General features: G+C 42.3%; 1 protein-coding gene across 1 annotated transcript; it reads left to right on the forward strand.

The window, feature by feature from the left end:
• The first annotated feature begins 518 nt into the window (after positions 1–518).
• LOC115647285 (sodium channel protein type 5 subunit alpha-like) lies at positions 519–101,140 on the forward strand. Its single transcript, XM_030554183.1, is given in 32 exon segments — positions 519–761; positions 3,232–3,354; positions 5,271–5,383; positions 7,487–7,615; positions 13,816–13,907; positions 14,810–15,031; positions 19,657–19,667; positions 22,024–22,070; positions 24,770–24,911; positions 25,849–26,046; positions 27,063–27,246; positions 28,047–28,241; positions 28,244–28,293; positions 29,345–29,471; positions 41,100–41,311; positions 41,313–41,339; positions 41,704–41,826; positions 41,829–41,897; positions 44,449–44,464; positions 44,467–44,487; positions 44,490–44,800; positions 48,715–49,161; positions 60,468–60,591; positions 74,609–74,763; positions 81,561–81,734; positions 82,561–82,683; positions 88,027–88,305; positions 89,078–89,135; positions 96,617–96,754; positions 97,384–97,484; positions 97,913–98,183; positions 99,915–101,140. Coding segments are annotated over 32 exon segments (5,751 nt in total).
• Positions 101,141–121,896: the final 20,756 nt, after the last annotated feature.

Genomic DNA, 121,896 nt, shown 5'->3' on the forward strand with positions numbered 1-121,896 from the left:
TAATCCTAGCGGGGCGCTCTTTACACTGCTTATCAGTAAAGATTCTGGAGACTGTAATTGACAGATTTCAAGAAAAATAATGTTTATTCCTCCTTGGCTGGTAGGACTGTGGCTGAGATGCAAGGCCTCTAGGGTGTGTTGAGAGTTTAAAGGAAGAAAAATATATTAGGAGGCGCTCATAGATGTGGTTGACCATCCCTAGATCTCTGGAAAATTATTCTGTCAAAAAGTGCTGGTCACCCACAACTCCATTTCATCTATAATATATACTTAAATCCTACCAGTTACATGTAATGTTAAAATGAAACATTGTAATTTACCAGTCAGGAATATAGTGCAATTTCTTCCCCCGCCCCATTTTTCTCTAAGTGGGAACACTTACAAGACAATTGGAAAGCTAAATGAGGTTGTTTGTCGTTGACAGCTTACCTTTTCAGTAGTCACTTATCTTGAGTCTTCTTTTTAGTTATTTCCACTACTAGGAGTAAAATCTACTGCAGGAGGAAAAGGATGAAAAGATGGCTGACTTTTCACTACCGTGTTCTAGCCATTTCCGCCAGTTCACGCCTGAATCTTTGGCTGCTATTGAGAAGCAAATTGCTGCCAACAAGAAATACAAAGACCACCAACCTAAAGAGAAACCTCGTCCTCAACTTGACCTGCAGGTTTTCCAAAAGCTGCCTACTCTCTATGGGAATCCTCCTCAGGAGCTTGTTGGGAAACCACTGGAGGATCTTGACCCTTATTACAATGATCACAAGGTTAGAGACAGCATATGCCAAGGGATCTGATTTCATCCCTCCTTAATCATTTGTCAATAGGGAGCCTTTTCTGCTTTAGGAGTCAGAGAGTTAAATTTGGCAGTGCTTCCCTTGAATGATTATATTAAGACAGTTGTATTCAATCAAGTTATAATAAAAAAGACATTATACTTTGATCACTATGTGATCATGTAATAAAACCTTAGTTTTAAACTCTACTAAGCATAGAGAATAAAATTCATCAGCATGAGGCATGTGCACCATTTACATTAGTGGTGGGCAAATTTTTTGGCCTGAGGGCCACATCGGGGTATGGAAGTTGTATGGCAGGCCATGAATGCTCACAAAATTGGTGGTAGCGGGGCAGGAGGGGCTGAGGATTCTGGCTGGGGATGCAGGCTCTGGTATGAGGCCAGAAATGAGGAGTTCAGGGTATGGGAGTAGGCTCCGGGCTGGGGCAGAGAATTGGGGTGAGGGCTCCGGCTAGGGGTCCGGGCTCTGGGGTGGGGATGAGGGGTTTGGGGTACAGGAGAGTGTTCCAGGGTGGAACGAATTGGTTCAGAGGGCAAGAGGGGGATCAGAGCTGGGGCAGGGGATTGGGGCACAAGGGAAGAGGGGACACTCAGGTGTGCAGGCTCCGGGCAGTGCTTATCTCAAGCAGCTCCCGGAATCATCTTTCCCCTCTGGCTCCTATGCAGAGGTGCGCCCAGCCGGCTCTGGACACTGCTCTGCCCGCAGGCGCCATTCCCAGCCAATGGGAACTGCGGGGGTGGTGCTTGTGGACAGGGCACAGAGCTGCCTGGCCATGCCTCTGTGTACTATGTAGGAGCCAAAGGGGGGTGTCATAAACAGATAGCTAAGGGTTAATGTCTCTTTCACCTGGAGCACCTGACCAGAGGACCAATCAGGAAACCAGATTTTTTTCAACTTTGGGTGGAGGGAATTGTGTGTCTGGGGTCTTTGTTTTCTGGCTGCCTGCTTTTCTCTGAGCTTTGGAGAAGTAGTTCTGTTTTCTAATCTTCTGTTTCTAAGTGTAAGGACAAAGAAACCAGCTGATCTCTTTGTCCTTACACTTAGAAACAGAAGATTAGAAAACAGAACTACTTCTCCAAAGCTCAGAGAAAAGCAGGCAGCCAGAAAACAAAGACCCCAGACACACAATTCCCTCCACCCAAAGTTGAAAAAATCCGGTTTCCTGATTGGTCCTCTGGTCAGGTGCTCCAGGTGAAAGAGACATTAACCCTTAGCTATCTGTTTATGACAGGGGGTCATGCTGGCTGCTTCCCAGGCAAGCTCCCGACTCCACTCCCCAGCTGGAGCTGAGGGTTGGATTAAAAGGTCTGATGGGCCGGATGTGGCCCGCGGGCCGTAGTTTGCCCACCCCTGATTTACATCCTGCTTGAGCCCTCTAAATAAGGCTTAAGTGGACTTAGGAGGTATATGTTAGCCCTCTTCGCAAGGATGAATGTCACCCACACTGAATATAACATAGGACAGACAACATAAAAATCTGTTGCTGCATGATGACTGAGAATGGAGTTATTGGTTTTTATCTAAAGTATCTTCAAGCCTACTAGACCTATATGTAGGCTGAATCAAAGCCGATATATTATGTGCAGCTTCTCTCTCTATAGGCTGCTAATAACCAATACCACTTAATACAGTCTGTTTTCCTATGTTACAAATTTTAATAAGGAAATACTGCCTGTTTTCAAAACCACCAGTTCTTCCAAGTACAAAATGATTTCTAGAATATATATTAGCTTTTAAAACATGAACCCAGATTTCTCACATCCCAGGCTGTTGGCTTTACTAGGATGGCTTGCTCTAATTCTCTTTGTTTAAATAATTAAATATAATTGGCACCGACACTTGCCTGGGAAAAGTTTCAGGTTTGACAAATCCACATTTTTCAATGAAAAAATTGTTTTGTTGAAAAATTCCTGCCCAGCTCTGATCAATATTAGTGAATGCTGAGTCACTGGTTCAGCAAATAAAGGCCCTGATCCTGCAAATGCTCTCACATTTTATACATATATACACTTGACTCACCTGAATAATCCCATTTACTTGAATGAGAATGCTGACATGAGTAAAATGACTTCTATGCACATTTTGTGGGATCAGGGCTAAAGGAAGAAGTTTCATAGTGCGAAATTCCAATTCAGTAATTAAGTGCCTAAATTTACCTTTAAAAAGGGACATGAAAAGTTTTCTCCAGAGTACACAATATTTTTTACTGAAACTTTAAAAATGTGTGGTACAAATATATAACGAATCAAAAAAGGTAACAAACAAGAATTACAAGGATTCTTTCAATATAAACAAACAAACAAAAAGCAAGTCAACCATCAAACTTTTATACATAATTATTTGCAATTCTGCCAACAATACAAACCCTCAATGTCCACAGTTCACTTTCTGGAGAAGTTTCATTAATTAAGATTATCTCTGTTTTTTTTTCTTAAAGACATTTATGGTATTGAACAAAAGGAAAACAATCTTCCGATTTACTGCCACACGTGCCTTGTGTATACTTAGCCCTTTTCATCCAATCAGAAGAACAGCGATTAAAATTTCAGTACATTCATATCCTTTCAGTTGGTTTCACCTATTCTAGTTTTTTTCTAATGGGTATGAAATAATATGGGTGTAATATTGAGTGTGTCATATTTAGAATGTTTCCTGGATCTAGCCTGTTTCTAAAAGCAATAGTGCACCTGTTTCAGATAATGGCACAGATAATTGTGAATTATTTTAGAAATGACTGTTACTAGTATATGAAACAGGAAGTGTACAGGGATCCACCTACAGGGAGGAAGGATGGAAACCAGGTAATAGAGGGCCTAATTCTGATCTCACTTATACCTGTGTTTAACGCCATTAAAATCAATGGGCTTGTTTCACTGTGGTGTTTCACCAGTTTTATGCTGCAAAGTTACGCTGAAGTAAAAGTGGAGTATCACAGTGGTGAATCAGACGAAAGGACTTGATCCAGCCACTGTGGAGATCTAAGTACCACCAGTCACACAGAGCCCTGCAAGGAAGTCCTGTGTATCTTGCAGAGCTGTGTGTGATCTTACACTCATTCTTGCTGCAGTAAACAAGCCTCAGTGAAGAGGTGGTGCACATGGCTCTGCAACAGTGCAGGGAGGATGATTCTGTTGAAGATCACCTCTCCAGCATGCTGAGTTGGGGGTCGCATGGGCTGGCCAGCCTACTTCAGACATGCCCCTTCTCCAGCAGGGCTGTCTGTATTCAGGTCCATGGTGTAGGTGATGGGTCTTTTGAGGTCCCTGTCTGTGAGGATGGCTCCTACAGTTTCAGCTAGTAGGCATAGCGGAGGCAGGGGAGGAAGGGAATCTTTTTTACACACACACACCCCACTTCTTCCTGAAGTGCATATGTGCAAGGTGCATGGCTCCATGCCCCATCTGCCCCCTGCACACTCCTCCACAATTGGTTGCACATGGATCACATCTGCTATGTGGTAACTATATGTGCCTAACTCTCTGCACCAGTTGCAAGTGGAGAGCCATACCAGCAGGGTCACTGAGTTGTGCTCAGCGCTGTTGCAGATCTCATATGTGTGGTAGTGTAAACCCCTTGCACCATCATCAGGATCAAGCCCATAGTTACTCTAGTGGTAAAATCAGTGTCAGTGCTATCAAAAGCAGTCCTCTGCATTTTGTTCCTGGCTTTTTCTTTGTTACCTTGGACAAGTTACTTAACCTCTTTGTTTCTTGATCTGTAAAAAGGGTGTAATACAATACCTGCCTTGAAGTTTCATGAGGAATTCGTTATTACCATTACTTGTACGGCAGTATTCCCCAAGGGCCCCAGCTAGATGTCGTACAAACACAAAGTCATAGTTCCTATCCTCAAGAGTTTATAATATAATTTAAGACAAGACTCCACAAATGAGTGGTAACAAATTGTAAAAAGGAAGAAAAAGGGTAGAAGGAGAGTAGTGCCAAGCAGTGACATCTCCCACATATCTTGTTGAACAAACTATTCCTGGGTGAGGAATAATCATTTTGTGGCTCATGCATTGAACTGGGACATTGACATCTGGGTTCAATTCCCACCTATCAATTATCTGTGTCACCCTGGACAAGTCACTTAGGCCCAGAGACGCAAAGCTATTTAGGCTCCTAATTTCCATTTAAGCCTTAATACCATTGTGGATTTGGACCTTTGTCTTCCTATATGTAAGAGGAGGATAAAAATAGATCCTTCGTCCTACCCTTTGTTGTTCTTATTTGTTTAGACTGAGTTCTTTGGGGTAGGGACTGTCTCTTATTAAGTTTTACATACCGCAATGGAGTCCCAATTTTAGTGGCTTGGGGTCATTGTGGTCTGACATCAATATGAATAACATACAAATAGAATTGTTAATTATGTCCTAAAATTTGAAATCAAATGTTAAATCTACAATGATTTAAACATTTTTTGTATTAGTGGAATGTTTTGATTACACTGTAATATTCTTTACCTTAACTCCTGTTACTTACATTGTTCACTATTTTTATTATGTGCACTATTTTAATCAATTGTGTCTTCATGGCTATATTTGAGACTCGTAGGAAGTCTAAATTTCGTGACTGGAGCAAGTATGTTGAGTAAGTATTTCTGTAGGAATTTATTTTTCCTAATTCTCTAGTTCTAATTGATTAGTTAATTGGCCTAATCTTCTAGTCCTCACACAAGATAACATCATGTTGGAGTCAGTAAGAATTTTGCTTGTGTTAGAACTTCAGGATTACTGTTTTGTGGATATAGGGCCATCTTCTGCTTTCATTTGCTGCATTATAAATCCAGAGTAAGTCTTTGGGGTCACTCTGGATTTTCAGTGGGGTAAATGAAAGCAGAATCAGGCATTTAGTGCCAAAAAAGTGCTAAGTTCTTTTCATTATCTTTTGTCCACATTTAATTGTTCTAAATCCTAAACTCCTCCCTTAATTTTTATTATTTATTTTACTGAGGCAAATCTCCAATAAATGTCATTATTGACTACGAGAAAATATAAGATCTTGCAATCCTTACAGAATTCGTTTCTGTAATGTTGATTTGTGCGCTATTTGCTTTAATAAAATGGTCTGTCAGATGCTTCTTGCCCATGGAACTTTGTTAATAAGGGGCCTTTTCTTCAGCATTGGCCAGATCTTGCAATTTTATCATGAATATCAAAATATTTAGTGTTGTTTCTTTAAGCTTCAACTCCTGAGTTGTGAAAACCTGAGAATCTTAAGTTTCATTTAAAAAAAGTGTAAACTTCTATCCCTCTCAGTTTCAAAGTTTGAAAAAGTGAACCCTAATAACCCCAACATCCATGGCAAAGAACCCACAACCTGTTACTTTAAACATTTGTTTTACGCCAACCACCTGACTTTTTGGGGCCTGACTCATGATTTTCAAACACGCCGTGTTGACAATACTGAGTACTCCAATGAGCTGTATGCAGGAACTCATGTTTTCAGGGGCCAAGGATAAAATCTGAAACAGAGCCCCTGCCCCCATCCTTCCGAACAAATACCACTGAGGTGAGGCTGTGGGAAATAGGGGGGAGGTGGGGAAGGGTTGGAGAATGAGCCTGCCCTGCACTCACCCTGCAGTAGTGTCTCCTCTCCCTCTGGGCATTGCAACCTGGCATGCAGGATCACTATGCCACTCACTCAAGTTTGAAGCACCAGTCAGTTTGTGTCAAACTAGCCTCTTTTCCCCTCTTTGGGAAGCCCTGGCTCTATCGGGTTGGATCTCTGTGCCTGAATGAATCCCATTAACATCAGTTCATCTCCCTGTGGGTGCAGGGTTCTGCCCTTGTGGAGCACGACACAGGATCAGCATCTAAATTAATAACTTCAGTCTACCAGGTCATCCACTTTGCTAACTGTAATATCTGAATAAAACTGTTTGATTTTAATATATATCCCGCTCTGAAAACTAGTGTACATCAATATGTTTATCTGCAAGAGGGTCAGAATTTAGACAAAGTAATATATGCTATGGTAATTCAAATACCTTTTCCCCCCCCCCACCACACCCTCAGAAAAAAGGGCTACATTGCTGTCAAATAATTCCTGAACATATTTTCTGAATACCAGATGCCTTTAAAATTCTCTAATGAGATCTCAATCTTGCTGAAATGATAAGTGCACTCAGAAAAGCCAGCAGAGCTTTTACTGCTAGTTTCCATTTTAAAGAAAATGCTGCCTTTAAAATTGAAGTCCTGTAAATTTGTATTTCTGTGAGCTTTTTTCCAACATTCTTTAAAGAAAGTGCTACCAAATGCACAAAATGAACAACATAAAATGCACTGAGCAACCACTTTGCATTCTTGAACCAGTGAAGATATGGATTATTGTCAAAAAAATTAAAAGTGGACAGTGATTTGGGGTGGCTCAAATTCAGGATGCCCAACCTGAGTCACTTTAAAATTTTAGCAAACAAAAAATGGTCACACGTAAGCAAGTATACCACAGACACAGATGTTGATAGCCACATGGAAACTGCTGGCAGCTAATATTTCAAGTTGCCTGTAGGAGTTAAGTCCTGATCCAGTACCCACTGAAATCAATGGGAGCCTTTCCGTTAACTTCATTTGAGGGCACTGGGTCAGGTTCTTGGGCAAAGAGACAGCTCAGAGTGAGTAAACTGCCTGTGCCACATACCCTCCTCCATTAATTGCTAATGTTCTCACATTTCTTGGACACTTTACTCCCCAGGTACACGTTCACAGCCATTTACACTTTTGAAGTACTGATAAAAATATTGGCAAGAGGATTCTGGCTGAATGAATTCACTTTCCTCCGAGATCCGTGGAATTGGTTGGATTTCAGTGTCATTGCTATGGCGTAAGTAAGAACATGTATATTTTAAAGGGCTATTATGAAGTTTAAATTATTTTTGCTTGTGTTTATTTTCTCTAGAAAATGCCCTTAAGACATAACATTGTAAGGAGTGATAACTGTATCTAGTGCTCTTGTATTCCCTTTGTTGTATGGTATAAGGGATATCAACAGCATGCCAGTCCCACAAAAAGAGGGAAAGGGGATTGCACAGAGGGTAAAGATAGCAACATATATGATATAGTCAATGCCATCATATAGCCATCAGCAGCCCCTTTTTGTGAAATAGGAAAAGGGTCTGACTTGACAGGAAGTGAGATGTAATATCTATACTGTCATGAAGTATCTGTGTGCCACATATGTGCAGACATCATGGTAGTCAGTGGATTAAATCTGGGATTGTCATCACCAAAACAGTGTGATCTTGAACTTTCTGTAATTAGAAAGCAATAAAATAAAATTAATTAAACCACAGTATTACAGGCTCCTCCTATCACACAAGCTTGCCGAGAAGGTCTGCAATCCACAAGAGTTCAAGACCCACATGGGATGTCAAATTTTTCTGTCACTTTCTTTTACAGCATTAGTAACAAGGGGGAGGCAGAACTTGTTACTCAATGGTTTGATTACTCCAAACTTGCCTGAGTGATGAGAGCTCCAAAGGAAGTAGGTCTTTCAGTCCCTTATCTTCATTTCCTTTTATCACAATAAGGCAATAAACAGACAATACTATCATCCATAGTGTTTCCAGTTATTTCACTGTAGATAGTATGAAGTGTATTCCATCCCAACAGTGACAAGAGCTTCTCCCTGCAGAGGTCCTCTGAGCTGCCTGCACAGACAGCTTCTCATTCACTGTACTCCCAGTGACAACACACTGACTGCAGCTCAGTCACCAGAGGTGAGATGAGGAACTTCCTACCACACACGGAGACAGCCACAGGACTTTATAGTTCCATTAAATTCATAGGTCCCTTTTACTAATTCCTAGGACACTATTGACAACCATTCTAAGGGAAGTGTCGCCAACCAAGGCCTTGGGTCATGCCACAGTTTCCTCTGTTGATTATGTAAGTCAGTCCCGAGTTAGACTTCACCTTCAATAACCCATTGTTCAAGGAAGGACTTTATTCATTAATCACCATTAAATTAAAATAAAGAATTCCAGGCTTCAGTTTTCCTCCTCATCAGAGGATGATCTTTCTCACCATCTCTAATCAGTAATTTGTCATCAGCCCCCCTTGCATTCCATACTTTCCCAGTCCACTCCCATCCACTCTGGAGTACAGTCTCGTGTGCTGCTATTTCTTGACAGAGGGCTAATGTCTCAGATACTTGCTTTATCTTCAGAGTGTCTTTGTCAGCACACTCTTTATATTCCTGCTTCCTCTCCGGGCTCAAACTGTAAACCTCTCTGATCCAGAGATAGGTACCAACTCTCTTCCTGGACCTTGCTGATTGACTAGCTCCCCACTGTCTCCCTTCTCCCGTGACTCTGATAGTTCTCTTTGGGCTCTTACTGTCTAAGCTGCCCTTCAGGGCTTGTCCCTACAGCAGCCTATTTCACCTCCTGTTGGTTCCTCCAACCTGTTACAGTCACAGAGCTTCGCTAAAGAGCTTCCTCTTTATACTATTCTAGCAGTCTCTGTCTGTGAAGACATGACTCATTCTAAAGTCTCCAACTCAACCTCCCACTTGGTTGAAAGAACAGGTGTGTGGGTGGGTAGGTAAATGAGTGTGTGTGTGTGTGTGAGAGAGAGAGAGAGAGAGAGAGAGAGAGAGAGAGGTGAGAAGAAGAGGTAGCAACAGGTAGAGCTGAGAATCATAGAATCATAGAATTTCAGGGTTGGAAGGGACCTCAGGAGATCATCTAGTCCAACCCCCTGCTCAAAGCAGGATGAATCCCCAACTAAATCATCCCAGCCAGGACTTTGCCAAGCCTGACCTTAGAAACCTCTAAGGAAGGAGATTCCACCACCTCTCTAGGTAACCTATTCCAGAGCTTCACCACCCTCCTAGTGGAAAAGATTTTTCAAATATCCAACCTAAACCTCCCCCACTGCAACTTGAGACCGCTACTCCTTGTTCTATCATCTGGTACCACTGAGAACAGTCTAGATCCATCCTCTTTGGAACCCCCTTTTCAGGTAGCCAAAAGCAGCTATCAAATCCCCCCACATTCTTCTCTTCTGCAGACTAAACAATCCCAGTTCCCTCAGCCTCTCCTCATAAGTCATGTGTTCCAGCCCCATAATAATTTTTGCTGCCTTCCACTGGACTTTTTCCAATTTTTCCACATCCTTCTTGTAACGTGGGGCCCAAAACTGGACACAGTACTCCAGATGAGGCCTCACCAATGCTGAACAGAGGAGAATGATCACGTCCCTCAGTCTGCTGGGAATGCCCCTACTTATGCAGCCCAAAATGCTATTAGCCTTCTTGACAACAAGGACACACTGTTGACTCATATCCAGCTTCTCGTCCACTGTAACCCCTAGGTCCTTTTCTGCAGAATTGCTGTCTAGCCACCTGGTCCCTAGTCTGTAGCAGTGCATGGGATTCTTCCATCCTAAGTGCAGGACTTTGCACTTGTCCTTGTTGAACCTCATCAGATTTATTTTTGCCCAATCCTCTAATTTGTTAAGGTCCCTCTGCATCCTGTCCCTACCCTCCAGCATATCTACCACTCCTCTCAGTTTAGTATCATCTGCAAACTTGCTCAGTGTGCAGTCCACGCCATCCTCCAGATCATTTATGAAGATATTGAACAAAACTGACACTTAGTGCACCTCTTGGAGCACAAAACCCAAGACTGACCCTTGGGGCACTCCGCTTGACACCAGTTGCCAACTAGGCATGGAGCCACTGATCACTATCCAATGAGCCCGACGATCTAGCCAGCTTTCTATCCATCTTATAGTCCATTCATCCAGCCCATACTTCTTTAACTTGCTGGCCAGAATAATATGGGAGATCATATCAGAAGCTTAGCTAAAGTCAAGAAATAACACGTCCACTGCTTTCCCCTCATCCATGAAGCCAGTTATCTGATCACAGAAGGCAATTAGGTTAGCCAGGCATGACTTGCCCTTGGTGAATCCATGCTGACTGTTCCTGATCACTTTCCTCTCCTCTAAGTGCATCAGAATTAATTCCTTGAGGACCTGCTCCATGATTTTTTCAGGGACTGAGGTGAGGCTGACTGGCCTGTAGTTCCCTGGATCCTCCTCCTTCCCTTTTTTAAAGATGGGCACTACATTAGTCTTTTCCAGTCATCCAGAACCTCCCCAGATTGCCATGAGTTTTCAAAGATAATGGCCAATGGCTCTGCAATCACATCCGCTAACTCTTTTAGCACTCTGGTATGCAGCGCATCATCCCAGTAGACTTGTGCTCGTCCAGTTTTTCTAAATAGTCCTGAACTACTTCTTTCTCCACAGAGGGCTGGTCACCTCGTCCCCATGCTGTGCTGCTCAGTGCAGCAGTCTGGGACCTGACCTTGTTTGTGAAGACAGAGGCAAAAAAAGCATCGAGTGCATTAGCTATTTCCACATCCTCTGTCACTGGATTGCCTCCCTCATTCAGTAAGGGGCCCACACTTTCCTTGACTTTCTTCTTGCTGCTAAGATACCTGAAGAAACCCTTCTGGTTACTCTTAACATCTCTTGCTAGCTGCAATTCCAAGTGTGATTTGGCCTTCCTGATTTCATTCCTGCATGCCTGAGCAATATTTTTATACTCCTCCTGGGTCATTTGTCCAATCCTCCACTTCTTGTAAGCTTCTTTTTTGTGTTTAAGATCAGCAAGGATTTCACTGTTAAGTCAAGCTGGTTGCCTGCTTTTCTGAAGTCCAGGATCTGTATTTTGCTGCTCTCTTTTCTTCCTTGTGTCAGGATCCTGAACTCGACCATCGCATGGTCACTGCTTCTCAGGTTCCCATCCACTTTTGCTTCCCCTACTAATTCTTCCTTGTTTGTGAGCAGCAGGTCTAGAAGAGTTCTGCCCCTAGTTGTTTCCTCCAGCACATGCACCAGGAAATTGTCCCCTACACTTTCCAAAAACGTCCTGGATTGTCTGTGCACCGCTGTATTGCTCTCCCAGCAGAAATTGAGGTGAGTGAAGTCACCCATGAGAACCAGGGCCTGTGATCTAGTAACTTCTGCTGGTTGCCGGAAGAAAGCCTCATCCACCTCATTCCCCTGGTCTGGTGGTCTAGAGCAGACTCCCACTACGACATCACCCTAGTTGCTCACACTTCTAAACTTAATCCGGACACTCTCAGGTTTTTTCTGAAGTTTCATACTGGAGCTCTGAGCAGCCATACTGCTCTCTTACATACAATGCAACTCCCTCATCTTTTCTGCCCTGTCTGTCCTTCCTGAACAGTTTATATCTATCCGTGACAGCACTCCAGTTAAGTGATTTATCCCACCAGGTCTCTGTTATTCCAGTCACATCATAGTTCCTTGACTGTGCCAGGACTTCCAGTTCTCCCTGCTTGTTTCCCAGGCTTCTTGAATTTGTGTATAGGCACTGAAGATAACTTGCTGATTATCCTGCTTTCTCAGTATGAGGCAGAAGTCCTCCCCTCTTGCGCTCTCCTGCTCGTGCTTCCTCCCAGCATCCCACTTCCCCCTTACCTCAGGGCTTTGGTCTCCTTCCCCCTGTGAACCTAGTTTAAAGCCCTCCTCACTAGGTTAGCCAGCTTGCTTGCGAAGATGCTCTTCCCTCTCTTCGTTAAGTGGAGCCCATCTCTGCCTAGCACTCCTTCTTCTTGGAACACCATCCCGTGGTCAAAGAATCCAAAGCCTTCTCTCTGACACCACCTGCGTAGCCATCCATTGACTTCCACAATTCAACAGTTTCTACCCGGGCCTTTTCCTTCCACAGGGAGGATGGACGAGAACACCACTTGCACCTCAGACTCCTTTATCGTTCTTCCCAGAGCCACGTAGTCTGCAGTGATCTGCTCAAGGTCATTTTTGGCAGTATGGGTTCCCACGTGGAGAAGCAGGAAGGGGTAGCAATCTGAGAGCTTGATGAGTCTCGGCAGTCTCTCTATTACATCGTGAATCCTAGCTCCTGGCAAGCAGCACACTTCTTAGTTTTCCCAGTCGGGACGGCAGATAAATGACTCAGTCCCCCTGAGGAGAGAGTCCTTGACCACCACCACCGACCTCCTTTTCTTGGGAATGGTGGTCGTGGAACCCCCATCCCAAGGTCAGTGATTCTCATGCTTTCCAATTGGTGGAGTTTCCTTCTGTTCTCTTCCGTCAGATGCATCATCTTGTCCACTCTCCGCATTAGTACTTGTGCAGAGAACATGAAAACGGTTGCTCACCTGTATCTGCATTGCTGGTACATGGACACTCCTCTTTCTTCTTCTGGAGGTCACATGCTGCCAAATTTCTTCACCATCCCTCTCTCCCCTCTGCACAGCCTGCTCTGATTCTTCAGAATGTTGTGCCCGTAGAAGCATATCTTGACGTCTGTCCAAGAAACCTTCATTTTCTCTTATGCAACGCAGGATTGATACTTGTTTCTCCAGACCTTGAACCTTCTCTTCCAATATGGAGACCAGCTTGCACTTTGTACAGACAAAGTCGCTTTTGTTCTGTGGAAGAAAAACAAACATGGCTCATCCTGTGCAGGGCACAACAGCTGATCGCTCACCATCCATATTACCTTCCTTCTAAGAAAGGGAATAGTCTACTATGGGAATAGAGGAGACTGTTACAGGGTGGAATTGATTCATTTTCCTATAGTGAGGAGAACAGATGGATTTTTTTCCAGGGATGAACTATGATGTAGGAGGACTTGATGAATTTATTGTGGCCTAGAGAGAAGGCAAACTTTGAAGTATTACTTGGGAATTTGATCAAAATTAATTATTTTCTCCTTTTTCTGGCCAATATATTTTTAATAAGTTCTGTATTGCTGTTTTTGGCTAAATTTAGAAGTTCATGATATTGTAGGATGTTGGTAGCATTCATAACCAAGCACTAATTTATAAGTATGTGCTATTTGAAATAATCAGGAAATGAATCCTTGATACATAATACTCAGGATGAGACCTTGACGTTTGGTTTGTTAATGCTCAAGATATTATATGCTCAGAAGGGTTAGCAATTAAGAAAAGTTTTTATAAAGTATTTCCACAGTTCATTCAATTCAATAGCATATTGTGTCATGTCTTTATTTTACAGATATGCAAGGGAGTTTAGTGATCTAGGCAATGTTTTGGCCCTTCGTACATTCAGGGTTCTGAGAGCTTTAAAAACTATTTCAATACTCCCAGGTAAGAAGCCCAGATTTTTGAATATTTTCTGCCAACTATAAGTGATTCTCTCCTCCAACCATTTCATTGGTTTTGCAGGTCTTTTGTCTTTTTTTATGAGTGACTTTGTGTTATAGAAACAACTGAATTTGTAGATCAGGGTGGTGTCTCAAGATTGTTGGCCCAGTCAGAATAATTTAAGCACTGGAAACAATCTGCCATTTTATTTATTTTGATCATGTCTTAAAGCATTTTGTTTGATTTTTATAATATCTGTTATACAGAAGGCTGTTCTAATTGTTCTTGTTTATCATTGTTCGACTGTGCAATGTTCTTAATAACTCAGCAGACTTCTGTTTATAATTAATATTTATTATTATTGGGTCAAATCCTATTCAGTTTTTACTCATTCCTTAATCAGGCAAATCAATTAGGCATTCGCAGGTTAACAACTGTAATCAAATTGGATATGATTGATGGGTCTCTTTCTGATCTCCTTTTATTATTTTGCTGTATGTATTTAGTATTGACAAGTCCTCCCAAAGCAGCATCATTGCAAATTTAATTAGCAGGATATTCATTCCCTTTTCTAGATTATGAAAGTCAGATTCTCCCTGGTCCTTGAATTGCTGAGAGTACAATTCATGCAGGAAGGACAAAAGGAGCCTTTCCCCTTCCATACACTGCATACTCTCTGCAAAAGTGCTAGGAACAATTGCTTAGACTAGAGGAAAAACTTCTTTTCTTACTTTGATTACTTATGTTTCATGTGGACTGGACTATGTTTGTATTGAAAAGATACATGAAACACTGGCCAAGTAACTATGAACTTGTGGCTGCTGTATGCTGTTTTGACTCTCAAAAAGAATGATACATGTGTTCCAGTTTTTTAGTCCTTAAACTGCTGAATTTTATCTCTCTAGGACTGAAGGTCATCGTAAGTGCACTTATCCACTCTGTTAAGAAGCTCGCTGATGTGATGATCCTGACCATTTTCTGCTTGAGTGTCTTTGCCCTCATAGGCCTCCAGCTCTTTAAAGGCAATTTGAGACATAAGTGTGTCAGGAATTTTAACTTCACCAATGGAACTCTTTATTTGGATGACAAAAAATGGGGCTCCCTTGATGAGTTTATTAATGATACAGGTATGTTGTCCTCTTGTTTCCTTTTACGATGGTAGATTTTATATATATTTTGACTCCTGCACTTCAAATTATATTGAAAATACAGATGAACTGCTACCACAGGACAGTGTTAGTCTTTAAAATGCCAGAGTGGTTTGCAAAGGTCCAGGAATGATTTCTGCTATTGATGCTACAATTCCTTTTTTTTTTCCCCCCATCAACCCATTATTGGAAACAGTGTTTATAAAGTTTCCAATAATAGTCATCTGTGTTTCCCAGTATGATACCATAGTAACCGAAATGCATATTAGCTCATTCTTTGAAGTAGTTTACAGAAGTTCGGTCTTGCACAGTGTACTAAGCAGTTATAGACATACAGTTTGCTATACATTTAAGAAGTCTGCAGATTTATGTGTGTTGATGTGGACTGTGAACAGTTTTAGCTGAACTAAATATTCAGCTAAAATGTATGTTTTTCCTTATAAATAAGTTATATATCTCTTTATTCCATATGTGTTTCTTGACTACAATTAGTGCTGAAAATATGGATGAGTAGAACAGATATCTGAAAACACAACAAAGCATCTTCAGAGGACAGAAAAAGTGGAGGTGCATCAAGGAAGAAAGAGCTTTATGAGGAAAAAATATCTCAAAATACATGAGAGAAACCACACGAGAAAAAACATTTGCATATGCTGAATCTTGGGAAAGTTTCACCACTGAGTGAAATCTCCGAATACACCAGGAAATTTAGACACAGGAGGAACTATCAATAAGCACTGTGTGTGGAAAAAAACTATACTTGTAAAGGAGAGGTTAAAATACACAAAAGAATCCAGCCAGGAGGGATGCCTTTTGCATGCACTGAATGTGAAAGATTTACTGAGATGAAATCTCTCAAAATCCAGTCAGGAGAGAAATTATTTATATGGGCTGATAGAGGGAAAACTTTAATGGTAAGGGAATTCTCAAAACCCACTGGAAAAATCCACACAGGAACCGAGTCATTTACAAGCAGGAATATAGGAAGAGCCTCACTCAGAAGACAATCTCTAAAAATACTAATGAATTCACACAGGAGAGAGATCTTTTCCATGCAATGGATATGTAAAAGCTTTGTCTACAAAGAGGAATTTCAAAATACACAAGAGGAATAACATAAAACAGAAACCACTGACCTAGCCCTCATTTTTTTCTTTTAATTTTTAAATGTTCCTTTACAAACATTAACTTTGCTGTGTTGGACTTAATTTATATTTCATTGTAGGATACACATTTGTGATTCGTAATGTTGCCCTTCCCCTGAGGTGCGGCTCAAGCCTCTCTGGGGACACTTACTACTTAGAGTGACTTCTCCCTTCTCCTTGCATGGGCTGGTCCTGGGATCTTTATTGTGTTGTCTGGTGCCTCCACCCAAGGTGACTCATCACTGTGCCCAGAGCACAAGGGGTACTGTCTTTTCGAAAAATGATTAATGCTGCTAATGGGCAAGGAGTATAAAATCCACTACATAATGGCAGAATAAAGCACATCTACACAAAGCAGAGCAAAGAAATGACACACCCAGAAATTATAATATAACAAAGGAGGTCTTTATTCAGAGCAGGAAAATGGCATCTGGGAAAGGAAAGCCCTTAGGGTTAACTTATAAGTACTAACACATCAACAAATTTCCCACCTCTCAGCACTCACTACTCTTCTCAAACCACAGCTCCCTCCATGGCATCTTCCCAGCCAGATGACATGCTAAGGTTGAGTCCAGAGACAAGTGCTGCAGTGCTGTGAATATTGGCCAGCATAAAAAATGAAAAAGGATCCTCTTAGAGTGTCTTCAACTCTGGATGGGGCAAGGTCATCTCCTGGCTCTTTAGTCTGGAGTTCTGGGGGTCTTGGCTGGTCTTTGGTAGACAATGCTGAGTTGGATCGCTGACACTCTACACACTGCTGTGGATAGGGGTGGAACTGCCTGAAACCATGCACTAGATCCCACGGCAGTTCAATTTTCTTTCTGGGGAGTGGGAGTTAGAGACTTCCTGAGCGGCTGTTGTACTTTTTCAGCTCCTTGTCCTCCCTCCACTGCTTCCCTCCTACTGTATGTTAAATTGATCATTTTATGTTATCTTAAAATAAATTGTAATTTTGTAGCATCAGAGTAGCACAATTTTGGGGGCTAGAGCAGTGCAAAGCAGCCAACGTCTGTTCTAGGTCCAGTACTATTAAATATTTTCATTAAAAACTTGGATACTGAAGTGGAGAGTATGCTTATAAAATGCTTACAAAGTACTAGCAACCCCGCAGAGGAGTTGCTAGCACTTCAGATGACAGAATTAGACTTCAAAATGATCATAGTAAATTGGAGAATTGGTATAAAATCAGTAAGATGAAAGTCGATAAAGTTAAGTGAAAAGTATGACACTTAGGAAGAAAAAAATGAACTTAGGAAGTACAAAATTGAAAATAACTGGCTAAGCAGCAGTACTGCAGAAAAGTAGCTGGGGGTTACAGTAGATCACAACTGAATCTAAGCCAACAGTGTGATACTGTTCCAAAAAAGTCAAATGTCATTTGGCAATGTATTAACAAGTATATTGTATGTAAGACATGAGAGGTAATTGTCCCACTCTTCTTGGCACTGGTGAGACCTCAGTTGGAGTACTGTGTCTAGTTTTGTACACCACACCTTAAGTAAGATGTAAACAAATTGGAGAGGGTCCAGAGAGAACAACAAAAATGATGATAAATTTCGAAAACATGATCTATTAGGAAAGATCAAAAGATTAGGTATCAATGGCTGTTAACCAGGATGGGCAGGAATGGTGTCCCTAGTCTCTGTTTTCCAGAAGCTGGGAATGAGCAACAGGGGATGGATCGTTTGATGATTACCTGTTCTGTTCATTCCCGGTGGGGCACCTAGCACTGGTCACTGTCGGAAGACAGGCTACTGGGCTAGATGGACCTTTGGTCTAACGCAGTAGGGCCATTCTTATGTTCTTATGTTTTGTCTAGAGAAGAGAAGGCTGAGGGGGTATGTGTGCTAACAGTCTTCAATTATGTAAAAGATTTTACAATAAGGATGGTGATCAGTTGTTCTTCATGTCCGCTGAGCGTAGGACAAGAATTAATCGGATTAGTTTTCAACAATAGAAATTCAGGTTAGATATTATGAAAAGCTTTCTAACTATAAGGATAGTTAAGCAGTGCGATAGGTTTCTTGAGAAGGTTGTGGAATCCCCATCCTTGGAAATTTATAAGAACAGGTTAGATCAGAGGTTCCCCAACTTTGGGGCATGCCCCCCCTAGGAGGGTGTGGAGGAATGTTTGGGGGGCGCAATGGGGTATGGGCTAGCCCCCACAGGGGGGATGGAGAAGGAGCACTAACTAGTCCTGCCTGACCCCTAGCCATGCCCCTGGCCATGGCTCTGTTCCTGGCTGTGGCCCCAGATCCACTCCCAGCTCCAGCCTCTGTTCATTTTCCTCTTCACCCCACCCCTGAGCCACAGCCCTGCTGCTACCCCAGCTCCCTCGTTATATCGGGTAGAGGTGTATTATGGTTTTCTCAACTACAACAAATATATGGATTATGTTGATAAGCTTCCAAAATAAAATAGGGAGAAGTTTAAATCCTTAGTTTTGGAAGGACAGCTGATAGCTAGAATGTCCTTATAGGCAACTCTGGAAACTGTTATGTCAGCTTCATGAACTAGGCAACATCAGTAGTTATGAAGTGGATGTCTTGGCTCCAAAGTTCAGGCATTCCAACAGAGGTTCAGTTAACTGTGGAAGATCTTCCCTTTGTGGTTCAGACCTTTTCAGCCCTAAAACCAATGACACTCTCCACATGTTGAAAGGTCCCCTAGCCACACTTTGCTCTCTTATCTGCAACCAAAAGAAAACAAAGGAGACCTCGTAGCTATTCTAAACAGAGAACATCATATGCATTTTCTTTTACCAGAGAAAAACAGAACTCCATAAAAAGAGGAAGTGTTTCCAAAGAGAAGAGTTTCTGCACCAGCCACCTCTCAATTCTACTCTGAACCTACAAACATCATTTTGACAGGTTGGTCGAGATTTGCACCACAACCATTTTAATAGATCTAGACCCTTCTTCCACTCCATTTGGGAACCATCTACACTTTCTCCCAAAATTATGGGACTCTCTAACAGACTGCAGGAGACTGAAGATCGTCTCAGTACTTTAGTCTATAAGTCCCATTCTGCACTTGCCCCTCACCCCCTTCTGATGCCTTTTCAGGGACCCCTTTCATGAGAGACTATTACAGCAGGACCTAGAAATACTTCTGTCTCTCAGCGCAATAGAAGACGATCTACAGGAATGCAAGAAGAAAAGTTTCTGCTCCAGTTAGTACCTTATACTAAAGCAGAAAGAGAGAATGGAATCCAATTTTGGATTTGAGAGGGCTCAACATTTTCATACACCATTTTAAATGCAAACTGTCACATTAGTCTTCATAATTCCATCTCAAGATCCATAAGACTGGTTTGCAGCTTGTGACCTTCAGGTTGCTTTCTTCCATATTTCCATTCATCTGGCACACAGAAAATGCTTAAATTTCCAGATGGGACAGTACAGTACACTACTGTATCAGCAGAGACCCTTTGAATTCTCTTTATAACCAAGAATGCAGTGTTCATCAAGGTCTTAACAGTAGTTGCTGCTCATATAAGAAATCAGTGTTAGATTCTATGACAGACAGAGCCTGTCTTCCCCAAGACAAATTTCAAACCATGTCTAGTCTTATTACTCAACTTCAAACAAATCTACAGATAATAGTAAGGACTTGTGTAAGTCTACTCAGACACCTGGTTTCCAGAAGATTCACTGTTCTGAATACCAGAGTACACCTAGGCTGCATGCAGGGTTAGCTAAAATCAGTGTATGTGCCAAGTTGAGTCCTCAAGCTGATCTTTCCTCACTGAATTGGTGGAAAGATCTTATGACAGATGCATCACTTCTGGGATGGGGAATACATCTGGATCACATGACAAGTGGACTCTTGAGAAGACTCTCTTACATATAAACATATTGGAACTCAGTGGTTTACAAGGCCTGGAATTCTTACCTCTGATTAAGGATTGCCTACCCAAATTATAACCAGCAACATGACTCATCTTTTTTTTTAAAGAAAGAGGTTGGGGGGAAGGAAGCGTGATCCTCCTGCCTTATGCCAAGAGGTGGTTTGATTATGGATTGATGCATTTGACACCAGATATCTCTAACAGCAGTTCACCTTCCAGGTCTGCTAACACTCTGGCAGATAATTTGAGCAGGCATTTCTCCTCAGATCATGACTGGACAAAGTTCCTTTGATTCCCAGAGTACTCGGAAAGATCAAGCAAGGCACAGCCAGTGTCATCTAGATAGCTCCCACCTGGCTACTATTACTAATCCTTTCTCCAAGACCTTTACTTCAAACAGCAAATGTGATATCCCAAGACAAAGGCAACATCCGTTGTCCATCTCATTGCATGGCTAATGGATGGGTGTCAAATATAGAAAGATCTTTTTTTTCCAGATGTCCTGAACATTTTGATAAATAGTAGGAAAAATTCCACCAGAGAAACCTACAGTCCTAAGCAGAAAAGATTTACAACAGGGTACATATAGTACCAGTTATGCTCTGTTAACACAAAGATACCTATCTTGGGCTATTTACTGTCTCTAAGGAACTCTGGACTTTTGATTAGTTTTGATAAAGTACATGTGGCAGCCACCACTGCATATCACCCTCCTCTAGAAGACAGTAAAGTCTCTTCCCACTCCTCTGTCTAAATTCCTCAGAGACCTAAGGTTTTTCTACCAGTAAAGAAACCTCCCCTATCTCCCTAGAACCTTAATGAATTGCTTGCAAGTTTGGTGAACCCTCCATTCCAACCCCAAGCAACATGTAGCGATTACATCAGCTTGCAGAATTGGGAAGCTACAGGGACTCATGGCAGGATTTCCCTACTGATAAGGTGTATCTTAGGTCAGATCCCAAATTCCTTCCCAAGGTAGTTTTCAGAATTGCATTTAAATCAAATGATTCATCCATCTGTATTCTTTCCAAAACCACATTCTAACCAGGGAGAATCCAGATTACATACCCTGGATGTTAGCAGGTCCCTAGCCTTTTATTTGCAAAGGACAAAGTCCTTCAGAGCTTCCCCAAGACAGTTTATATCATTTCCTGACACAATGAAGGCCAACCAATTCCTGCCCAGAGATTATCTCAATGAGTTTTGGGGTGAATTAGACTTTATTATGTTTTAGGTAGTTTATGCTGCTTGGGTGCAGGCAGCCTCTTCTGCATCCTTGCAAAGTATCCCCATTTTGGATCTGTCCAGCAGCTACTTGGGGTTTAGTACATACTTTTATCAAGCATCCATCTGTAGCGAAAGCATCCATGTTGTTCACTTCTTTTGGAAGAGTTGTGCTGAAGTCTCAGTTTAGGTAGACTCCGAATACCCACTTATTCATATCATATCACTGCTTGGGAATTGTCAAACAAGAATATATATAGGAAGAAACACTCCACGAAGAAAGGAGTTCTACTTGTACAGTAACTGGAGTTCTTCAAGATGTGTTGTCCATATAGATATTCTATGACCTGCCCTCCTTCCCCACTACTACAGAATCCTATTACATGTGGATTCTGTGGTTGCAATGGAACTGTCAGGTGGGCGTGCACTGCCCTGGATGCCCCTCATACAGGATCACAAGGACATTCAGGGCAGATGTGCAGACCTAATGGCCAAAAGACTCCAATCTCCAGTGCATGGGATGCATGTGAACCAAGAATGGAAAAATACACAGACACACACGCCTACCTACCTACCAGTTATTGTACAGGTAAATAAAAACATGTCAAATTTACCTTTTGTGTCTATGTGCCCTTGCCAATATTTATCTCACTGGATATTTATTGTGTCATATTAATCTAGGAGGTACATGTTAAAAAGTATTTTGAATATATTATGCTTTCATTTTTCTTGTAGAAAATGTTTTGAAGAAGAATGGCACCAAGGATGCCTTATTGTGTGGCAACAGCTCAGATGCTGGGTAAGTGCAGTTAACTTTTCTTGGTTCTGAACTTTTTTCTTTGCTTCAGTACGTTTAGCTTAGCTCAGCCCACCAGTGACTAATGTGAAGAGCAAATTTGAAGTTCCTAAAGACAACAGTAATAGGAACAAGGATAATACAAATATAACAAATAAGAAGACAGTTTAATGAATGACAGGGGATAGAGTTCGAGTCCATGGTTTCTATACTCAGATCTAAATTCTTCCTAGGCCTTCTGGCAGATGTTCTTGCAATTACTTTAACTTTTTTCTCAGAAATGTATTTAATACACTTCCATTTAGTGAATTAAATTTCAAAAGAATGAGAGGTGGAGATGGAAGTAGTGTTAACTTAGTGTTTTCTACTAGGGATGGGTGCATCATTTCAGAAAAAAATGAAATTTAACCCAAATCTGTTCCTACCCCAAAGGTGTAGAAGGAGAGGACTGACAAATAGATTGGGGAGGCTCAACTGCACTTTCTCTCCTCTACCCAGGACATCAGACAGGATTTAAAGGGTCAGAGACAAGATATAGAGACTTTTTGTCTCTTGATAATGCAAGAAACTCCAGCCCCCTCACAAATTTCAACCCTGCAGGAAGGAGGCAGAGTATCTTCCCTTTCATTCACCATAAGAGAAGGAGGAGAAGTGAGGATGCCAGGGAGAAGGGAAGAACTTGTAGGGGATGTGGGCAGATGTAGGGGCAGAATTGATGGGATACAGTAGATGTGGGGTTGTGATGGCACACTGATCTAGGGTCTGGTTGTGGGCTGTAGGGCTGATCTGATGCTGGAGCTGGAGGACAGGCAGAATTGATGTGTCAATGAGATGTGGGAACTTTGAGGACAGGATTAATTTAATACAGGCATAGAAATATAAATCTGGATGGGTCTCCATCCCTCCATGCTGAGGCAGTACCAAGCAAACCTTGATTATCCCTGACAGGTGTTTGTCCAGCCTAGCCGTAAAAACCACCAATGATGGGGATTCCACAGCCTCCCTTGATGCAACCTATTCCAGTACTTTACTATCCTTACAGTTTGCATTTTTTTCTAATATCTAACCTAAATCTCCCTTGCTGTATTACCCCCAAAATCAGACTCCAGGCACCCTCACCATGGCCTGCCTATATCAGTAACCCACTTATCAATTTGCTGGTTTGGTAGGTGGCAGGGGGTGGTCCGCCCTAGAGGAATTGCCGGGGTTTTACTAAGGGTTTCTCTCTGGCCCTTAGAGAACTCCCTAGGGTAGACTAACTCTGTTGACCCTTGGAAGACACAGATACAGCCTTCTGATTGAAGGATTGACAATCAGGCAGTAATTCTTCAAAAAACAAAATAATCTTAATTTAATATACCAACATTCCCTGATACAATAAACCTTAAAAGCATATTTCAAGAAACAAAATACAAATCCCATTAGCACACGTATGTATATCAAAGTACCCAATACTGGAATACAAAACAGTTGGAAATAGCTTTTAAGTGGTTACATTCTACATGTAGTGATCAATCACATGTAGAATGCTGACAGCATGTTCTTACCTAAAACATTAGAATTGTATACATAGTAACAAACATACATATACAACATCCAGCTTTATCATCTCTGGCATACACACTCATATGTCTTGTTTCCTTATACTATGGTCATCATGCTTACTTCTCTATAGTTTTCTTTCCCTCAAATCTGACTACAGTCCTTTTGCTCTGTCATGACTTCTCAGCTGTCACTGCTGCCACAGCTCTTCCTTTTACAGTGATTTCAGCTCTCTTCTGATCTTCTTTCTTCCTCTTCTGTTTCTCCAGAATCCCCAGTCGACAACACTTAGTCGTTTAGTAGGTTCTAGTCTCAACATCAGGCCCAATGTTGTTATAATTACTGTTAAATTGGGAACCCCGATGTGCACAGCTACAACACTTACACTTAGAAAAACCTTGAATTTGCAATAGTTTCATTAGCACAGTTAGCAAAATCACAAACACTCCACTGAGGAAGGTAAATAGAGAGAATACAGAATGAGATCTGAGCATCCATAAATTTACACCATCTCTTGCAAAAACACCTGAAGAGTTAGTCATCCTCATCATGATTGTTATCCTCTGATCTCCCAAGGCACATAGGCTCGGAAACAGCTTTTATAATATGTTACACTGATGCAACTCTGCCTATTGCATATTCAGTCAGCCTCTGACTAGTTCAGAGTCTAAAGATAACTTTAGTTCACAGTGTAAAAGGCAAAAAGTAGGGATAGGTCCTCTAAACAGTTACTCCAGCACCAATTCTCCCAATGATTTCAATCAGGCTATGCACGTGTAACTCAGCAGAATTGGGGCAGTGTTTAAGACAAGATCCACTAAAAGAAGCAGAGGAAATGTTAACTTAAAATGGGAAATAATACTATCTATATACAAAACAATATTTAACATATTTGTGTGTACGTGTGTTTTTGTATTTCTCTCTCTGCCCTTCCACTCTATGGCCCTCTTTCCCAACAAAATATTGTAAGGGTGTGGAGGATATTTGCTTAGCATGGGTTAGTGTTTGCAGGCCCACAGAAAAAGTTGTAGTATAACTGAGTGTACAATCTGAGTTGTAGTATAACTGAGTGTATAATCTGAGTTTTCACAGGAACTGAAGCTATTTACCTTTAAATTTGGACGTTTTAAGTTTTCATCACTTTTATTAATCATCTGTAGCTCCTGTCCACCTCAATATGTATGTCTCAAAGTTGGGGGAAATCCTGATTTTGGCTACACAAGTTTTGATACATTTGGCTGGGCCTTTCTTTCCTTGTTCCGCCTAATGACACAAGATTACTGGGAGCGTCTCTATCAACAGGTATCAGATTTACTTAATTCAAATATTAAATAAAGCAGTAATGTGTTTGGATAAATATATAAAGTATTTAAAGTAAAAAGAGAGGAAAAGAAGTCTAAAATGAAATGATGGGCACAAGTCACAGAATAAGTGACTATACTGTGCACATCCATATGATGAGAGTACTACAGCTAACTCATGATACAAAGCTTCTACTTCTTTCAATAAATAATTTTTACAAGGAAATTAAACTTCATGAAAAACACTTAATAGCTTGTTGTCTGATGGGTCAGTAAGTACAAAGCAGAAGATTTTACTAGCCTGGAGGAAAGATTCAAAACAGGCTACATATATATCCCCAAAAAGGGAGACCACAAGGGACTGGGAGTGGTAACATAATACAAAGCTTTGCACCTCTGAATCTGACTAAAACTCTTCCTATTTGATGGCTGTTTGGCAAGAGCGTAGCCTCTTTGTACTTTGGTGTTTGCCAGACTTCCTGCAAGAGAACAACAAAATGCTTCCACAGCCCTTTAAACTAACCCTAATGCGCTGCAGTCCCAGAGAGTGTAGTGCAGCAGAAGGGAACTGAGATGTCACTGTGCACTGCTCCAATAGTACAACAGAGCCTTCCCCTCAGATGTGCAGCTCCCTTTCTGTTCACCCAAACTGAGCTCTACTGGCCACCATCAGGAAGGTCATTAGGGCTCATTGAGGGTGGTATAGGAAGTGGGAAAGGAAGCCCAAATAGGCTGTGGGGGTTTAAAGGGTTTTTTTAAAGCATTTTATTCAGGAATATGGAAATGTAACCAAGGTTTTTAAAAAATCCCTTAAAATAATATTTACTACTTTCATATAATGCTTTACATCTTCAGTGTGCTCTTCAATATTAATTAATCTAATTAGACATTAAATGTCATTTCAGACTTCTTACTGTAGTGTGTACTTTGTGTTACAGACTCTCAGAGCTTCTGGGAAGATCTACATGCTCTTTTTTATGCTGGTCATCTTTCTGGGCTCATTTTATCTGATCAACTTGATCCTGGCTGTAGTGACTATGGCATACGAAGAGCAGAACAAAGCTACTATTGCTGAAACTGAGGCAAAGGAAAGGAGGTTTCAGGAAGCCATGAAACTGTTGAAAAAAGAGCAAGAGGTCCATAAACTATTCCCTTGTTAATGTTTGGCACTCTCCATTTACAATATATAACATTCGTAGCGGAATTATCAACCCCTCCTTATCTTTGTGTGTGTATAAACAACGACACCATGATCTCTGATGAGAACAGGTGCCGGCTACTATCTTATTCAAAGTTATCAGAGTGCTTTCTAGAGCAAATAGAAACAATTCCTCACTCATAAATATTATGTGTGAGTAGTGAATAGAAAAGTGTAAGTAGTGAGCATAAAAATGCAACATTAGTTCATGGTTACTGTAAGCAAAATTGTATTGTAAAGGCTGACGTGTCTAAAATTCCACCAACCTATAATTCCATAAGGACACATGAACTTTTTTTTTTTATTCTATTGCTCAACTGGCCCATTCTTGTGAGTAGGCTGGGTATTGAAACATACAATAATTCTATCCTTTGACTGCTTTAGAGTTTGATCCTAAGCCAACTGGAGACAATGAAAAGACTCCAATTGACTTCAGTGGATCAGGCTCCTAGAGAGCAGGATTCTTGTATATTTGAAATACTGCTGAAAACACAGATTGGAGCAATGACAGCAGACCACTGTGTGACTGTGGTCCTGAAGATACCCAACAGAGAGGTTGCGATTTTCAGTGTTTAAGTCCTCATTTTGGGAAGTGGACAGATGTGCTAATATTCAAATTTTAAACTGATTCTGTACAATCTGTAATATGTACACAGAAAAATAGGAGTTGAGTGGTATGATCCAAAGTTTTATATTTTGCCTCTGACAGGGGGAGTATCTGTTTGCACACAAACACTGCATGTAACCAATTGCTCAATTCTCTATATGGAGTGGGAAATACTTCCTAATACCTTCAGTGATCAGCTTGCTCCAGAAACATGAAGTTAGTATTTAACTATCTATATGAAATAATTGTTAACAAGAATTAATAGAGCCCAGCAGTACTTTTCCCTTAGTGATACCCTCACTCTGTATCTACAGTATCAGCTATGTTTTTTGTTTGTTTACTTTTAGGCATTGACTGCTAAAGGAAATGATACGAAGTCACTTTGCTCCTTTGAAATGTCACCTTTACCCTCCAAAGAAGTCAAAGATAGAAGCAATAGGAGAAATCAAAATATGTCCTTAGGGATAGAAGATTATGGGGAAGATCAAAAAATTCCCAAATCACAGTCCAGTAGCCATCAACAAAACCTGGTAATTAATTATTTAAATTGAAAATCCTTATAGCTTTGTCAGTTTTAGAACAGAAATTGCTCAAAAGCACAAACACAGTCCCATTAAGAAATAGAATGCTGTATTTATAGATATAAGCTAGCATCTGCTTGTTTGTCTTTAAAACTAAATCTCCTTTCACCCAAGAAAGAAGCAGATAACATTTCAATGCAAAAGGAAAATTTTGAGAAAGTTATGTGTGAATGAAAGCAGAGAAGATATAATGAAAGTGAGGCATCAACATGCACTGAAGCATTTTGCTATAATAGAAATATTTTCATGAACATTTAAAATATATATAGATGAAAATATGTTAGCATTCTGTGTAATACTGGGAAATTAAACAAAAATTGGAACGGGAATTTAATTAACATTCCGTAACAGACTTTTGCACTGATGCAGCTGTGCCACTGTAGCGTATCTGGTGAAGATGCTATATGCTGATGGGAGAGTGCTCTCCTGTCAGCATAATTACTCCACCTCCACGAGAGGCGGAAGCTATGTGGGCAGGAGAGCATCTCTCACTGACATAGTACCGGTTTGGGAAGAGCTTAAATCAATGTAACTTGCATTGCTCACACGGCAAGTGACGTAAATTAGATTGACTTAAGCAGTAGTGTAAACCTGCCCTAAATTAAATCATTTTATGAATGACTTTATTTAATGTTGGACTTACAGACCTTCCATGGTTGACTGAAGTACTAAAAATCTTTATCATGCCCAAGAAACATATTGCACAATGCTATGCCATTTTTCCCTTTTTCGTTTTTTGGGACTTTTATTTTCTCCTTGCACTTACTTGTGGTCTCAGTGCAAATCAAATGAAATGCAGGCTCAGCCATGAAAGCATATTCAATTTCCAGTTACCTGGCAGAGTCATTGGCTCCAAAACTGATTTTGGTGATGATGAAATCTTCAGTGCTTTGGAAAATGAAATCCAGTGCAGGTCACTGTTGATGACACCTAATGTTGGTGAAAACCAAGTGTGCAAAGTCAAATGAGCCATAATTATGACTCTGCTACTCCAAATTAGAACTGGCAAAATTTCTAGTTTGTGTGAAATTAGATATTTCAAATTTTGGTTTGATGTGGACCAAACCCAAATTTTTTAAAATTTCCCATCAACTGGAAATTCTGTAACATTTTTGTTTTGGAAATACCAACACTTGGTGTTTCCAAAATGAGATATGTGCCCTGGGGCTTTATCAGCTGCTCACTGAAACTAACATGATTCACATAAATTTCAGTGAGCAGCTGCCAGGGATCCCATGGTTCCTGGAAAGCCCCACCATCTGAACTGCTCTGGCCAGGGACCCTAAGACTTCTAGACTTCCAGGCCAGCTGTCTCCCCAGACTGTCTGACTCTCAGGGAAGCAGGCTCAACAGGTTGTCGGATTTGTGCAGCCTGTGAGCTAGTTGGTATGGGAGTCTAGAAGCCCCGGGGTCCCTGCCCCCAGGGTAGTCCACATGGTGAGGCTTCCCAAGAGCTCCAGAATGTGGAAGTCCCGCATCTCTGGCCCTGGGACAGTACATATAGTGGAGCTGCACAGAACTATGAACATCAGAAGCCTGGGGTCCCCAGAAGTCCACTAGACAATCTGGCAGGAACCAGCTAGTCTGTGGTTCATTGAGCCTGACATGTTTCAAACTTATCTCTTGAGGAGTAAAAACTTTCTAGGTCTGGTCTCTGCCCAGAGGTGATTTTTTTTTAATATGAAAAATTTGAGAAAAAACAGAGCATCCATTTTTTGAGTATGAAAAAGAAACACTACAGATTAGTTCAGGATAGGAAAGGCAAACTATTACAATCAAAGAGAAGTTTTAGATGGGCAGAATCTCATTAACCAATTTGAAGTTTGTTCAGAATGCTGGAAGGCAAATACCCTGGGAACTGTCATTGCCACAAGGGAGTCAAGCCTTTGTTTTTTAACTCATTCTAAATGTCTATTATTTTCTATAGAAGAGGCCCATTTATTTCACTGCATGTCATTATTCATATGAATGTCTATGGCTATCCCTGTCTAATTCTTACCTCACTTTGCCCTGTTTTAGTTACTAACCATGTTTACTTGTTTAAACAGACCCCTGTATGTGATGAAGTGAGCAAGAAGCATTTGCCCCATCATCTGTCAGTGGACTATTTTAATGAGCCACTACAAAGTCAAAGGGCATCTGGGGCAGTCAGTACCATTACCTGTGTCCTGGAAGGTAAGTCATTTCTCATCATTTTTTAATTCAAACCTAAGCATATGTTGATATGAAAGATCAAAATCTAAAAACAACAACAACAACAAAAACAGGTAGGGGGCGGAGGGAATAGAGCCTTTGCAAATGCGTCAGTTAGAAAATACCAGAATAAATGTTTTGTGCATCCTTAATTTGGCTGCCTTGTGAATATATATCATGATCTTATACCTGTCTTTCTAGAGGGGACCTATCTTTAAAAAGAATAACAAAGAGGAGAAAGGAGATTATAGTCCAGTCAGCCTAACTTGGATACCTGGAAAGATATTGAAACAAATTATTAAACATTTTATAAGAGCCTAGTGGATAATAAGGTTATAAGGAATATCCAGCATGGATTTGTTAAGAACAAATCATCCCAAACCAGCCTAATTTCCTTCTTTGGCAGGGCTACTGGCCTAGCGGATAGGGGAGAAGCAGAAGATGTGATATATCTTGATTTTTAGTATGGTTTTTGACACAGTCCCACAAGACATTCTCATAAGCAAACTCGGTAAATGTGTACTAGATGAAATTACTATAAGATAAGTGCAAAACTTCTTGAAAGATCATACTCAAAGGCAATGTCTACACTGCACATCACTGGTGGCAGTGTATAGGATATGTATAGCTACACTCCACAGAGAAAAGCATTCTGCCATGTGGAAGGCTCTGGCAGGAGAGGCAGCAGGGAAAGTCTGTGGCATTGGGGAACTGCCAGAGTCTTTCTCCACTGTCTCCTCACACCAGAGCTTTTTCCTGCTGCTGGAGCCTTTCCCTGCAGTGGGGAAAGACTCTGGTAGTGGGTAGGCAGCAGGACACTACACTGCTAAAAATAGCAGTGTAGCTAGAGGAGGCACTGTTTGGGTATGTAGAAAGGTACATACCTGGGTTCAGGCCTTATTTTATTCACCAAAGCAGTGCATCACCATCTACACTACTTTTTATATCTATGCTGGGGAGCGTGTAGTGTGTTGTACTTTACACATTGCCATAAGGAGCATGTAGTGTATCCAAAGAGTAGTGATCAATATGTTGCTGGCAAACTGGAGGAGAGGGATATATCTAGTGGTCTGTCCCTTAGTCTGGTACTATTTCATATTTTCATTAATGACTTGGATAATGGAGTGCAAGGTATACTCATAAAATTTGTGGAGGGTATCAAGGTAGGAGGAGTTGTTAGAATTAGAATTGGATTAGAATTGGAAACAACCTTGACAAATTGGAGAACTGGTTTGAAATCAACAAGATGCAATTCATTAAAGACAAGTGAAAAGTACTGCACTAAAGAAGAAAAAAATCAAATGCACAAAAAGCAAAATGGGGAATAAATGGCTAGATAGTAGTACCACGTAAAGGATCTGAGAGTTACAGTGGATCACAAAAGGAATATGAGTCAACAATGTGATGTAGTTGCAAAAAAAGCTATCATCATTCTGGGGTGCATTAACAGTAGTGTTGTGTGTAAGACCCAGGAGGTAATTGTTCCACTCTACTCAGCACAGGAGTTGCCTCAGCTAGAGTATTGTGTCCAGTTCTAAATTTAAGAAAGATGGGGACAAGCTGGAGTAGGTCCAGTGGAGACCAACAAAAATGATACTAGGTTTAGAAATCCTTCCACTATGGCATGATGCTTGGTAAAAGTATGCACTGAAACCCAAGTAGATGCTATACAGATATCCAAAATGGGGATGCTTTGCAAGGAAGCAACAGAGGCTGCCTGTGCCCTGGTAAAATGAGCTCTAATATTGCCTGGAGGATCTAAACTAGCTAACTCATAACCAAGTCTAATATGTCCCAAAACCTATTTAGATAATCTCTGAGCCAGAAATTGGTTGGCACATTAGTCTTGAGAAAAGAAGACTGAGGGTGGAGCTGATAAATATGTTAAAAACTTTTATAAATAAGATAGTGATCAGTTCTCCATCTTTGCTGAAATTAGGATAATAAGTAATTGGTTTATCTGCAGCAAGGGAGATTAGGTTAGGTCTGAGATATGGGCTTCCAGGGGAGGTTATGGAATCCCCAACATTGGAGGTTTTTAAGAACAGGCTGGACAAACACCTGTCAGGGATAGTCTAGGTATACTTGGCCCTGCCTCAGCATAGGGGGCTGGACTAGATGACATCTCAAGGTCCCTTCCAGACCTGTGATTCTATGATACAGTCTTTAATTTTGTGACCACATACTTTTTATTCTACAGGAACCTCTTTTCATTCAGTGCACAGGATGGGCAATGAATGAGGTAGTGATTGCAGAAAGAGAAAGGATGTTCTCTTGTGTTTAAAGCACTAGATCAGGACTCAGGAGAACTGAGTTCTATTCCTTACTCTGCCATATACTGTGATATTGGGAAAGATTATCATAGTACATATGCACAAGGGAGCCTAATTAAAGTTCTTCAAGTATATGTCCCTACAGGTGCTCTACTGTAGGATGTGGGCATGCCCATATACTCTGTTGGAAATGGCAAAGTACTGTCCGTGGTCCCATGCCTGCAGGACCGGTGCTAGAGGTTGAGCGCCTTAGGTGGACGGTAATTTCGCTGCCCCGCGCGCTGATCCCGCGGCTCCGCTGGAGCTGCCGCAGTGGTGCCTGCGGAGGGTCTGGTGCTCCATGGCTCCGGTGGAGCTGCCGCAGTGATGCTTGCGGGAGGTCTACCAGAGCTGCGTGAGCAGCCGACCATCCGCAGGCACCACTGCGGCAGCTCCACTGGAGCCGCCTGCTGCCCCCTCTGGCAAAACGGCACCCACCATTTATTCTGGCGCCCTAGGTGATTGCCTAGGCTGCCTAAATGGTAGCGCCGGCCCTGCATGCCTGCACAGGGCAGCACCTCCTGCTCAGAAGGAGAGTATATAGGGAAGCTCAAACCCACCATCACTCAATTTCTTCTCAACCGTCTGCAGCTTGAGATGGAGAGTTTTGCTGTCTGCTGTATTCAGCTTCCTGCCTTGTCTTTGTGAATTCTTTATTTCATTGGATACCTTTATTTTATTTAGCACTGTTGTGATAGCTAGGGAGTGGGGCATCTTTCCCTTCTCTCCTTCTTCAGTCATTTGTGTAAGAGCACAATTTGTCATGCCCAGGACCCCAGGGTTTAAGACCTGTGAGATTTCCCACAGGTCCTTTCCCCACAGTGACAGACACTCCAGCTGCCTTCAGTGTCTGGGGGACTCTTGCAGCCTTTATAAGTGCAAGGTCTGTCTGGGTTCCAAAGGCAGATCTGAGAAAGACAGAGAGACTAGACTTAAGTTCCTATTCATGGACTGTGTCCTAGCTCCAAAGAGGTCCACTTCCTGTACATACATCAGCTTCTACATCACAGGCTGCCTCAGTCCCAATTATTGCCTCATCTGCAGCCCCAGACAATAAGAAGGAAAAAAGTCTCTCCAAACAAGGAAATGAAGAAGAGGGCCAGATCACTCCATAAGACCCATTCTGAAGTGCCCTCTCATCCCTCTAAGGGTACAGTAGAGGCATTGATGCCATAGAAGAAGCCCTGTTTGGACATACCTACCACCAAAGCAACCAGTGCACCAGCACTATCTGATACACTGTGGCATCAGGAGACACTCAGGGGTACCATCCATGCCCCAGTACTGGTATCTCAGTGTACCCCTGAAAGGGGAGATATCTCTGTGATCACCTTGGTACCACAGAGGATTCCATCTCACCAGCCAGTACTGACCCAAACTTTCTATCAGAGTCCTCTACCTCCTTCCAGGTTCCTTTCATCAGAGAATCTCATTATCTCTGGTGAACCTGAGTCAACAGTACTGGGGAAATCTTCCAGTGTTATCTCTCTGGTACCACTGCAAAAGTAGCAAGTTGAGACTTGTTTAAGTCTCCAGCCTTCAATACTGGTTAGAATATTGAAGGACCCTCCCACCTCCATTTAGTTCAGGGGAATATTCCTCGTACTTAGTGATCTTGATACAAGGATCCATCCCAGTACTGTACTACCCTACCCCACCCCTATGAATCCCTTTCATGAGGAGGATTCTAGGGAACTTACCAAATATCATAGGCTCAGAGATTATGATTATCACTGGAATCCCTTGCTTTATCCCTCTCCATAGTGGGGTTACTGGGATCTCTGGGGCCACTATGCTGATCAACTCCATTTGGTGCCTAAGAGAAAGCACTGATACCATACCAGCCACCAGCACCTACATACTGTCCTATGATATCACACACATTGGTACTGCACACTTTTCTGGTACTGGACAATATATAAGAAGAGCAAGAGTCTCAGGCCAAGGAGATCTCACCTCCATTTCCCTTCTACACTGATGATTTTAAGACCTTCCAGAACTTCATGAAAAAAACTAATGGACTTGCTTCAAATTCCAGTAGAAGAAGTCTAAGAGCCAAAATATTCCTGGCAGCCATCTTGAACATCAGTCCCAGTGAAAGGCTTTATCCTCTCCCTCTAGAGCACATTCTCTTCCAGAGCCTGGAATGGAGCTTTAGATTCCTCTGCTGTCAGCAAATGTCTCTGAAACCCACTGGCAAAATGTCTCCTCCATCTCTGGCCATGTAGAGGATAACAACCTACTATTGCTGGTCTCATGAATGCTTCTCGGAAAATTATATTCTGTCCTTACTTCTGCCACAGAGTTCCTGTCTGATGTCAGTCAAGTCACCTAAACTAGTCTTTTCACAGGTGATCACTAATTGTGTTTTCCTTACTTTCTGGCTGCCTGATTGAGACCCTGAGTTCTGATTTGCAGAAGTAGTGAGCACACCTAGCTGCCACTGCATTCATCGGGAACTGTGTTTTGAACATATGTAATAAATAATTCTATACCTTTCCTCATCACAGATTTTTGACAGGTTTCCATGTCCCGTGCTATGATATTGAACCAATTAGAACTGTGCACCACCCCTCCTTTTGTCCTGACCACTTTTTGTCAATTGAATTGACCATATGGTGTTGGAAGCCCTATCTCCCCTCTTTTCCCAGTTCCAGGACTCCTATGTATGAACATTTTTGGCTCCATCATCCATTTGGGGTGGAATTATTTTAAAAATATTATTTACTATATCCTTCTGGGAAGCATTAAAAGAAAATCAGAGAATTATAGGACTGGAAGAGGCCTCGAGACATCATATAGTCCAGTCCCCTGAACTCCTGGCAGGACTAAGTATTATCTAGACCATCCCTGACAGGTGTTTGTCTAACCTGCTCTTTAAAATTTCCAATGATGGAGATTCCACAACCTCCCCAGGCAATTTATTCCAGTGCTTAACCACCCTGTTAGTTAGGAAATGTTTCCTAATATCCAGCCTCACAACACACCTGCTAATACATCCCAGAATTATTTTTACTTTTTTGCAACAGTGTGTAACAAAGTTCCTCCTCTACCTTGGTGGGTCCTGTGCTTATTGGTGGATTTGCTCACCTCAGTTATCTTCCCCTCTTGTGGAACCCACAGTCTGGGTCAGCTCCTCCTGTGTCTGATCAGGAGTTGGGAGGTTTGGGGGGGAACCCAGGCCCGCCCTCTACTCCGGGTTCCAGCCCAGGGCCCTGTAGATTTCAGCTGTCTAGAGTGCCTCCTGTAACAGCTGCATGACAGCTACAACTCCCTGGGCTACTTCTCCATGGCCTCCTCCAAACACCTTCTTTATCCTCACTACAGGACTTTCCTCCTGGTGTCTGACAATGCTTGTCCTCCTCAATCCTCCAGCAGTACACTCTCTCACTCTCAGCTCCTTGCTCCGAGCTCCTCACACATGCTTTTTCTCCTCTGGCTCCTCCCTGCCTGACTGGAGTGAGTTCCTTTTTAAACCCAGATACCCTGATTAGCCTGTCTTGATTGGCTGCAGGTGTTCTAATTAAAGTAGCTATCTCCACTGCCTTCTAGAAAGATCTTAATTGGCCCCAGGTGCCTTGATTAACCTGGAGCAACTGCCATTTCGTTACCAGGGTACTAGGGATTTGTTTAGCCTGGGGCTAACGTACCTGTTTCTCAGTACTTTACTGTAGCCATCTGGCCGTGTCCCATCTCATATCCCTCCCCTCTGCTCAACACCATATGGTTGGGCAACTTGGGACGCCAGGCAGTGTGCTCGTGAAAGGCCATCAGTGTTGCCATGGTGGCATCCAGCCCTGTGCCGTATGCGGAACTGGAATGGTTGGAGGGATAAGAACCACCTGGTGACCCTTGCATTCTTTTCCTTATTTCTCTGCATCAACTGAAGGGGTGCATGGTCTGCCACAAGAGTAAATCGCCGGCCTAAAAGGTAATAACGCAGTGTCTTCATGGCCCATTTGACAGCAAGGCATTCTCTCTCGACTACTGCATACTTCTGTTCTCTTGGGAGCAGCTTTCTGCTTAGGTAGAGGATCTGGTGTTCTTCTTCTCCAATTATTTGTGACAGAACGGCTCCCAACCACACCTCAGAAGCATCTATTTACAAAATAAATTCCTTGGTAAAGTCCGGGGCTATGAGTATGGGGTCATTACAGAGAGCTGTCCGAAGGTCTATGAATGGCCTCTCTGCTGCATCGGTCCACTTCACCATGTCTGGACCTCGGGCCTTCACCAGGTCCATTAGAGGACTTGCCCTACTGGTGAAGTGGGGAATAAAACGTCGGTAGTAGCCTACGACGGACCTGCTTTTTTCGGGTCGGCCAGGGCCAGTTTTGAATTGTCTCTAGCTTATTAGTTTGGGGCTTCACTATACCCCTTCTTACAATATATCCCAGGTACTTAGCCTCCGCTAGTCCTATGGCGCATTTAGCGGGATTAGCGGTGAGGCCAGCCCGCCTTAAGGTGCGTAGTGCAGCCTCAACTTTCTCCAGGTGGGTTCCCCAGTCTGGCGTATGGATGATGACATCATCTAGGTATGCGGCTGCATAACTAGTATGGCGGCGCAGCAGCTTATCCATGAGGCACTGGAATGTGGCTGGAGCCCCATGCAGCCCAAAAGGGAGGACTGTGTACTGGAATAGCCCATCCGAGGTGGAGAACGCTGTATTTTCTTTAGCTTCTTTGGTCAGGGGAATCTGCCAATACCCTTTTGTCAGATACAGTGTAGTCAAGAATCGGGCTCTACCCAGTCGGTCAACCAGTTCGTAGATGCGTGGTATGGGGTATTGTCTGGAAAAGGTCTTTGAGCGCATCAGGCAGGCCGGATTAACTGTTAAGGCCAAAAAGTGTCAAATAGGCCAAAACAGAGTAACTTACCTGGGACATCAGTTGGGTCGAGGAACCATAAACCCCCTACAGGCCAAGGTGGATGCTATCCAAAAGTGGCCTGTCCCAAAGTCAAAGAAACAGGTTCAATCCTTCTTAGGCTTGGCCGGGTACTACAGGCGATTTGTACCACACTACAGCCAAATCGCTGCCCCACTGACCAACCTGACCAAAAAGACCCAGCCGAATGCAGTTAAGTGGACTGATGAGTGTCAAAAGGCCTTTACCCAACTTAAGGCGACGCTCATGTCTGACCTGTGCTCAGGGCCCCGGACTTTGACAAGCCATTCCTAGTAACGATGGATGCATCTGAGCGTGGTATAGGAGCAGTTCTCATGCAGGAAGCAACGGATCACAACTTCCATCCTGTTGTGTTTCTCAGCAAGAAACTGTCTGAGAGGGAAAGTCACTGGTCAGTCAGTGAAAAGGAATGCTACACCATTGTGTACGCCCCGGAAAAGCTACTCCCATGTGTTTGGGGACGGCGGTTCCAGCTACAAACTGACCGTGCTGCGCTTCATACTGCCAAGGGGAACAACAAGAAACTTCTTCGTTGGAGTTTAGCTCTCCAAGATTTTGATTTTGAAATTCTGCACATTTCAGGAGCTTCTAACAAAGTAGCTGATGCTCTCTCCTGGGAGAGTTTCCCAGAATCCAGTAGTTAAAAAGTGTTCTTAAAATGTAAAAGTCTGTTAGTTATATACTTAGTGGTACATGTAAAGGTGCATGTGTTGTATTAATCTGTTTATTTTAAAGTTCTAGGAGGAAATCGCTGCCAGTGAGGTTCCCCACTGTCTGCAATTTGGGGGGCGTGTCATAAACAGATAGCTAAGGGTTAATGTTCTTTTACCTGTAAAGGGGTAACACCAGTAATCTGAAACACCTGACCAGAGGACCAATCAGGAAACAAGACTTTTTCAAATCTGGGTGGGGAAGTTTTGGGTGTGAGTTCTTTGTTCTTTGTCTTGGGTCTGACCTTCTCGGCTCTGAGAGTGATTTTTCTATCTCCTGGCTTTCTAATCTTCTGTTTCCAAGTTGTAAGTAGAAGGATAGTAAGACAATAGGTTTATATTGGTTTTTGTATTTACATGTGTGTAGTTGCTGGAATGTGTTAAATTGTGTTCTTTTTGGATAAGGCTGTTTATTCATTTTTTCCCTTTAAGCAGTTGACCCTGTATATTGCCACCTTGATACAGAGACTATATATTATGTCATTTTTCACTCTTTTTATATAAAGCTTTCTTTTTAAGACCTCTTGGAGTTTTTCTTTAGTGGGGACTCCAGGGAACTGAGTCTGCAGCTCACCAGGGAATTGGTGGGAGGAAGAAGTCAAGGGGAAAATCTCTTTGTGTTAGATTTACTAAGCCTGACTTTGCATACCCTCTAGGTGAGGGGGAGAGATTAGATCTCTCGGTACTTGTGTTTCCAGGACTGGAAGCAGGGAATCTCCTAGGTTCGTCCAGGGAGAGGAGCCTGGGAGGAAGTACCAAGGAAACAAGGGGAAGGGGTTATTTCCCTTTGTTGTAAGACTCAAGGCATCTGAGTCTGGGAGTCCCCCAGGGAAGGTTTTGGGGAGACCACAGTGAGCTAGGCACTATATAATTCTTAGCTGGTGGCAGCGATACCAGGTCCAAGCTGGTAACTAAGCTTGGAGGTTTTCATGCTAACACCCATATTTTGGACGCTAAGGTCCAGATCTGGGAAGAAATGTTATGACAGGTATGCATCGAATTTTGATTCATATTTATCTTGTAATCCAGATCTGACCCCCAGATCCCTTTTTGCAGCACTCCTTCCTAGGCAGTCATTTCCCATTTTGTATATGCGCAACTGGTTGTTCCTTCCTAAGTGGAGTACTTTGCATTTGTCCTTATTGAATTTCATCTTATTTACTTCCGACCATTTTTCCAGTTTGTCCAGATCATTTGGAGTTTTAATCCTGTTCTCTAAAGCACTTGCAACTCCTCCCAGCTTGGTATTATCCACAAACTTGATAAGTGTACTCTCTATGCCATTATCTAAATAATTGATGAACATATTGAACAGAACCGGACCCAGAACTGATCCCTGCACTCAATATGTCCTTACAGCTTGACTGTGTACCACTGATAACTATTCTATTGGAATGGTTTTCCAACCAGTTATGCACCCACCTTATGGTGGCTCCATCTAGGTTTTATTTCCCTAGTTTATTTATGAGAAGATCATGCGAGACAATATCAAAAGCCTTACTAAAGTCAAAATATACCACATCTACTGCTTTCCCCCATCCACAAGACTTGTTACCCTGTCAAAGAATGTATACACATAGAGTTCACATAGATTACCTTCCCCCAACACATATACATGCACTCAGAAAACTTCTGTGTAGCAAGTCCAATAGTGCCGCCTGTATGCTATTAATTTCCTTGTACTTGTGGATTTATGTTAGCTCTGGAACGATGTTTTCAGTGATGCACATCTTGTTAGTGCATTGTGTGATTATCGTAAGTTCAGTCAGAAAATTCAGTAAGACAGTCAATTAACAGAAATCATATCCATACCTATAACACATACCTAATCTTTTCAGAGACAAATCTATTATCTGAACGTGACACCATATGCCTGAACGTCAAGCAGCACATATCACAATGTCAGTATCATATCTGCATTACATAATATATTGCATTTAGTGCCAGGCCATCCTACAAAGTCCATCAAAAAGCAATGTTCCCACATCAGTATTTGCTGCCAACCCATGTGGAAATTGGAAAAGAGTTTCTATTCTGCTTTTGGAGGGGAGGACATACTGTATCTCCTGAAGTGTATGAGATTTGACTGTGGCCACTTCTCTTTTTCGAAAGACAGTGTTCATCTTTCTTCAGTATACTCATTAAGTGTGTAAGCCATATATACAACAGTGTTCTTCCATCTGCTTATGGTGGAAAAATAGGCTAGCAGTTGTTTGGTGTAATTTAACATCCGGCCTTTTGAAAAAAAGTTCAACTTATATCCTTTTACTCAAATGCATTCCATATACCAGATGAAAAAATCATACCCATCTTTTCCATCACTCAATGAGATCCTCCCAGATAGCTGTTAACCTTACTTTCCAGTTTCAATAACCCTGTCCAAATCTACTGGCAGTCTGGAGCTTAATAAATGTTGCCTATGTGTTTGTATTGAGTTTTGCCTCTGGTATTTAGACTTTAAGTGACCTGAAACTTTTGCAAAATACAGGAGCGTTTACATGTGCATGTGAATTAGACCTAACCAAAATATAATTGTAATACTGTTTCACTTTGGCACTAATCAATCACTGCGTTGTTTGTCGCATTCAGCATCGTTATTAGTGATATTGCACACAAATGTATTCTACACAAGTGAGGGACTACAAGAACAAATGGATATAAACTGGACACTAGGAAGTTTAGACTTGAAATTAGATGAAGGTTTCTAACCATTAGAGGAGTGAAGTTCTGGAACAGACTTCCAAGGGGAGTAGTGGGGGCAAAAGACATATCTGGCTTCAAGACTAAGCTTGATAAGTTTATGGAGGGAATGGTATGATGGGATAGCGTAATTTTGGCAATTAATTTGGCAATTGATCTTTGACTATCAGCAGTAAGTATGCCTAGTGTCTGTGATGGGATGTTAGATGGTGGGATCTGGGAGAGAATTCTTTCCTGGGTGTCTGGCTGGTGTGTCTTGCCAACATGCTCAGGGTTTAACTGATCACCATATTTGGGGTCAGGAAGGAATTTTCCTCCAGGGAAGATTGGCAGAGGCCCTGGAGGTTTTTCGCATTCCTCTGCAGCATGGGGCACAGGTCACTTGCTGGAGGATTCTCTGCAGCTTGAGGTCTTCAAACAACAATTTGAGGACTTCAGTAACTCAGACATAGGTTAGGGGTTTGTTACAGGAGTGGGTGGATGAGATTCAGTGGCCTGCATTGTGCAGGAGGTCAGACTAGATGATCATAATGATCCTTTCTGACCTTAAAGTCTATGAGTCTATGAGAGAGAAAGCCCAAAAGTAGTTTTAATTTTTATATTTCTTAGTGAATCGGGAAGCAAGGTGTCACCCAGTCCTGTTTTTCCCAGTGATGTAGACAAAAGGAATGTATGTCTAAGATGAATAAGGTTCTGATTAAAAGCCCGTTGAAATTCAGTGGATTTTGAATCAGGCCTTGTCTGAAGAGAACGAGTTTAAATATGAATTCATTGATCTGGGATTTGTTTAAAAAAATAAATGGAAGACTGAGAGAGTGCCTTATATAGAAAATGCATGATATGATTGTAAAAAATCTCAAGAAGATGTGATGGGGTTTGGGTTTAATTTTTCTGTGCTTTCATTAGTTGCGGTTCTTCTCTTGTCACATAGGACAGCACTAATTACCTGGTTATTGCTTTGTTTTCTTTGTCATTTGTCTATCTTCAAGAATCGCAACAGAAATGCCCTCCCTGCTTGAAGGACTTTGCCCTAAAATATCTTATTTGGGAATGTTGTCCACTGTGGTTGAGAATCAAGAAAAAGGTGACAATTTTAGTAATGGATCCATTTACTGACCTCACTATCACTCTTTGCATCGTGATGAATACTATCTTTATGGCACTAGAGCACTATAAAATGACAAGAAATTTAAAATTCATGCTTGACGGTAGGCAACAAGGTAAGTGAATTCTGACATTCACTATCAAGAATGAATTTATATATATTTCTATCCAGAATACAAAGAATGGTAGTAAGAAAGATTCATTTATTCATTCTTTGTTTAATTTTCAGAATATGGGATTCTCAAATGTTACTCTTGTTTTGCAGTTGTTCTAAACAGCCTTTAGAATAAGAGCAGACAAGGCTAGGGTTTTTGTTGACAATCCGTTATGATATACATGATACATGATAAAAGTAGGGTTTGCTGTTCACTTTACTGATGTACCTATATCTATGCTACTATATCGTGGGAGGGGTGGTCTAGAGAGAGATGCTCACAGTACCTTTTAGGCAGACATTACTTACTGTTTCTTTTGTCACAGGTCTTTACTGGAATTTTTACTGCAGAAGTGATCTTGAAACTCATTGCTCTAGATCCCTACTACTATTTTCAGCAGCCTTGGAATATTTTTGACAGCATAATTGTCACCGTAAGCTTAATTGACTGAGTATACACACCAAGGCTAAAGGAAGAAAAGAACATGGAAACCTGTTAGTTTTACGTTCCTTCAAACTGGTAATGGCCTCATATATATTCAGTCTCAAAACTTTTTGCATGAATACAATGGAGAGGATTTCAGTTCCCCCATTCAGTGCAATTTTCTACATCCTCATATTAGGAACTGGAAACTCATTTTGTCTAATTTCAAACCCATTTAAAAGTTTGACAAACAATATAGCATTTGTATTCACTGTGAGATGATTTAAAAACATGGAATGAAAGGGTAAAGAAAAATCCAATGTTAAAATCTAGTTTAATGTTGGAGCAGAGAATGAAAAGAATGAAAAACAAATTCAGAGACACCGAGAAAGAAGAAATGGGAGGAGAAAAATGTAATAAAGACATATTTATACTCTATAATCACCATACACTTGTACTATCCTGGATTTTAGGGAGGTGGTTGGTTTATCTATTCGTACACTATATCACAATCTTCTTTTTAGTTAGAAACACTTTCTGAACAAACAAATAAAACAATATTGGGGAAAGTGTGATTTTTTTAAAATTTAAAGTGAAAACGGCTTGCAAACTCAAATTTATTTTTTTTTGTAAATCCTGCAAACCCCTGAAATAGCGTTTCAGGTTCAAGAAGTCTTCAAAATGCATATTTCCCCATCCTTACCTCATTTCAGTTTGGAATGGAAAGTTTCTGTTCTTCGTATTAACTATTGCAACAGCAATTGCTATACCATCTCCAGCAGCATATTTAGTATTGTCAACTAGTTCCTCCTCCCATGATGTATTTTTGCAAGTTGTTCTTCTGCCTGTCAGAGACCATCACAGCAGGCAGCTTCTGAGAAGAAAATGTTGTCAAAATTAAAGGAATGGCTGAAAAGAAAAGCAAATCATGTGACAAACTCTACATAACTTTGGAAAAATAGGTATCTGACCCTAAGAGAGAGAAATGCATAAGCCTTTCAAATAAATCAGTCTCCGGCTAAGATTATTATTTTATAGTGCCCACGTGAAAGAATAAGGGTGTTTTTCTGAATCTGGGCCTCAGGCCCCACCCCTACAAACACTCAAGCATGTAACTTTACACACATCAAGAGACTTGAAGTTACTCTTGTGTGTAACTATTCACAGGTTTGGGGCTATGTGATGGATTGGATGCACAAAGGAGGATATAATATGCATCTTCGTTTAAACGTTTTTGGAATGTCTCCTAAACACCAATTTAGGAAAGGCATCCCTGTTCCAGAAAGCACTTAAGCATGTGTTTAACTGACAAACACATACGTAAGTACTTTCTCAAATAGGGATGGATTTAAATATCAGCTCAAGTGCTTTCCTGAACTGAGATTTTAGCTGATATTTGTGATTTGTCTGAAGGTATCTCACATTCTCCCAATGCACAGAGATGTATTGTATCTATATGTAAATTATATAGGCACACACTTTCCCATTTACTTATTTCCCCCTTTGCTCTACCAGTCTACTGTTGCCACCTTGTCAACCATAGTTGTTACTGGTTCCTCTTTGTGGTAATTTTTTTCTTTTTGATTAATTAGGATTTTTGAGAAAGATCCCATAAGAACTTTATCCTTCAAGATTGGAGATTTATCATAACATTTCTCTTTGAAGAAAATTACTTACCTAGTATTATTATTTTCTGAATGCATTGTACTGTGGTTATAATAGATCATCATTCACCAGCTCAGAATTATAAGATGTTATTGTTTTTACCATTTTATTTTCAAAATGGCAAGGAACTGACTATTTAAAAGATTACAGGCTGTGGAACCTGACATTTGCCAGAGGCAGAGATCCCAAGAATCATGAGGTGTTATAACTTCTATAAATACAAAGAACAAGAATTACAGATAAGCAATTACATTTCTGCATCAGTACATAGACCCTGATCAAGCAAAGTCCTTTAAGCACATGCTTAATTTTAAGCATGTAAGAAGAGCCATTGAAGTCACATACTTAAAATTAAGCAAATACTTTATGTGGCTCGCTTGTTTAGTGTCTGTGATACTGTGGTGATGGATGCTATACAAACTTAAGACAGATTCTTGACCTGATTTACAGAGGTGCTGAACAGCTATGACTCCTATTTAAGTCAATGGGAATTGTGGGTGCTCAGCACCTCTAAAATTCAGGATATTTGCATATAAATATTTGGTTATTAAAAATGGAAATAAAGTACAGATTATGATAAACAGAAATTTAAGTTCTGATTCTAGAAGATGTGCAAATGCAGGAAGAAGGAAATGCAACAACTTGCTTGCCTGAGAAACTCACAGTGGAATGTGGTAATAAATTGCTACTAGTGGTATGGTAACCATTTATGTTATAGAATTGTGCAAAGTCCACAACCAGGCTTGTGGCATCATTGTGCTAAAAGACACACAGATGGAGAGAAGGTGACAGAGATATAACATATATACAAATCAGTAGTCTATATTACATTGATCATATACTGACTGAAAATACGCTACATTTCATAGTGTTTGAGCAGTTTGAAATGTCTGCATAATGTTTTTAAACATTTTTAAACAGTGCAAAATGAAGACTATCTAATCTTCTGTTGTCTAATGCTATGTTTTATGTTTATACACAGCTGAGGGTCTTCAAACTGGCAAGTCCTGGACAACTCTGAATCACTTATTAAAATCATTGGTAACTCAGTGAGTGCTGTGGGTAACCTTACCCTGGTTCTGGCAATCATAGTCTTTATATTTGCTGTAGTAGGAACGCAACTTTTTGGTAAAAGCTACAAAAAACATTGCTCTAAAATAAGTGACGATTGCAAGCCACGTTGGCATATGATGGATTTTTTCCACTCATTCCTTATTATATTCCGAATTCTGTGTGGAGAATGGCTTGAAACCATGTGGGATTGTATGGTGGTAGCTGGGCAACCATTATGCCTTATTGTCTTCTTGCTGGCCATGGTGATAGGAAACCTAGTGGTAAGTTTCCAGATATGTTTCTATTTTTATTGCCTGTACAGTATACAATATATTGATTTATAGAGATAAGATAGGTGAAGTAATATTTTTTTATTGGATTAACTTCTGTCAGGGAGAGAGACAAGCTTTGGAGCTTACACAGAACTCTTTTTCAGGTCTGGATTTAGCAGACCTCATAGACTTCAAGGTCAGAAGGGACCATCATGATCATCCAGTCCGACCTCCTGCACAACGCAGGCCACAGAATCTCTCCCACCCACTCCTGTAACAAACTCCTAACCTATGTCTGAGTTACTGAAGTCCTCAAATTGTGGTTTGAAGACCTCAAGCTGTGGAGAATCCTCCAGCAAGTGACCCGTGCCCCATCCTGCAGAGGAAGGCAAAAAACCTCCAGGGCTTCTGCCAATCTGCCCTGGAGAAAAATTCCTTCCTGACCCCAAATATGGCAATCAGTTAAACCCTGAGCATGTGGGTAAAACTCACCAGCCAGACACCCAGGAAAGAATTCTCTGTAATAACTCAGATACCACCCCATCTAACATGTAAATTCAAAAGCTTGTCTCTCTCACCAACAGAAGTTGGTCCAGTAAAAGATGTTACCTCACCCACCTTATCTCTCTAATATCCTGGGACCAACAAGGCTACAAAACACTGCATAATCTACTGACTTGTCTTTCTATAAATGGTAGGTCTCCAAGAGATGGTGGTAAAGGGGCCACCCCATGTCACTTGTGCTCTAGTAAATCCCTTGTTTGTCTTTCACCCTGTGGAACTTGTGTTCATATTTACAGTAAGGCACTTTTTCCAATGTTGCATCACTGAACCTTTTCACAGAACAATATTCATTCCAATGAGGAAAAATTTTCTTTTTCATCTCAAGACTTCGGTGGAAATAATCACTAAGGGCTGAATGCTCCGAAGAAGTTAGGCTCCAAATGTCTACTTAGGCTCCTAACTTCTATTGAAATCAGTGGAAGTTATTGATGGATATAAAAATAGAAGTTAGACTCCTAACTTCCATTAATAGTTACCATTGATTTCAATGGGAGTTAGATGCCTAAATAGCAAGTAGGAACCTAACTCCTTTTGAGACCGCAAGCCCCCTGTGTTTGCATATCACAACCTGGTTTTTTGTTTAAGAACTTGTTTCTCTCCTGAGTTCTTTGCAGGCAATCCCTGGGCCCAACTTGACTGAAATCAGGATTCTGGCAGAACACAGCTCAATACAGGCTCATAGTTCAGTTCTCTTTAGATACAAGACATCGGCATCTGCATCTCCTCTTTCTTATAGTAGGCTAAATCAGAAGTTAAATACACTAAAATCAGTGTTTATTGCCCTACTGTAAAGTAGAGTTCCTGCGAGAAAAACTAACTCTCAGTATGAAATTTTCTTTTGAATTACTTTTGTCGGCTTTCTGCAAATCAGTGGAATCCTCTTGTGTTTTTTTTAAACAAATATTAAGATTGTGAACATTGTATTTTGTGTAGGAATAATAAAACCTTAATCTGGAAGTAAGTTTGAAAGTACATATCAGTAACTTAAGAGCCCCAAACATTATTAAGGATGTTTTAATTTATCCCCAAAACAAGCATTACAAACCCTGAATTTTCAGAGATAATGAAAAACATCAGCCTAGCATGTTTATATGGCACCCTCCCCTGTATACTCCCACATTTGCAAGCATAGTGCAAAATTAAATATATAAAAAAGACTCCTAAGGGGATACAAGACCTGATTCTTCTTTTGCTTACACCAGTGTCAGGAGTTACTCCATTGGAGGAAGTGCAAGGAGGATCACGACCAAAGATTTTCATTTTACATTTTAAAATAGTAGATTGGAGCTGGCAGTGATCTCTTTTAAAGAGAAACTTAGTGCAATGAAGCCAGAAACACACAGGAGACTGGGAATGAGAAAGGGAAGGGGGAAGTGGACAGGATAATTTGGGTTCTCCACTAGTGGAATCTGGGTTGTGGGAGCTGCCAGTCCTCTCTGGTGGAAGTCTGCTTGGAGATGCGAGGCTCATGGCTGACCCTATGCTCTAAATGTGGGCAGGGGGAAAATCCGGGTGGGTGAAGGACATGTTACAGAGCTCCTGGGGAGTCCTGGATGGAACTTAAAGCTGTCAAAAATCTTTTGGGGAAGCAGGTGAGGGGATGTATGGTACCCACCTGGGGATGACTGTCTCTCCGAAGGCAAAGCATCATAAATAATCAGAAGGCTCTGTTCAGCTAAAGAATGTCTAGCAGAGGACTTGATAACCAGCTATCAGCACCTGAAGGGTTTAAACACCAAGAAGGAGGGGAGGTAGAGTTATTTAGTGTGGGTTTTGGACACCAGTGCAAATCTAAAGCAGCTCCACTCAGGTCTGGTGGGTTTCACCTAAGAAAATCATCATGCGACTAAAATCAGCCCTCATTATTCTTTACTATGCTGAATCTGTGCTCTTAGTCTAATACCAGGGGTGATAGCTCTACTGTACAAATAATCTCTACCTTCCTGTTGCCAATTCTGGCCAGCTAAAGGAACAGCGCCCCTGCAATTATGTATATCTGTAACTTTTGTAATTGTCTCTCCCTCAAGGAAGTGATGGAATGTTGTGATACACCAACTTTTTTTTCTTTTACACCACTTGGAAGTGCTCCCAGGAGACTGTGACTCTGAGGCAAACATTAAAGGTTCTTCAGTTGCTAGGCCTCATAAGCTGCAGAACCTGGTGGGTCCCAATATGCACTTGGTGAATTGCCTCCAAATGCCATACTCTTCCCAGTTCCCTCACACACACTGTCTCCCGGACCATCTTCTCACCAGTATCTTTCCAGCTGCTATAAAATCTTCTCTCCTTCAATTGACATGATTTCTCGACTCATCCATCACAGCTGGTACTACTAGAATTTATTCCCAGACAAAAAATGTTAAGCAGGAGGGTGCATAACAGTGATTTAAAGATAATAAATACTGTAAGAATGTTGCAATCATCCCCAAAACAAACTTTATAAATAGAATGTTCAGAATTCAGGATAAACTTAAAGGAAATCTAAACATATTAAGATATGGAAATGCACAGTTAATGCACCCAAACAACCTAACTCTTTCCTATAGTGATGCCAGGCAATAACCATAAAAATAATTAATGCATTTTAATGCTTGTTGTTCCAGATTAGATTAAAGTGAATTTAAAAGATGTGTTAGATTTGTTTAATCTTTTTTTCTCCCTCCACATATCACTCCAGGGCCAAGGTAAGGCTCTTTGTGTGCTGTACCTGGGCGTTCCATGTTTGGACTTTTTAAACTCAAGATTTATCTCTGCCAAGTTTTGCATAAATAGATAATATATGAATTGAAAACATTTAAGACAAAAAGGGCTGACTGAGAGTGCTAAATTTTTATGTAATTTTAACTCACATGTTAATGTATTTACTTGTAAATGCTCAGACAACTCATTCAGTACTCAAAGAGTAAATGCTGTAATTTTGGGGAAAGATGCAGAGTATTCTTCATACAAATACTAAAAGTTTAAATTCTTGTTTGAAGAGCAGAACTCTACTCAACCTTAATTATATAGTCATGACCGCAATTTATTATTATTTTACCATTACTATTATTAACATTTTAAAACACGTTGCAGTAAAATTGTGTGATTTTCATACACAGGCCTGTATTATAGAAAAGGTCAGTTTTATGCCACAAAAATATGTTTTTTGTTTTTTGTTTTTGGAGGATCATGACAACAAACCCTTGTGAGAGCTAAATATGTTCCATGAAAAATTATTTTATGAACAATAATAATTTTATTTTGTCTTAAGGTTGATGCATTAAAAACAGATTGTTTAGAAACTGACTAATCTTCAAGCCTCCTATTTAAATTTCAAAATTATATTGCCATGATTTTCTTTTCACTTCAATTATTTTCAGGTTCTCAACCTGTTCATTGCACTACTGCTGAACTCCTTCAGTGCCGACAACCTCCAAGCACCCGAAGATGATGCAGAGATGAATAACCTTCAGATCGCATTTGCTCGGATCCACAAAGGACTTCGCTTGCTGAAACACACAACATGGGATTACTGTTGTGGAAAGCTCCGGCAACCAAAGAAAGCCACCAAAAAGAAAATGAAATTGGCTGCTGAGAACAAATGTGTGGAGATTGGGAAAGAAGGGAAGAACTGTAAAGAAAATCACAGTGACAATGTGATTGAGAAGAATGGAGAGAAATGCTCTGTTAGCATTCTTGAAGATTTTATCGCCAACCCCAACATGTTTATCTGCGTCCCTATTGCTGAAGCAGAATCTGATAGTGAGAACTATGAAGAAGATGATAATAATTTAAGTACATTCACAAAAATGGAATACAGTAAACAGGTAAGAAGCCTATTCAGGAGAAGATGTTTGAGACTAAGGCTCTTTAATGAAGCTGGCAAAGACATAGCATGATCCAGCTGCAGGAAGATGAATTTAGAAAAATTCAAAAGAGAACTAAAGTGTAATTTTTCAAAAGTGAGGGTAATTACCCATTGGAAGAATTTACCAAGAGGTTTGGTCAATTTTCCATCTCTTGGAGTCCCTGTAGGTCTTCCACTTCAGGTATCAGGGCATCCTGGCAACGTTGATCAGAGATTTATGGTAGCAGTGTCAGCATGGGGCGCGGGGTGCCATTCGTGCCACGTCTAACATACACACAACCCGAGCCCTCCAGTTCCTTCTCAACTGTCCTCGGCTGAAGACAGAGCCCTGGGGCAGTGTTCATCACTCCTCCAAATCTTTCAGAAAAAAATAATATAATTAGTTAGTCAGTCATATAGAAAGTTATAGTTAATGTAGTGTTAGTTTTTATTAGCCTCCCCCCACCAAAAAAGTTTAGTTTTTATGTTTATCCTCCCCACATTGGGTGGAGGGGGGTTAACTATTAAGATGCCTGGCTCCCCAGGCTTTAAGCAATGCAGCTCCTTCCGTGAAGCAATGCCCATTTCGGACGGACAGTCTTTGTATGTTCATGTTCTTGGGGAGGCGCACGTCCCACAAAAATGTGCCCGCTGTAGCAATCTGAAAGCGAGAGCCCAGCATGACCAAGATCTCAGACTCAGAATGATCTTGATGGAGAAATCTCAGCAAACTGAGAGAGACATGGGACAGGAGACATGCCTTCCTCTAAAAGACTAAGGAAAAGGGCGCAGACATCTCTGAACAGAGCACCGCAGAAACAGTGGTGGTATCCTACCAGGTTGCTACCCCCGATGCTGACACAGTCTTGGATGAGCACCTACGAGGCTCCAGGCACCTCTGGCACTGCCGAGTCCTGAGTTAAGGAGATGGAGTCAAGGCACAGATGGTGACATGCCTCCTCCACAGCACCGAATTCACCCGTAAGGGACCCAGTACCAAGTGTCTCCTTAGGCACCGCACCTCCTCCCCCAGTGCTGACATCACAGAAAACCAAGTCAGCACCAATCACGATGACTAAACAAACATAACACCTGACAGCACTGGCGTCAGTGCCAATGAGAGCCCCCCCCCATCAGTATTGACATCAGAATCACCACATAATCTACTTCAACAGAGATTTTGGCTGTCTCACTGGCACTGCAGTCCCCACTACTTGGTACTGAGAGCTCTCCAGTAAGTTACAGAGGAGATTCCCATACTTTTCATTGTACGGTACACTTGTCCAGTGAAGGCGATGATGATGTGCAGGAACCATGCACTTTCTCGCCGCACCACTCATCACCGAAAGAGCGTCGACCATCCTGGAGCTAGATGGGCCTAAATACCCTTTCAACCAGCTGGCTCAACCGTGGTCTGCCGTGGATGTATCCACCTATGGCCTTCCCAATGCAATAGGCACATTGGGCACCCTGGGCAACTTACAGGGGCCCCCACTGCAGACCAGCCATGAATCACAGAGGAGAGCTGAGGTCTAATCCCATGTCTCCCACCTAGCAGCCAATGGAGGCTCAAGATGTTGGGGATGACACAGAAACAGTCACTGATGTGGAAGCGACATCTCTTGCTCATAATTCTTCCTCCTTCACAGATGAGGCAATCATGCCACTGCCATCTACCACAGCGGGCAACTTCAGACAGGTCCAGGTACTGTTTAAGTGGGTCACCAAAGCCAGGACATCCCGTTAGAGGAAATGCAGACAAACCAACACAAGCTTGTTCAAATCTTACAAGCGGCATCTACTTCCAAAATCACCCTGCCCATCAATGATGCATTTTTGGAACCAGCAGAGACAGTATGGCAAACACTGGCCTCAATTTGGTCCACATGCAAAAGGGAAGATACAAAGTATTACATCCCCGCAAAAGGGATGAGCTTCCTGTTCTCATACGTGCCTCCCAACTCCTTAGTGGTCGACACCGCTAATAAGCATGGCAAACAACAACAGTTTAGATCGACCCCACAAGAGGCTTGACATCTTTGGGAAAAATTTAATTCTCAGTGTCATTACAATTCCAGGTCACCAACTTTTCGGCCTTGCTGGCAAAATATAATTATGATAACTATTGGAAACTTAGGTTGTTCACAGCGGTGCTCCCCATGGAGAAACAATCACAATTTCAGTCCTTTGTAAGTGAGGGTCAACTCATAGCTAAAAGAGCCGTCCTAGCATCTTTGGACATCGCAGACACAGCAGCCAGAACCACAGCCATAGTCATGTGCCAGGCATCCTGGTTACAGTCCTCTGGCATACCTAAAGAACTCCAACTATTTTCAAACAAGACTAATGAGGTCCTCCACTCAATGAAAGATTCTTAAGCCACTCTTTGCACTTTGGGGATCTACACTTCACCTGCTAAGAGAAGATCATACCAGCTTTATTGGAAGAACAGGGATTCCTCTTCCAACCTATAACAACAGTGTCAATACAAGAACCAATAATATTACCAAGGTTGCAGTGATGGCGAGCACCTCAAGCTCAACCATAGACTTCTCAATCGGCTCCGCCTAGGCCACAATTTTGAAGTTTTGGTCTAGGGCCTAAATGACCTCCCTCACCAGGCAGCACTTTCACCTGATCTGTCCCCATGCTTTGGTCACTACCTTCACCCATTCTACCACATCAATAACCACAGACCAATTGGTATTAGAGATTGTGCAATCGGGGTATACCATCCCCTTTACCTCCCAACTACCTCCCCTCCCCATCCCTCTTCAGGGACCCTTCTCATGAGCACCTGTTATGACAAGAAGTCAATCATCTTCGACAACTAGGTGCCGTGGAACGGGTGCCTTTGTAATACAGGGGGAAGGGGTTCTACTCCCACTACTTCTTGACCCAGAAGAAGAATGAGGGATGGAGACCTGTCTTGGATCTCAGAAATCTCAAAAGGTCATACACACTCAAAAGTTCAAGATGGTGACACTGGGCATGATACTTCCAGTACTGCAAAAGGGGGACTGGTTTTCAGCCCTCAGCCTCCAAGATGTTTATTTTAATATTACCATATACCCTTCTCACAGGAAATTTCTGTGTTTCACAGTAGAACACAAACACTTCCAAGAGTTTTCTCCAAAAACCTAGCAGTAGTAGCGGCACATCTACGCAAACAGGGAATAATGATTTTCCATTACCAGGATGATTGCCTTTTCAAAGGCCCAGTTCAAGAAGAAGCGCTATACTCAGTCCAGACAATGATTGCACAATTCAGGGATCTAGGGCTACAGATAAATGAATGAAAATCCACTCTAATCCCTGTCCAACAACTGGACTTCGTCAGGGCACATCTAGATGTCATAGAAGCCAAGGCATTTCTGCCCCTGAACAGATTCACAACTCTGACAAATCTTATCTCAGAAGTACAATTCAGCACCCAAATACTGGCTCGTACTGTCCAGCAACTGCTAGGACACATGGCAGCCACAACATTTGTGGTACAACACGCAAGACTACCTATGTGCTGCCTACAGGGCTGTTTGAACTCAGTATACATACCCAGCAAGCACAGCCTACTCAAGCATCTGACAGTAACACCCCATGTCTTGGACTCTGCGCTAGTGGACAACACCAGAAAATGTTTGCATGAGCATCCCATACCAACAGGAACCCCCATCAATAGTAATGATGATTGATGCTTTGTTGCTAGGCTGGGGTGCCCACATGCATCAGCATATGGTTCAAGGCAAATGGTCTCTTGCCGAGACTCATCATATCAATCTACTAGAGCTATACATGGTTCACAATGCCTGCAGACATTTCCTACCTCACATAAAGAACAAATTCATTCACATCATGACCGACAACATGGCTTGTGTGTTTTACATCAGTCGCCAAGGAGGCGCTTGATCACACTTGATGTGCACTGAAGCCATAAAACTTTGGAACTAGTGCAAACACCACAACATAAACAGTTTTGCCTCATACCTTCCTGGGTGTCAGAACACAATGGCAAACATACTAAGTAGGTACTTTTCTCAAGACCATGAATGGAAAATGAATAGGGGAGTCTTGCTGTCCATTTTCCGCCAGTGGGCCCTCCCCTCATCAGCTTGTTCACATCCCCAATGAACTGCAAATGCACAGCATTCTGCTTGAGAGAGGGAATGGGACTCCAGTCACTGGGGAACAGCTTTCTGATCAAATGGGATGCACACCTCATGTATGCTTTCCCACCAATTCCACTGAAATCTCACATGATACACAACTTAAGAACAAACAAGGCCCAGGTTATCCTCATAGTCCCGACATGGCCCAGACAAGCATGGTACCCTGACCTGATGTACATGGCAATATGCGCCACTTGAGCTCTTCCTCATCATCTAGACCTGCTGTCTCAGAATAATGGTTGCACTCCTTGTGTCAAGAAAAACACTTGATTGTCTCCACAGCATCACTACCATTAGTGTTGGAATATCTACTGGAGCTGAAATGCTCAGGTTTAGCAATGAGCTTGATCAAAGTCCATCTTGCAGCCATTACTGCATTCCATCATGAGATTGACAGGACCTTGATCTTCACACACCTAGTTACTAAATGCTTCCTCACAGGTCACCAGAACATTTACCCAGAAGTTTGTCAACCTACCCTGGCCTGGGACCTCAATCTGGTATTGAAATGACTCACCAGACCACCATTTGAACCCTTAGCCAACTGCTCCCTGCTGCATTTGTTCATGAAAGTGGCCTTTCTGGTTGCTATTACTTCCGCCAGATGGTTGAGTGAGATGAGTGAGTTCATGTCAATCCTCCCTACACAATATTCTCCAAAGATAAAGTCACACTACATCCGCACCCAAGATTCCTACCGAAAGTAACATTAGCCTTCCATATGAACCAACCAATCCATCTTCCCACATTCTATGCCAAATCTCACAGCACTCAGAAAGTGGCCATTTTGCATACATTGGACGTTAGGCATGCATTAGTATTTTACCTGGAAAGGACCAACCCTTCCTGGAAATCTTCTAGCTTTTTGTTTCCACTACAGAGCATTTGAAAGGCTGCATAATATCAACTCAGAGATTGTCTAAATGGCTCTCCACATGCATTGGTCAGTGTTATCGTATTTGGAACATGGACCCTCCTGCATACATCAGAGAGCATTCCACACGATCGATTTCTACTTGATAGCGTTCTTCAACAATGTTACGATATTAGAAATTTGTAGATTGGCCACTTGGGCCTCTGTCCACACATTCACTGAGCGCTGTGCAATCACTCCAGACTCCAGGGGTTGACACCATAGTTGACCTAACCATACTTACCTCAAATGAACTTGAAGTCCCTGCTGCCTTCTGAGGGACACTGCTATACAATCACTTGAAGTGGAGCACCTCCAGGACAGCACTCGAAGAAGAAGAAGAAGAAGAAGAAGAAGAAGAAGAAGAAGAAGAAGAAGAAGAAGAAGAGAAGTTTACTCACTTTGTGCAGTAACTGAGGTTCTTAGAGATGTGTGTACCTGTGGGTGCTCCACTACCTGCCCTCCTCCCTTCTACTTTGGAGTTAGCAGTTGGGAATCTGAGGTAGAGAAGGAACTGGAAGGCTTCGGTAGTGCACACACTAAACGCAGCACCAACAGCACCATGAGATGCCTGCTGTGCACACACAGACACTGCTACCGTAAATCTCCATTCAATGATGCCGGGACGCACCTACATCTGAAGTGGAGCACCCACAGGGCACATACCTTGAAGAACCTAATTTACTGCACAAGGTGTGTAACTTTCTAATCTATGTTCAGCATCAGTAACCTGGTGAAGAGGAAATGTATTTGTTGGATAAAGTACACAGTGTCAAGGGCTCAAACTGTGAACTTTTAAAGAGGAAGCCTCACCTTTTTTGTCCTATCAGCATGTCCCAGAAAATAATCCTTAGAAGAACTTTGATGGGTTAAGAATGGAATGCCTCTGTCAGACTTATGTTTATTATTTTATAGTGCATAGAATCACATTTCTTTATATGTGTCTGAATTTTTGCAGTTCCCTTTTAACTATGGAGTCATGACTGACTATGACTCTAAAATGTTCCCCTTCTGGTCCTGAAGGCTGCTACATAGTTATGCTGAGTTCTTCACTAAGTCCAGGTGCATTCCCATTGACATCAGTATGCTTTGGATCAGGCCTGGCTAACCTGTGGGTTCCATAATTTATTTTAGGTCACCGATGAAGACTCCCCCCCAAACGTTTGTTTCTTTCTGTAAAAATAGAGATACTGAAAATGAGCAGTTCAAGGTGCTTTGTGTTCCATTTGGAGAGTACTACTTTAAAATGATGTGTGCCATCCATCTGCCACCAAAAAGAAAAGAGAAAATAAACACATCTAAAATTATCTTCAGCAGGAAAACCACCTTAGACAGAGGGGAGAACAATGTAAAAGATCAGGAGTTTGGTGTAAAGCAGGGATCGGCAACCTTTCAGAAGTGGTGTGCCGAGTGTTCATTTATTCACTCTAATTTAAGGTTTTGCATGCCAGTAATACATTTTAACGTTTTTATAAGGTTTTTATAAGGTTTTTATAAGGTCTCTTTCTATAAGTCTATATTATATAACTAAACTATTGTGTGTAAAGTAAACAAGGTTTTCAAAATGTTTAAGAAGCATCATTTAAAATTAAATTAAAATGCTGATCTTACATTGCCAGCCTGCTCAGCTCTCTTCTAGCCTGGGATTCTGTTCATCCAGGCCTGCAGCAGGCTGAGCAGGGCCTGCAGCCGGGATCCCAGACCTGGGTGGGGAGGTTTCAGGGGTCAGGGCAGAGGGCTAGGGGAGGGAGTTCAGGGCAGAAGGCTGGGGTGGGGGGGTTCAGGGATGAGGGGTGGAAGGGGTGTAGGGCAGAAGGCTGGGTGTGTGTGGGTCAAGGGCAGGAGCGGTGCCAGGGTTTTTGGCTCCCTAGGCGGGGGTCCTTCCATGCTCCCCGTCATTGGCAGCAATTCTGCTACGGGCGGGGTCCTTCCACACTCCCGGTCTTTGGGGCACTTCAGCAGCGGGTCCCAGAGTGAGTGAAGGACCCGCCGCAGAATTGCCGCCAAAGACCCAGAATATGGAAGGACCCCCCTCCGCCGCTGAATTGCCGCCAAGAGCGGCAAAATGCCACCTCCTCAAATCCTGGCGCTCTAGGTGACCACCTAGGTCACCTAAATGGAAGCACTGGCCCTGGTCAAAGGTCAGGGCAAAGGGCTCGGTGTGTGAGGAGTGCACAGCAGAAGGCTGAGTGTGGGGGGGTTCAGAGCAGAGGGATGGGGCTGTGGGGATGCAGGGCAGAAGGCTAGGTGTGTGTTGGGGTGGGGGGATGCAGGGCAGAAGGATGTGTGTGTGAGGGGGTTCAAGGGTCAGGGCAGAGGGCTGGGGGTATGGGAGCTGCAGGGCGGAAAGCTGAGTGTGTGGGGGGGGTCAGGGAAGAAGGCTGGGGATTTGGGGGCTGCAGGGCAGAAGGCTGGGTGTGGGGGGGTCAGGGCAGAGGGCTGGGAGGCATGGGGGCTGCAAGGCAGAAAGCTGAGTGTGGAGGGGGTCAGGGCAGAAGGCTGGGGATGTGGGAGGTGCAGGGCAGAAGACTGGCTGTGTGGGGGGGTTCAAGGGTCAGGGCAGAGGGCTGGGGGGTATGGGGGCTGTAGGGCAGAATGCTGAATGTGCGGGGGGGTCAGGGCAGAGGGCTGGGGGTCGTGGGGAGTATAAGACAGAAGACTGAATGTGGAGGGGGGATCAGGGCAGAGGGCTGGGGGCTGGAAGGGATGTGCCCTGTTCCACCCCTTTCCCCAAGGCTCCATCCCTACCTCTCTCTCTCTCTCTCCTCTAGGGAACTGCCTGCACGCTGTTGCTTTCCCCCCCCCCCCTTGCTAAGGCCATCAGCTAATTGGCACAGGGAAGGAGAGGGGGCGGGGAAGGAAAGCACCACTCTGGGGGAAGAAGCAGGGGAGAGGGAAGATTGGTTGCCGCAGAACCAATCTTCTGCATCCTGCCTCCGCAGGGGAGAACGGTGGGTGGGGAGGGGGGCTGAGTGGGGCTGGGGGCCAGGACTTTGGCAGGCGGCTGCATGCCACTTAAAATCGGCTCACGTGCCATGTTTGGCACGCGTGCCGCAGGTTGCCGACCCCTGGTGTAAAGGATATGAGATTTTCTCTGAAGACTTAAGTGAGTTTAACATAAACAATAGAAGGCTGCATCATCATCTCTAATACAAAAAGAGGTAACACTGTGTTCTGATCTAACATGGAATCACCAACATTAGTTGATTTCTTTTATATCTGTTTCATTTTTTCAGAATCTTATAAAGATCATTAATCAAGAAATAATTTTCTACTTTAAATTTTGTATTTGTTACCTTATTTTGTGTTAATGCACAAGAACTCTCTAATTTACTAGTCATAGACTCATAGAAGATTAGAGTTGGAAGGGACCTCAGGAGCTCATCTTGTCCAACCCCCTGCTCAAAGCAGGACCAACCCCAACTAAATCATCCCAGCCAGGGCTTTGTCAAGCCAGGCCTTAAAAACCTCTAAGGATGGAGATTCCACCACCTCCCCATTCCAGTGCTTCACCACCCTCCTAGTGAAAAAGTTTTTCCTAATATCAGCCTAGACCTCCCACCATTGCTCCTTGTTCTGTCATCTGCCATCACTGAGAAGAAGCCTAGCTTCATCCTCTTTGGGATAGTTGAAAGCTTCAGATAGTTGAAAGCTGCTATCAAATTCCCCCTCACTCTTCTTTTCTGCAGACTAAATAAGCCCAGTTCCTTCAGTGTCTCCTTATAAGTCATGTGCCCCAGGCCCCTAATCATTTATGTTGCCCTCTGCTGGACTCTCTCCAATTTTTCCACATCCTTTCTGTAGTAGCGGGCCCAGAACTGGCTGCAGTACTCCAGATTTGGCCTCACCAGTGCCAAATAGAGGGGAATAATCACTTCCTTCAATCTGCTGGCAATACTCCTACTAATTCAGCCCATTAGCTTTCTTGGCAACAAGGGAACACTGTTGATCATATCCCAGCTTCTCGTCCACTGTAATACTCAAGTCTTTGTTTGCAGAACTGTCAGTTAGCCAGTTGGTCCCCAGCTTGTAGCTGTGCATATGATTCTATCATCCTAAGTGCAGGACTCTGCACTTGTGCTTCTTGAACCTCATCAGATTTCTTTTGGCCCAATCGTCCAATTTGTCTAGGTCACTCTGGACCCTATCCATACCCTCCAGTGTATCTACCTCTCCCTCCAGTTTAGTGTCATTCACAGATTGCTGAGGGTGCAATCCATTGTATCATCCAGATCATTAATGAAGATGTTGAACAAAATCAGCCCTAGAACCAACCCATGTGGCACTCTGCTTGATACCTGCTAACAACTAGACATCAAGCCATTGATCATTACCATTGAGCCCAATGATCTAGACAGCTTTCTATCCACTTTATAGTCCATTCATCCAATCCATACTTTTTAACTTGCTGGCGAGAATACTATGGGAGACCATATCAAAAGCTTTGATGAAGTAATGGTATGTCATGTCCTCTGCTTTCCCCATATCCACAAAGCCAGTTATCTCATCATAGAAGGCAATCAGGTTCATCAGGCATGACTTGACCTTGGTGAATCCATGTTGACTGTTCCTGATCACCTTTCTCTCCTCCATGTGCTTCAAAATGGATTCCTTAAGGACCTGTTCCATGATTTTTCCAGGGAGTAAGATGAGGCTGACAGGTCTGTTCCCTGGATTCTCCTCCTTTCCTTTTTTAAAGATGGGCACTACATTTGCTTTTTTCCAATCGTCTGGGTCCTCCCCCAATCACCATGAGTTTTCAAAGATAATGGCCAATGGCTCTGCAATCACATCAGCCAACTCCCTTAGCATCCTTGGATGCATTGTATCTGGCCCCATGCACTTGTGCCTGTCCAGCTTTTCTAAATAGTCCTTAACCTGTTCTTTCACCACTGAGGGCTGCTCACCTTCTCCCCATACCATGCTTCCCAGTTCAGTAGTCTGGGAGCTGACGTTGTCTGTGAAGACCGAGGCAAAAAAAGCATTGAGTACTTCAGCGTTTTTCATATCATCTGTCACTAGGTTGCCTCCCTCATTCAGTAAATGTCCCACACTTTCCCTGACCTCCTTCTTGTTGCTAACATACCTGTAGAAACCCTTTTTGTTACCCTTCATATCCCTTGCTAACTGCAATTCCAGTTGTGTTATGGGAGTTCCCACATATCTTAGCCACATAGGTGTTCACAATTGCATCACAACATCATTAATACATTTAGCTGCATTTGTTGTATTTAGCTTGAAGTATTCTCTCTCACTGGTGCAGGGCAGAGTAAGTGGATTTCAGTGAATGGAAATTGCACAATGCTGTATTTCTAAATATTATGTGATGGGGCAAGGCCAGATGGCTACAGTAAAGTAGTAAGGGACAGGTATGTTAGCCCCAGGCTAAACAAATCCCTAGTACCATGATAACCAAATGGCAGTTGCTCCAGGTTAATCAAGACACTTGGGGCCAATTAAGATCCTTCTAGAAGGCAGTGGAGATAGCTACTTTAATTAGAACACCTGAAGCCAATCAAGGGCTGGCTGGAACTAATTAAAAGCCTTCCAGTTAGTCAGTGAGGGGTGTGTGTGAGGAGCTCGGAGCAAAGGGTGCAAGGAGCTGAGAGTGAGAGGGTGTGCTGCTGGAGGACTGAGGAGTACAAGTGTTATCAAACACCAGGAGGAAGGTCCTGTGGTGAGGATAAAGAAGGTGTTTGAAGGAGGTCATGGGGAAGTAGTTTCATTTCATAGTTTCATTCTGAACAGAAAGTTTTAGATCTCTACAAAGTAGTCCTTTGATGAAATTATATTTTCATGTTTTGCCTTCTCTATTTTTTCATGTGTTGTCTTCTGTTTTAATTGTTTTCAGCCCTAGCTAGTAGAGTGTTTTAAAGTCTATCCATGTTTGAAAACCACATATACTTAAATGCAGAAAAACTGGAATATTCCCATTTGTGAGCTTTACTAGTGTAATTAATCTGGTTCCTTTAAATATAACTTTGACTTCTGTTTGAACTGATATGGAGATATTTCAGTGATCACATACACTGTAAAGCAGGATGCCGTTCCAGGACTGCCATGTTATTAATAAGTACAGTACCCAACTAAGTTTTATTTTTTTGAATATTTCCCTTAATTATAACTGTTCACCAATGTACGTATTCAATTTATTTTAAAGCATGACTGCATTAAGGGAAAATTGATGCATTGTCTTTTCTTGCATAGCAGCTTGATGACATCAGCTGTTCTGAAGGCAGCACAGTGGATCTGACAAATCCTGAGGAGCTTCTGAAACAGATCCCTGAGCTGGCTGAATACTTCAAGAAACCTGATAACTGTTTTCCAGAAGGTAAGGATCTGCTGATTTCATTATGACTAGGAAATGAGAAGAACAGCCCACAGTAACCTGTTCTCCTAGCTAACGCTGAGACTCAACACCAAGGCACTCTATTTGCAGAGTATTTAATGTTAAAAATAGTTTAATAATACATAATTACCTAGTACTAGTTTAGCACTTTTCATCCATAAATCTTAGTAATAGTGAAAACATATGTGAAATAGACAGAGAGAACTTGTTAGTGTTTGGTTGAATTTCTCTAGAATGGTAAGCCTGGAGGCCCACTTTAAATTGCTGTATAACTTTTAGCTTTACAAGTTTATTTCATGCCAATATTTGTGCTCAATGCATTTTTAAATTTTCAAAGCTGGTTCCTTCCAGCCAAAACTATCCATAACAAGGTTATTGTGGTTGTCGCTAGAGGAAAAGTTAAATTTATTGACATTTCCTTCAACCCCTTATATCAATTATTACTCTGAACAAAGGATAGTCTCCCCATCTGTAGTAGATGTAATGGTGTACCACATGTTAACAAGGTCAGTTCATAGTTGGATTAATTTCCTTCTGGGTTACAATTCCATATAACTATAAAGGAATAGAGTTTCTGGATAATTAACTCTTTGATTTTAGAAAGCCTGACAGTATTCAGATCCCTTTCCCACAGCATTCTTGCTCCTTGTCACTTACATTAGTTGACATGTTGTTTCCTCCTACTGGCTGGGCAGCACTATCATAGGGTGTCTAGACATCCAGATAGAGAGAATCAGAGGTGACAACCAGCTATAGCACAAGACTCTTCCCATCTATCTCCTCAGGAAAAGGAGTTTTTTTGAAGAGCAAGAGATGAGACCAGATGAGGAAACTCCACCAGCAACAAATATATCTTACTCTTTGTATGATGAGAAAAGAATGCCTTCTCCTCCTGCCTTTAGAGATGACTTCAGACATTTTAAGAGATTAGCTGAGTTTTTCCAAATTTCATTGGAGGAGGTTCAGGAAACCCACCATCAGCTGGTATATATACTCCACACCATTCCCTAAGGCAAAGTAATTCCATCAATAAATGAAGCCTTTCTTGAACCACCTAAAACATTGGAAGTGCAGTCGCTGGGGGATGCCACAATGGTCAAGAGTGCAAACAAAAAATGTTATGTGCCTGTGAAAGAGACATAATACCTATCTGAATGCCCAACGCTGAATTTGTTGGTGATGGATGCTGTGAATGAGCTCAATAAGCAACACCACTCCAAGAATATCTCATGCTAAGGACTAGAAATGTTTGAATTTATTAGGCTGAGAGAGTTATTTTTTTGGCTTCTCTGCAGTTTAGAGTGGCAAATTATCAAGCTCTCATTGCTAAATACAATTAGCTCAACCATAATAATTCACATCTTTTATTGTATATTTTAGTAACAAAAAGGAGAGTTTTAGGCAATTATTGTGTAGGGTCAGCTTATTTCCAAAGCATCACTGCAAGCTTCATTGGATGTGGCAGTTACAGTGTCATGCTGTATGGCAACAGCACTAGTGATAAACTGGGCATTGCGACTGCAATCCTAAAAGAGGTCCAGAATACTGTGCAGAATATCTCATTTGATGGAACAAAACTGCTTAGTGATACCATGGACAAACCTCTCCACCTACAGGAGTCAGGAAAGGATTTCTTATTATGTTAGTTTATCTCATCTCCTCCCTCTGAAGCATGAGGGATGGCCACAGCTGAAGATAGGACATTGGAAAGACTCTAAAGTTGCACTGAGCATTCTCTCTCTCAGGTGCATGCCCGGTGGGTTCTTGCTGACATGCTCCGGGTCTAATTGATTGCCATACATGGAGTCGGGAAATAATTTTCCTCCAGGTCAGATTGGCAGTGGCCTTGGGGGGCGTTTCACCTTCCTCTGCAGTGGGGGGTGATGGTAATTTGACAGTACACAAGCTCATTTTCAGCAGCACTCACACTGTCCAGGTCCTGCCCAGTGGTCCGGGGGGCTCTGCATTTTAATTTAATTTTAAATGAAGCTTCTTAGACATTTGAAAAACCTTATTTACTTAACATACAACAATAGTTTAGTTATATATTAAAGACTTATAGGAAGAGACTTTCTAAAAATGTTAAAATATATTACTGGCACACAAAACCTTAAATCAGAGTGAATAAATGAAGACTCAGCACACCACTGCTGAAAGGTTGCCGACCCCTGGACTAGGTAATCTGATGGGTCCCTTTGGCCTCAAAACCATGACCATGACACTCTTTAAAAGATCTGAGGGCAATGCTTCCTTCACTCAGGATTTATACTCCTGCTAACAAAAGAAAATACAGCAGGTCACAGACATACCAAATCTCATCAAGTTCAACTTCCAACCTATCACAGGGCATCGTAGCCACCTAGAAAGAGATCTAAGTTCCAGAAGAATAGACCTTCCACATCTGCAACTGCAACAACACAATATTCCACATCTATCTGGCAAGCACTTATTTTGTATGCAGTGTTGTTGTAGCTGTGTCAGTCCCAGGATATTAGAGAGACAAGGTGGGTGAGGTAATCTCTTTTATTGTACTAACTTCTGCCTTTGAGAGAGATGAGCTTTCAAGCTACACAGAGCTTTTCCTCAGGCAGTTGGTGACCCAAGGAAGAGCTCTGTGTAGCTTGAAAGTGTGTCTCTCTCACCAGCAGAAATTGGTCTAATAAAAGATATTACCTCACCTCACATTGGTTGAGAGCTGTGAACCACTTCACTGTTTGGATTTACAGCTGCATTACCCTTCTACTTCATTCTTCCTACCATTTGGAGACCATCTTTCCCTTTACAAAGACTCATGGGAACTTTTATATCAGACAAATGGCTTTAGAAGTGATAATGCATTCCTCCACCCCACCCACTTTCCCTGTCCCTTTTCAGGGACCCCCTCACAAGAAGCTTTTTAAGAAAGGAAGTAGAATCTCTTCTACAACTAGAAGATATAGAACCAGTTCTATTCCCCTATGTGGGAAGGGTTTTTTACTCAAAATGCTTCTAAGTGGCCAAGAAGGTAGGGTGGAGACCTATTTTGGACCTCAGAATACTGAACATGTTCATCAAGACACAGAGATTCAGGATGGTTACGTATGCAGCAAGAACACCAGTAGATCCAAAGGACTAGTTTGCAGACCTTGACCTCCAGAATGAATATTTTCTTATAGCAAAGTGATCACTTTCAGCATTGTGTACTTCCATTTGGCTTTTTATTGTCCCCAAGATTTTCATGGAAGTTCTATAAGTAGTAGCAGCCTACCTAAGATATTTAGGAGTTCAAGTCTCCCCTTTCCTAGATGACTGGCTCCTCAAGGTTGATCTTATGACAAAGTACAGTCAGCAATAAATAAGGCAATAACCTTATTCAAGACTCTATGGTTAAAACTCAAAGGAAAGTCGACTTTGATACCCATTAAGCTCATTGAGTTTATAAGAACCAACTTGGACTCCAAAACTGCTAGAGGTTACTTATCAGGTGACAGGTTTGATACAAAGTCAAGACTCATTTTCCAACTGCACTTGAGTCCACACAAAACAGCAAGTACTTGTTGAGTCGTTATGGTTACATGTACATTTGGAACACCTCATGCCAGATTGCATATTCAGTGCCTTAAAACATGGTTAAAGAGTGCTTATATAACCAAAAACACGATCTAAACAGGTCACTGAGTTCCTTAGAGGGTTCTTGACTTGTTCAGTTGGTGGAAGGATCCAGAAAAAATGTTCTTTGGAGTATCTTTTCAGACTATAGTGACAAATGCCTTTGTAATAGTCTGGCGTGCTCATCTTCTGGATCATGTGATCAGAATCACAACAGATGACAAGGCGACCATAATTTACATAAATCATCAATGAGGACTGAGATCTTTCTCCCTATGTACAGAAGCAGGGAAGCTAGAGAATTGGTACATAAGCCATCAGATTACCATTTTGTCTGTATACTTACTGAGTCTGCAGAACACTACAGCAGATAAAGTAGACATTTCCTGTAGGATCACGAATAGGAGCTGAACTATTCCGTGTTTTACAGAATATTTGCTAGCTGGGTACTGTTTTAGGGGAAGTCTAGGTCACAGCTTTGTAGAGGATGAATTCCTCATAACATGGTCTGAGAGTTTTGCTTATGCCTATCCTCCCATTCTGTGTTGCTTTTGAAGGTACTGAAAAAGATAAAACAAGAAAAAGTGAGAGTCATTCTTATAGCACCAGCATGTCCAAGACAAATATAGTTTCCAGACCTTATTAATGTCTCAACCTAATTTGCCTTAATTTGCCATTGATGCCCAAATTGCTGACTCAGGACTCTCCATTCCAGTCTTAGTCTGATCCATCTCAAGATATGCTTGCTAAGCACAGAGATGAACTGTACTGCAGAATTGCAAAACATTGGTGAACAGCAGAAAACCACCCACGAGAAAGTCTTACTTTGAGAAATGGAAGAGGTTTCAGTCTCGGTGTATATGATGTGGCTTTTCTCCTTCCATTTCTGAATTACCACATTTATTATATTACCTTTGAAACTTAAAGATCTTTGGTTTGTTTTTGAGTCCAGTGATCAACTAGTCTGATTTCCTATGTAGCACAGGCAGTAGAACATACCCAGAATAATTCATTGAGCACATCTTTTAGAAAAAAACAATTTTGATTTAAAAATTGTCAATGATCGAGAATCTACCATGATCCTTGATAAATTGTTTCAGTGGTTAAGTACTCTCACTGTTCAAAATTTACATGTTATTTCCTGTCTCAAATTGTCTAGTTTGAAATTCTAGCTATTGGATCATGTTATCCTGTTCTCTGCTAGATAGAAGAGCCCACTATTAAATATTTGTTCCCATGTAGATACATATACAGTCTAATCAAGTCACCCCTTAACCTTCTCTTTGTTATGCTAAATCAGGGGTTCTCAACCTATTTATCATTGTGGGCTGCATAGGTTGAGAACCACAGTGCCCCTCACCTAACCCCCCCCCCCACACACACACACAAACCCCTATGCTCAACACCCTCAATGACTACAAGGAGTCAAGTCAAGGGTCCAACCAAAGTCTGAGTGAGGTGTCAAGACAAGGGTCGAAGGTGGAGTCAGAGTGGGGAGTCAAACCAGAGATAGAGTCAAGGGTAGGGCAGAGGAGCAGGGACCCAGAGCAAGGAAGGAACACAGGAGCTGGGGGTGCTGGGAGATCTGGAATAAGGAGGGCAGGAACCCTGACCAGGCTGTAAGGAAGAGCTCAGGAATCAGCTGAATACACAGGGTCCAAAGTGGCAGCCAACAAGGGATTCACCTACTTGCTCAAACAACTTCCTGTGCCTCCTTCTGGTTTAAGTAGTGCATCTAAGCCAATTGGTGGGGCTGGATGTTTTTCCAGTCAGGAGCTTTGTGCGTGGAGCCCTTGGTGAGCACTGAATGGTGGCTGTGGTCTGAGCACTACCTGGGGACGTATGGGCCTGGGTTCAAGATCCATGGTCAAGATCACAAAATACTCTCTGCTACCTCTAAATGCTAGCAGGACAAAACTAAGAACTGTTTAATAGCTAATAAGACATTGAAGGAGCTTTGGACAGAGAGGATTCCTACTCAGACCATGCAGCAATGAGAAGGAACTAGAGAAGTGGTAGGTCTGCACCTCCCATTATACCATGTTACTGAGCAAGAGGAGTTCCAGGGCACAGGAATAAACTCACAAGATTTTCCTGTTTTAGGTGCATTGGGTAGAAAACACACAGGGACCAGTACTTAAAGAAGAATCAGCATTTTAGTTGATTTTACTATTTAGGAAAATGGAGGATGAATAAGTACAAGCAAGTTTGAGTAATATGCTGAGATTGAAAGAAACGTTTCCTGATATTCATCCTTCATTTTCCACTCTGCCATTAAATTATTTTCTAGGATATCTGCTATAAAATAAAACAATAGAGTGTGTGCGTATATGTGTGTCTATAATTCTTAATTTGACTCTCTCTTCCCAACAACCTTTGTATGCTGCTTTGTCTGTTTAGGCTCCAATCCTGCAAACACTTACACACATACTTAACTATAAGAAGGTGAGTAGACTTCCAGTGGGCTACTCACCTTCTTCCAGTTAAGGTCATGCATAAGCTTGAACTAGTTTATGATCCTGCAACAAATTTTTAATCCATATGATCCCATATCCCATGGCATTTAAATTAATATTCTAAGTAGGATTTTGTGTGGTACTACAGTAGTTCCTTTAGCATTCTTTGTAATTACATTATGCATGATGGATTGTTGTGGATGTTATGTAATTCCACTGAAATTTAGCAAGGACTAGTTCTGTATCCCCTCTATCTAGACAATTTCAGTTCAAAAACGGTAAAATTATTACAAACCAGATCCTCAGGTCTAGCCAAGTTACTCTCAGCATAGGACCCAAGGTGGGGAAAGAAAAGGTGACTATCCTGACAGTAGCTGCGGCCAGTTCTGCCCCAACATAAATTAGAGCAGTCTCTACCTTGTTCTGACCTGTAGGCTTCTCTAATCTCTGCCCACAGCAAAGGCCACCAATGAGCCGTTCTGCTATCTGGAGATTACTGAAGTGCAAAGCACTTCTAATCCCAGTACATGCCTCATGAGATGGGGAAGGATGAGCTGGTGCAGAACTGGCTATGTCACTTCTACAGGAGACAGGGATTCCTCTAATCTGGGGGAATCTCCAGCTTCCCTGTCAGAGATTGACCCAAAGGTACCTGACTGGGAACAAGGATCTGGCCATATATTTTCAGTTCATAGCCAAAAGAAACTGTAAATTCCCATTTAAAGCAGCATTGGGAGGTAGGAACGTTTCCAAATATATCAGACTAGCACATCAAACTATTTACTTTGTGTAAATATTGTATTCTTTTTTGTTTTTGGTTATTATCCTTGTGCATTTTACTGCAACCATTTCCATTATAAGCATTTCAGCTATATTACAGTCAATTAACATTAATTTACAGTCTAAATCACAAGCAGAACACCACAATGTTATTAGCTTTATTTGTCTCCACCCTAAAGCTACAGTATGAATCTGTTGTTAAAAGAAAACAATAATTTTAGTAGGAGGAGATACCATCAACCTGCCTCACTATGGATTTTTGGTCAAAATTTAGAAATGGAAGAGATGGAGAGTCAGAAGCAGTTGGAAGGGAAATAAGGATACATTACTTACTGTGTATGGTATCTGGAGTTTTTCAGGATTTTTTTTTTTCCTCTGGGTGCTCTGCCATAGGTGTGCATGTGCCTCAAATTGAGAGATTTTTGGTAGCAGTCTGTTCCGTCCACAAATGCACCATAACTATCCTTGTACCCTGTACTAAGGGTACATAGGGCTGTGCTGGACCAACTGCTACTCCAGTTACTTCCTTACTGAAGAATCCAACCACAGCAAGGTTTCCAAAGGTCAGGCAGTGAAGCACCCATAGGGACAAAATGTCTTGAAGAATTCCAGCTACTGTCCAAAGTAAGTAATTTCTCCCCCTTCTTCAAGTACATTTCCTTAAGAGTACTTTGCTCTGTGTGGCTCCTAGGTACAATCCCATCTAAGGAGATGGGTACTCTGGAGGTCCATCTAATACTGGTTGAAGAACAGTGCCTTTGAAAGCAACATCTGCTGAAGTACTGTGCACTGTTGCATAGTGTTTAGAAAAAGTGTGAACAGAGACCTAAGTGGCAACTTTACATATGTCCAAACTAGGAATATTTTTCAACAAGAAGCTGATTTTTACTTAATGGAATGAGCCATAAAAACTGAACGGCACTGAAGATTAGATAAGTAATAAAAAATCCAAGACCCTCTTTGAAAGTCTTTGGGTGGAGACAGGAGTTCCCCTCATCCAAGCTGCAAAGGAGATAAAAAGTCTAGGAAAAGGTTTAAAAGATTTTGTTCTTTCCAAGTGAAAGGCTAATGTCAGTTTACATACTCTGGATGTTGAAAGGACATCTGCCGTAGAAGTAGGGTAAAACACTGGTAACTGTAACTGTCTCTGGCTTTGACCCTTGCTTTGACTCCTCACCCTGTCTCTAGCTCCAGCCCCCGGCTCTCGTTCCTGGCCCCTGACTCCAACCACTAGGCCTGACCGGCCATGCCTCAGTCCTCACATAGCTTTTCCCCACCTCAGAACTGACCCTGTTCTCTCCGCTTGGAAGAAGGCCTATGCCCAGGGATCAGGGGTTGAAAAACTGTGTTTCCTGCGCTGCTCCTTCTCAGTCAGTGGTGATCCTGGGTGCAGCCTTTCCTGCCTTGGGGAAGCTTATATCTCCACCAACTGCAGCATCTGCTGCTCCTTCCCTCCCCAAATGTGAGAGGGACAAGAGCTTCAATTGAGGAAATATCTCAAGGAGAAAGCCATGAGATCCCAGTACGATTCGGGCTGGGAGGACTTAATGCAGCACCTCTCTGAGCATGAGCTCCAGAACAGAAGTCAAATCTACTAAGTCAAAGGACCCATTGTGTTGAAAGAAGGGGTACACTTTAAACACAGGACCAACTACACTTCCAAATCTGTTTCCAATAGAAGGGTTCCCTCCCTGATTCCTTCCAACTCAGATGAAACCTTGTGCTCGAATCCTAAAGACTACACCTGCCTAAACCTCCCAACCACAAGGGTAAGGCATGCAGAAGCAAGGATCCACTGGTACTGACTCTGGTTCTGACTACTAAGCCAAAAGATCACCATCTTCTGGCAATGACCATCAGCTCCAGGCAGGAATCTTCTCCAGTGGTACTGACTCAACCCCATAAGGATCTGCCAACTGCTAAGCCTGTTGAAGTGCTTGGTCTCCCCATACCAACTACTGGGACACTTTGTATTCTTGGATTAATTGAAACTTCTACCTTTCTGGATGGTATCTTCACATCTCTATCCCCTCAATTTCCTCTTCTCCCAAGTCCAGTTCTTCTAAGGATGGTTCTGACACCAAAGGAGGAACCCATCTTGAGGAGAAGGAGCTACTCCCCTACTCCGTCCACAGACTGGAGTCTGCATCTCCCAGCATCACTGTTATCACTGTATCCAACCTTCTCTTCAGCCAAATCTGACATCCAAGATGAGCAATCACCTCCACAGAGGGAGATTAGTCCTGACAGAGCCTCTAGACTGTCTTGGACCCTCCCTCCACCCAGACACTATTACGCTCTGAGGGACTGATAGTACCCAATGGAGTCCTCCCCAACCAGCTTTCAAACCATCATACTGGCCCTACTGAGGTCCATGGGATCCCTATGCATGGCACTTTTGATCTATGCAAGAGTCTCACTGACTCTCTTTTCCTAAACAACACCAACCAGCTCCATCAGAGTATGCAGAAGAAGAAGATATTGAGCTGAAACCCCTGGTAGCAGCAGTACCAACAAGCATATCATCTTTCTTACTTGATGAGGTTAGCATCCTATCTTCGCCATCCCTGACTGATGACAACAGGTAATACCAAGAACTCTTGTGGAGGTTAGCAGCTGACCTCCAGATCCCACTTCAGCATAAGCTCCTGGGCATCCTGCAGCCTACTCATCTCAATCGAGTGCCTCTCTCTCTAAATGAGACCATCATGGAACCTGCCAGGGTGACGTAGCACACATCTGTATCTTGCACTGTTACACCTAAAGGAGCTGAAAGATATTTTGTACCTACCAAAGGTAGAGGAATTTATGTTCACTAACCCTGCCTGCAACTACCTAGTTGTACAAGCAGCCATAGAAAGGTCCAGGCAGCAACATCTCAAGACTACCCCTGCAGACAAGGGTGCTTAACGCATTGACCTTCTGGGGAAGAAGGTATTTTCACTAACCAGCCACCAGTTTAGAATTGCTAAGTACCAGGCCCTGTTAGCAAAGTACAATTTTACAAAGTACTCCAAGTTCCTGAAGTTTAAGGAGAAACTCCCTCAGTGACAGAAGGTCCAATTTCAAACCCACATTGATGAGGGTAAACTGGCAGCAAAGACATAGTGGACATGGCTAATACCACATCTAAAGCCATAGCAACTCTAAAAGTTATGCAGCGTGAATTATGGCTTCACTGCTTGGAACTCTCAAGGGAGGTTCAGTATACCATCAAAGATCTTTCCTTCAAGTCTAATCTTTTTAATGGGAACACAGATGAGTCCTTACATTCATTAAGGACTTCAAGACAATCCTCCATTGCACTGGCATTTATTTCCCAGTCTGTAAGAGGAAATATCATAAACAGCTGTAAAAGCCAATTCCTCTCCTACTATCTTTCTACCACCTCTCCATACAGACTGTGCTGTAAGTGCCAGAAGATCCAAGGACCAAAATATGTAGCCTCATCCACCAAGATATCAGCCACCCAACCTCATTCACCAGCAAAAGGTTACTTTGGTGGGACATTCAAGAATTGCAAACCATCACAGACACCATCCCCTGCTGCTTCCTAAACCTTTAGTGGCTGCCTAGCATACTTCACTGACAACTGGAGGGCCATAACAATGGGCAAATGGGTACTAGATATCATGCACTCTGGCTACATCTAGTTTCTTTTCCAATTTCTCTTAAGAGACCACTCTCACAAGGAAATCCTCCATCAGGAGGCAGACTCTCTCCTCACAAGGGGCTATAGAGTGAGTGTTTCCTGCACATTGGGGGGAAGGGTTCTATTCCAAGTATTTCTTATTTACCAAGACAAAGGGAGGATGGATACCAATTCTTGACTTGTCAGCTAAATATTTTTATTTGCAAATTAAAATTCGTTTTGCTTACATTGGCATCTATAATTCCCTCCCTTGAAAAAGATACAGGGCTTGTGGTTCTTGACATGAAAGATGCTTTACTTCATGTGAACTTTCACCCATCCTACAGAATAGCACCTAGGGTCCTCACAAAGGTCTTTTCAGTGGTAGCAGCAGAGATGAGATGAAACAACTCCACCATCTTCCCATACCTAGACAACTGGCTCCTAACAGGCAGATGCAATTGGGAATTTCACGTGGCACTCTTATACTTGGTCCATCTTCTGGCATCTTTGGGAATCTGCCTAAATATGGAGCGATCCACCTTGATTCTCACACATACCATAGACTTCATAGGTGTGACCCTAGTCTCAACCTCAGCAAGGGTCTGCCTCCATCTGGACAGATTCCAGGCTATGAACAGCCTGATCAAACAAGTCACAGACCTCAAACTAGAGTCAAGGTCTGTCATTCCCTGCTAGGACACATGTCCCCTTGTACTTATGTAACACTATTCACCAAGCTTCACCTTTGCTGCCTACAGGCCTGGCTTTGGTCTTTATACTTACCAGACAGATATAGCATGAATCCCAAGGTGACAATCCCTGCCAATGTCATAGCTTCCTTTGCCTGACTGAAAAATCCAGAGCAAATGCACTCCGAAGTACCTTTCCTCCCTCCCACACCAATCATTACAATACAGATGTATGCCTTATGGGTGTCTGTACAACACAAGGTACATGGACACCTTGGGAGGACAGGATGCATATCAATTTCCTGGAACTAAGAGCAGTCAGAAAGGCCTGTGATGCATTCCTCCCCACCTGTGCAGTCCCAACATGGCCAGATAATGTTGAATAACATGACTGTCTTTTACATAAACAAGGAGGAGAAGTGGTACACTCATGGCATTGATATATCTGGAACCATGTCACACTCTCAGCGACTTAATTCCTAGGCATACAAAACTTGCTGGCAGAGAATTTCAGTGGGTACTTCTCCACCAACCATGAGTGGGAGGTTACACAATTCTGTGCTCAACAAAATCTTCACTCATTGGGGAACACTATCTTTGGACCTTCAAGAAGAACAAGAAATTCAACATATAGGTCAGGATTGCAAGACCAGTACACTTCTGATATCCTGAGGTAGCCCACCTGAGGGTATGCCTTTCCACCCATTTCATTACTATCCCAGGTTCCGCAGAAAATTTGCCACAACAAAGCAAGAGTCATTCTCAGTGCACCCAACTGACCCAGGCAATTCTGGTTTCCAGACCTTCTGTGAATGTTAACCACTCCTCCCATCTGAATCTGACCCTTCCTGGATCTGCTAACTCAGGAGAACAGTGGGCTCAATATCCCAGCCTGGACTCTGTTCACTTCATGGCCTGATAGTTGGATAAGCTTTCATTTTCCAAGGCTGTTAAAACTATCTTCAATCACAGTAGAAAAAACTCCACCAGAAAATGTTTTCTAGCTAAATGGAGGCGTATCTCTACCTGGCTGCAACAAAACTAGTTGTCCCCATAGACTGCAGGTATTCCAGACTACCTCCTTACTCTCAAGACATCAGGACGTTTTATTAGCTTGCTATAGATCAACCTAGTAGTGCCCAGTGCCCTTCACCATTGGGTGGAAAGCTACTCTGTTTTTAGTCAGCTGATGACAACAACTAGATTCCTAAAGTGTCTCATTAGGATCTTCCCACCAACACTGCAATGGGACCTCAATTTTGTACTCTACTTACTAGACCATGCTTTGAACCACTGGCCAAAAGCTCAGTATCCCACATGTCTATGAAGGTCACTTTCCTTGTTGTTTTCGTGTCAGAGAGAAGGGAAGCTGGGGTCACTCATGGCCCACACTCCATGCAGTACTTTTGATAAAAAGAAGGCATCTCTTCATCTCCACCTGAAATTTATTCCTAAATTAATTTCCAAGTTCCACATAAATCAATTTACTTGGTGATTTTCTTTCCAAAACCTCATGCCTTTGGCAAGGAAAGGAGGCTTCACCTCTCTGTCAGATAAGCTTTGGCATTCTATCTGCAAAGACTGAAACCAATTAGGAAAACCACTTAGATTATTAGTTGCTATAGCAGAATAAACACAGGGTCAAGCAATATTTGCTCAGAGATTCTAAGTGGATTTCTGGCTGTTTCCTCCTTGCTTTCAGTTAGCACAGTTCCCTGTCTTGAATGGGATGAGGACCCATTTCATTAGAGCATAGATTACTTCAGTAGCATGTCTCCGAGAAGTGCCTATGCTGAACATTTGTAAGGCAGTAATCTGGAGCTGCATCCACACCTTCACAAATCATTAAGCTTTAGTCCAAGCCTCTTCTGCTGATTTCAGTCTTTGGAACATCAATATTACAGAATCGATACCCTCTGCATCTTTGCACCTCCTTCCTACTTGACTACTGCTTACCAGTCACCCACATATGGAATGCATGTAGGGACCAGCACTCACAGAAGAAATTGAAACTACTTACCTGAAACTGGATGTTCTTTGAGATGTGTGGCCCTATATGTATTCCACTACCTGCCCTCATTCTGTTCTGCTTTGGATCATGACTGGATTTGTAGTAGAGAAGGAACTGGAGAGGTGGTCAGTCTGCACCTCCCCTTACACTTTGGATACTGAGCACAAGAATCTCCAGGATGCAAGGGTTGACTAATAGACTCTGCTCACAAGATTTTCCAGTCTCAGGTGCACTGTGCTTATGAGTACCCACATGTGGAATACAGATAGGAACCACCTATCTCAACCTCCAGTTACAGTTAAGTAACCTCCATATCTTCTTTCAAGGTGTATGGTGGAAACCCAGTTGCTTTGTACATTTCAATCTAGAATGAATAAATGACTAGAAGTTAGAATGGAAGGAACAATAATACACTGTTAAGAAGGTGGACTAGATTACCCGACAGCTTGTCTTTATCTTTAATTTTTATGATGCAATAACTTATTCTGCCAACTGCATTTTCCTTCCATATTCCAGTGCTAACCGTGCTGTGGAAAATGCTGGTAAAGCTATGAAATTTGTCATGTTATGTTGCCTTTGTTTTGTGAATCTGAACATCATCACTCTGAGGTTGTTGCCAGTGTTCTCAACAATATCGGAAAGATAGCTCACTAAACAGTGCAAGATATTCCTCATTGCTTAAAAATATTTTTGTAGTTTGTTTTCAAAGGAAAATGGACAGAGAGATGAAACAGCAGAGACACAAGTTTAAGGTGATCAAGGACTTTCCCCTGAACCCAGAAGTTTTTTTAGCAGTCCTGGTTATTCATGTACAGTTATTTACCATGTGTCCCTCTTTCAGGCTGTATTCGAGGTTCTCCTTGCTGTTCAGTGAATACCACAAAGTTTCCAGGCAAAACATGGTGGAACCTGAGGAAAACATGCTACAAAATTGTTGAACACAACTGGTTTGAAAGCTTTATCATATTCATGATTCTGCTAAGCAGTGGAAGCCTGGTAAATTTAACTTACTCTCATATCAAATTGAATTATAAATGATTTTTTAGCACAGGAAAGAGGGTGTATTTTCAAAGCTGATGGGGGGAGAAGAAGAAGAAAACTGGCCTAGTAAAGGGCTAACTTTTTTAATAATAATTAGAAAAATGCAATAAGTTGAATGACAGAATGAGCAATTCTAACAAGCTGTGATGATTTCCATTCTGGTTGTATATTGGTTTTTCTGAAGCTTTGGCAGTTATTTCACACACAAAGACTATCATTTTTATGTTCATTATTGAGACCAAAAAGTCTTTCCTGGTTTTAATTATCTTGGAACATGAAGCTGAATCTACTTTTGAACTAGATTTTTGTATCCATCTGAAAAAATACTCACCTAAAAATTACGAAAAATAAAACTCCCCAGGATAGAAGTGTCGTGTGTCTGTGTGTGAAAGTTACAAGTTAGTAAATTAGTGTAAGTTAAATAAGTCTAAAGGGAGCTAGGTTTGTGTAACTTACATATTGAGGGGCTGGAAGAATTAATTAATTTTGTCTCCCTCTTGACTTACACTTTCTTAGACGTGGGATGCCCTGCACCTTTAAAAGGGTTGGTCATACTGCACTCAGTTGCAAAACCTCACTTTTATGTTAGTTTCTGTTTTGCTGCCAAAATGATAAAGTGGTCAACTGTATTTAAATTAGCAATCCATAAGTCTATCTTCTTGTCTGCTGGTTCCAAATATAACATTGGAGCTTCTATCCCATGGCTGTCCAGTGCTCTTGCTGCCTGCCCAGGGAGGAAAAGTAACTAAATAATATTATTTTAAAAAGGAAAAAAATCACTTTGAGGCACAGGTAGCAGACTGAAGCTTTTGTCCCAAGGGGACAGTGTCAGCCAGCCAGAAAAACAGGGAAAGTAGGCAAATAGGGCAGAACAAAGAAGGAGATAGTTGCAGTGGCTGCTGAGCTGCCAGACACAGAGCAATGAGGATGAAGCAGCCATCTTGAATGACCTCATGCAAGAAGACAGAGACCGCTTTAGCCTGAACTGAGGGTATATAATCAGAGGGAACCCAAGTACTGTCAAAGGAGTGATTCTGCTGTGTAAGCACACAGCCAGTAAAGGGAGATCAAGTACAGATAGTGCGTGGTTAAAAAAAAAAGTGGAAAAGCAGATATCCAGGAGGGTGTGTAGTTCAACAGGACAGAAGTAAAATGGCAACTTTTCTGGGCAATATTAGTGAATTTGAAGAGAACTGTGAATCATGAGTTGTGTACTTCAAACATTTTGAGCAATTTGTGACCTGCAATTCCATTTCAGATGTACAATGAGTTTCAACCTTGCGACAGGGATGGGTCTGAAAGCATACAGACGGCTGCATGATCTACTATATCCAGCTATGCCTTGAACTGCCACATATGCTTCAGTTACTGCAGCAATGCAGGAATATTTCTCTCCTACCCATCAATATTAGCAGAATAATAACAGGTCCATCAGAGACATCAGGAAAGAGGAGATCAGTGAAACAGTTTGTTGCTCCTCTAAAGACAGTGCTCAGAGCAGACCAGTATCTACTGCATTGTACCAAAGATTTGTTTGCTACTCTTAGTGAAAGACAGCGTTTCAGCAAATTGGATTTGTTCAATTCATACTTACAAATAGATTCATAGATGGAAAGACTTTAAGGTCAGAAGGTACTGTTGTGATCATCTAGTCTGACCTCCTGCACATTGCAGGCCACTGATCCTCACCCACCCACTCCTGTAATAGACCCCTAACCTGTGGCTGAGTTACTGAAGTCTTCAAATTATAATTTAAAAAATTCAAGTTACAGAGAATCCACCATTTACACTAGTTTAAACCTGCAATTGACCTCTCCCCCATGCCTCAGAGGAAGGCAAAAAATACCCAGTTTTTGCCAATCTGACCTAGGGGAAAATTCCTTCCTAGTCCCTCATATGGCAATCGGTTAGACCCTAAGCATGTGGGAAAGACTCACCAGGCATATACCTGGGGAAGAATTCTCTGTAGTAACGAAGAGCCCTCCCTATCTAGTGCCCCATCTCTGGCAATTGGGGCTTTTTGCCACATGCCATTGTAGACAGTCCCATCATACCATCCCCTCCCTAAACTTACTAAGATCAATCTTGAAGCCAGTTAGATTTTTTTGCCTCCACGCTGCTCCCCTTGGAAGGCTATTTCTGAACTTCACTGCTCTAATTGTTAGAAACCTTCATCTAATTTTAAGCCTAAACTTGTTGATGGACAGTTTGTGTCCATTTGTTTTTGTGTCCACATTGGTGCTTAGCTTAAATAATTCCTCTCTGTCTCTGATATGTATTAATAGAAAGCAATCGTATCTCCCCTCAAGCCAAGCTCTTTGAGTGTCCTCTCATAGGGTAGGTTTTCCATTCCTTGGATCATCCTAGTAGCCCTTTTCTGCACCTGTTCCAGTTTGAATTCATCGTTCTTAAACATGGGAGACATGTGGTCTCACCAGTGCCTTCTATAATGGTACTAACACTTCTCTGCCTCTACTGGAAATACCTCTCCTGATGCATCTTAGGACTGCATTAGCCTTTTTCACAGCTACATCACATTGACAGCTTATAGTCATCCTGTGATCAACTAATACACCCAGGTCTTTCTCCTCCTCTGTCATTTCCAAGATAAGTCCCAAATGTAGATTGATATAGCATCTAACAAATATCTCACAATCAACATGGAAGAAAAGCTTATTTTGCTGCCTATTGCCATTTGGTACCACATTGGCATCTTCCCTGTTCTAGAAGGCCATGGATAAGATTATGAAGGGACTGAATGGAAATCAGTGCTATTTGGACAACACCCTTGTTACAGGAAAGGATCAGCAAAGCAGGATCATCTTCAAAATTTGGATGCTGTCTTGCAACATTTGGAAGACAATGGAGTAAGAGTATGTCAGGACTAAGATGAGCCTTTTTTTTCAAGCCTTCAGTTGAATACCTTAGGCATGGATTTGATGTGATGGGCTAAAGGAAATTGCCAGAGAAAGGGAAGGCACTTCTTCAAGCACTACCGCCACAGAACATGTCACAGTTACATTCATTCTTAGGACTGCTTAATAACTAGGGTAAATTTCTGCCTAAACTGGCGACAGGATTTGCATCTTTGCATGAACTGTTACAAACAACAAACGGAAATGGACTAAAGAATGTGTGTGTGCATTTAAGTAGGCAAAGAAACTGATGGGATCAGCCGAAGTTCTCACATTGATGCCTCATTACCATTGCAATTGGCTTCTTATGCTTCACCATATGGAGTGAATGATGTTCTTTCCCACATTTTTGCTGACAACAGAAAGAAACCAATTGCCTTTCTTTCACAAACACTCACCACCCCTGAGAAGAACTATGTACAAACAGAGCAAGAAGCTCTCAGCATTATAATCAGAATTTGGCTGTTCCATACCTGTCTATATGGTAGACATTTTACCTTGCTAACAGATCACCACCCATTATTTTCAATTTTTGGACTGAAACGTGGCTCCATCATTAGCTGCTGTTCATCTGCAACAATGAGTGTTACTACTTTCAGCTGATTTCTGTACTATTCAATTATATAAAGGGACTCAGCATGGCAATGATGATGGGCTGTCATATCTGTCATGCCCAAGCTCCTGTCAATCCAAAGGAACTTCAGATGAAGTGTTTTATCTGAATTTGATGGACAGATTGCCTATCACTAGCACAAAGAAACTGTTAAGGATGATGTGCTTTCTCTTGTGAAGAGAATGGTACTACAGGGTACAGTATGGGATCTTATGGATTCCCAGTTTACACAATTTGGGTCACGTCAGCCTGAATTATCTGTGAATCAAGGTTGTATCTTATGGGGAATCCGAGTTATCCTTCCAAAATCAGTTCAGTCTCATGTTTTAGATGATCTTTATGATGGTCATTTTGGCACTGTATGGATGAAGGCTATAGTCTGGAGTTTGTCTGGTGGCCAGGGATAGATGAAGACATTGAGAGGAAGGTGAAGTGTTGTACTACATGTCAGAAAATTCAGCATGAACTTGGCCCTGCATGTTTACAACCCTTGGTTCTGGGCCTCAGATTCCTTGGAGGACACATGTTCATGTGGACTTTGCTGGACCATTAAAACATTATATGTATTTGGTCATAGTTGACACCCATTGAAATGGCCAGTTTTCCAGAATGACTTCTAACACAGTTATCAAGACCATTGGACATCTTCATGCCTTGTTTAGTCACTTTTGTCTGCTGTTACAGTTGGTGAGTGACAATGGACTTCAAATCTGTTCAGAAGAATTTCAGAGGTTCCAAGCATCAAATGGAATTCCAGCACATATATTCTGCTCCATACCATCTTGCTAAAAATGGACAAGTGGAACACTTTGTACGAACACTTAAGCAAAGCAGAATTGGACAATTTCTTGTTTGTCTTCAGGAGCACACCATGTGCTTGCTACCTTGCAGTCAACTGCAACTGTCTTTTGAAGCAATCATTGGGTATCTTTTGGGACCTGCTATGTCCTGATGTTACCTTATGTGTAGTCAAATTCCATGCAAAGTGATTGATGACATGAGGTTCGTCATTGTTCTTTTCAAATAGGAGATGTAATGTGGACTCACAGTTGTTGAGTGAAATGGATACTTGGGGAACTTGTGAAATGCATGAGACCTTTTTCCTTCATGGTTAAACTATGTGATGGTACTTTGTGGAAATGACATATAGACCAATTGCATCCTCAACAAGTACCAGAATCCATGACTATCCCAGCAGGACTCTCTGCTTCTCTGATCAAACCTCCTTCCATACAACTCTTAATTTTCATGACTTGTTGGAACAAATTTTAGTACTGGACTCAGTTGATGCTGTACCACAGACTGTTCTTGTTGTACCAGACATTGCTTCTCCACCCCACCAAGAGAGTGCAAAAACCAGTGCTTGCACCTGAACTTATACATTGTTTAATGTGACAAAGCTCTGTCCTTGTCTCTGTGGGTCACGCATTTCCTGGTGGATTTCGCTAGCCTCAGAGGCTCACTATAGCCACACAGACCTTCTCTCTCTAGAGGTAAGGGTCACAGCCTACTGAACCATTTTCATCATAAGCCAGTGAGGGAGGTGAGGAGAAGCTATCCTCCCTTGCACAGTCTCTGTTGTTTCCCAGTATCAGTGATTAATCGAGGAGGAGGGGGCCAAGGGAGGAGCCCAGACCCGCCCTCTTCTCCAGGCTCCAGCCCAGGGACCCTAATAATATCGGCTACAGTAGCTGACTTTTTTAGAAACAGGACACATACAATTCCCTGAGCTATTTCACCACAACAGCCCCCACTTCCTCAAGATCCACTTCACCCTTATCTCAGGGCCTCCTTCCGTGTGCCTGAGATGGTGTGTACTGTTCAGTCTCTCCCACAGCACAACTTCTTCCTACAGCTCCTGACATGCACACCTCACTGACTACTGGGAGCCTTTTAACTGGTTCCAGCCAGCCCCTGACTGGCTTCAGGTGTCCCAATCAATCTTGCTATCTCCACTGCTTTCTAGAAGGATCTTAATTGGCCCCAGGTGTCTTGATTAACATTTGGTTACCATGGTACCAGGGATTTGTTTAGCCTGGGGCTAACATACCTGTTCCTCACTACTTTACTACAGCCATATGGCCTTGCCCTGTCACATTAGCTAGAGTTGCTATTCTAAGGTAGAATAATCCTTTGCAATTTAAGAGTCTGCAGTAGTCCACCCACAATTTTTAGTTAGGTTATATAGTGTTTTATGTTATCCACATAAATGATAATGTATATATGTTTGGAAAGTATTTTAACGGAAGGCGGAGAAATGAGATATTCTGCACCTTTACATAGTTTGGTCACTCTGCAACTCAGTTGCAGAGTCTCACTTTCATGTTAGCAAAAATGAGGAGATACAGACTAACATGACTACCACTCTGAAACCTGTCACCATGCAAGTCACTTTCATGTTAGTTTCTGTTTTGTTAGCAGAACAGTAAAGCCACTACAGCAGACAGCCCCGCCCAGTCCCTATTCAAAGTAGCTATCCTTCAACAAAAAAACTTCAAAAACAGACTTCAAAGAGAAACTGCAGAGCTACAATTCATTTACATATTTAACACCATTAATTTGGGCTTGAATAGGGACTGGGAGTAGCTGGGCTCAGTACAAAAGCAATTTTCCCTCTCTTGGTATCGACACTTCCTCATCAATTATTGGGAGTGGACCACATCTTCCCTGACTGAATTAGGTCTTGTCAGCACTGGTTCTCCACTTGTAAGATAATTCCTTTCTCTTCATGTGTCAATATATTTATGCCCGCATCTGTAATTTTCACTCCATGCATCTGAAGAAGTAGGTTTTTTTACCCACAAAAGCTTATGCCCAAATAAATCTGTTAGTCTTTAGGTGTCACCAGACTTCTCGTTGTTTTTGTGGTAGTTGTTCAGGTCTGTTTTTTTCACTGAGTCTATACCTATTTACATTTGTATCAGGGTTCTCGTAGAGACAGGGAGTGCAACTCCTAAACTTCCACATGTAACATATTCAGTGTCTGAGAGACATCACATCTACTGCTGCTCCCTCTCAAAATTCTCCTTCTAAGATTCTGTTTTCTCAGGGGATCTTCTTTATCTGAAAAAACATGTCAACTTTCCACAGTGAGTATGGCTAGAGCAGAAATGCACACAGAGTTTTGATTAAAAACCTGATCTTCACTTGTTGAACATTACAACATTACAATATTCCATTGAAATTCTGTAGAGTGGGTTTATATCTAAGCATTATTATTTCAGGCATTTGAAGATATACATCTTGGGAAAAGAAAAAACATTAAAATGATGTTGGAATTTTTTGATAAAATCTTCACTTATATCTTTGTCCTGGAGATGTTTCTGAAATGGGTGGCCTATGGATTCAAGAAATATTTCACCAATGCCTGGTGTTGGCTTGACTTCCTAATTGTAGGTGTAAGTATTTTTTTTAATAGAGATATACTTATATCATAGAACTGGAAGGGACCCTGAAAGGTCATTGAGTCTAGCCCCCTGCCTTCACTAGCAAGACCAAATACTGATTTTGCCCTAGATCCTTAAGTGACCCCCTTAAGGATTGAACTCACAACCCTAGGTTTAAGCAGGCCAATGCTCAAACCACTGAGCTATCCCTCCCTCCTTGTATTTGATCACTTCTGTGGACTGGATTACACAGTATAAAACACCCGACTGTTCACTTTTTTTTTTTTTGGCTGTCCCAAATTGAGGCACCTTCATGCATCTGACAAAGTGGCTATTCACCCACAAAAGCTTATGATTCAATATGTCTGTTAGTCTATAAGGTGCCACAGGACTCTTTGTTGCTTCATTTGAAGGAGACTGATTTTAGAAGTACCGAGCACATCTACCCTTTGAAAAACCAGACCTTTTAAAATGTCTCAATTTGGGCAATAAAAATAGTCATTTTGGTAAAATTTTGGCCTCAAAATTCCTACAGCTTTAATAATCTAAGGTAGCATTAATAACACAGGTCAAGTCCATTTGTTTTGTTAAAACAGATTGGGTGAAATCTTGGCACCCCTGAAATCATTGAGTGTTTTATTATTAACTTCAATGTGACCTGCATGTCACTCATTATTTTATACCTGTTAGTGTCCCCTTAAGATGCATTTATGTTGTAATGTACAGGTTGCCATTTCATACTTTCATGGATAGGACTTTGTAAGCTTGATTAAAAAGGGAAAAAAGAAAACCAGAAGGCAGGATTTTGCTCATATTTTTTCTCTCTCTCTCTGTTCAGGTCTCTTTAGCAAGCCTTACAGCTAACTCACTTGGATATGACGAAATGGGACCCATGAAATCCCTTAAAACCCTGAGAGCCTTGAGACCATTAAGGGCATTGTCACAATTTGAAGGGATGAGGGTAAGAGTAAATAAAGCAATTACTGAAGCCTTTCTTTGTGAACATCAAGCATGTAAAAGGACCCTATTTCATATGATGTTAAGTATCAGAGGGATATTCACCCACGAAAGCTCATGCTCCAATACATCTGTTAGTCTATAAGGTGCCACAGGACTCTTTGCTGCTATTTCATATGGGTTTGCTTTCATTATGGTACTGCACAATAGTTAAGGTTACATTTGAGTTAAATGTTGAGGAGTTTTTAAAACTTTATTTTGTTAAAAAAAAAAACCACTGAAATGGCAAAAAAAATCAAATCATGCTCAAAGTTTATATATGTTTGGATTTTTCTTGGTGGTTTGAATAACAATGAAACACAGAGAACAATAAGATTTCAAAAATCATTCATTTTTAGCTGATTTTCACTGGATTCTCTCTCTTTTTTTTCCACTTGAATTCAGACATAGAAACAGTCACAAAGTGTTTGAGGATTTTTTTAAAATAATGAAGAAAAGTAACCTTACACTTATAAATCTGGAAAATTTAGAAATAGATTTACAAAAAAAAATAAAAATAAAAATAAAAAATCCTTTGATATACTTCAGTTTAAATCTGGAATGCCATAATTAGCTTGTAACCATATGATTTCTGTCCCTTGTTTGTCCAAACATTTTCTTGTTCGCTTTTGCATTTTCTTGGTGAATTAATATTTTCTCCGGGAGTTCTCGTATCTGTTTGTTTTTGTTTGATCTTGCTAAGTCCACAGAACTCCCACTGACTTCAATTGAACCAGGATTTGACCTTTAGTGATCTGGATTTGTTATTTTTGTATTTCTTTTTTATCATTACATGATTAGCAAATTATCATAATTGTATTCTATATCAGCAAGTGCACCACTAATACTGCAGATCACATGGCAACACACGATATGTAGGTGTCATAAACAGACAGTTAAGGGTTAATGTCTCTTTTATCTGTAAAGGGTTAAAAAGCTCAGTAAACCTGGCTGACACCTGACCCGAGGACCAATAGGGGGACAAGATACTTTCAGATCTTGGTGGAGGGAAGTCTTTGTTTGTGCTTTTTGTTTTTGGGTGTTGTTCGCTCTTGGGACTAAGAGGGACCAGACATACACCCAGGCTCTCCAAATCTTTCTGAATCAGTCTTTCGTATTTCAAAATTGTAAGTAATAGCCAGGCAAGGCAGATTAGTCTTATTTTTTTGTTTTCTCAACTTGTAAATGTTTCTTTTGCTGGAAGGATTTTTACATCTCTTTGCTGTAACTTTGAACCTGAGGCTAGACGGGGTTTCCTCTGGGCTATATAAATCTAAGTACCCTGTAAAGCATTTTCCATGCTGATTTTACAGAGATAATTTTTATCTTTTCTTTCTTTAATTAAAAGCTTTCTTTTTAAGAACCTGATTGATTTTTCCTTGTTTTAAGATCCAAGGGAATTGGATCTGAACTCACTAGGGATTGGTGGGAGAAAAGGAGGGGGGATGGTTAATTCCTCCTCTTTTTAAGATCCAAGGGGTTTGGTTCTGCGTTCCCCAGGGAAGGTTTTGGGGGAACAGAAAGTGTGCCAGACACTAAATTCTGGCTGGTGGCAGTGTACCAGATCTAAGCTAGTAATTAAGCTTAGAAGTGTTCATCAGGTCTCCACATTTGTACTCTAAAGTTCAAAGTGGGGAAAGAAACCTTGACAGTAGGTTAGCAGTGTAAGTAACATTTAAAAATCCCTGTAAGATTTCTGATGCAGACACACATAGCAAGGCACCATATAATTTTTTCAATAAATGAAAGCAAGAAACTATATTTGGAAACACAAAATCCTTAATTGTGCTATGGAAAGGTATAACTACGTATTAATTATGTAATAATTATATAAGCTCAGGAGACTGGTATTAAAATAGGGAGCCTATTATTGCTATATCATTCAGATTCAATATATGTTTGTATGAACATCTATAGGATATTCAATAAGTTGATGGCCCCATTCTTGTTTCTAAAGTAAAATTGTCTGCATTAAGGTAACAAAACCACTAGAACAATTCGAACCCTTGTTGATACTACTTGCAGAAAGGTCAAGAATTCAGTGAACATGGAAACTGGAGATGAGTCCAACTCACAATATTCAGATCCGGACATTCCCAGAGTTCGAAGAAGTTTAGACCAGAGATTATGGTTCATCCCATAAGAGAGAGATACACAAACAGTGAAGTTTGAAACTGGATTAAGATTTCCTTAAAATTTACCACAGGTTGTTTAAAGGTTTTGGTTTAGATCCATCTCTAATGCAAACTAGATAATTTCCCTTCTGCCTCCTTCTTCCCCAACAGAGTAATTGCACTTCAAGGTTGAGACATTAGTTGGATACTATGGGGAAATTTGTGCTATCATTAACTAGTCTACATCCATGTTCTATGCATATAAGAATTCCATCTCCAAGCCTGCCAGTTTTGACCCTTTCACTAGCACTAAATTCACTAATTAATAATCGTAATTAATAATGAAAATAATTTACCTTGGTCACTCACAATATGGTATTGTACACACTAGTGATAGAAAAAGCTGGGGATTCACCTGAGTGTCTAAAGTCATACTTTGCCCCTTGAATCTTATATGTTCACCTAACTACCATGACCCTTGCCTTCATCATCTCCAGGTCACATTGCAAAAACTAACACTACATGAAGCTAGTTGTGAAGGACACACTATACTGATTTACAGTAACTGATCCATACTGTGGCCTTCATGATTACCTGTTGTGAATGTGTAATGTCATTTTTCTGTGATATGTAGAGAAATAATATATTAGTAGTTTAGAAGAAAGTGAAATACTGTGATACGATGGAGAACAAGACCTGGCATTTTCATACTCAGTTTCAAAAATAGGTAAAATTTCATTTTTGTGAATCAATATCACTTTGTCTCAGGCTCAGAAATGTCAGAGAAAAGAGAAAAAAAGGCTTGTGTCAGCAGAGAAGATACTAATTTTGATAGCATGAAAGAACTGAGCAGCAAACTCATTCAAATATAGACTGGAATTTATGGAAAGACTGTTAGATCATTGTATATGAGTGATAATGTGAGTCATTAGCATATAGTAGTAGCAAAAACTTAGTAATATAGTGGGAAAACAATTACATGTTGTGACAGAGGGTGTAAATGCATTTTTAGATGTCTTTTATGTTAAGTCAAAGGCTTTTATATTTTATGTGGCAGGAAGGCTTTGAAACCTGGATAATTGGTCCAATTCTCCTCAGTTAAAACTGTACAACCTGTATTGAATTCCACAGGAGTTGCACAGGTGTAGCTGAAGGCAGTTTTGTAACTAACATATCTACTGCTTTTCTTTATTCTGCTAAGCATTACCTATATGTGGGGAGATCCTACATAAGGAATTTGCCACTGCCAGAGGATCAGTTCCAGATCCTGGTAGATCCAATGAAGGTGATGTCCGTCACTGTGGGGGTCCCGTGCTCTAGACAGGTTCCACAGCTGCTTCTTCCCCTCCCAGTCCTTTGGCCCCACAGGGTCAGTTGGAGACCCTCTCTTGGGATAATGGGAAAGAAAGGAAAATGTGTTGTAGAAGTGGCATTCTATATACCTGTCTCGGGCAAGCTGTACTATCTGTATATTACAAGTCTGATGTGATATCTTTGTTGTCTGTTGGCCATAGAGGAAAATTGATACGGGGGATTGTCAATCATCTGAACTGTCTATGGACAGTAAGGTGTTGATGTCTCTGATCTATAAAAGGGAAGTGAACCGAAAGATTATATACAATTGTCTGTAGGCCATTTGCGATCAGTGGTTCATGATGATTTGTAATCCAGACCGGAAATTATATGAAACAGGACAGGTAGAGAGGACGGTTTTTGGTGTATCAGTAAAGGCAGCATGAGGATATAGGGATTGAGTTAAGACAGCTTGTACAATCTTAACTACAGATTTGTCCCCAGTGTTTTTAAAATGTTCTGAATCAAGATATTTTTTATAATCTTAACGTTATCATAACTTTTTGTTTTGGAAATGCTATAGTTTCTGCTCAAACCATATAGACCTTGAAGGCCTTTCTGGCCATGTCAAACCCAGCAAGCACAAACTTCACTAGTAAAATATTTGAGGTTTCTTTCCAGCTCTCTCCCCTAATTTGAAAGTTGTATGAAACTTGTAAGGAAACAAGAAAAGCTTGCCTGGGTTTGGGATTTGTTATGAATCCAAAATGTATTCACTTTAATATAGGGTGAATGTCACGCTATACTTGCACTCAGTTTAGGACACTCCCACTCCACCCTTCCAATAAGCCCAGGCTGCCACTTTAACTTTAGATATTTCTTAGAAGGGATTCCAAGTGGCCTGCTTGACCACTCTTTTTCAAAGTGTTGCCTTTGGGAAGCTAGGTCGCCCCACTGGCTGCAACCTGTGCGAAGGTAAAGGATCACCCATATCCTACTTTTGAGGGATACTGTGTTCTACTTTGCCCTTTACTGGGCAATGAACAGAAGTTCCTGTCCTAAGCAGGAAGTAATAGCTTTGACACCTGTTTACTCTATGAGATCATTAGTAAAGGTTACTCCTTGAAACACCTAGCCAGATGTAATGAGATCCACTTTGGAAGTTAAAGTCGCCATCATGCATGAGTCAGAATGTGTAATTTTTGCAAGTTGGTCACAATTTCTGCTATTTCCCCAAGAGAGATTATGGTAGATCTTTTTTTTTTTCATACCAGTGGAGCTTGTAAGTCTGCTCAAAACTTACATGCTGAGCTGACACTTTCCAGGTTACTCTTGAATTGTGCAAAACTTCTCATGGAAGTTACAATATTTGCAGCAACCTTTATGTATCTATGAGAGATTTATTATTGATCTTCTAATAACTGATTTTCCACACAACATGAATAAATGTCATGCTGACATGAATCAAAACAGACCGTTATATTAATCCTCATGAAGAAATAATGTATTTACAATCTTGTTCAAAACAAAACAAAAAAAAGGGAAGCTCCATAAGTGAATATTCTACCATTACATTCAAATACTTTATTGTTATTTAATAGTGCCCCCAAGTGCGCTAGGTGTTTCACAGAAAACAAAAAACAGGTTCCTGTCCGGAAGAACTGACAATCGAAGGGCCTGATCCTGCCAACGCTATAGATGTAAGAATCTTATTCAAAATAGTTGCCACTTCAGTAGAATTATTTTATGAGAGTAGAGTTACTCATGTGTGTCATTGTTTGCTGAAATGACATGGGGTTGCTTAGATTTTCAAAACAGTTGAATGTAGCAAATAACTGTTTAAGGCTTTGCACCTGTGAATACCTATAGTAACTGCATGTTTTTCTTTCATTTCTCCTAAGGTGGTTGTGAATGCCTTAGTAGGTGCCATCCCTTCCATCATGAACGTTGTGCTTGTCTGCCTCATTTTTTGGCTCATTTTTAGTATCATGGGAGTGAACCTATTTGCAGGAAAATTTGGAAAATGCGTTAATTTGACTGAAGAAAAATCAGAAATAAATAACAGTATTAAGAACAAATTGGATTGTACAACCTATAATGACACACAAAAAATATATTGGATAAATGTTAAAGTCAACTTTGATAATGTTGGTTCTGGTTATCTGGCTCTTCTTCAGGTGGTAAGTTCCATTTTGCTGACGTAGGGTGGGGTGGAATCAAGGTTTTTTCAGTTGCTTACCCACATCTGCAAGGAGTGGGAAGCAGTGGCCCTGCGAAGCCTTCTGTCCCATCCCCTCCCCATGTTCAGACTGGCAATATGGTTAGCCCATTCAGGGTCCCTTCCTCCAGTGTATGCACACAGAGTGTCTAGTGGTGAACTATGAACTTATTATGTAACCATTTGAAAATGTGCTCCTGTGATTTGCAGCTATCTCCTGGGAAGATGGCATTAAATGTTTGCTATAATTTCATTACACTAAATGCAAAATTCTCTCCTGCATTGAGTAAAGCTCAGTGCAGAAATGGGAAGTGGGGAGAGAGCAACAGCGGGCTGGTTCCAATTCCCTGATTTGTTGTGATCAGCCCCCAACCCAAAACAATTTAGAGTTGTTGTCAGGCAGCTTTGTTTTTTGTCATTAGATTTGGATCCTTAATCAACTATAACCAATGGAGGACCGCTGTAGTGGAATGTCACTGCAACACACGTCCTCCTTGCCCCTGTCATGCTTTCTACACTGGTACGGGTGAGGGGGGGTTGACACCTAGAGCCCAACTCTGTCACAAACTTGTCAGTAAGGAGATTGCCTACACCAGAGGAATTCTGTGCTGGGCATTTCTGGACAGACTATAGTCCCTTTGCACCATCTCAGAAGCACAAAGATGTTGTAAACAGGTTAAACAATCTCATCCTAAAAGTTTAATATGATTTTAATAATTTTTCTGTTATTCTAGGCAACATTTAAAGGTTGGACAGACATTATGTATGCAGCAGTAGATTCACGAGGGGTAGGTCATGAAAATTAAAATGTTCTCTCTTGTAACTATCTCTCCAATTTTTACTTGTGTTTTGTAATTTTCATGCTTATTAGTGTTAGTGAACACAATGTGTAGATCTAATCTGTTCATTTTTTTGGTGCTATCTACTCACTGAGCTAAAATGGATGAGCATCCATTTGAAATAAATGGTCAAGTGTTATTTATTTATTATTATTATTATTATTATATTTAATGTATGTATTACTGTGCCACCTAAAGACTTCAGTCAGGATTAATCTTCCACTGTATTAGGTGCTGTACAAACACAGAGGAAGATACAGTCCTACATCCAAAGGACTTAAACTGAACAAAATTACCAGCATATCTTCTGAGGAAATGAATGAGCTTAAATTGTAACCACACTTGAAAATAATTTTCTCGGGTTTATTTAAAACTTTGTTGCTTTTTTCCAACAGTAATAGAATAACTTTTCAACCAAAGGTTTAAATTGGAAGAATACATCTAAGATTCTCAAAAGCAGAAGCTTGAAGTTAGGCTACTAAATAAGTGACCTGATTTTCAAATGTTGGGCGCTCAACAGTTCTTCTTCGAGTGATTGCTCATGTGATTGCTCATGAGAATATATTATTGCCCTTATATAAATCCATGGTACGCCCACATCTCAAATACTGCATACAGATGTGGTCTCCTCACCTCAAAAAAGATATACTGGCACTAGAAAAGGTTCAGAAAAGGGCAACTAAAATGATTAGGGGTTTGGAAGGGTCCCATATGAGGAAAGATTAAAGAGGCTAGGACTTTTCAGCTTGGAAAAGAGGAGACTAAGGGGGGATATGATAGAGGTATATAAAATCATGAGTAATGTAGGGAAAGTGGATAAGGAGAAGTTATTTACTTATTCCCATAATACAAGAACTAGGGGTCACCAAATGAAATTAATAGGCAGCAGGTTTAAAACAAATAAAAGGAAGTTCTTCTTCATGCAGCGCACAGTCAACTTGTGGAACTCCTTACCTGAGGAGGTTGTGAAGGCTAGGACTATAACAGCGTTTAAAAGAGAACTGGATAAATTCATGGTGGTTAATTCCATAAATGGCTATTAGCCAGGATAGGTAAAGAATGGTGTCCCTAGCCTCTGTTTGTCAGAGGATGGAGATGAATGGCAGGAGAGAGATCACTTGATCATTGCCTGTTAGGTTCACTCCTTCTGGGGCACCTGGCATTGGCCACTCTCGGTAGACAGGATACTGGGCTAGATGGACCTTTGGTCTGACCCAGTACGGCTGTTCTTATGTTCTTATGTTCTTATTCCACAATACGTGTGCATGCTTACCATGTGCACTGGTGCCGGAAGTTTTTTCTCTAGTGGAACCAATTGCGGGGGAGCACCCCCCACAATCCCTGAATGGTGCCTGCCTGGTGCGGTATAAGGGGAGCTCTCCCCAACCTCAGTTCCTATTTGCCGCCAGTGAGGATGCATCAAAACTGCTCTGCTCCAGCTTTGCTGTAGCTCATCCCCAGAACTGTTTGTTCGTTCAGCATTAGTATCTGTAGTTAGTTAGCCGTTTAGTTAGTTTAGTTAGTCATTGAGCCCAGGCCAGGGCATGCCCTGTGCCCTGGGGTTTAAGTTGTGCAGCTCTTGGAGTCATTCTATGCCAAGAAGAGACCTGCACACAGACTGTTTGCGCTGTTTGGGAGAAACCCATATCAGCAAAAGGTGCAAGATTTGCAAGTCGTTTAAGCCTCGGACCAAAAGAGAAAGGGACGTAGGCTCTGGGCCATCCTGATGGAGTCGGTGGTGACCTTGATTCCGGCATGCCGCTCTGAACTGGTACCCGGCACCACGGCGTCAGTATGCGGTGACATTCCGGTGCCATGGATCAGCTCGCACTGTTCCCCGTCCACGGATCACGCCAAGAGAGCCAGGAAGACTCCTTCTTCACACCAAGGGAAGTTTGGGACAGAGGCTAGGCCCATGTTGGGCAGTCTTCAATCCTCACCGGGCCCCAGGCCTCTGACTCAAGTTCAGCAGAATAGTCCAGTCCCTTTGGGACAAGCCTCTCCGGATGTCTGGATGCCGTCCGTGCCTGAAGCCCTCCAGGCAGCCCGGGATGTCATGTCCATGCCAGTGCCCAGAGCGCCACTGATGTTGGCCCCGTGCTCCAGAGGCAAGCTGCCACTGGGATCTCCACAGTTGTCTCCAGCTCAGTACTGGTCTCGGTCGAGGAAACATTCCCGATGTCAATCACTGCCCAGCGATTGCTTGGGGCAGAGTCCAGGTGGATAGCCCTCAACACCAATCAGACTGTCTGGCTGTGTCCTGTACAGCCGGGACTCGCAACACCACTCGTCCTCAAGGAGCGAATATCGAGGGGACCACGGCAGGCATCTCCTTGGGTCCTTGTCTTGGAGAGGGTACTGCAGTCGGTCATGGCATAGTCGTCAATGCCTTTCCCGCTCAGACACTCGCTCCACGTCTTCGCCAAGATATCACAGCCCTGGGGGTCGATCGCCGGCATCTCGCCGTTGCGGGTCTGTCTGTTGAGGCTGTTCACGGAGTAGCTATTACCATCAGTACATGGTGAACCTCAAGTTCCTCATGGTCTCCCTGGCCTCCATCATCCCCTCCCTGGATCCCGGAGACTGGTACACCACCCTCGATCTACAGGACGCATATTCCACATCCACATATTCAAGGGGCACAGGCGCTTCCTCCGTTTTGTGGTGGGACAGAAACATTACCAATTCATGGTCCCCACATATTCAAGGGGCACAGGCGCTTCCTCCGTTTTGTGGTGGGACAGAATCATTACCAATTCATGGTCCTCCTGTTTGGTCTGTCCACTGCCCCCAGAGTGTTTCCAAAATGCATGTCAGTGGTAGTGGCCTACCTCAGATGGCGGGGGGGGGGGGGGAGGTCCAGATATTTCCCTGTCTGGATGATTGGCTTCTCAAGGCACCCCCTGATCACAGATGAAGGATGATGTGGTGCTCCTCCTGTCCATGTGCACTGTCTTGGGCCTGTTGGTAAACAACACCAAGTCCACGTTAGTCCCGATCCAGCACATAGAGTTTATTGGAGCGCTTCTGAATGCAGTGTCAGCCAGGGCCTCTCTCCTGCCAGACAGATTAGAGACCCTGAAAGACCTTATCGACTTGGTCACAAGGTTTCCGGTGACAACAGCCAGGGTTTGCCTGCAACTCTTGGATCACATGCCAGAGTGCACGTTAGCGTGCATGTCTGTCATGCCAGATTCAGGATGAGGCCCCTCCAGCTTTGGTTGGCCTCAAAGTTCTTCCAGGTCATGGACAGGATGGACAAAGTCCTCACCGTTCTGGACTCTGTGATCGCCTCCCTATGGTGGAGGTCCACTCCAAACAACATACTCCAAGGGGTTCCATTCAGGGACAGGCCCCCGTTATTGGAGCTGGTGTCGAATGATTCGGACCTGGATTGGGCCATGTGGGAAACTTTCAGACCCAAGGCCTGTGGTCGGCTCAAGACCTGACCCTACATATAAACATCAAGGAGGTCAGGGCGGTGTGGCTGGTGTGTATGGCCTTCCGCTCACATCTGGAGGGCAAGGTAGTCAGGGTCCACATGGACAACATGGCCCTGATGTTCTATATCAACAGGCAAGGCAGGGCCCGATCCTCTATCCTCTGCCACGAAGCCCTCAGGCTGTGGGACTTTTGTATAGCCCATGACATCTATCTGAGGGCCTTCCACCTACCAGGCGCCCGGAATGAGAGGGTGGATTGCTTGAGCAGAGACTTTTCCTAGCAACACGAGTGGTCCCTCCATCCGGAAGTAACCCATCAGCTCTTCCAAAGGTGGGGAACTCCCAGGTGGATCTATTTACAAACCAGCGATGCCCCCAGTTCTGCTCTGGGGGAGGAAGGGGGAAGGAGACTGGAGAGGGGTGCTATCTCTGATGCCTTTCTCCTGGTCAGGCTGGCTTCTCTATGCCTTTCCCCCATTCCCTCTAATCAGCAGGGTCCTGGAGAAGATAAAGTTAGACAAGGCCCAGGTCCTCCTGATTGTCCTGGCATGGCCCAGGCAGCATTGGTATGGGACCCTCACGGGCCTGGTAGTAGCTCCACCATGGCCTTGCCGCTTTGCCCATATCTGCTCTCTCAGGACCAGGGCCACCTCCTCCATCCCAACCTAGCAGGTCTTTACCTCATAGCATGGCTACTCAGTGGTTAGGTGGAGAGGAAAGGACGTGCTCAGAGCAGGTTCAACGCATTCTCCTCGAAAGTAGATGTCGCTCCACTCACTGCACTTATTTGGCGAAGTGGTCCCAGTTTTCTAGGTGGACAGCTGACTGAGATGTCTCCCCGGTGACTGCCTCAATCCAGCTTATCCTTGATTACCTGCTCCACCTGAGGGCCCAGGCCTTGGCGACCTCATCAGTCAAGGTGCACCTGGCAGCGATATTGGCCTTCCATCCACCAGTACAAGGGCACATGATATTTTCCCATGCTATGACTGGCCAGTTCCTTAAGCATTTGGACCGTCTTTTTCTGTATTCTAGACCCCCAGTCCCGCAGTGGGACCTAAACCTGGTGTTGGTTTGTCTCATGGGGCCCCTGTTTGAACCACTGGCTGCGTGCTCCTGGTCTCACCTCTTATGGACAGTGGGCTTCCTGGTTGCAATCACGTCAGCCAGGCGAGTTTTGGAGCTCAGGGCCCTGACCTCCAAGCCGCCGTACATGGTCTTTCATAAGGACAAGGTCCAGCTCCGCCCACACCCTGCGTTCCTCCCAAAGATGGTCTACGCCTACCACATGGGTCGACATTTTTCTACCGGTCCTCTGCCCCAGGCCTCACGTGTCCAGTGAGGAGCACCCTCTCCACATGCTCAATGTGCGGCAGGCTCTGGCTTTCTATCTCAAGCAGACTAAGCCATTCAGAAAGTCCTCACAGCTGTTTGTTGCCTTGGTTGAGCATGCAAGGCCAGACGATTTCCACTCAGCGGCTTTCCAATTGGATCACTTTGTGCATCCTTTCCTGTTATAAGCTGCCACATGGTCTTCGGTTCACACGTTCACCTCACACTGTGCGATGGTCCTCCAGACCAGGGATGATGCTGGGTTCGGCAGGGCTGTCCTCCATCCTGGGAACTTGTGAACTCCTTCCCACCTCCAACAGATATAGCTTGGAATCACCTATTGTGGCATACACATGAGCAATCACTCGAAAAAGAAAAGACAGTTACCTTTTCTGTAAATGGTGTTCTTTAAGATATGTTGCTCATGTCTATTCCACATCCCACCTTCCTTCCCCTCTGTCAGAGTTGTCTGGCAAGAAGGAACTGAGGGTGGGGGAAGCATGAGCTCCCCTTATACCATGCCAGGCAGGTGCCACTCCAGGGGTTGCAGGGAGTGCTCCCCCCCTACGAGTACCGCTAGGGGAAAAACTTCCGGCATGTGGTGATCACGCACACCTATTGTGGAATAGACATGAGCAACACATCTTGAAGAACACCAGTTACAGAAAAGGTAACTGTCTGTTCCCACCAACCTCTATCAAAGCTGTTGGTTGCTCCTCGAACCTTTGAAAATCATGCCAGTAAGATGTGATTCAACTCTCATTGAAGTCAATAAAGGCTCCTGTTGACTTCAATGGAAGTTGAATTGGGCATATATTAAGTCACGATATATAGTTTAAACAGATGGTTAAAAAGAGAAACATTTTCTTATGTGTCCTTGCATAAAGACAGAAGTGCAACTCCTCTCACTCTCCTTAAAATAATTAATTCTTCAAGCTTTTAATTTCTTTGTCAGTAGCATAAATGGAATGGGAGATACTGTCCTATAAATTTCTTAGCACAAGCATAATCAACATCAGTGTCAGCTGCAGTGATCTTTTCCATATATGGACAGAGAAGACCTTAAAGATTGCAGAGAAATCAAAACAACAGACAATAGCAATAAACCACTAAAATACATTGGGCCAAATTCACTGCCCATTTACTTCATTGACAACAGAAAATTTGGCATATTATTTTTAGAAGATATTTTCAGGTCCCCAAAAAGGATAGCTAAGTGCTGGGAGAAACACTGCTCTCAGTAAAATTGTCATCCACATGTTCTGTGGTGTCCTTAGATTTAACTTTATCCAACAGTCACACTGTAGATTTTCTCTCCCCTCCTCAAATGCACCTATGAAATGCAAGACTTACTTATTTCTGGGCGGATTCTGTGCCAAAAATTCAAAATTCTGCATATTTTTATTTGTCATAATAATATAATATAATCACCCCAGTTTCAATTGTTTTGGTAATTTATTTAAACTACAATGCAGAAAAAAGTCACAATAACTTTTCAGCATTTCCTAAACATGTGAAAGTTAAGTTACAAACACTTGGTAGCATACCCAGCATTCCAGTTATAATCCTGGATTTTCATTTAAATTACATTACGGAACACCAAACAGCAGCAGCAAATAAAATAAAATAAAGTTATTTTAAATTACTCAGACTTTCAGATATGAAAGTCATACAGTTTTGCTAATCATTGTCCTGGATCTGGCTGGGTGCTTTCAGAAGTGCTTGGTTCTGATTGTCCTGAAATTTTATTTGCCCTCAAAGTCTTTTTTTTTTTAAATGGGTAAGTAAAATAAATCCTGAGCTGTAATCTAACCCCATTGTGCCACTTTGGAACAGGAAAAAAGTGAAAAAGTGCATAGATCTTCCTAGCTGAGGATTTCCTTACTGTCATTTATAAGAAGGCTTCTTTACATCACATTGGCAATGTAACAGCCTTTAAACTTTTACAGGTTTTATGCTCCTGGGGAAATTCACTGAGAATGGGAACAGTTAACTAACAATAGGAACATTAACAATGTTACTACACAGGCAGGCTGCTACATTTGTGCCTCAGAGAATGAGATCGATTAAACATCACCAGCAACTTTAACAATGCTACTACACAGGCATGCTTCTACATTTGTGCCTTCAGGATATAGCCAGCCTCATGCATAATAAAAAGCTCTGCCCTTCCATGTCAGGAGCTGCAGTCGCAAGAGAGAGGGACAGATTCTGTCTCTCGCTGGCATGCATGTACGCCTAGCCTCTTCCCCCACACCTCACCAGTGATCAACCACACAGGTATGCACACCCAGCCCCTCTCCCCCATCACTAAGGCTGCTCCAGACTCACTGGAATAGATGCACTGAATGAGCTACCAGAGAAGAAGCGTGTCCTCTGGCAGATTTTTCTTTCGTTTTGCATTTTTCTGCACAGAAATATGCGGGCCATATGAATTCTGTTCTCCTGCAAGGGCACAGAATTCTGTTGGGAGTACTTGTTGACAACTAGAGTTTTTAACTAGACAACTTTTTTCATGATTTGTAGAGATATAATAAATTTGATATCCTGCAATGAACTCTGCATGGGGGGATCGAAGCACCAATTTGGAACTCATTCTAGGAACAGAGGCATATTGTTTTCAGTCATTTTTCATCGTGGTTATCATTTTTTCAGAAAGAAAAACAGCCAAAGAAGGACAATAATCCATACATGTACCTCTATTTTGTGGTTTTCATCATCTTTGGATCTTTCTTCACACTGAATCTCTTTGTTGGTGTTATTATTGACAATTTTAACCAACAAAAGAAAAAGATAAGTATATTGGATATGTTTCCAGGCCCCTAATATATCCCTTACATGCTGTCTTCATTGTATAGGATGCCAACTCTACGCTGAAGCTCTAAAACATTTATTTACATTTATTACCTGGAACGGCATCAGTATTGAATTTAATTGAGGCAGCATTACAAGTGTAACTGCTATGAAGTGCTTCCCCTTCGCCGTTCCTTTCCCATGTTTCCCTCCATGTAGCCGTTGGCTCCAGAGGCAGCACTGATTCAAGAGGCTGTGAAGTCAGCTACACAGTCCTTTGAATGCTACTTTCCCTACCTTGGAGCTAAGCACTGTGGGACAGGGTCTGAGGAGAAGCTCTGGGATTGGGCAGTGCAACAGAGCTGGTAAGGGTAGCAACAACAGGAGGTCAAGGGGCAGGGAACAAGTTGATCCTTCCCTCATGTGCCTAGTCATTTTCCTGCTTTTTGAGCCAGTGGAGTGCCACCACAGAACTTTTTAAAATGCATTTTGTCCCAATTAGATACTGTTAGTAACAGAAAGAGATAAAACGGCAGAAAAAGAAATGTCAGCTTCCAAAATTTTAGATTCTTGCATGGCAAGGATGTTTTTTTCTTATCAATAGTAACAGTATCATTATCTCCATATACTTAGGTGGACAAGACATCTTTATGACAGAAGAACAGAGAAAATATTATAACGCAATGAAAAAACTGGGATCCAAGAAACCCCAAAAACCCATCCCAAGGCCTTTGGTGAGACCACTTGAGTTCTTCCAACTAAAGTATTTCTAGTTAGTGAAAATCCATAGTAAAATTAACTTAATCCACCCATAAATGTATATATTAATTAATTAATTATATATAATGTATTTGTTTCCACTGACGTTCAGAGAATGTTCATAGAATTAATTCTGTACCAACAAATTGCCACTGAAGGATTATAAAGAATACATATTTATGAAGTTCTTTGCAGAAATATTTATGATGGAATTGATTATCCTTCAGAGTGGGAAGGAAATTATGCTATCACTTTTTATACTCTACTTTTCTCTAATATATCTATCTACAATGGAATTAAATAACATTGAAACACATAAAGACAGCTAGTAAGTAAATACGCATGCCTAAGCATGGCCACATTTTCATAACTAATACTAAATACTCTTTTTTTCCCCCTGCAGAACAAATACCAAGGTTTTTTTTTTGACATCGTAACAAGCGAAGCCTTTGATATTATCATCATGATTCTCATCTGCCTTAACATGATCACTATGATGGTGGAAACTGATGAGCAAAGTATAAGGAAGACTGACATTCTTAACAAAATCAACATGTTCTTTGTTGCCATCTTTACTGTAGAATGCATCGTGAAATTATTGGCTCTGAGATACTACTATTTCACCAATGGCTGGAACATATTTGATTTAAGTGTGGTCATTATGTCTATTGTTGGTAGGTAAAACTATACCAACAAACTCAGTAATAGCCCTTTATATTTCATCACCATATATTATTTTATATGTTTCCATGCCCCCTGCCCCCCTTTCTGCTCTAGGAGTTGGCCGTGTGGTTTTGGAAGTTCACTCCTACCCTTTCTGGATTCTCTAGGTACCACATTTGGACCCATGTGCATTTTTGGCACCATTAGCCATTTTGAAAAACAAATAATTTAATTTAACTGGAAACATCAAAAAATGAATGAATAAATATAAATTTCATGCCTTTTCCTCATTTTAAGAGGAATATATGCTTTTTATGCACTTAATACATTTCTAAATAAAGTATATTAATAAGTTATACAAAGGATGCGAAGTATTAGAGACAAAGAAAAAAGTATATCCTTAAAGTTTGGTTACATGTTTAAAGGGCACAGTGTTTCTAGAGATATCTTTAGAAATGTCTAAGATGACTTTTTCTGGAATTATTCATCATAGCACATTAAAAAGTCAATGTATTAAATACCAATAAAAAGGACCATATATGTAGATTTCTTTATCAAAGTTATTACAAAACCTATGTAAAATTATCCATTAGCCTTTTTTCCACCAGTCTTAAACATGTCTGCTCCCCCACACTATTAGACATATTTGCACTAGCAATAAGAGTAGTGGGACAAATGTATCCTAATCTCTTCCTCTTTCCCTTTCTACCTCCTCTGTGTTGACATAAGGGTGAAAATAGACAAGCAAAGAAGTGGGTCCCTGTAAAACCCATAATGATTAGGAGAATTTTAAAATGTATCTTCTCTTTTAGAGAAGTATTTCTCTATAGTGCATGTTGCTTCAAGGACTTCCCAGCAAACAGCAAAAATAAATAAGTAGACCTAAAGGGAGAACAGAGAAAGAAAACAGTTCTTCTATCATGTGAAAAAAGAAGTATAGATATTTCCATCAAGTTTTGACCAAATGATGTTTAGAAGAGCACCTTTTTCTTTTTGTTGTCATATGAGACTACTTGGGGCTGCAATGGAACACTTTAGAAAGGCCTGAATAAGTTTAGCCTTTCGTTGCATAAGGACACCCCTGGACTAATCATCTGCAGGGATTGAATCTAGGACCTCTGAATTGAAAAGAATAGATTCTACTGCTAGTGAAAATGGACATTCTCCATTAGTTTGGTGGCATTATCAGACTAATAAAGTAGTCAAATCACAAGAGAGGGGCCAAAAACCACACTGTTGGCATGGATTGCTCTTACATTTACTTTATCTGTTTCTGTCTGTCTTGCTTACATGGTTCTCATCTAGGCATCTGAGTGCCTATGATTCTGGTGTCATGTTTTGGTTTGTTATTTGAGCTTTGATCTTTTTCAACTTTTATGACCAAATATTAAAACACAATCACATAACCTACACACCCAGTGGCTGTACAAAATGCTGTACATAGAACACCTACTTATGTATACATGTGTGTGCTCCCTGTGCAGCAGCTGACAGATTTTGTGGGCACAACATACAATTCCATAAAGGTGAGTTATTTTTTTAATTTCTAAAGTTTTACAGATAAAGCATTAATCTTTTTTTAATATGTGTAAGTCTTCCTGTAAGAGTTGTCAGTGCTAGATCATCAACACATTAATGTCAGGGAGATACCAGTTTTACGAATAATATTATTTCTTTCAGTTACTAATTCAGAAGAAATTAGAAATGCTAACTGATTAATCTTTTTTATTTTTCCTCTTTAGGTACTCTGGTTTCTCACATTGTTAATGCATTTGAAAATTACTTCTCACCTACACTCTTCAGAGTCATTCGGTTGGCTCAGATTGGACGAATACTAAGACTTGTCCGAGCTGCCAAAGGAATTAGGACTCTCCTTTTTGCCTTAATGATGTCCCTTCCTGCTTTGTTCAACATTGGCCTCTTACTTTTTCTGGTCATGTTTATTTATGCCATTTTTGGCATGGCTAACTTTGCTTATGTTCAGTGGGAGGGTGGGATTGATGACATGTTCAACTTCCAAACCTTTGCTAATAGTATGCTCTGTCTCTTCCAAATGACAACATCTGCTGGCTGGGATGGTCTTCTCAGTCCTATTTTAAACACTGAACCTCCTTTTTGTGATCCACACATACAAGATGTTGTGGGAGAATGTGGTAAACCTGCTATGGGTATTATTTTCTTTGTAAGTTACATCATTATATCATTTCTCATTGTCGTAAACATGTACATAGCTGTTATTTTAGAGAATTTCAATGTTGCCACTGAGGAAAGTACAGATCCTGTGGGTGAAGATGATTTTGATATGTTTTATAAAATCTGGGAGAAGTTTGATCCTGAAGCAACTCAATTTATTGAGTATTCTGCACTTTCAGACTTTGCAGATGCTTTGGCAGAACCTTTACGCATAGCCAAACCAAACAAATTTGAGCTCCTAGCAATGGACCTTCCCTTGGCTAGCGGAGATAGGATCCACTGTTTGGATATTTTGTTTGCTTTTACCAAACGGGTGCTAGGAGAATCTGGGGAGATGGACAAACTAAAAGAACAGACAGAGGAAAAGTTTATGGCTGCCAATCCATCCAGGTTTTTTCATGAACCAATCACATCCACGCTCAGACACAAAGAAGAGGAGGTTTCTGCCATTATTATCCAGAGGGCCTATAGAAGTCATTTGATTCAACGGTCCATGAAGCAGGCCTCTCTCTTATATCACAGAACTTGTGATGGTGACATCCTTGAAGATGCTTCACAGAAGGAAGGTCTCATTGCATTCATGATGAATGAAAATTATGGTAGGAATCTAGACAAGTCCGAGACTATGTCTTCAACATCTTTCTCTCCATCCTATAACAGTGTCACCGAGGACACTAATGACAACCTCCAGGTAAAGACAGTGGACTCTTCCAAATGTGATGTACCTATAGGTTGTCAGCTATCTCCAGACAAAGATAAAGAATGCATTGTTTAATATTTTGTTAATAATGCTTTAAAATATTCACAGAAGATAATGATGTAAATATACAGCAACCAAAGCAGCCTTCTTTTTAAACACTAGTTGCAAAAGAAACTAAGGTTCGTCTACTCTTAATTATGGGAGTTCATAAGCTATCACCTTTGACCCTGCTACATTCAGCTTTACTCAGTGTTTATATTTAGATATACCTAGGAAGTATCTGTGTAGAGTCATAACTATTATATTGGTGGCAGTTGTGAATTAAGGCAGAATCCTTGTTATCTTGTTACTATGGCCCAGACACAGAGCTGATTAGAGCTGCACTTTGCTTACTTCTGCTAACCAAACACCCACCCACTTAGATTGGTTTGCCTCATTGTGGACCAAGTTCAAGAAGTGGAAAATAAGTTTCAAGATATCTGGAAAGAAATAGCTGTCTGGGAAAGGGGTGGGAGAAAATGTAATGGTTTGTGAGGATTCTGAAGTAGGGAGGGGGCTTGAAATATAGTGTAATTAACACTTTGATAATAAACATGGTAGACTATTGACCCTCAATCTTTTCAGTTCTGTGACCCACATACCATAAACATAGCTATTGCATGACCCATTGATATGTCAAACTGTACTGGAACTCCTCCAATATGATGAATTTAAACAATACCCATGGTATGTATACTGTTGTAGTCAAGTTACTGCAGTATAATGACATAACAAATGTAATACTTAACATTCCAAAAACAGTAATGAATTACATTAGAATTTTTTTTTAACACAAAACTGAACTGTTTTTCCTCTAGAATTATGAAGTTGGCATCTTTATCTTCATCATGTTTTCTTTCTAAAGATCTTTGTGACTCTTATGACATCATGATATCATTAGCCTGGACTTTTCCACAAAGAACTCTACACCTTGGCCTGCCTTCAGTCTCTTCTACCATATAAATACTTATTTGAGATGCATGGGTTCATACTTTCTGTATGAACCATTTTGCTTTTCGTTTACTGATTTGTCTTCCTTTCTGTTGCATTGTCAGGTATTCAGAGCCACAAGACCACTCAAGTCTCTCCTGACACTTACATTCCATATTTAAAACTGTTAATTGTATATGTAAATCACTTTTCAAGATAAGATTTTTAAAAAGTGGCAAGATTCATGTGACTATCAAGGGTGACTGATCCAGGGGAGGCACAGCTTTCCTTTCTTCCCCACAGTGTTTTCAGATAGAAAAGAAGCTTGGCTTTGTGGCTGAGACACTGGACTGAGACTCTGATCTGGGTTCAGTTCCTTGCCTGGCTACAGACTTTCCATGTGACCATAGGAAAATCACATCTGAGTACAGTGCAGATATACCTTAATCTGTCTTTCACTCAGTTCCCCTTCTATAAAATGGAATATTAATACTTCCTTTAATAAATCTCCCTTTCTCCCACTTTTGTCTTTCTATCTATTTAGACTGTGAGCTCTTTGGGCAGGGACTGGCTCTTACTATGCATATGTACAGTGCCTTGCATAGTGTGGTCCCAGTCTTAATTGGGGCTTCATGGTACTATTTGAATACAAAAAATAATAAATAATATTTGTAATGCCTTTTATCTTTCTTTCTCTCTGTTTTATTCCCCCTGCTTCTCCTGGTGTAAATGGTCTCTTACTATGGAGTTTTGGGCCCATGCTGTTACTTTCTCCCTGTAGTTTGAAGCTAGGTACCATGGGCAGTATCCTTTATTGGTGTGAATCAGCATAGTTTCATTGAAGTCTGTGACTCTGTACTGTTGAAATCAGTGGAACTATGCAGCTGACCACTGTTCACTACCCCAGCTCCAACCTCTGCTCCAGCTCTGGACCCACCGCTGCTTTGGCCTCAGACCCAGCCCAGCCACTACTCCAACTCCAGTGGCTGACCACTGTTGGCTGCCCCAGCCCCTGACTGCTGCTCTAAAATACCCTCCAAAAGCAGTCAAATTTAAATTCCTGCACATGTCCTTGTATGATGTCATAAACAGATAGCTAAGGGTTAATGTCTCTTTCACCTGAAACACCTGACCAGAGAACCAATCAGGAAACCGGATTTTTTCAACCTTGGGTGGAGGGAAGTGTGTCTCTGAGTCTTTTGTCTGTCTGCCTGTTTCCTCTGAGCTTTGGAGAAGTAGTTCTATTTTCTAGTCTTCTGTTTCTAAGTGTAAGGACAAAGAGATCAGATAGTAAGTTCTATGGTTTCTTTTCTTTGGTATTTGCATGAATATAAGTGCTGGAATGCTTTGATTTGTATTCTTTTTGAATAAGGCTGTTTATTCAATATTCTTTTAAGCAATTGACCCTGTGTTGTATCATCTTAATACAGAGAGAACATTTGTATTTTTTCTTTCTTTTTTATATAAAGTTTTCTTTTAAGACCTGTTGGAGTTTTTCTTTACTTCAGGGAAATTAAGTCTGTACTCACCAGGGAATTGGTGGGAGGAAGAAATCAAGGGGAGAGCTGTGTGTTGGATTGCTAGCCTGATTTGGCATTTCCTCTGGGTGAAGAGGAAAGTGCTTTTGTTCCAGGGTTGGGAACGGAGAGGGGGAATCACTCTGCGTAGTTTCACAGAGCTTGTGTCTGGGCATCTCTCCAGGAGCATCTGGAGGGGGGGAAGGGAAAAAGGATTGTTTCCCTTTGTTGTGAGACTCAAGGGATTTGGGTCTTGGGTCCCCAGGGAAGGTTTTTCAGTGGGACCAGAGTGCCCCAAAACACTCTAATTTTTTGGGTGGTGGCAGCAGTACCAGGTCCAAGCTGGTAACTAAGCTTGGAGGTTTTCATGCTAACCCCCATATTTTGGACGCTAAGGTCCAGAATCTGGGAATAAGGTTAACATGGTGTAGCAGCGGCGGGATATAGACAGAATCCAGAAGCCAGTAGGAATATTATATTTTTCTTTTCTCTGCTAAGGGCTTTTTAGCAGAGAGAAACAGTTTGGTTTTAAAAGGGAACCAGAGAGAATTTTTTTTTCTGCTCTCTAGCAGTTTGTGGTTTGCATATTAAGCGAGAAGACTGTTAAGGGTCTTTTGTCATGCAATAGCCCTCCCATTAGGAGGCAAGTACCAGCACTTATATGCATGCAGATAAAGTGGTTTTTCTGGTTTCCCTTAATTGAACATTAGCTAGAGAGAGAAAAGGAAAAAAGCACTGTTGCTAGGCAGACTTCAGGAGGCAACAGAGAGCCTGCAGTTCAGAAAATAAACACCGGAGGGCACCCCAACACAAGAAAACAGGAACCATGACTTCTAAGGCAAAGATTGTCGCCGAAGAACAAATCAAAGACGCTGAACACAGGCGACAGATGGAGATGAAAGAAAAGGAAGAAAGCCTCAAACTGGCAGCCTTCCAAAGAGAACAGGCAGCCCAAGAGGCAGCACACAAAAGAAAACTAGAAGAAGAAGAGGTGGCCCACCGCCGAGAAATGGAAAAACAACAAAAAGAGAATGAAGAAAAGGAAAAACAGAGAAAACATGAACTGGAGATGGCAAAAGCTGGGCTGCATGTGCCAACCAACCCTAACAACCCGGCGCCAAGTCTTGCTCCACAGCACAGGAAATTTCCCACCTACAAGGCAGGTGATGACACCGAGGCCTTCTTGGAAAATTTTGAAAGAGCCTGTCTTGGGTACAGCATCCCCGAAGACCAGTACATGGTAGAATTAAGGCCACACCTCAGTGGACCTTTAGCAGAGGTGGCAGCTGAAATGCCCAAGCCGCAAATGAATGACTATAAACTTTTTCAAACCAAGGCCAGATACAGGATGGGGATAACCCCAGATCATGCCCGTCGGCGCTTCAGAACCCAAAAATGGAAACCAGAGGTGTCATTTCCCAAACACGCCTACTACATTGCAAAAAACTATGAGGCCTGGTTAACAGGAAACAACATTCAAACCTTGGAAGAAGTGAACCTCCTCATACAAATGGAGCAGTTCTTGGATGGTGTTCCTGAAGACATCACACGGTACATACAAGATAGAAATCCCAAAACTATCGCTGAGGCGGGGGAGATTGGAGCCAAATGGATGGAACTGGCAGAAAGCAAAAAAGCTACTGTCAAGGGGAACGATTACCCCAGGGGGCACACAGACCATAAACCCTGCAACCGAGGACAGCCAAAGACCCTCCATACCACCCAAGTAAAGCCACAGATACCCTACTCTTCAACCTCACCAGTCTCCAGTAACTCACCTCGGCCCAGTGACCCATCAGATGGAAGATGCTTTAAGTGTAATGAACTGGGACATATCAAGGCCAACTGTCCCAAGAACACCATGCGAGTGCAATTCATTACACCACCATCACACCAAAGATCCCCAGGCCCGGATGCCTCTCAAATACCCTTGGAGCGAAGGGAAAATTTGAGAGTGGGCGGAAAGAAGGTTACTGCGTGGAGAGACACGGGGGCACAAGTGTCAGCTATCCACCAATCCTTCGTTGACCCCAAATTCATCAACCCAAAGGCCAAAGTTACAATTTACCCCTTCATGTCACAAGCTGTAGACTTGCCTACAGCTCAACTGCCTGTCCAGTACAAAGGCTGGTCAGGAATGTGGACTTTTGCAGTCTATAACAATTATCCTATCCCCATGCTACTGGGGGAAGACTTGGCCAACCAGGTGAGGCGGGCCAAGAGAGTGGGAATGGTTACCCGTAGCCAAACCAGGCAAGCTTCCAGACCCATTCCTGTTCCTGAGCCGTCCACAGAAGCCCCGTCTGTGTTACCAGAGACCCAGACAGAGGCAGTGGACCCGGATTCCATGCCTACCACTGAAACAGCCACAGCATCTCCAGTCCCAGGCCCGGAACTGGAACAGCAACCAGCACCAGCAAGTGCAACCACATCTTCAAACTCAACGCCAGAGGGCGCCAGAAAGCCAGAACTGGCAGAAGCAACAGACAGCCATACCCAAAAGGCTCAGCCAGAGCCTGAAATACCCTCAGGTGCACCAGCGGAGAGCGGTTCACCAGCAACGGAAACAACCCCATCACCTACATCGCTTCCAGAGGGACCAAGCCCAAGTCCACAGTCTGAGGAAGAACTGGTGACCCCAGCCTCAAGGGAACAGTTCCAGGCTGAGCAGGAAGCAGATGACAGCCTTCAGAAAGCGTGGGCGGCGGCACGGAGCACCCCACCGCCTCTCAACTCTTCTAATCGATCCCGGTTTGTTATAGACCAAGGACTTTTATACAAGGAAATTCTTTCTGGTGGACACCGGGAAGAATGGCAGCCGCAAAAACAGTTGGTGGTCCCAACTAAGTACCGGGAGAAGCTCTTAAGCTTAGCCCATGATCATCCCAGTGGCCATGCTGGAGTGAACAGAACCAAGGACCGGTTGGGGAAGTCCTTCCACTGGGAGGGGATGGGCAAGGATGTTGCCAAGTATGTCCGGTCTTGTGAGGTATGCCAAAGAGTAGGTAAGCCTCAAGACCAGGTCAAGGCCCCTCTCCAGCCACTCCCCATAATTGAGGTCCCATTTCAGCGAGTAGCTGTGGATATTCTGGGCCCTTTCCCAAAAAAGACGCCCAGAGGAAAGCAGTACGTACTGACTTTAGTGGACTTTGCTACCCGATGGCCAGAAGCAGTAGCTCTAGGCAACACCAGGGCTAACACTGTGTGCCTGGCCCTAACAGACATCTTTGCCAGGGTAGGTTGGCCCTCTGACATCCTTACAGATTCAGGGTCTAATTTCCTGGCAGGGACCATGGAAAAACTGTGGGAAACTCATGGGGTAAATCACTTGATTGCCACCCCGTACCACCATCAAACCAATGGCCTGGTGGAAAGGTTCAATGGAACTTTGGGGGCCATGATAAAAAAATTCATCAACGAATTCTCCAGTAATTGGGACCTAGTGTTGCAGCAGTTGCTGTTTGCCTACAGGGCTGTACCACATCCCAGTTTAGGGTTTTCACCATTTGAACTTGTGTATGGTCACGAGGTTAAGGGGCCATTACAGTTGGTGAAGCAGCAATGGGAGGGGTTTACGCCTTCTCCAGGAACTAACATTCTGGACTTTGTAAGCAACCTACAAAGCACCCTCCGACACTCTTTAGCCCTTGCTAGAGAGAACCTAAAGGATGCTCAAGAAGAGCAAAAGGCCTGGTATGACAGACATGCCAGAGAACGTTCCTTCAAGGTAGGAGACCAGGTTATGGTCTTGAAGGCGCAACAGGCCCATAAGATGGAAGCATCATGGGAAGGGCCATTCACGGTCCAAGAGCGCCTGGGAGCTGTAAACTACCTCATAGCATTTCCCAATTCCTCACTAAAGCCTAAAGTGTACCATGTTAATTCTCTCAAGCCTTTCTATTCCAGAGACTTACAGGTTTGTCAGTTTACAGTCCAGGGAGATGATGCTGAGTGGCCTGACGGTGTCTACTACGACGGGAAAAAAGACGGTGGCGTGGAAGAGGTGAACCTCTCAACCACCCTGGAACGTCTGCAGCGGCAACAAATCAAGGAGCTGTGCACTAGCTTCGCCCCATTGTTCTCAGCCACCCCAGGACGGACTGAACGGGCATACCACTCCATTGATACAGGTAATGCTCACCCAATCAGAACCCCACCCTACAGGGTGTCTCCTCATGCCCAAGCTGCTATAGAACGGGAGATCCAAAACATGCTACAGATGGGTATAATCCGCCCATCTACCAGTGCATGGGCATCTCCAGTGGTTCTGGTACCCAAACCAGATGGGGAAATACGCTTTTGCGTGGACTACCGTAAGCTAAATGCTGTAACTCGTCCGGACAACTATCCAATGCCACGTACCGATGAGCTATTGGAAAAGTTGGGACGTGCCCAGTTCATCTCTACAATAGACTTAACCAAGGGGTACTGGCAAGTACCGCTAGATGAACCTGCCAAGGAGAGGTCAGCATTCGTCACCCATGCGGGGGTGTATGAATTCAATGTCCTTCCTTTCGGCCTTCGAAATGCACCCGCCACCTTCCAGAGGCTGGTAGATGGTCTACTAGCTGGACTGGGAGAATTCGCAGTTGCCTACCTCGATGATGTGGCCATTTTTTCAGACTCCTGGCCCGAACACCTACTACACCTGGAAAAGGTCTTTGAGCGCATCAGGCAGGCAGGACTAACTGTTAAGGCCAAAAAGTGTCAAATAGGCCAAAACAGAGTAACTTACCTGGGGCACCAGGTGGGTCGAGGAACCATAAACCCCCTACAGGCCAAGGTGGATGCTATCCAAAAGTGGCCTGTCCCAAGGTCAAAGAAACAGGTCCAATCCTTCTTAGGCTTGGCCGGATACTACAGGCGATTTGTACCACACTACAGCCAAATCGCTGCCCCATTGACCGACCTAACCAAAAAGACCCAGCCAAATGCCGTTAAGTGGACTAATGAGTGTCAAAAAGCCTTTACCCAGCTTAAGGCAACGCTCATGTCTGACCCTGTACTCAGGGCCCCGGATTTTGACAAACCATTCCTAGTAACCACAGATGCATCTGAGCGTGGGATAGGAGCAGTGCTCATGCAGGAAGCAACAGATCACAACTTCCATCCTGTCGTGTTTCTCAGCAAGAAACTGTCTGAGAGGGAAAGTCACTGGTCAGTCAGTGAAAAGGAATGCTATGCCATTGTGTACGCCCTGGAAAAGCTACGCCCATATGTTTGGGGACGGCGGTTCCAACTACAAACTGACCATGCTGCACTCAAGTGGCTTCATACTGCCAAGGGGAACAACAAGAAACTTCTTCGTTGGAGTTTAGCTCTCCAAGATTTTGATTTTGACATTCAACACATCACAGGAGCTTCTAACAAAGTTGCTGATGCACTCTCCCGTGAGAGTTTCCCAGAATCCAGTAGTTAAAAAGTGTTCTTAACATGTAAAAGTCTGTTAGTTATATACTTAGTAGTATATGTAAAGGTGCATGTGTTGTATTAATCTGTTTATTTTCAAGTTCTAGAAGGAAATTGCCGCCAGTGAGCTTTCCCACTGTCTGCAATTTGGGGGGCCTGTCATAAACAGATAGCTAAGGGTTAATGTCTCTTTCACCTGAAACACCTGACCAGAGAACCAATCAGGAAACCGGATTTTTTCAACCTTGGGTGGAGGGAAGTGTGTCTCTGAGTCTTTTGTCTGTCTGCCTGTTTCCTCTGAGCTTTGGAGAAGTAGTTCTATTTTCTAGTCTTCTGTTTCTAAGTGTAAGGACAAAGAGATCAGATAGTAAGTTCTATGGTTTCTTTTCTTTGGTATTTGCATGAATATAAGTGCTGGAATGCTTTGATTTGTATTCTTTTTGAATAAGGCTGTTTATTCAATATTCTTTTAAGCAATTGACCCTGTGTTGTATCATCTTAATACAGAGAGAACATTTGTATTTTTTCTTTCTTTTTTATATAAAGTTTTCTTTTAAGACCTGTTGGAGTTTTTCTTTACTTTAGGGAAATTAAGTCTGTACTCACCAGGGAATTGGTGGGAGGAAGAAATCAAGGGGAGAGCTGTGTGTTGGATTGCTAGCCTGATTTGGCATTTCCTCTGGGTGAAGAGGAAAGTGCTTTTGTTCCAGGGTTGGGAACGGAGAGGGGGAATCACTCTGCGTAGTTTCACAGAGCTTGTGTCTGGGCATCTCTCCAGGAGCATCTGGAGGGGGGGAAGGGAAAAAGGATTGTTTCCCTTTGTTGTGAGACTCAAGGGATTTGGGTCTTGGGTCCCCAGGGAAGGTTTTTCAGTGGGACCAGAGTGCCCCAAAACACTCTAATTTTTTGGGTGGTGGCAGCAGTACCAGGTCCAAGCTGGTAACTAAGCTTGGAGGTTTTCATGCTAACCCCCAAATTTTGGACGCTAAGGTCCAGAATCTGGGAATAAGGTTATAACAATGAGGTAGGTACCTGCCCTACCTTGTGCACTGCACACGTACAATATTTAGCATTCTGCACACCAGCAATCTTGCAAAGCTTTGAATTATGTGTAAGTCTATGAAGCCCCCATCATCTCACCTTGCAAAAATGTACAATTATAAGTATTTCCTTCTCATTTGTAACCTTGGCTGGGAGACTAGCCAACCTTCATCTTTACTCTTCTGTTAAACAAGCAGGAGACTCTAGGACACCAAAAGAACATAGATTAATGTTTGTATGTTAAGGGCAGAAGGGACCATTATGCTTACCTCCTCTGATCTCCTGCATAACACAGGTCATAGGACTTCTCTGAATTAATTCCTGCTTCACAGCCGATTGTTGTGACTGAACTAGACCTTATCTAACCAATCTTGATTTAAATTTTACAGTGATGGGAACTCACCACAACCCTTGGTTCCCTCACTTAAAAAGTTGCACCTCATCCCTAGTCTGCATTTGTCTGGCTTCAATATGCAGACATTGAATTTTGTTATCCCTTTGTCTGCAAGCCCTCTATCAAATATATTTCCTATGTAGGTACTTATGCACCATGAACAAGTCACCTCTTAATGTTATCTTTGATAAACTAAACAGATTGAGCTCCTTCAGTCTCTCATATAAGGCATGTTTTCCAATCCTTTAATCATTCCTGTACTCATTTTTTAATTCTCTTCAATTTTTCAACATCCTTTTTTGAAGTGTGGATACCAGAAGTGGACATAGTATTCCAGCAGCATTTGCAGCAGTTGAACCAGTGCTAAATACAGAGGTAACAGACCGTTCCTACTCGATAATCCTCTATTATTCAAGGATTGCATTGGTCCTTTTTGCCACAATATCGCATTGGGAGCTCGTGTTCTTGTGATTATCTACCATTATTGCCAAGTCTTTTTCAGAGTTGCTGCTTCCCAGGATCCTGTAAGTATGGTCTGTTCTTTTATGCATTAAGCTATATTGAATTACACATTGTTTGCTTATGCCTAGCTTACCAGGTGATCCAGATCACTATGTATCAGTGGCCTCTTCATTATTTACCACTCCCCCAATCTTTGTATCATCTGTAAATTTGATCCGTAATAATTTTGTTTTCTTCCAAGTCATTAGTAAAAAATTATTAAATAGCAAAAGACCAAGAACTGATTCCGGCACAACTCCACTAGAAACACACTTGCTTGATAACATTTTGTATTATGAATTAACCTCTGACTGCGACAGAGCACCAGTAAATATTTCCATAGTAAAGGGAAGTGAAACCCCCAACAGGTATCTTACCCGCTGGTCAGTCAGATCTGCTAAGCCTATCTGGAAGAGGGGCCCTAAGTGGTGCAGAATCCCCTTTCGTGTTGGACATCCCTTGCTGATGAATAACATCAACTATGGGCAGAGGCCTGTTTATTTAAATCACTGAGGCACAGTGGAACTTGCATAATAAATGGGTCACAGCTCTTCAGGCAACACCCTGATTCCAAGCATCTCTCCTTTTAGCATTCTGCATTGTCTCCAGTGAGCAAGCAACCATCTGCTTCTCTGGGGCATGCAGGATTCGTAATCATTGCCTTCCTGTGCAAGTAGAACAAGGGCTGACATTTGACTATATTTTAAAAGCAGGAAAGGATCGGATCATTGGTTCATGACGAACCAAGAGGATTTTTGCAGCAGGAAGCTTTAGAAGGAGAATACCTCTCAGATCTGATCTGTCACTGGCCCAAGCCGTAGAACCTTTGACTCTGAAGAAAAGTTCTCTGCTCCCTACTACCTCATCAGGAGTGATGGAAATTGTGTTAATCACACAAGTGGAATACTTTTGTAGTCTGTAATGACCTTAGTTTGAGGCAGAAAACACATGACAGTGGCTGGCAGGCATTTGGCATGATGATTGTGTCTCACTATATGCCTGTTAGGATTACTTACTGGCTCCCTGTAACTCTTGTGCCTGACAAATACAAAACACATTGACGCTCTTTAAAAAAAAACAAACAAAAAAAAAACAGTGATACTGCAGCTCTCCTCGGTATACTTCATCCCACTAGCTTAAGTGCACACACCTTTGACAGAAAATTATAGTAATCACCATGCTAATTTCCTTTCACATGCACAACCTGATCAGAACATGAATTAACAGAAAGATTTTTGGACCACTTAGCAATAACCAGTGAAACACCCACTTCTGTTAGTTAAATCAGCAGTTATACCATGGGATAGACTTGAAACTGAAAAGCTCTGTTAAGATTATCATTATTAAAAGGAATTATTCCGATTATCTAGTCCATTAGTTCTCAACCGATGGATAGCAACCACCAAGAAGCCATGAAAGGCAACTAGGGGGTTAGAAGGTGTTAGAAATTTTATTACAATCTAAAACAAAGAAAATCTCACTCCCTTACTTCCTGCACAAACTTGCCTTTCAAGTTAGTTTTATCTGTCCATTTTTCAAAACACACAAATTATACAGGCTTACTGTTGTTACCACTGATACATTTTTACTCTTACTTTTATAGCAAATGTAAGGGGGTTGTGAAAATTCTTGTCTTCAAATTAAGGAGTCAGCAACCTGAAAAATCTGAGCAACACTTAGCTATCTGACCTCCTGAATAACAGGTCATAGAATTTCACTCAATTATTCCTCCAGTGAGCCCAGTAACTTGTAATTGAACTAGACAGAACATACCTTTTAGAAATACTCTCAATCTTGATCTAAATTTGACTAAAATTACAAGGCAATTAGTTCTGGAGTAATTTAGAATCTAAGAATATTAGCAGCAGGTGGCATGAAACTAGAAATGCAGGCTAGATAAACATTAAACTTGCTGAACTCTTCCACCTAGTGGTTTTGGTTAAAATGGTGTATAAAGAGCAACTTTCTTAACCTTGCATTCATTAATATGGAGTAAGGATGTATATTGTATGCTTGAAGTTCTTGTTAATAAGATACTATGATGAAGTAGGTATTAAATTGGGTGAAGCCAGATGATGTGGTTATATGATGTACTTTTTACAGTTCAGAACTCAGGAGTCTGAGTCCTATTTACTTATCTATGTCATTTTTGAAAATGGGACAGAAGTTCCTAAGTCACATAGGTGCTTTTCAAAATTTTATCCAACGTTTTAAAGGCCTCCTGATAGAAAGGGGATTTTTTTTTAGGATAGTCCAAGTCTACAATCAAGGTTACAGAGTATCTAACATTCTATCCAATGAGTGTCTCCTGTCAGGTTGTGTTTTCTTAGCCACTGAGTCACCAGAAAATTCTTACTACTTGAATGTCCTGTTATCAGTAACAGGACAGGGAGGCAGGAACCCTGGTTTCTCGTCCCAGCTCTGACAAAAGCTTCCTGTGCAAGCTTGCACAAGTTACGCAACCTCTCTGCCTCAGTTTCCCCACCTATGAAAAAGTGAAAATTGTTCCCCTTTGGTTCCTCCCAGGCAGCCAGTCTTCACAGTGGGATGCTCCCTGTATCCATGCAACTGGGGACAAGCCAGCTCTTGGCTGTGATCCTGGTGTCCGGCAGCCCCTCAAGAAGAGCACTGTAGGATTCTCTGCATCTGAGCAGCTTATGCTGTAGCCTCCAGGTCCCTTTGGGGTGCAGCTTCCACGAGAGTTTTAAAAGATTTGTAACTGAACAGCTCTCTGTTTCATCACTGGCTTTGAGAGATTTTTCCTCAGACCTGCTAAACTCAATCCGCTCCTTTGGGCTTTCTGAGGATGGCTTGGAGATGGCACCTCCTCTCTGAAATGGTAGGCAGACAACAAGCCACAGTGAAACCTGGCTCCCTGCCAATGTGTTGTCAAGGTCCCCTCAGAGACGGCTGAGCAGGCCACATGGAAGCTCCCTTCACTGACAGCAGGCCAGAACAAATGGCATAGAGCTAGGGGGTATGTTTTTCAAAGCCCCCCACCCCTCCTTGTTTTCCTCATTCCCTCAACTTGGAGAGCAAGCAGGAAAGTTTCAATGGAACCCCCTGAGTCAGAGGAGAAGGCAATGTCTGGGGGAATCCAAAGGAAGAAATCTCTGATCTTGGTCAGCACATAGGTTAGGTCTGTGCTGTAATGGCTGAAAAGGCCACAAAGCTTTCCCCTTCCCACAAGCTGCTTTACCTGCAAGGCCTCATGAAAAGTGCCAGCTCCTGCAATGTCTCAGATACCAGTGAGTCACTCGTATCCAGTTGCTCTGGTTTATTCCTTGTTCTGTGCAATTGGCCTCCCCTCAGCCCGGACCAAGCATGAGGTGAAATGATTCAGATCCCTTTCCCCTGGAGATTGGTCCCATCCTCTCATCTTCCAGTCTCCAGGATCCCACAGGAGGTCAGAAAGTGGCAACTATTTTGCTGAGGGAGACTTACAGAAAACCTGTCTGCAGACTGCCCTTTCAATTCTCAATGACAATTGGGAATTAAGAACAATTTACTTAAACACCCAAAAAGCCACAATGAAGAAAGCCATATTGGTTAAAACAAAAATGACCTGGTTTAGAGGGAAAGTGAAGGCAGCTATAAAAAGTTAAATAATAATATATAACATGAAAGAAAGGAGAAGTTGATTGTAATTAATATAAATCAGAAGCTAGGAACTGTAGAAAACGAATAAGGAAAGAAAAGAGACACAAGGAGAAATCTATGGCTGGAAGAGTTAAGGACAATAAGAGAGCTTCTTAAGTAAACTAGGAACAAAAAGTGATTATATTGTTATCGGTTCAATGGTATGGCTCCATTACTAGATGGAAATGGTAGAATTATCAATAATAATGCAGAAAAGTCAGAAGAGTTCAATTTGGGAAAAAACTGATGATGTAGTCATATGATAGCACTCCATTTCACTATAGCTCCGGATAATGTCAAACAGCAGCTATCAGAGTAGACATCTTCTTCAAGTAGTGTCCTTATGGGTGCCCGACTTCAGATGTGCATGTGCTCTGCACCTTTGTACAGAGATTTTTGGTAGCAGTGCACATTCAGCCCTCACATGCACCCTGCACATTCTCAGGCCGGGCACTGAGGCTATATAGGGATGTATGGGTGAACAGCTCTCAGTTCCTTCTCCACCATCTTTGGCCAGAAATGGTGTTTAGTGGATGCCAGTTTTTCTCTTTAGGTTTAGGATATAGTACATATTTGTTACTACGTTAGTTAGTTTATCAGATATATAATAGTTGGAATTGTTTCCATTTTCTTTTTTCTCTAAAATATGTCCCCGATCTTTTCTTGACTGTTGTCTCAGGATGTTGGTTGCACACTTCACTGCAGTCTGAACATTCCACAACTCCAAGTAACCTCAATGGTTTTTGGGATTAGAGGTGTCCTGTTCATTGGAAGTACAACAGGTGTTGAACAGCGGGAAGGAATCTACAAGACAAACTTATCTCCAGAAAGAGAAAAGAGATCATCTTTGGTGTAACTGCCATCATCTTCTTCCACAACCATGGATTGCCTGTTGGAATTGAAGACATCAGGACTGTCTGTGAGTTACATCAAGGCGCACCTAGCATCAATAACAGCCTTCCCCTGACCAGTAAAAGGGTTCTTAATTTTCACCCATCCAACCACAATGAGGTGCCCAAAATGTCTTATGAATATTTCTACAGAAATTAGAGATCCTACTTTGCTTTGGGATCTCAACATTCTTAATCGTCTCATGAAACAGCTGTTTGAATCACTAGTTGCGCCTTTTTACATTTATCTATGAGGACGGCTCTCTGGTAGTCATCATTACAGAATCAAACCATCCAGAAAGTCCCCAAGACACTTTTTGTATCTGTGGTGGATAGGTCTATGAGATCCACTCTCTCCATGCACAGACGCTCTAATTGGATCTCTGGATGTTACAGTTTGGTTGTTGTTCAATCTCCCCTATGACTGACTGCACATGACATATCATTACAGAGGTGTCATTAGAGGAGGTTTTGGAACAAATTGATAAACTAAACAGCAATAAGTCAACAGGACCAGATAGTATTCACCCAAGAGTTCTGAAGGAAGTCAGATGTGAAATTGCAGAACTACTAACTGAAGTCTGTAACCTATCATTTAAATCAGCTTCTGTACCAGATGACTGGAGGATAGCTAATGTGATGCCAATTTTTAAAAAGGGCTCCAGAGGTGATACTGGTAATTACAGGCCCATAAGCCTGACTTCAGTACTGTGCAAACTGGTTGCAACTATAATAAAGAACAATATTGTCAGACATATAGATGAACATAATTTGTTGAGGAAGAATCATCATGGGTTTAGTAAAGGGAAATCTTGCCTCACCAACCTACTAGAATTCTTTGAGGGAGTCAACACGCATGTGGACCAAGGGGATCCACTGGATATTGTGTACTTAGATTTTCAGAAAGCCTTTGACAAGGTCCCTCAACCAAGGCTGTAAGGCAAATAAGCTGCCATGGGATAAGAGGGAAGGTGCTCTCATGGACTGGTAACTGGTTAAAAGATAGGAAACAAAGGATAGGTATAAATGGTCAGTTTTCAGAATGGAGAGCAGTAAGGTCATGGTATAATTCCCCACTCTGAACCTTAGTGTCCAAAAGATGGGGTACCAGCATGAATTTGTCTAAGCTCCTTTACCAGCTTAGTACTTGTAGCGCTGCCACCAACCAGGAATTCCAGTGCCTGGTACACTCTGGTCCCCCCAAAACCTTGCCCGGGGACCCCCAAGACCCAGACCCTCTGGATCTTAACACAAGGAAAGTAAACCCTTTCCCTCACTGTTGTTTCTCCCAGGCTTCCCCTTCCTGGGTTACCCTGGAAGATTACTGTGATTCAAACTCCTTGAATCTTAAAACAGAGAGAAAAATTCACCTTCACCCCTCCTTTTCTCTCCCCCTCCCAGACTCTCCCTGAGAGAGAAAGTAATCCTAACACAAAGAGAAATTAACCTTTCTCTCCCACTTCCCTCCTTTCTCCCCACCAACTCCCTGGTGAATCCAGACCCAGTCCCCTGGGGTCTCACCAGAATAAAAAAACAATCAGGTTCTTAAACAAGAAAAGCTTTTAATTAAAGAAAGAAAAAACAGTAAAAATTATCTTTGTAAATTTAAGATGGAATATGTTACAGGGTCTTTCAGCTATAGACACTGGGAATACCCTCCCAGCCTAAGTATACAAGTACAAATTAAAATCTTTTCAGCAAAATATAAATTTGAACTCCTTCCAGCCAAATACACATTTGAACTCCTCCCAGCCAAATACACATTTGCAAATCAAGAAAACAAACATAAGCCTAACTTGTTTTATCTACCCAGTACTTACTATTTTGAATCTATAAGAACCTGTATCAGGGAGATTGGAGAGAAACCTGGTTGCACGTCTGGTCACTCTCAGAACCCAGAGAGAACAACCACCAAACACTAACAGCACACACAAAAACTTCCCTCCCTCAAGATTTGAAAGTATCCTGTCCCCTGATTGGTCCTCTGGTCAGGTGACAGCCAGGCTCACTGATCTTGTTAAACCTTTACAGGCAAAAGAGATATGAAGTACTTCTGTTCTATTAATTCTTACTTATCTGTTTATGACAAGTAAACAGTGGTGTCCCCCAGGTGTCTGTTCTGGGACCAGTACTATTCAACATATTTATAAATGATCTGGAAAAAGGGGTAAACAGTGAGTTGGTAAAATTTGCAGATGATACCAAATTACTAAAAATAGTTAAGACCCAGGCAGACTGTGAAAAGCTACAAAGGATCTCACAAAACTGGGTGACTGGACAACAAAATGGCAGATGAAATTTAATGTTGATAAATGCAAAGTAATGCACATTGGAAAGCATAATCCCAACTATACATATAAAACGATGGGGTCTAAATTAGCTGTTACCACTGAAGAAAGAGATCTTGGAGTCATTATGGATAGTTCTCTGAAAACATCCACTCAATGTGTAGCAGCAGTCAAAAAAGCAAACAGAATGTTCGGAATCATTAAGAAGAGGATAGAAAATAGGACAGAAAATATCATGTTGCCTCTATATAAATCCATGTATCTTGAATACTGTGTGCAGATGTGGTAGCCCCATCTTAAAAAAGATATATTAGAATTGGAAAAGCTTCAGAAAAGGGCAACAAAAATTATTAGGGATATGAAATGGCTTCTGTATGAGGCGAGATTAATAAGATTGGGACTTTTCTTCTTGGAAAAGAGACGAGTAAGGGGGGGATATGATAGAAGCCTATAAAATCAGGACTGGAGTAAAGAAAGTAGACAAGGAAGTGTTGTTTACTACTTCTCATAATACAAGAACTAGAAGTCACCAAATTAAATTAATAGGCAGCAGGTTTAAAACAACAAAAGGAAGTATTTCTTCACATAACACACTATCAACCTGTGGAACTCCTTACCAGAGGATGTTGTGAAAGCCAAGACCATAACAGGGTTCAAAAAAGACCTAGATAAATTCTTGGAGGATAAGTCCATGTCCCTCAATGGCTATTAGCCAGGATGGGCAGGAATGCACAGCCATCTTGCAGTCCAGCCAAGGAGCCCATAGTATAAATGGTTTTGTTACAGAAGTGTGAATTTTGGCAACTTGCTGGCCTTGCTGGTCCCAGAGATCTGATCAATTCTCGATGGCTTCTGGTTTAACAGACACAACACAAGAATACCAAGTAAACTCCCTGATATTTGCCCTGGATGCTGCTGCTGCAGACATCCTCCTGTCTGTACCCCTCACTGAGGAGGAAAAGAGAGAATACACCAAAGTGATCTTTTGGTGCCCTTTTCATACACAAACAGAATATTGTATACAAGAGAGTTAAATTTAATAGGCAGTTGTGATGCTAAGAGCACCTCAGTGCTTACTAGCGAAGGGCCCACTATAATGTAATTCATATCAGGCCTGACAAAGGCACTACCCCCAACATAGTGTTGTCATAAGCCATATCTAAAAGGTGTCACATAAGGTATCCTTTGTAAACTGTTGACATGCCAAACACATGAATCCCTGTGTGATACATAAAAGCAGCAAAGAATCCTGTGGCACATTATAGACTAACAGACATTTTGGAGCATGAGCTTTCGTGGGTGAATACCCACTTCCTCAGATGCATGTAATGGAAATATCCAGGGGCAGGTATATATATGTGTGCTAGCAAGCAAGCTAGAGATAACGAGGTCAGTTCAATTAGGGAGGATGAGGCCCTGTTCTAGCAGTTGAGGTGTGAAAACCAAGAGAGGAGAAACTGGGTTGCATATAGGGTGACCAGATGTCCCAATTTTATAGGGACAGTCCCGATTTTTGAGTCTTTTTCTTATATAGGCTCCTATTACCCCCCACCCCTTGTCCCGATTTTTCACATTTGCTATCTGGTCACCCTAGTTGCGTATACAGAGTTACATTTGTGTAGTGGAAATGTGTTCTTAAAGTGTGTCTGGGAGGCAGCTGAGCCCAGCTTAGAGAAGGGAATGTGGATTCCCCTGTCTGACTATCTTGATTACAGGCAGAAGACAATTAAAGTATGTTTACATACAGTAAAATGCCATTTAGCCGACCTGCCATCATCCAGCTCTGCGTTAACCAGACAACCGGCACGCACAGGTCCAGAAGGAAGCGTTCTTCTTCGAGTGCTATCCCTGTGGGTGCTCCACTCTAGGTGACGGTGCATCCCAGCACTGTCAATCGGAGATTTTCGGTAGCAGTGCCTGGTTGGGGCGCACGCACCCAGATGGCATCTCCCGTCTAGTTGGAATCTTCCTGAATGCGTGCGCCCCACACCCTCCTCAGTTCCTTCTCAACCATCCTCGGCTGAAGACGGGACTCGGAGTAGTGCTACCTTCTCTTCCCTGGTCTCTATAGAAAGCAGTAACAAAGAACATAGAAATAAAAGACGGTTACTCACCTTTGTAACTGTTGTTCTTCGAGATGTGTTGCTCATATCCATTCCAGTTAGGTGTGCGCGCCGCGCATGCACGTTCGTCAGAAGATTTTTACCCTAGCAACTCTGGTGGGCTGGCAGGTCGCCCCCTAGAGTGGAGCCAGCATGGCGCCTGATATATACCCCTGCCGGCCCGCCCGCTCCTCAGTTCCTTCTTGCCGGCTTCTCCGACAGTGGGGAAGGAGGGCGGGTGTGGAATGGATATGAGCAACACATCTCGAAGAACAACAGTTACAAAGGTGAGTAACTGTCTTTTCTTCTTCAAGTGATTGCTCATATCCATTCCAGTTAGGTGATTCCCAAGCCTTACCTAGGTGGTGGGGTCGGAGTGAGAGGTCGCAGCGTGTAGCACTTCGGAGCTGAAGGCTGCGTCATCTCTGGACTGCTGGACCAGGGCATAATGGGAAGCAAAGGTATGAATGGAGGACCAGGTCGCTGCCCTACAGATCTCCTGGATGGGTACGTGGGCAAGGAAAGCTGTCGATGATGCTTGAGCCCTGGTAGAGTGCGCAGTCACGTGATCCGGAGGAGTACGAGCCACATCATAGCAGGCTTGGATACAGGACGTTACCCACGAGGAGATTCTTTGAGAGGAAACAGGTAACCCCTTGGCCCGTTCCGCTACCGCCACAAAGAGTTGGGGGGTTTTGCGGAACGGCTTGGTTCTCTCTATACAAAAAGCAAGTGCTCGATGGACGTCCGGCAAGTGAAGCTGCTGCTCTCTGCGGGACGAGTGGGGTTTTGGGAAAAAGACAGGGAGAAAGATGTCCTGGTTGACATGAAAGGCTGAGACCACCTGGGGGAGAAAGGCTGGGTGCGGTCTCAGCTGGATCTTGTCCCTGTGGAACACCGTATAGGGGGGATCTACGGTGAGAGCCCGGAGCTCCGACACCCATCTGGCTGAGGCGATGGCCACTAGGAAGGCAGTCTTCCAGGAGAGATAGAGCAGGGAGCAAGTCACTAATGGCTCAAACGGAGGGGAAATGAGCCGGGTGAGAACTAGTTTCAGGTCCCAGGTAGGGGTAGGGCATCGAACCTGGGGGTAGAGACACTCCAATCCTTTAAGGAATCTCGTCACCATAGGGTGAGAGAACACCGATCGGCCATCCTCCCCTGGGTGAAAGGTGGAGATGGCCGCCAGATGAACCCGAAGAGATGATATCGCCAGGCCCTGCTCCATAAGGGACCAGATGTAGTCTAGGATAATGGCAATAGAGACCTCAGCGGGAAGGAAACTGTGTTCCGCACACCAGCAGGTGAAGCGCTTCCATTTCGCTGAATAAGTCGCTCTGGTGGAAGGCTTCCTGCTGCCCAGGAGCACCTGCCACACTGGGGTGGAGCTCGGACCAGGTCAGCCACTCAGGAGCCACGCCATGAGGTGAAGGGATTGCAGGTCTGGGTGATGTAGCCTGCTGTGGTCCTGGGTGATCAGGTCCAGGTGAAGGGGCAGGGGGACAGGGTCGGCTAGAGACAGGTCCAGCAACATGGAGTACCAATGTTGTCTGGGCCATGCTGGAGCTATCATGATCAAGCGGGCCCTGTCTCTGCGCACCTTCAGAAGGACCTTGTGGACGAGCGGGAACGGAGGGAATGCGTAGAACAGATGCATCGTCCAGGGGATAAGGAAGGCATCTGCTACCGAACCTGGTTCCCGGCCTTGAAAGGAGCAGAACATCTGGCATTTCCTGTTCCCTCGGGACGTGAAGAGGTCCATCCGGGGACATCCCCACCTCTGGAAGAGCGAAAGGGCAACGTCTGGGTGAAGGGACCACTCGTGGGAAAGGAAGGAGCTGCTCAGATGATCCGCCAGCGTGTTCCGAACCCCGGGAAGGTAGGATGCGATGAGGTGAATGGAGTAGGATATGCAGAAGTCCCAGAGCCTCACGGTCTCCTGACACAGGGCAGAAGAGCTCGTGCCGCCCTGCTTGTTGATGTAATACATGGTCGTTGTGTTGTCGGTGAATACCGAGACACAGCGACTTTGAAGTTGAAGATGGAATGTTTGGCAAGCAAGGCGGACTGCCCTCAGTTCC

This window comes from Gopherus evgoodei, chromosome 2 (assembly GCF_007399415.2).
Source record: "Gopherus evgoodei ecotype Sinaloan lineage chromosome 2, rGopEvg1_v1.p, whole genome shotgun sequence".
In the NCBI taxonomy this organism is placed as follows: Eukaryota; Metazoa; Chordata; order Testudines; family Testudinidae; genus Gopherus; species Gopherus evgoodei.